This window comes from Daphnia magna, linkage group LG3, assembly GCF_020631705.1.
Source record: "Daphnia magna isolate NIES linkage group LG3, ASM2063170v1.1, whole genome shotgun sequence".
Lineage (NCBI taxonomy): Eukaryota > Metazoa > Arthropoda > Branchiopoda > Diplostraca > Daphniidae > Daphnia > Daphnia magna.
In genome coordinates this window covers 6,413,510-6,549,507 of record NC_059184.1, presented here as the reverse complement: position 1 = coordinate 6,549,507, position 135,998 = coordinate 6,413,510, and the positions used below count along the sequence as shown (strand labels likewise).

Sequence of the window (135,998 nt, the reverse complement as noted above, 5' to 3'; positions counted from 1 at the left end):
AAGAATATGTGGAACTTTGGTTAAACCTGAAGTGTATAAATTGCAATTAAACAATTTATGCTAAATATTTTTTGAATTTTAAACTTCAGCATGATTTATTAAGTTTAACGTAGTTTTTTATTATTTGAAATTAAAATCCTATCATAAGTAAACTTGCTTTGAATATTATTAAATGCCGAATAATATTTATTTTCTGTAAGTTAATTTCCAATGACTTGGTTTCCGTAAGCTAAACGGAAAGCCTGTGCAAACAAAATCACGACTAACATATATTTTATTCATTTTTTTTATAAATTTTAAAATAAACCATCCGGCAAATAAATAATTACTCCTTATTTTTTTTAATTTTTCGTATGAAATGCTGGACTTATTAAATAAAAATACGTTCAAGGGAAAAATTGGAACATGGTTAAGTTCTCCTCTTTTGAAAATAAAGAAATTTTGACAATTAATAATGAAACTTAGCGATCGGCCCCAATTAATTCTAATCAAGTTAACCGCCCCGCACCGATAAAGTGCATTCAGGGTTGAATTGAGGTGCCCCTTTTTCAACCGGGGCAGTGCGGGGAAAAATTTGACGTTAACCCGTTGCCCCGACGCAATTTTTAAAAAATGCTGTTCTTTCGGTTTCAGAGAAAAATCGGAGCAAGCGGGTAGAACGAGGTAATACCGGGGTTGTTATTGGATAGATCGGGTGAAACAGTCAATCGATAATGTTTTTTGCATTGATGAATCGATTGATTGCAATCCAATTGATTGCAAACCCCAATTGAATTCGGGGAGAAGAATTTTCCACCATGAGCCACACCTCGATGGTCCGAAATGAGAAACCCGATTTGCAAAAAAGCGCCCCGATTGGCTCGAGGCCGATCCTTAAATGAAACAATTGAAAATCTTCTTGGCTGTTGAAAGGAGGTCCGTAGAATATAATTTCCGCATATCCATTGCACTTCCAAGGTGACTAGCCGACGGACATCCCTGGAACTACCCATTGAGTACATAGATATCTAACGGATGTTCGGCCATGATTCGGACATCCGACGGCAGAAATGTGCTATATGGGGTGTAACTGTCCCGTTGCCATTCAAGAGAAAGGAAGGAAATCTCAACCATATACGAAACAAGTAACGTCAAGATTTCCCCGTATCTGACCCAGCTGACCGTCGTCAGGAGAATTGGAAAAGGGAAGAAGCCAGAGTGGAAGAAAGAACAGTGATAAAATTGAAGAGCGGTTAGAAGTTAAAATAGTGGTAATCGGAACAATATACATGTGTATAATGTGCTAGTGTTACACTAAATGGGACAACTAGCGTACACAAATTAAGTTTACTACATTCTTTTCAGATTATTTTATAAAAAAATTTTATTCTTGTGTTAATATTGGTTCAAAAAATTATTACGACAGATAACCATTTTTCGATTTTTCTTAAAATCGAAACTTTGGGCCCCTACACCAGCCGTTCGGATAATATTTGGGTATAATCCATTGGAATACCCTATTTTCTAACTGTCATGTAAATTACGTTCGACATTGACTGTGCTGTGTGACCACGTTTATTTAGCTTATTTAGAGCAAACAAAAAGGAGGGGTAACCAAAACAAAAGTGGTGCCCACTTCGAGGGTGGGCGTATTCCGTATCTTCAGATCCGTTTTCGCTATCGCTAAGCATACATCATGCCACTTTCAGGCTCCAGCTCTTCTGACTCATCATCGAGTTCAAGTTCTTCAATCTCAGATTCATCTAGCATCGACAGAGATTCATCAGTGAAGTTCAAATTCAACGAGGCAAAATAAACTAGTTTGTCCAAATGGATGGTTTCAGGCCTAGGAGATGCCAAAGCTAAATCAACCAGAGAGATATTCAAGCCTAAAATAAATAAAAAATCAAGAATTGCTAACTAAATGTCATTAGAGGAAGCCTTCTATATTCGTCTAAAGAACGTGAAGAATTCGGCAGCAGCAAAGGCTAATAACGACCAACTTGAGAAGATTTATCGGAATCAAACTTACAAATTAATTGATCGAGTAAAACCTCTCATGTTTATTGCAAGCCAAATAGAGCGAGGGCGAAGCGCGTACCCCCTACTGTTTTACGAACGCACCTTACTATTTTAAGAGAGAAATTGCGGTTGGCGGCCATGTTTGTATCTCGATACAAACATGGCTTCTAGCCGCAAACGCTATCTTAAAACCATATGGTGTGTTCGTAAAACAAGGGGGGTACGTGCTTCGCTCTTGCTCTGTAGGAAAAAAAAAGTAAAAAAAAAGATACCCTCACGATCCGAGCTAATGGGCGGCGCTCTATAACGACATTACCACAGCTAGAAGGCGCATTATCTTATCGCAGATTTATCCACAGAATATCTTCTGGGCGACAAACACATTCTTTTGTGGGTTGCGAGCTTCTATTTGGCCCCAAGCTCGTAACCGCGCTGGTGGACCAGGTCAACACTCTCAACAAACTGGATCAGGCAGGAAAATCAACAACGCCACGACCCTCTTTTCATACAAACCAACCATCATCTTCAGGAAATCACACCCAAGATCGGTATGTACAAACCAAACATGCCTCATTCGACTGCTTTGGAGGCCGTATGGCCCGCTTTGTTCCTAAATGGTCTATATTTACGAAAGACCCGTGGGTCTTGTCGACCGTGTTCATGGGTTTTAAACTAGAATTTCTAGCACACCCCTTTCAATCATACCCCCCACCAAACTCCATAATGGATAAGCAGCAAAAAAAGCTTTGTGACCAGGAGATAGAATCGTTACTCCAGAAAGCTGCAACAGTGAAAGCAGGGACCCTGGTTTTGTCAGCAGCATTTTTCTCAATCCCAAGAAATCAGGATGATACCGACCTATTATCAACCTTAAAAATTTGAACAGATATTTGGTGGAGCAGCCCCTTAAAAGGTATTTCCACTATCAGACACACTATTATGCAGAGGACTTGTTTAGCAAAACTGGACCTAAAAAACGCCTATCTAACCATCCCAGTTTTTGAAGGCCATAGGAAATTCCTACAATTTTTTTGGGAAGACACGCGCTACGAATTTGTAGCTCTTCCTTTTCGCTTGAGCTCCGCACCTTGGGCATTTACAAAACTTTTAAGGGTAGTGGTTGCAGACCTCAGGAAGAATGGGATACGCCTCATCATTTATCTAGACGACATACTTATAGCGGTGACTTCTCGGCAAGTGGCAGAAGCAACGGTTTACAAGGCTAGGTCAACACTGGAAACCATAGGGTTTATTATCAGTAAAGAGAAGTCTATAGAAAACCCAACACAAAATATAGAATATCTAGGCCTAGTCATCAACACGGTCACCATGAAGTTTACTCTCCCGTCTAGAAAAATTTCAGACATTCAGGGGTTATGCACTAAAGCTCTGAAGGGGGGTACGGTGTCCTTACGAGAGGCGACCATTATTCTGGAAAATCTCAACTGGGCACCTTCAGTGGTTAACTACGCCCAAGCACACTACCGTGGTCTCCAGCTCTTTCACATCTAAAACGCAAAGAACGGGCAAAGTAATATAGATACCTTTTTTGAACTAACCCCGGACACTTGAAACGACTTAAATTGGTGGATATCGGGCGCTGACTACATATCGGGCCAGGCGATTGTTTTCCGTCACCGGAAATACTAATCTCAGCGGACGCCTCACTTACACCCCTACTAGCAGGCCGCATCCAAATAATGTCCATGGAACGTCCAGCCGTCCAAACCTGGTCCGTCCGGTTTCAGTCAGCAGTGGACATTCAGTCTGTATAGATCCGGTCAAAAAGCATAAATCCATCGGTTGTCCAACTTCTGATCCCAGAAAAAAGAATCGAACAGACGGTCCATTGGATGTCCGTTTACTGGCGGTCAAAGTGACCATATCCATTGGATATACTCACTTTGACCATATCCATTGGATATACTCACTTTGACCATATCCATTGGATATACTCATTTTGACCGACAATAAACGGACATCCTATGGCCCGTCTGTTTTATACGTTTTTCTGGGATCCGAAGCTGGAAAACCGATGGATATCCTCACTTTGACTGACAGAAAACGGACATCCTATGAACTGTCTTTTTTCAACGTTTTTCTTAGATTCAAAGCTGGACAACCGTTGGTTGTCAAGATTTCTTGTCCAGCACCAACATAGCAAATAGACAGTTTATAGGATGTCCGTAGCTAACTCAATATGGACGGACCTAGTTTTAATGCCCGAACATTCGATGGATGTCTTATGGATAGCCTTATTTGTTCTATATATTTACGAGAACGCTATAAAGCATTCTCTACTATCTTGTACACGCGCGTATCAGTCCCTTTAATTTTGATTATATCGGATAATGAAAATAAGAAATTTTCAAGGTGTCAGATCAATATCAGAGGATATTTTAAAAGACAATGATTTACAAGTGGGCATGTAAAGAAGGATCCGTTAGGCGGTATTGTCACACCGGTTGTATTTAAACAAGCCCAAATGAATACAACAAGTGATGACTTAAATCTAAACAATGGCTTTACTCGAACAAAAAAGGGATAACCATTACCAAAAGTTGGAGAAGCGTCTGAAAAATTTCTAGGGAAACCAGGGAACTCCTCTAACGGAGCCCAGCTCCAGGAGCTCACCCGATGGAGACTCATCTAACGCAGATTCGGGGCAGCGTTTTATACCGTCGCGCGATCTTCTCCCCTTCCGGACTGCGTATTTGCGTATCTTTCTTAGAGCGGACTTCTCCCGATAAGTTCTTCCCCACGATCGCAGCGTTGTCCAAGGATCGGATGGCTCATCTCTGCGAAGAAATAACCAATCTCCCTTTTCACCCTGGACACTATTGTAATTGGAATGCAAAATGATTTACACATTACAGAAATTAGGGGAAAAGATTCTAGGTTAGGACTTAATTTGGATACCAATAGTTCGTCCGACATAGAAGATGGTAATGGGTAGACAAATAGGTTTCCCTTGTTCAAAAATCTTCTCCCAACTAGATAAACCCGTTCGGGATGTTTGACGAAATTTTTTATCACAAAAACGTCCATATTCTCAAGGAAAACACAACTTTCAGATAATGACGTTGACAGCAAAGCATTCTTGAAACACAAGGACTTGTACTGTTCGGCCCCAGAAAACTTAGGTAATAACACTGTGTCTGAATAATGGATTCCCACAAGTTCATATAGCCCAACATTTGAGGTAGAACTCTCTGCAAGTTTATTTTTGTTTCTTTTAGCTCTTTCAATTTCTTCTAACGCCGTACTATCTGTTGAAGTGGCTTTTCACTTTTTCGCAACAGATTCTTCATTTTTTGAAGTTTATTTTCAAAGGGGAAGGCGCTAAATTACAGGTTATACAGGTTACCATGTTTGCGAAGATCATTTGACAAATGTATCAAGGTATGGACGTAAAAAGTTACATATTTAGCGCCATATAACTGCACACCGGAAGAGACGTAAAGTTTCAACAGCGACTCAGCGTATGTCGCGCAAGCCTTACACATATTCCTGTTTACTAGAATTTTTATAGCGACATGGAGTAACATCATGTGATTATATCTAGCGGAACTTAAAAATGGTTTATGGGCAATAGGGCAAATGTAAAGCAAATCTAGTCGCAACTCTGTTGCTTTCCAACGTGGCAACTCATGAAGGTGCCTGGGTGTTCTTGGAAAAACGTTTGATATGTATTCCCCAATTGCAACTAAATAAGTAGATATCAGAGTTGCCGTTCGATCAGCAAAATGTGATCGATGATCACGATCACGATCAGCCTCAAAAATTGATCGATCGATCGTTCAATCGATCACCAAATGAAATTGATCGATCGATCGTTCAATCGATCAGTTTTTCGATCAAAAAATAATTAAAAATCTAAGCTTGCTTTTTTCTCTCCTCAACAATTCAGCAATGTATTTTGATGAATGTTACAATAAGAATGTAAGCAACCAAATACAAAAAATTACTTCTTGGAAGTTTTAGAAGGATTATTTGCCCATAAGCGGCAGCAATCACCATTTAATTTTAGAAAAACTAAGGCTTCGAAGTTCCCATCTGTCAAATTAGTCCGTTTCGCCGTGAAAATTAATCCTGCACAACTGAAAACCCGCTCACAGGCGGCCGACGAAGCTAAGGCACTGTTATATTCCCTAGCGATAGAAAGTAAATTTAGTGAAATATGTGTAACGTCATATGGGATAGGATAGAAAAAATAGTTACAGGAAAATTTTCTTGATGGTTGGGAATCGATCTAACGAGCTTAATTCTCCTGTCCCCTCACTTAGGTAGCTGTCAACTTCATCGGATTCAATCGATGTCCTTTTCTTTTTGAATCCGTCAAGAAAGCGGGTTTTTTTTGCTGGCGAAGGGATGTTTGCATTCCTTAAAAAATGAAGAATAAAACCATTAACAATTATTCTAAACAAATAATCACAAAAAAAGAAATACCCTTGGTCAGGCGTGCTGTCAGTGCTCTGGTGTCGTCGTACCACAGATTTTAGTAGAGTGATCAGCTGCGCTTTTTCTTCTTCGTCGGCCCAAATTGTTTTAAAATTTGGGTCTGAAATCGATGCCAGTCGAAGGTGATTGTTGTGAAACATTAGTCCAAATCTCTTTTCCAGTCCAAGCAAAACGGCAGAAACCAGTGGTTGGCAGTGAACGATTGAAATGTCCTTCGAAAATTCCGTCATAGTCTCTTGAAGCAATCTTATTGTAGGAAATACACAGCCAATCGACATTTTTCCCTCGTTTTGGAGAACATCTAGCGCCTGTGTGAAAGGCTCCATAATCCTAACGTACTCAATCAGAAATTCTTCTTCAGTTTTAGTTAAAGGCGCAATGTTAAAGTGATGGAAAACTTCTGCAAGCTCCTCATTTTTCGACCCTATCAGCTTTGTTACGCACTCAACTTTGTCGAAGAACGAGTTCCACCTAGTGACATTGTAGAGGACGAAAAGGACACCGAGTTTACTCTTGATGTAATCCGACGCCAAAGAGCTGCGTGCTTGCTTGTTACATATTGCTTGAAGTTTCGCTTCAATGCGCCTCTTTAACTTTTTGAAAGCAGCGTTGGAGATATTGCTAACGTCAGTAGTCGCGATTAAGTTCAAGGTGACAGGAGCATCTCATGTGTCGCGGGAGTTTGATTCGTTCTTTTTCGGTAACAGCCACATTGATGTTGTCGTCGTCAGATTCTTCTGAAGTGGTGGCTTCCTTATCTGCACACTCCTGTGAATGACGATCAAAAATCTCTCCAATGTCTATAAAATCAAAATCGTCGTCGTCTTCAAGATCTTCTTCATCTTCATCTTCTGGTTCTGATGTTGCTGTGTTGGGTACAAAGACGTTAAAAGCTTTCAAGAAGTTACTGCCATTGTCGGTAATTTTGCAATTGACTTTAGAAGAAATGCCAAATTCTTTATGAATGCTGTCAATTAATTTTGCTATGACATCAAAGGTGTGAGACCCAATCACACGGCGTACAGCCAAACAGGCACTGCATCTTGACAAGTCAGACCCAAGCCAATGCACCGTCATCCCCAAGAAACTTCTTCTACGGCCTGACCACAAATCGGCCGTCGTTGAAACATGAAGAGCTGATTCTAGGGCAAGAATTAAATTTGTCTTCGTATTTGAATATTCGGTCTGTAGACGCTCAGTGAAATATGTCCTCTTCTTGACAACTAATTTGCCTACAAGGCTGCCCATTAGATCCCGAAAGCCTTCTCTCTCCACTTCCCTTATAGAAAGCGAGTCTTTTATAATGAATTTCTGTAAAATTAAAGCACAATGTTAGCATAAGACTTCACAAATTATAATGATGTAATATAAACCAATACCATTATTTTGGTGTCAAGATCTGCTTGTGTTAGGACCTGTTTATTTGTCGTGGACTCCTTTAGATTAACCAGGTGTTTATCCATACTTTGACATGGAGATGTTTTATCGTTGGCTGCACTTTTACCAGCTGCAAAGGGTGCATTGAAGTCACTTAACCTGGCACGATGATAAGTCTAAGAAATGAAATGTTAGTTACTAACTAGTTTCTTTGGTAAAATAATAATGCTGTGAGTGCACACTTACAGTGATATGTCTTCGTGCATTCATCAATGAAGAGTGGAAGACTGTAGTGGTTCTTGTTGAGGGACATCCGAGTAAACATTTGTATACTGTGCTTTTTTCATTTGAAGTTATTTTTTCAAAAAATTTTGAGGGCACAAATACAACATATGGTGATGCTTTAGCTCGAGCTTGACTCTTATTTCCAGAACTGGGAGTTTGACTTGATTCCACATGGACACTACAAAAAAATTTTGTTGAATGTTAACTATTTCACCAAAATTAAAAGTGATTTACTTACACTTCGACATCGACATCTTTACTCGATGACGGTATGGCTTCGGCTTCGGCCTCAGCCATAATCAAAGAAACAAGTAAATTAACCAAAGGAAAGAAAAGCCTGAAAGGGTGAAATTCGTGAACTGTTCCTGACTGTAACAGACGACTTGTGACTGACTGAGAGGCGGCATGGCTTCTTCCTAGATAAATGGAAGAAGTTGTATTACTGACTCCTAGATGGCGCTGTGAACGCTGATCGAAATTGATCAATTCATTTTCGATCTCGATCTCGATCTTGGGCGTTGATGATCTATCGTTCACGATCAGCAAAAACGGATCGATCGATCGCAATCGATCTCGATCAGCAATCGATCGTGGCAACTCTGGTAGATATACTCTCTATAGTTTTATCAGAAAACTTAAGTTTATCAGACTTTCCCGATAACCACGTCTTTAAATCCCTTTTTCGGACTCCGATAGACACTAGATGCATATAGTCTAACACAACATTTGAACTAAGATCATCAAGTATGTTTGCGATAATCGACTTACCGCCATCCTTGATCTCAGAAAAAAAATGATTTTGAACAATTTTCTCAACTTTCGCAAATGTAAAAAACATGCCAAGAGAGGCAAAACACAGAAAGCCTTCTTTTACATATGCCAAAGTTGAAAAAATTGTTCAAAATTAGTTTTTTCTGAAAAAGCTTTCATGAGAGATTCGTTCCACTAAGTCATCCATGATGTTGCATGCGACGGCCTTGTTTTGCCAAAAATTTGTTGCGACGAACATCGAATGGAAATGGTCCCTTTTTTAATGTTTGAATATATAGAAATTCGATATCATATGGAAGCGAAACGTTTAAAAAATGAGGTTAGCCAGAAATTAAAAGAAGAGCAGCATAAACTGCTCAAACTGTCTAAGATGGTCAATTAATGTGTATTAATGTATATTAAGGTGTGTAATACAAAGAGGAATTGATTTAGGCTTCCTTTTTTTGTAGTAATTTTTTGTATTTTTAATCCAGAAGAAAACACCACGGAAAACAGTCATAAGCGACTACTTTCCCCATTGTTGACAACGTTTTGGACGGAATGTTATGACTGATCCGGGTAGTCAGCGCCCCTAGCGAGTGCCCTAAAATTTGTCCGCGAAAATAGCAGACGAAACACCTAGCAGACGGCAGTTCGGGGACCTTCAATGTTAGACCATGCTTAAACTCATGGAGTTTACTTTTGTAGAGACTGCGGGAGTTCCATTGGATGATTTTCAGTGGTTTCATCATTTTTGGGCCTTTTCAATGGTGTTGGTGGTTGGTTTGTACGGGGGTTTGGCGAGAGGGCGGGCGGCTTGTAGTAGGGCTGTAATTGTGGCTAGTTGTTCGTTATTTGATTCGAATCCTGTGGCCATGTCCTTCTCTATCTTTTCGATTGCTTGCGGTAGTTCTACAAGGGGGGCTATTTCCTGTTGCATATCCTAGACGGTGGATTCCAGGGTTTTGAGTCTAGTGGTAGTTTGGGGTTGGAGTACTGTGATGGCTTCAATTTGTGTTCTCAGTTTTGCTACTTCCTTCCTTAGGTCATCTATTTCTTGACCCGGGTTTGAGGTGGGGTGTTTTTTGGGTAGTTGGGGTGGTCTCGTTGGTTCAGGGTTGCTTAGTAGTTTGCTCGCTTCTGCGATTGGGATTCTGTGTTCATATGCGAATTTGATTATTTGTTGTCTGTTGCTGTATTTCGGGCATTCAAGAGTTCCAGCTGCGTACCCAGAGATTAGTTCTCTGGGTAGTTGCGTAGTATTGAAAAAGAGCGTGACTGTTTTCCGTGGGATTCTTCCGCCATCTGTTGCTAGGGTTGTGAACCGTTGTAGGGGAGACTGGAATATGCCGGGACACCGGGTCAAGAGGGACAGTAGGGGGAAAAATAGTAGATTTTGATAAAATTATAAAATTTTTTAGTATGTTATTTAGATACATACAATCTACTTTGGCATGAAATTTGGTTGAGTTTTGTCAATAACTGTATCAGTTATTAACAAAACTAAAAAAACTGGTTTTTTTTAGTTAATTTTGTCTCCGCCATTTAATGTTTCTAGAAAAAATAATCGCAAAAGGCATGTAAATTTAATATGGAAATGAAGCTTAATCATTTTTTTATTGTTAAAAACAAAAATTATAATTTTCGATCAATTACTGTAGATAATATTAACGTTTTAAAAAAATAGTCTTTATCGGGAAATCGGGACAGCTGTTTTTGACTAAAATGGGACATTAGTGGGCGGGTTTGGCCTTCAAGCCCATCAATCATCACCGAGGGAGCGAGACTTTAGACCCCTTCGACATAAGACCCCAGGAGGGGTCGACTTTAGACCCCCACGTTGCGACGCAAGACCCCCATAATTTAAAAAAATATTTTTATTCGTTAATTAATAGACAACGCAAAACCCCTAGCCCCCGACGCAAGGCCCCTGTGTCTTTTTTTCATTTAATGTAACCCCGACTTAAAACCCCGTGCCTTAAAATGTCTTCATATATTACCGACTTTAAGTCCCTGTCCCCCGACACAATGTCCCTGTATTTTTTGCCATTCAATATTATCCCGACTCAAGACCCCATTTTCCAAAATGTGCCAACAATTCCTAACTTTAAACCCCAGACACAAGCCCCCGTAATTTTTGCAAACGAAATATTTTCCCGACCGAAAACCCTTTGCTTAATCATGTTATAGTTACATCTACTTGAAGCCCCGCTTTAAAACCCCCGAAATTAAAAATTAACCTAAAAAATTTTTTTTTTTTCAAAACCATCTTTGCTGCCACACTTAAACAAAGCGGCATCATTTGTAGGGATTACGTACTCGAGAACAGATTGCACACTTCAGCTTTAAAATATCCTTTAAAAGGATCTCAAAACAATCATTAATACATCCAGGCATTTTTAGCAAAAGTTATTGAACAGAGAACGGATTACGGATAACTGAGTTTGTTTTATTCGAATTTAATTTTATGGGTCAGATGAGGAAAGAAAACAGATCATACTGATAAATAAATAAAAGTTATTCAGGGAAAATAATTAAAAATTTGAGCGACTGGAGTACGGCAATAAAAGCAGAGATTGCGGGCTACTCTCTCAAGTTGCTCGGCACATTGGTGGCAGACCGTGTGCCCACAAGGAATAAAAATTTTATTCTTTGGATTGATGGTGCAAATATCACAAATGTGCGCTGGCTGAGGATCGTGATGGTCAGCAGCAACAACAGGAGGGGCCGCAATTACAGGCTCAACAACAGCAGGGGCAACAATTACGGGCTCGACAACACCAAGAGCAGCAGCAGCCGCAACCAGAATGCGACGCGGTCGACCTCGATTACTGAACTTAGGCAGAACCTGAAAAGAACTCGTTCGGGAGTCGAGAGAAGAACTTCTAAAACGAATAGAGCTCGAGTTACGGGTTCTGTCAGTTAAATGACAGCCTGTATCGGCATGTGGACTTTTGCCCCCTTCAACTAATGCCCCCTCGCGTTTACTACAGTTGCCCCCCAGACTGTTGCCCCTTAAAATTATTGTCCCCTTAACTAATGCCCCCTTAACTAATGCCCCCTTAACTAATGCCCCCCGAACTAATGCCCCCAAAAATAATTAACAATTGCCCCCTAATTATAATAATAATATAATAATAATAATAATATAAGTAAGTTTAAATCAAATTAATCATAATGATTTAAAATAGGCCGCGGTTACAATTTCATATGTCATATGGGGGGAGGGGCAATTGTTAATTATTTTTAAGTCCGATCCTAGTAATGTAGACTCGTACAATTTCAGTATTCCTATAAAATGAAAATATAATAAAAATTGCGAGAATGTTCTAAACATGAATTTCAAGATAAGAAATATACCAATTGCAATTCAACAAACACGGGGACAATACAGAAATTACGGGGACTTGTGTCTGGGGTTAAAAGTTAGGAATTGTTGGCACGTTTTGGAAAACGGGGTCTTGAGTCGGGATAACATTTAATGGCGAAAAACACAGGGACATTGTGTCGGGGGACAGGGACTTAAAGTCGGATATATATTTAGACATTTTAAGGCACGGGGTCTTAAGTCGGGGTTACATTAAATAAAAAAAAAACACAGGGGCCTTGCGTCGGGGGCTAGGGGTTTAGCGTTGTCCATTAATTAACAATTAAAAATATTTTTTTTAATGTCGGGGGTCTTGCGTCGTAACGTAGGGGTCTACGGTCGACCCCCCCTGGGGTCTTATGTCGAAGGGGTCTAAAGTCTACGTGCCATCACCGAGCTCATGACGCCATTACTGTTCCTTACAATGATCACAAGCAATCGATTATTTGGCATATTAATCGATTACAATAAGCCCAACCCCCACCTATCTTGTAATAAGGGTTTTTTATCATATAAAAAAAAATTTTTATTAACACAATAATCAAATTGAAACATTTATTAACTTATAGAGTCTATACAGTGGGACGCTATTGAAATTTTTACAAATTTTTTAAAATGAATTTTAAGGCGAAAACGGAGGACGTCCCTCACCCCCCACCCTAGTGTCCTCACTTACCCCTCAAAGTAGGCTCCTCCCACAAATCTAAGAAAACTTTAAAGGTCTTATATGGGAAAATGGTTTATTATTAAATTATATAAAAAATATGGGGGGTACATTACCGTATGGAATACATAAAAACAAAATAATAAATTAATTTAATGATTAGTTTGGGAGATATAGGGGGAAAACGAAAACCGTCCCGGCTTACTCCAGTCTCCCCTACCTTAGTAGCTTCTTGGTCAGCCAGTAGGTTTAAGAGGTCTTCTTCTGAGTCTTGGTTGGGGATGTTTCGGATCACTCCTCTGAGCGCGGCTTCAGACAAGGTGAGATTGCATTTGATTTGGAATTCTTTCAGTACATTCAGTTCCAGGATTTTCCTCTTTGGCGGTGATGATGTTGGGTATACATTAAGGTATCCTTGATGTGTCCACTTGGTTCCAGCCTTGACTTGTCCGATAGTGTCTGTTAGGGCGTTCATGAAGGCCAATTTTTTGGTGATGCCAAGTAGTAAAAATGATTTTGGCTTGCTGATGATTTGGATGACGATCGGTGCACCCCTGCATGGTTGGTTGAAGAGGTTTAAATATCGGGGGTGTCCGTGTCGTAGGCTGTGTTGGTCCTTGTTAATCTTGCCTTACGCGGATGGTTTTTCATAATCCATTAATGTAGTATCGTCGATGGCACTTGATATTGTAGCACGGAGGAATAATGCTGAGACTCAAGTAGCGATTAAGATAGATTGTATTCACTGTCGATGCGCTCACACACACACAGTACAAACAAACAGTTACAACTAGACTGGGGCGCAGCAAGGGACACACACAAGTATTTATGCACCAACGTAGACAGCAGCTACCGGGAGAAATATCTGCTGACAAGACTGCCGGACATCTCACGTAGAGTTGCGGTCAATAGCCGATACAGGAGCGCCGGACGTGACAACTAGTCCATGGGGCCTCAATAACCGCGACAATATTTCTTATTTACGCACTGGGTTGATTGGATTCATGGTATGGTTTTTGGCGTGGTCGGTTTGGGGGGTTTGGGTAGGTGGTACAGGATAGGGGGTATGGTACGAACCTGAGGCAGATTGTTTGGCGCACTATTTGGCACGTCTTGTTACTATAGATTAAAGGAGTACACGACGTTGTGCCGTGTGTGACGTGTGTGTCTTCGCATCCAGCGATATCTGAGTCAGAGTATCAGATTAGGTGGTTCGTGAGTTCAGTTCCTCCGAGAAGGCCGTCATTCGGGGTGCTGGCCAGGTAGGAGAGAATTTGCTTTACGGCTGCCCAGTGAGGTAATCCTGGATCTTGACTATAGCGTTATACGGCGTTCACGGCGAATAGAATGTCTGGGTGCGTCATCATTGCTATATACATGAGGCCGCCTACCGCTGAGCGGTAAGGTGTTGTAGTAAGTGGAAGTTTGCCACTGTTCTTTGGACAGTCTCTGACGCTGAGACGGTAGCATGGGTCGGCTGGCACATTGCTGGGATGACAGTCTGTCATTCGGAATTTCTCCAGAAGTGATTAAATGTAGATACCTTGAGTGATGTAGCGTTTTCTCTCCTCGCGGTTCCTTGTGATCTCGAGGCAAATAAAAATGTCTGCTGGTCTCAAGGTCATCTCGAGAAATTGCTCCAGGTGCTCGATGATTGACTTGGCTTTCTCTTTCGTCTTTGTTGCCAGTACTCCATCGTCGACCCAAATCCCGAATAGGGTGATGTCATCGACGTTTTGGTCGTGGTGGTAGTAAAGGCAGGGGTCGGAGTTGGATCGAATAAGATCGTACTTGACAATGTAGCCGTCGAACGTCTCGTTGAAGTTGTATGCGGACTGGATTAATCCGTAGATGGGATGACCGAGGCTGCCGACCTTTCCTTCTTGTCCTGGCGTCACGAAACCTTCGGGTCACTCGATGTACAGCTCCTCGTTCAGACTTCCGCAGAGAAAAGCGGTCTTCACATCGAGTTGGAAGAGTTCGAGGTCGTGGACTGCTGCTATGGAGAGTAGAACTCGAAGAGAGTCGAATTTCGTGTTGGGGCGTACGTTTCGGATGACTTGTAATCGACGTCTGGTTCCTGGGTGTAACCCTTGGCGACGAAACGTGCTTTGTAGATTTTCTGGTTGCCTTTAAATCCCGGCTTGATCTTGAACGTCCATCTGGTTTTGATCACAGAGTGGTCCTTTGGTCGATCGACGACCGTGTAGATTTTTGTTTTCATTAGAGAGTCAAATTCTCGCTTTGTGGCTGCAATCCATTCTGGCGCTTCTCTGCAGGAGATAGCGTCTTGGTACTGGTCGGGCACTTCCTCCTCCGTCGGACGGGTTGAAGGTGTTGCGGTTCTAGATGGGAGATTGATGTTGGTAGCGTTCATGCTCTTGATCACTTTCGGCGTCTTTGTTAGCGCAGAGCGGTGAGGATCTGGGATGGGCGATGCGTCTGCGAGTTTTTCTTCTTCCGTTGAGGTGCGTGTGCGTGCCAGTCTTCTGGTTTTTGCTGGTGGTGCCGACGAGACGGGATCTTCTTGTCCGTTCGAAGGAAATACGAGCAGATGGGTATTTTCCGTGTTATCTTGTTGATTCTCGAGTGACTCTTGATCTTGATTGTGATCTCGTTCGTTTGTTTATCTCTTGATTGAAATATTTCCGTGTCGTTCTGCAGGTTGATGGAAGGAAGACGAGCGGTGTAGACGTGATGAGCTGGCGATGCATCGCAGCTCGTGTTAACTTTTCCAGTAGATGGATCGTAGAATCTCTCTCCTTTTTGAGTGTCTGAATTACCAACGAAATAGACCAGTTTGCCAACGCTCTCTAGTTTCCCTTCTCGAATTTGTTTGGGAATCAAAGCGTAGAATTCTTTTCCGAAAGTTCTGAGCGTCGACCGATTTGATTTACTTTTATACCAAGCTTCGTGCGGAGTCGTTGTAGGACATGTAGTGGAGGTAAAGCGATTTAGTACGTAGAACTTGTGATTTGTTGCTTCTGCCCAGAGAGAGAGAGGAAGAGACTTATTAGAGTGCAGTAGGGTACGAGTTCCTTCGAAGAGGGTACGGTTGTCTCTTTTAGCTGAGCCGTTCTGTTGATGAGAATATCGAACGGTGGTTTCGTGTCTGATGCCCTTCCTTCTCAACCATCCTTCAAAGTCGTCCGACTCGTATTCGGTACCACCGTCGGTCCTGATGCACGCGACCAGTTGTCCTGTTTGGGTGTGGACGAGGCAGATAAAGTTCTTGACCGATTCCGCGACCTGAGCCTTTGTCTTGATATAGTATGCGGCGCGGAAGTCGCTGTGGTCATCTCTGAGGGTACAGCAATAGATGGCTCCTCCTATGCTCTTTACTTGGGCTGGACCCCAAACGTCGGAGAAGATTAGTTGTCGGATGCGGGAAGATCTGATGGAGGTGCTGTTGCCGAAGGGGGTGCGCTTTGCCTTTGATGCTGCGCAATCGTGACAATTTTCGATAGGAGGCTGAATGCTAGCTGGCAGGTTAAAGCCGTCTACTGCCCCACTCTGAGACATCTTAATTATCATCGGATAGTTGAGATGTGCAAGGCGCTGATGCCATTCTTCGATTGAGTCGTGAATTGAGCGAGAGAGTGCCCGGAAGGAGTGGGGAGACTGTAGATCATCTTTGTTCGTCTTTGGATACTTTTTGTCGAGACGATAAAGAGTTGCGTCAGCGCGTTCTCCTGTAAAGACGGTGACTCCGTGTAAGTTGACGTAGACCCGAGAGCCGAAGAAATTAATCATCCTTCCTCTTGCAGTGATAGTGCCGACGGAAATGAGATTGGTCCCGAGTTTGTGGGCGAAAAAGGAATTTGAGAATGTGATGGGCTTGGACACACCATTCACCAACGCGTTGAACACGACGTCACCGATTCCAAGGATCTCCACTCGGCTGTTGCCGATTCCTTGGATCCACTTTGATCCTGGCGGAACAGGTATCAAGTTCGAAAACATGGATTGTTGATGAAACATGTGCTTAGTTGCACCCGGGTAAAGATAAACGTTGAAGGTTGGGTTATTCGGGAGGGATGATTGAGTGGTATGGGCGATGAAAGCGACGCTGGGTTTACTGGAATCCAGGTGGATGGTTTTGTCGTTCGTTTCTTCGAACGAGGTGGCATGTGCTTTGGTATTTTCATCGTTCATCTTGAAGCGACATTCTTTCTCCCAGTGGCCGGGATAATCACAGTACCAACACTTTCCTTCTCTTCTTTTATTTCCTTGATTCGAAGAGCAAAAACGCGTGGCTCGGCTGTTGTACCCTCGGTTGGTACGAGGGAATCTTCTTCCTCCTCTCCCTCTTCGTTGTGGATAGGGGCTTGAGTTAAAGCGAGCTAATTCTCGATTGAATGGAGCGTGATCGACTCGAGAAATGTTTGAATTGGAATGTTGTGACGAGGGTTGGTGGAAAAATGCTTTGTTATCTGAGTCTTTGCTGACTGCGGCATTACTGTGTCTTCTTTTGTTTCTCTCTTCCTCGTTGCAAAGTCTCGTCGTGAGGTTTGCCAGGTTTCTCTCTGATGCGGCTGTGCTTTCCCACGAAGTGAAAAAGCCGAGAAACGGGTCGGGTAGAGTAGTGAGGATGCGATTGATTGTGCTCTGTTCGTCAGAGGGGCAGCCAGCGTCAGTCAGTTCCTTGGCCAATAGCTTGATTTTCTCTATATGAGCTCTGACGCTGTGGTCAGTGTCGTAAGTGACGTTGAGAAATTGCTGATGGAGAGCCTGTCCCCTCTTGATAGAATTTTGCTGATACTGGTTTTCGATGGAAACCCAGATGGATCGTGCGGTCTCACAGGTGAGCAAAGAGTTTTGCTGTTCCTCTAGGAAGGTGTTGAATAAATAGTGCATGGCCAAATTATCGTCCTTCATCCATTTGTCGATTAGGGCTTTGTTGGTCACAACACTACCTTCTTTGACCTCTGGTTTCGGTCTTGTGCCGTCAACTATAGGTACGAGATCATGTTCTCTCAAACGGATGAACAAACTGAATTTCCAGATGGCGAAATTCCTGCCGTTAAATTTGACTGTCTTGATACTTCCTTCTCTTTGTGAGGGATTTGATAACATCTTGATATGAACAGACTTGACTCTGGACCCATAACCTGTTATAATGGTTGCACAAGGGAAGATGGTCAGTTTGGTATTCTTTGTATTAGATCAGATCTTAAGTCACCATCTCTTCTCTATAAGAGGGTTTTGCTCTTAGCCTGAATCCATCTCTTGTGTTATTACGAGTGTTTATACCAGTACATATATGAGGTAAAAATATTCACCTTGATTAGAGAAGCAGATGCTTCGAATCGAATTCCTAAAAGTCGATATGAAACTATTTTTGCATGCGTGCATCTTTGATCATGCTCTATAATTATTTAGGTTAATTAGTGAATATAAAATTGTTCTGTGAATACACATTTATTATTTCACTGAAATACACGGTAATGCAATTTACTATTTGAAAAAAAGGTTTGAATTATGAACTACGTTATTAAATTAATGATTATCATAAAAAAAACTTACATAAAAAACGAGAAAAAAATTTCGCGTTCCATGAATTCGAAATGCATTTCATGACATACTTAAATTTATTTTATTAACTTGTCGTGCAAGGAAGTAATAGAAAACTTCTAAGAAATATGGCAAACTTTTCATTTTCTGTCTACCCATTACGTACGTAAATGAAACTTTGAAAGAATAAAGTATGCCACAATTTCAGTTTGTTTTACAAGTGTAATAAATACATTATTGGATATAGAATTTTGGTAAGTAATGTTTAAATAATGTTTTCACAATTGCATTGAAAAGAAAAAAGACATAAAGTTGTGTTGTTTAGTGTTTCACCAGACAGCTACATTCTACGTTAAACATGTCCCCACCAAAAGTAAGTCTCAAATAAAATATGCCAAACATATAGTAATACTATAAACAATTGTGTTTGAAAATTTTATAGGATTCAGTAAGGTACTTAATTGTGAACCTGGAAACAGCCACCGTTCCCTACGTAGCAGTTGTTCCACATTTCTGGGTGAGAAATGGGAATAAGCGTGTGTACCCAAATACAAGCGGAGACATCTCTGCAATCCGACAAGAAGTACTAACAGACAAATGGGATATTTATAATTGTGTGATTCGTAAAGAATTTGGTAAGTGTGCATAACTTCACAATTTTGAACCAACTTATGATAAATTTGATTTCTATATTAGATTCGTACCAAGCAGCAAGGGAAATACTACAACGTCCTTGCGAACAAAGTGAAATTACTTCTCCATCTGAAGATAAACTAGAGTTGGCAAGGGCTGCCGCCGAAAAACACCAGTGATGAGGTATTCCCCTACTCCGTGTATCACATCTGAGGATTCCGACAACAGTTTTGAACACAGCTATGGCAGTACCCAGGGTTTACCTCCTGTGCCACTACCGTCAGGATTTCCATCACCATTAAACAGGAAAGGTAATACGTAGGGTAAGTAACGTAATATGTGTTTGAATCAATTTTTATGATATAAATGACGGCCAGCGTACTGTTGAGCATATTGCGTTGAGCGTAATGTTGAGCGTACTGTAACCACAGACTACACAAGTAATGGAACAACAATCGTGCCATTTTCTATCCATACCGCGACAACTGCGGAGCAACAGCCGTTCATAAGTAAGCTATATTTTGAAATTGTGACTCGATTTTAACGATTCTTTGCTTAATGGTAGATGATTGTCAGCGTAGTGTTACAGCAAACACAAATGTTGTGGGCGCACAATACGCCAACGTCCTTGCGACACACACCACTGAGATCCGGTGGGCAGACACCATATTCTTTGCACGCCGCTACCTCACAGCAGCAGTTAAGCACAGGTATGATGTTTAAAAATATTGTATAAGGGCGATAACTTCCTTCACTGATAGCAGGTGATGGCTGGCATAGAACTATTGCGCCCATGCAAACATTGCATACGACCTACGGCAATACGTTACCAAGAAGCTGGCAGCCTCCATATCAGCAGACGTCCAAAAGCAAACAACACAACAAGCCTTAGACCGTGCTGGCCCTTCTGCTGTGCTTCATTCGTCATTGTCGCAACATCTACATGCGAGCCAACGCTTAAACCCATTGACTGCGCGAATAAATGAACGAGATCCAACTGATCCTGCTGAAATGTTCAATTTTTTGACTACCCTAATGCGGTAGTTTGCCAAAAGCAACGAGAAACAAAACGTGAAATTGTCGAAAATGGTTTCTATTGAGACTAGATTGGGCAATATGAACGCAATGAGAACGACCAACATACTACCAGAAGAAGACGGGGGTAATCTCCAACTTGCATTACCGCTCACTGAGATTGAATCTATTCGCGCATTCGAGGAAAGGATCCAGTCTGACAACAACTATAAGCAACCGGTAAGTTTTGCTGAAATGTATTATTGATACGACTGTTGATTTTCTTTTCAGGTAGGTTTAATCCGTGGACTTGGTGGTTCTTGTTTAGCCAATGCCATTAAGCGAGCTTGGTTGCTTGTTTTTTCGCTCCAAGTGAGGTCTGGATGCAATTGGGGTGGTAAAATACGCAACGGTGTGAAAAAGTTAGGAATAGCGAAATCACCGGTCACCCGTGCTGTTCTTGGTATTATCCTGCTAATATAGTTTTTGCGAAGTTTAGTTTCTAATTTCGTTTTGTATTTTAGAAGGGATCAAAGGCGTTCCGCAGTTCACCCATATAGCACATTTCTGCCGTTTGATGTCCGAAATATGGCCGAACATCCGTTAGATATCTATGTACTCAATGGGTAGTTCCAGGGATGTCCGTCGGCTAGTCACCTTGGAAGTGCAATGAATGTGCGAAAATTATATTCTACGGACCTCCTTCCAACAGTCAAGAAGTTTTCAATTGTTTCATTTAAAGATAGGCCTCGAGCCAATCGGGGCGCTTTTTTGAAAATCGGGTTTCTCATTTCGGGCCATCGAGGCGTGGCTCAGGGTGGAAAATTCTTCTCCCCGAATTCAATTGGGGTTTGCAATCAATTGGATTGCAATCAATCGATTCATCAATGCAAAAAACATTATCAATTGACTGTTTCACCCGATCTATCCGATAACAACCGCGATAATAGCTCGTTCTACCCGCTTGCCCCGATTTTTACTCTGAAACCGAAAGAACGGCATTTTTTTTATTGCTTCGGGGCAACCAGTTAACCTAAAAATTTTATCCGCACCGCCCCGGTTGAAAAAGTGGCACCTCAATTCAACCCCGAATGTACTTTATCGGTGCGGGGCGGTTAACTCGATTAGAACTAATTGGGGCCGATCACTAACTTTCATTATTAATTGTCAAAATTTCTTTGTTTCCAAAAGGGGAAAACTTAACCGTGTTAAAATTTTTCCCTTGAACGTATTTTTTTTTTAAATCCAGCATTTAATACGAAAAATTGAAAAATAAAGGAGTAATTATCTATTTGCCGGATGGTTTATTTTTAAATTTATTACAAAAAATTAATATTTATTAATTAATATATGTAAGTCGTGAGTTTGTTTGCACAGGCTTTCCGTTTAGCTTACGGGAACCAAGCCATTAGAAATTAACTTACAGAAAATAAATGTTATTCGGCATCTAATAATATTCAAAGCAGGTATACTTATGATAGGATTTTAATTTCAAATAAAAAAACAACTACTTTAAACTTAATAAATCATGCTGAAGTTTAAAATTCAAAAAATATTTAGCCTTAATTGTTTAATTTCAATTGATACACTTCTGGTTTAACCTAAGTTCGACATCATCTTAACTTCTTAAAAATCCTGTATGTGATTTGTTATCGAAAAAGCTCAAGTGTTTTACAACAATTCGATTGTATTGTTCGAAAATGCGGGTCTATAGATTGGCACAGTGGAATAATATTGGTCTGTGGTGCGGGAGACCCGAGTTCGAATCCTGATATAGCATAATATTTTCAAGATTAGAGGTCCAATACATGTAATATTTATAGCCAAATGAAAGCCCGTTCGGATATCCTTGGAATGTCCGACGGCGCTGTAGAGGGCGGTCAAAACCCAAAAAAATTACATCCATAGGACATCCAAATCAGATATCGGGCTGTCCGGAGGATATCAAAAAAGATGTACTCAACATCGGGAGGATATCTGTCGGACATCTGACGGACTGTCTTGTGTTATGTGGGCACAGGCGTCAAACTAAGTGAACTAGAACGTGAAATAAAACATTACCTCAAGCGGGCACCTGAGCAAGTGCGCCTTCAACAAACACGTAGAGAAGAAGCTGTTACTTCCCGTCAAACAATTACGCGAACCGCCGCCGACTTTGATCAACGAGGTGAAGTAGGTAGCGTTGATCTCGCGACAGAAGATGGTGGTGAGGATATCCCTAACTGACAAGTTGGTAAGTATTTAATACTTTGACAAATGTTTTCCAACCATTGTAAAATTTTATTTTGTTACAAGATCCAAAGTACACACAGAGAATCGGCTGCTGTGCACTTACCATTTTATTATTGTGTTAATACAGAAAAGTTCATATTGAAAATCTAGAATCGCGTTTGCGAAAGGAATGCATGGGTAGCGTTGAGCTCGCGGCAGAAGATGGTGGTGATGAAATCCCTAACTGACAGGTTGTTAAGTATTTAATACTTTTACCTGTGTTTTCCAACCATTTTAAAATGTTATTTGGTAACAGGGTCCAAAGTGCACACACAGATTCGGCTGCTGTGCACTTACCATTTGATTTTTGAATTAATGCTGACTATACAGTCATACGTGGAAGTTTCTTTAGCAGGCAAATGGGTCTATATCCTTCTATTTCTTTTTGATGGAGGGGATAGTTTGGTGCCTACCGTACCCCTTTATGCTATTCCTATTTCTCTCTCTTTGCAACCCGCGGAAAAGGTGCAACATTAGAAGTAGGAAAATTGACTGAAACGTAGAGGAAGAGAAGAATGGAAAGAAAACGAGGGTATGGTAGGCACCATAGTATCTCTTCCGTCCAAACAAAATGAAAGGATATAGACCCATTTGCCTGCTAAAGAAACTTGCACGCATGACTGTATATAGTTAGTCTAGTCGAGCAAAGTGGAAAAAAGAAGATCAGTCCTGAAGAGATTATAGTCGGATCTTGGGGACTGGTTGATGCACATCGTGTCACTGGAGACCCAACTCAGGTTGACATGGACGTCATTGTCATTTTGTCACGAGAGCAGCCTTACATGGTTTTGTAAGCATCGATATTCGTTATTTGGTTGTTTCAACTAACACACATTTCTCTTTTGGTGTATACATATGTACTATACATTAACCCATCGCAGCATAACATAAAATTTAATAATTGGGGTTGTATTGTTTTTGAAATTTTCCAATAAAATTATATTTTGATATTTTATTCCATTATTACAAACGAGAGGGGTTATGGGGTCCTCTAAACTGAATTTGCATTATGCAAAATTACGTACATCCTTGTCGGTTCTGATCTGGACGTTCCCAGGATGTCCCAGATCACATGTACCAATAACATTCGGACTCAAACATCCCAAGGACGTCCAGTTGCGGACGTCTTCTGGATGTACTTCACTGAACTTCCTGAAGAGCGGACATTAGGACGTCCTCGGAACGTCCATAAGATTTCGGAAGGGATATCCGATCAGGACGGCTAGGACGGAGCTGGGATGTGCTGGGGTCCCGGTGACGGACGAAGGCTACTAGGGAACCCATCTGGATGTACGCCAGTATATCGGCCATAATTTTGGAGGCGCCTAAGGGGTGTGAGGTTATCGTGTGGTGTAACTGCAGGATCATTCCTAGGAAGTTATAAATTTCTAGCGGTGCTGCATCGATGAGACAACGTCCATGGGTGGCCAAGTTAGGGCTTACTGGCGCCCAAGTATTGTTTTTTAAGGTGTGGGCTTTTCCGTTGAAGTTGACGAAGTTTGCGTGCTAAAAACCCCGTCCGGAATACTTCGTGAACTCCCAACCTTCCAAGCCGATGGTTTGATTTCCGACTTTTGGTTGGGCCCCACACGGTGTGAAGACCGTTTCGAAGGTGACGTTTTGTGGGGAACATTCCAACACTGAAACGGAGGCCCCCACCGCGAGTAGTTTTGTGCATAGTAGAAGGTCTAGGTGCGAAGCTGCAAGCCATCTGTCATACGGGGCCGTCGTTGTGGCGCGTGATTGGCTGCCCTAAGATTTTCGGATTGCAGGTTGCGGATCTCTCGAGCCAGGTGGTTGGAGATGTCCATCGCGAAATCCCTAATGTATTGGCTTTGGCTGGCGTATTCAATTTCGGATCGTGTTAGCATTGATAGTGCCATATCTACGGTTGCGTCCGTTTGGTTAGACTCCCCATCGGGGTCGTCAACTTCCTTAGGAGTCTCCCGAACCGCGATGATGACCTTGTCCATACCTAAAACCGGGTGGAAGGCAGCTTCTCACGTTTCCGCAGGCGGAGCTATTTTATATTGAATAGATACAGTCCAGCTGTTTTGCTGGATCTCGTATACCGTACGCTAAATCCAGAGTGGAAAAACATTTTTGGCCATGCAGCAGGTCCAGCACGTCGTCAAATCGCGGTAATGGGAAGGAATCTTTCTTCGTTACTGCATTTAATTTCCGATAATCAATAAACAGGTGATCATCTCCCGTCTTTTTCTTCACGAGTACGATTGGGGCAGCCCACGGGGAGAGTAAACGGTGGATGATATTATTAACTAGCAGTTCCTCGATGATCTATTTTGAGACTTTCTTTTGATGTGGTGATGCCCTATAGGGTCTCTAGCAGATTGGGCCCAGTCCCTGGGTGTCGATGACGTGCTTGACTAACCCTGTGTTGCCCAGATTGCTTGTTTTGAAAGCGAAGACGTGTTGATTTGCCAAGAGTAGGTTGTGCAAGCTGCTCTTGACATCTTCTGCGACATCGGGGAAGGAGGCTTCAAGAACCTCGGGCTGAAGGTTGTTTGGCCGGTTAGGGCAGTATGCCACGTGATTACGTGGCAGAACGACAATGAACTCTTGCTGGAAGGGTTCACGGGGCCTCTCGTCCTCGACGAGAACGTTAACTTCTACAGTTTCCTGGCAGATCAGGGGCCTGTTGCTGATATCAAAGAGGTCTACGACTACCTCCCTTGAATCTTGTTGGTTTTTTTCCTGTTGTCGTAGCTTGTCGAAAAGCGTTTTACTGTTTAGACTTTTTCCTTCTCCGCTATATACTAGGGCGTTAAAGGAACAATTCCCTATTTTTAACCTTATTCTCGGGGTGGTGGGGCTTTTGAATACGGACTGGATCAACTGTTGGGGCTTAGGGTATCCATCGAGTGGCCCAACATACGGTTCGGTGGCTTTTAATTTTCCTCCTGAAACCGCAGAATGGCCGCTCGTGCTTGGGGCGTTTCGTGGTGACTTTCAGAGGGTGGCAAGGGTCTCGGATTTTTTATGGTGGGGTAGTAATTGTGGCAATGCACCACTTCTCGGCAGGTGGTGCATGTGTCGTTCCTTTGTTGATACTTCGTAAAACAATTTTCTGCTGTGTGGAGCCCGTAGGTGTTGTGGAAGTCACAAAACATGGAGGCTCTTCTGAAGGCATCCGGTTGTGAGAGATTATGGTCTCTTGCTTTTCGGTTGGACCCGGGCTGTCGTGGAGTGAACTGTCGCTTCATGTCCGTGAGGCTCTGTTGAAACTCGGAAGTCTGTGCGGACGCGGTTCTTTTGATTTTGCTGTTTAGTTTCTCGAGGGCTTCGAGTACCCACGCTAACTCGTTTTGGTTGCTCGGAATGTTAGGTGAGCTGTACGCCACATGTATGCGTACGCGCTTTTGGTTTTCCTCAATAGCCATTGCGGCCAATTCGGCCTTGTCGATCAACATTTCGAAGGAATTGAACTGTTTATGTTTCACACGGGGTTGCAAATCATGTTGAAGGCCTTCTATAAACCTATCCATAATTATTTGTCCCTCGACGTGGTGGCTGCTGCGTCCAGTACGCCTTCCATGGGGTACGCCTTATAGAATGCTTTCCGGATGCGGTTAGCATAACGACGCATGTTTTCTTCGGGTTCCCTCTTCGTGCTGTTGAATTCCACGCTCCGCTGAGATCTTGTCATGATAGAGTGAGATAACTTAAGTAATCTCTCTTTGACAGCTGAATACTCCTGTGCTCGTATGGGATTATCCAATTTGAAGTTGTCGAACTCCTCCGTGGCTTCCCCATACAGCTTCGAGCGCAAGAGGCAGAGTTTGTGTGCCTCTTCGAAGTTTCCCAAGTCTAGCGTGGCTTCCAGATGGGTGGCCCAGTCATCAAAACGACCGGACCTCTGTCCGTCGCAAAAATTGCAACTGAGCTAAAAGCTTGCATTGCCTGTTCCTGTTGTGCCCTACTAATCTTATCATCAATGGTTACGCTTGTTACTGTTGAAGGGCAGCTGGGGTTTGGGGTTCTTGGGTGGCAGTCGGTTGGCGTTCGCATGTTTATCCAGTGAGGGTTTTGTTGCCCACTCAGCTGCGGGTTAACTGGGGTCAAAGCTACGAAGTCTCGGGGGAAATACTCTGGGAGGGTTGTCCAGATGGGGCGAACGGGTTAGTGGGGTATGCATATGTGGGGTATGCATGCCCCACTGTGGGGCTACAATATTAATTTGTATAAGTTAACGTGGCAATTAGAATAGCTTACTTTACTCAGCACGAGGAAATTCTAATGAGAATTGTTCATCAATGATGCTGCCACACACATATAAAATTCTGCAGTTTTCTGTGTGGAAATATCTGCTAGTTAACTCGTCAGCAATCCAGAAAGATAAAAGCACTTGAAAAATTATTAGAGGACTTGATGATAACATCATTTCAATAGGCAATCAAAAAAATTTAGGTAGAAGTTGTCTAGTACTAATGGCCACAATGTTTTTGCATGTTGGCTATATGTACAGTACCTACCAGAAGTCTTTGGAAGCCTGAGAGAGCCTTATACAAAAACGCCGTTTTCGCGGTTCTCTCAGTGCTACAATTTTCGTCCAAATGGTACTTTTTTTTGTATGTACGTTCTCATAAATAGTGAGAACGTCCTTAATCTTTTCCAGAATTTTTTTAAATGGGAAGTGTTACCGAGTTGCCATGGCAACTCGGCCGGGCTTCGCGCGTGCCTTTAATTACCCCCCTTTTTTCATCTATTGTTTATCTTAATTCACGCATCTTAATTCTTTTGTTTTTGCGTAAGCGATCGGATGACGTGTATTAACGAGGCAGTCACACTTTTGCCGTTCGAGCGTCTCGTCGCCATTTTTCGTCATCTCCCGTTTTGCATTCCCTTTTTCAAATACAGTATTTTTTACCTACCTCATTCGTTCTAGTGTAAAGAACCAAAACAATTTATTCTTTATCATTTTCATTATTTTTTCCCTACCCTTTATTCTTACGTAACAGCAATTTTTTGTACGCCCTCTTTTCTATGTAATTTCTTCCTTAGACGTCTTACAGACTGATTTACCCTTCAAACGTTTCAACTAAATTTTCTTGTAGTTCAACCTTCACGAACCCCGTATAAAAACTTTTGCTCTATAGAAAATAGCGAGAGTCACTTTTCACAATTCAGTTCCTAAAGAGTTGTTCCCCAATTTTTTGTGCTACTGAAATAAACTTTACTAGAAACGACAATGAAAAAGTAAGTTAAAATATTAATAACTTACATTTGGTGTCAGCGGAGTCGAACTCGGCTTTCGTGTTAAGTTGAATAGCGTGTGTTTTTTTTGTTTTATTGTTTGTTTTAAAGTTTTATGGTAATAATTGTTACTTATTACCTTCTCTTCGTTTTTTGGCTTCTAATTTGGTGGAATTTTTTTTTGATAACTTTTCATAAGTTATAAAAGAACATGCTTTGTTAGGAATTAGTTCGTTATAAAAGATGAGGGCAAATGAGGATAGCGGTTTAGAAACCACTTTAGAAAGAAGATCTGTAAGAAAAGGACCACTAATACAAAGATTTGTTCGATCAGTACGTGAAAGGTTCACTCCTTTAAGATCAGGAGGTGGGTCGACGTCAATTTTGAGAAATAACGAAAATCTAGGTGTCGAACTAGATAGTGATAGCCCACATCAATCCGATATTGATCTTCTTGATTCCAATGAAATTAAAGAATTGAGAAATGATGATCAGTGGAACGAAGTACTTAATATGCAAGTATCATCACAAGACGAAACCGTAATCGAACCCCTGATAGGCGAGGAGACAAGAGAATTGCTATCATATAATCAACTTCTAGAACAGGCCCGGGCAATTACGGACCTTGAAAAACAACCGATAGGGTAGAAAACACAGAAGATATCTCTATAGATTTCCAAAACCTAGAACTAATAAATGAAGAGAACCAAGATCGGGCATGGTTTTATCAGCAATACGGAAATACGAGAATAACGGAAATTCCTGTTGACGATCTTATTTTTGAATTGCAGTATTTACTTCGAAGTGAAAAAAAATAGAGTTAAGAAATTAAAGAAGTAGGAACAGCCTTAAGAGCATTACTCTTAACCGAACCCACAATTTTGACACCAATTGAACTCTTTAAGCACTGTGGTCTAAAAACATACTACTAAAGTACTGATTCAGAGTATGAATCAGTGCACTCGGGAGAACAACAAAGTAGGTCAGAATCAGAGTTAGTGCCCCAATCTTTAGTAACACTCGAAACTGAGGAGGAAAGTTCTAAAAACAGCGTGCCCATCAAAATTGTAAGAGCGGAAATCCACACGCAAGGTGATCAGATTCCTTTAGATTGTCCTAAATCGACCCCTAGTACCACAACAATCACTTGTCTGGCGGTTACTCATTCACAGTCAAGTATGAATACTCAAATTTCTCAATCACAGTTAGCGTCCACTCCGTGTAACTATTTACCGTATCAAGGACTACAAAGTCGGAAAGTCTCCTTTACTCCAGCTTCGATCGTTGAGCAGTCAAACAAAATCATGCAAAACAAACCTTCAGAAGAAACAAACCAAGACATGCCCATTAAAATAGACGTAAAAGAATTGAGCCGTTTGATGGAATCCGGAATGGATTATGAGGATGCTTCTAAAGCAGCTGATTGTATTGTGCAACACGTTCTAACGAATACTAAACATTGCATTAATTCCTCTCAGAAAACGAAGCCTAATGGACAGCCTGTTTTTAGAACTAGCTCTCAGCCTTCATATCTTACCTCAACCCCTTTACATACACAACCACTTGCGTTAAGTGGACAAAGTGTAAAAATCCCAAGCATGTACAATAAGCAAAGTAATAACGGAGCAACTCCAAAGTACTCAGTTACCAGCTCCATTCCTAAAATGAATCCCTTAGTAATGTGTCCGTCAAAAGTAAACAGTATAGGAAACACAAACAATTTTATTTCTAACGCCATCGATAAAAATAAAAAGTTACAACAAAGCCAAGCAATGACGTTATTTAGTAACGTCGGAATTTACGTAGACCGTGATCGCTCCGGTCGCTTTGATGACTGGCTTGCACATCTAGAATCAGTACTGGTTTTAGGCAAATTTTGAGGAGTCAAGAAAAATTATCTTACTACGCTCCAAATTGTATGGTGAAGCGGCTGATGAGTTTGATAACTTTAAACTTGAAAACCCAAATAGCGCGCAAATTTACGACAGAGTAAAGGAGCGTTTAATTAAACTTTTCCACTCTACAGAGACCAGATCTAAACAAAGCGTTGAATTTCATAATATGCAAGAGAAACCCGAAGAAAATATGAGACGTTATGCGAATCGTATACGCAAGGCCTTCCACTTAGCGTATCCTATAAAATCTACGATAGATAAAGCAACAGCTTTTTCCAGAGAACAAATTATGATGGACAGATTTCTGGAAGGGCTGTCTTTCGACGTCCAGACCAGACTTAAATATAAAGAATTCGCAACTTTTGAAAAACTCATAGAAAAAGCTGAAATGAAGGCCATGGCAGTAGAAGAAGCCCAAGTTAGATCCAGACTAAATGCTTTTCAGGCCAAATACGTCGAACCGAATAGAGAATTTACTAAAGTAAAGGAAGCTTTAGATCGCCTTAGTTCCCAGGTGGAATCAAACGCTCACCAAAAAAATTTAGAAGAAAACATGGAGAAAATGCAAAGACAATTATCCACCAGGAGAAACGTGAGTTTTTCACAGCGCTCACCACAGTTAAACCCTCCAATCAATAAAACAGGGGATTTATATTTTTGTGATTTTCACAACGATTGGGGCTATCACTCAATAAACAATTGTAAAGCAAGGGAGAGTCAAGCTAATGATAAATGTTTTCGTTGTAAAGAAATTGGACACCGGGCAAACTTTTGTCCCCAGATAAAAAATTTAAAACCCACTCCTCCAGAGGGCTATGACGGAAATGGGAAAAAACTCCCTTTGTTTGAAGAAAGGGGAAACTAAAAACTACCGATGTAAGCGTTGGGCCCCTCGGTGGAACTAAGAAAAAGCCCCGACATCATATAAATAGTTTAGCAGTAAAATCTACAGTTCCTAGGATAAGAATAAAAATAGGAAATTCTGTTGTAAAAGCGCTGTTTGACACTGGAGCCGAGAGAAGCGTTATTAGCAGCACATTTTTTCATAAGCTTAAAGAAGGAAAGGAATTAATTAATTTCACTAAAGAGGTAGATGTGGATCTTTTCAGCATAAATGACAGGCGCCTCGTCACGGAAGGCACAATCACCGTTAACTTTTTTGTGACAGAAGAAACGCCACGTCAAGCACTTAGGCAGAAATTCATAGTCGTAAATGGAATTGTTGAAGATTGCGTTCTAGGGCGCGATGCACTTTGGAAACATCAGTTTATCTATAACGGAAAACAACAGTCCATCTACCGAGTCCCGGAAATTGATCACTTCCAGGAAACAGAAAATCCCTTTGTGATTAGCAAATCTTTGAGAATTCCTCCAAATTCCACTAGTCTCCTAGAGACTAGAGAAGAGGAAACTCACCCTTTCAACCCTCTCAATACTTGTCATTTTGTTAGATGCTGTAATATTCCCTCCGGGCTTAGCTTGGAACCCTACATCTCTACGACACCAAATCGTTCGCTCCGTGTGGTGGCTGTTAATGGAACAGATAAATCCATATTTCTACCTCGCCTTACAGTGTTAGGAACTCTTCATATTTCCAGACCTTCAAGAAAGCCTGTTGAAACAATGGCTTCAATTAGCGTAGCTTCAACTCCAATCAACACAGCAGCCGTTGAGTCGGCTCTTCCAGACATAGATGAGAAAAACAAAGAGAATTTGCGTACATTAATAATAAATAATTATAACAATTTTGCTTTTAAAACAAGTGAGTTAGGCCATACTACTTTAGTAAAACATGTCATTGACACACAAGGACAAGGTCCTATTCGTCAAAGGGCATATCGCACGTCTCCAAAACAAAAAGAGATAGCTAAAAATATCGTTGAGGAACTGATGCAAAATAAAATAATTCGTTATTCGATGTCCCCGTGGGCAGCCCCGATAGTATTAGTAAGTAAGAAAACAGGGGATGTCCGTTTGTGTGTAGATTTTAGAAAATTAAATGCAATTACAAAAAAAGATTTTTCCCTTTACCTCGTATTGACGACGTTTTAGATTTACTTGTGGGACAGAGGTATTTTTCCACATTAGATCTTGCCTCCGGATATTGGCAAATTGAGCTCGAGGAGGAATCCAAAGAAAAAACAGCCTTCATAGTCGATGACAATTTGTACGAATGGAATCGTTTGGCGTTTGGTTTAACCAACCCGGGGCGGGAACGTTTCAAAGACTGATGAATTCAGTTTTACGAAGAGTTATTGGAAAAATTTGTCTCGTTTATCTTGACGACATAATAATTTTTTCAAGAACAATTGAAGAGCATTTTAGCAATTTGAAGACTGTTTTTTCGCTCTTAGAAAACGCGCACCTAAAAATGAAATTGTCAAAATGTGAATTTTTAGCGCAATCCGTTTCCTATCTTGGACACGTAATCACGGCTGAAGGAATAAAACCAGACCCTGCTAAAATTGAAATCCATGTTAATTACAAAAGACCTGGTACAGTAAAAGAATTACAATCTTTTTTGGGACTAGCCAGTTACTACAGACGATTTGTAAAAAACTTCTCTACCGTCGCCCACCCCTTGTTATCACAGACCAAAGGAAAACCTACTGATAGTGTAACTTGGAAAACAGATGAAATTGCAGCTTTTGAGTATTTGCGACAATGTTTAATATCAGAACCTATCTTGATATATCCGGATTTTTCAAAGGAATTTCTGATTTACACGGACGCAAGTAACTATGACTTAGGAGCCGTCCTTTCTCAGATGAAAGACGGAAAGGACCAACCTATAGCCTATGCAAGCAAACATCTTAATAAAGGGGAAATCAAGTATTCGACAATAGAAAAAGAGGCTGCAGCAGTAGTGTTTGGGATAAAACGTTTCCGACATTACTTACAAGATCAACCTTTTGTTATTGTAAGTGATCACAGGCCTCTTCAGTGGTTGCAGACTTTTAAAGACGAAACAGGGCGACTAGGTAGATGGGCGATCTTGTTATCTAATATGAAGTTCAGTGTTAAGTACCGACCAGGTCGAGTACACGAAAATGCTGATTTTCTTTCAAGAATACCGATGAATCTAATATCTGCCATTCCTGCAGACAACAACGTTATGTGTCAAGAACAGCAGAAAGACTCTCTGTGCAAAGCAATCGTTACGTTTTTGGAACAAAATGAACCTTGGAAAAAAGAAGATGGCCCGATGCCTTCTTGGGTCAGTGAAATAGATTATTTCTTTGTAGAAAATGGTCTTTTATGTAAACACTACGAACCTACGTCAGTGAAAAGAAGAAACTTTGAACAGTGTCAAGTGGTTGTTCCACTTTCTCTGAGAAAGCAACTTTTACAAGAATACCATGATTCCCCATTGTCAGGACATATGGCAACTAGGCGAAGATTCTTTCGTCTAAGGGATAAATACTATTGGCCTACCATGTTACGGGATGTTAAGGAATATTGCACTTCTTGTGAACCTTGTGCGCTGAGACGTCGAGTGCACAGTACGAAAGCCTATCTCAACCCGTTAGACCTCGCTACAAGACCTTTTGAAGTATTGGGCTTAGATTTCCTAGGTCCAATCAAACCGCATTCACTTCAGGGAAACAATTATGTATTAGTAATCACGGATTACGTTTCTAAATGGATAGAAGTCATTCCTCTTACCAACTGTACCGCCCTCAGTACTAGTAAAGCCTTAGTAGAACGAATTATTTTACATCATGGTCCCCCGAAAGCAATAATTACAGATCGAGGCAGTAATTTTACTTCTGAATTATTTTCTGCGCTTTGTAGAGCTTTAAACATTAAACGCATGAAAACAACTGCGTATCACCCTCAGACTAATGGGCAAACAGAGCGATTCAACAAAACTGTTGTTGAAATGATAAGGAAATATTTGGAGAATGGATTCGAGTGGTAGGAGGATATTTTAGGCCCCGTTGTTTTCGCTTATAATAATTCTGTCCACTCGTCAACACTTGAGACTCCATATTTTCTAAATCACGGTCGTGATCCAGTCATGCCGATTGATCAATTCCTCCGTCCTCTTCCCCCAGTAATAGTTACTCCCTCAGACTATAAAAGTCAAATTATGAAACGCTTACACGAAGCCTTTCAGCTTGTCAAAATCAATCTTTCCCAAGCTCGTGAACAACAAAAAGCCCAGTACGATAAACGCGTAAAAGAGCAAAAATTTAACGTAGGAGATAAAGTTTTACTGGATATGCGAACGCCCTTGGCGGGAATTAGTAAAAAACTCATTCCACGTTTTATAGGCCCTTTTAGAATTTTGAAAGTAAGCAACAATAGTACTGTGGAAATACAACAAGACGTAGGAAAACAAACTCAGCTTGTACATGTGAATCGAATAAAACCCCTATTTGTATCAATGATCTGGAAAGACGAACCAGGTGTCGACTTTTTTTATGTAAGAATTGAGAAACAAGCCGAAAAATTCGTACAAGAAACCGAAGATGAACTCGAAACTTTTTCTCTACCCCTAGAAACAAACCTTCAATCTGAGTTAGAACAAATTCCATGTGAAAAAGAAACTCTTACTCAAAATTTGATGAGACCCCCACCCACAATTCTTCCTACTCCAAATTTAATGATAAGTTCACCAACAATTTCCTTACCTTCCAAACCGATTCCAGAGACGTCAACCTTACCCATACAACCAGAGCGTCGCCTCGGGTTACGTCCTCGGAATCTTTTAAAACCAATTGTCAAATTATGAAATTGTATTGCTGTAATTTTTTTTTGTTTTGTTAATTACGTTCGAATCACTTTAACTATCTTTAAACCGTGTTTCAATTCTAAAAACTTTGTATTAGTAATCTTACTAATTCATAGAATGGATCTCTGAAATTGATTTTGAAATTACTTTTCTCATAGATTATGTCTTCTACCCCTCCTCATCATACCGTTTTTCTGTCGCCTCCATGCTCTTAACATCACTATTTGTAATTGTACGGCTGCTCAGCCAAAAGGGTTCCTAAAATTCACTAGCGATGACTGTGATTATCAAATAAGCCCCCTTCCCGCTATTCCAGTATATTATGATGTCTATTCTACTCTTCCGCAAATCACCCGTTTTGTTGGCCATTCGTGTACCATATGGCTGGAAAAGAAACACATCTATACTGACTTCTGGGGTTGGCAAACTCCAAGTCAATCAAGAGTGCCAATAGAAGTCAATGCACATGAATGTGAAAAAATGCGTGATTCCTGATTGTGCCATGGCAAAAGCATGGACTACTTAGGAAACAATAAGTGGTCGTTCGAACGTATTCCAAATGTGCAGGGTAGCTGGCTTCAAGTCACAGGTGATCAGCTGATCAACTGTCGATTAGAAGAAGTTACTTTAGAAACTGAGTGCGCTAACTGTACGATAAGTTCACCCATTGGCGATATACCGGGAGGGATCAACGGATCCGTTTCTCACAACCTAGTGACCATTGTCTGGAAAGAATCGTTAAGAGAAGTTCAACAGTGCAAACTAAGGCTTGTGGAAACAGGAATCGCTCAACGTTACCTGACTAACAACAGTGAAATAGAAAGAATTCGTGACGTCGAACAACAACTTGACTTTGTTTACAATACAACTAACAAGGAATATTGTAATTCATCCGAAAAAAGTTACAAACAAGTAATCGGAATGGACAAAGTTATTTTACGTTTACATTCTTTAACTGATACCAACGCTCATCCGAGTAAACCACTGGAAGAAGACATCGAAAAAATTGCTGACATTATCCGGGCTGAAATCAGCGGAGCAGCACATTCTCAATACGCACGAGACCGAACTACCGATGGAATAAATGGAGTGGCTCGAGAAATTCGAGCTCTGCAATGTGAAAATCGAGTGCTGGCACACAAAACTGCTATCGCCACCACACAACACAGTGGATGGCTTGCTGCCAGTTACCTTAATTTACCCACATGTAGCAAATTGATAGCCACTGGTGAATCGATCAGCGTCTATCAATGCTCCCCGAAAAATTCAACGATCACCACTGAAATCACAAGCTGTGGTCCTCAACCCAAACTCGGCGACTACACTTTAGACACTGAAGGATGGTAACTGACGCCTTTCACCCCCCTGTTACTGGCACAAAAATTTCGTCAACATCAACGGCCGAGCACATTTCTACAAAAACAGTTCTTGGCATCCAATCGTCCCCGGTGTAATAATCCAAGGACATAGTTTGATCAACACTTTGCCGAATGAAATTGATAAGCTACTCGCACTAAGTTTACACCCCGCGCTAACCCCCCACCCGATGAGCACCGCAGCTGCAATCGCCGAGATAATTGCTGCTGCTAAAGAAGAACATAGCATCGACCTTGGAAATCCTTTTCACATGAGCACTCTTCTTTCCTCACTCCAAAAAGAAAAGAACGTTTCCCTGTCGTCTAAGATTCTTAGTTGGTCAAGTAGCATTTGTAGTCTTCTAGGGATGGGATTTATCGGATTCTTTTTCTTTCATTTTTGTGGAGTAGGTTCCCTTATTGCAAGATATATACCTTGTTGTTCTTTTCTTAGTACTTGTAACCCTTTCACTTGCTTCACCAAAACATCTGATAATGATATAGAAGTAGACCACCCCCGCGTTATTAAACCCCTGAAATCCATCCCCGCCCATTACTATTGTAAACTTACCCGCCTCTGTTCAACAACCCGCCCCGGAACTTTTTGCCCCATCAGCCCCTTTTCTACAAGGAGAGCCTCCACGTAACAAATTCCACCGGGACGCACTAAGACAAGCGCATCGAGAAGCAGCTGTTCTGTTGAATTAATTAATGTTGTTTTCTTGTTTTCTTTTGGCTCACTTTCTATTCCGTTCCAAATTTGACCTTGATTGATTGCGAGACGCAATCTTTTGGAAGCGGATAGCTATGTAAAGAACCAAAACAATTTATTCTTTATCATTTTCATTATTTTTTCCCTACCCTTTATTCTTACGTAACAGTAATTTTTTATACGCCCTCTTTTCTATGTAATTTCTTCCTTAAGCCACGTTCACTACACAGACTGATTTACCCTTTAAGCGTTTTACGTACTACGTATAATTTTCTTGTAGGCTCCGAGTTACGTAGCTCGGGAACCCCGTAAGAGTGTTAGAAAAAAAAAAAAAAAAAAAAAAAAAAAATTTAAAAAAATTAAAAAATTTTTTTTTTTTTTTTTTTTTTAAAAAAAAAAAAAAAAAAAAAAAAAAATTAAATTTTTTAAAAAAAAAAAAAAAAAAAAAAAAAAAAAAAAAAAAAAAAAAAAAAAAAAAAAAAAAAAAAAAAAAAAAAAAAAAAAAAAAAAAAAAAAAAAAAAAAAAAAAAAAAAAAAAATTTAAAAAATTATTTATTTTTTTTTTTTTTTTTTATAATTTTAAAAAAAATAAAAAAAAAAAAAAAAAAAATTCAAAACTTTTGTTCTATAGAAAATAACAAAGAGTCAACTTTTCACAATTCAGAATTCCTAAGAAGAGTTGTTCTCCGTTCATTTTTGATGTAGTGTGCTGAACAGTCTACGAACACATTTACGTAAATATGGCTCCAAAAAAAGAAATTTACGAAGTACAAACGTAAACTTTTAACGTTATACGTTATACGTTATACGTAGAAAAGAGCTGTAGTCTGAACGATACTTAAGACGTCTTACAGATGATTTACCCTTCAATACGTTTCAACTAAATTTTCTTGTATTCGACCTTCACGAACCCCGTATAAAAATTTTTTTTTTTAAAAAAAAAAGGGAAATTTTTTATAATATTTTCTTTTGTTCTGAAATAAACTTTACTAGAAACGACAATGAAAGAGTAAGTTAAAATATTAATAACTTACAATAGTTCGTTTTATCGTATCGCCTTTTCATTCGTTCATCATTTCGCTTTTCGTTTGTAACATAGTGGTGCCGAAACCCGGGAATTTCATTCGACCCTGGTAACTTTAAGTGAATTTCGCTTTTCGATTCGGTATTTTTTTGTGCCTTAGTTTCAAGACATCCCAACTCTGAATCAACCGCCAGCCCAGGAGGGGTAACGGCCAGGGTTACAGGATTTGAGCAAGGGCTTCATCGCGTGCTACCGAGTTTTTTATGTACCTAGCCTTTTTTAAAGACGTTTTTTGAGTATTTCGAGCATCTGGTTCTCTCACAGTAAGACAACATGGCTTGGATGACATAGCTGATGACGCTGCGTTCGAAGTCGATGCCCCAGATAATGCTGCTCAAGCTCCTTCGCCGAGTCGTTCTTTCGCCACCGATTCGACCGGCCGTTTAGATCCTACAGCTTTGATCAGCAAGCGCACCAACTCTCGAAGGAGTTTCACCCGCAGTTTAAATATGGTAAGGAAGGCGATCCACGAGACCGGGGCTAGCAGCTACATGGACAGTCTTATTGAGATGGCCGATGCCCATTATGAGCAATGCATGTATTATCATCATCAGTATTGCGCTAAAATGGGTATTTCCGACGACGCTTGGTTGGAAAATCTGCGCCATGATTTTGAAGCCGCTCACGAAGAATTTGCAAGGGCACGTCGCCTTGGGCAGCACACCGTCCCATCAATCCGTACGAGATCTCAAGTTCAGCCCGGTCTGGTCGAGTCAGCCCGTCAACCCGATTTAGCCCCGCTGGACCTGCCCGCCAGTATCTCTCGCTCCGGTGGGATTGAGTCGACCCGTCAACCAGAGTTAGTTCCGCTGGACGTTGGGGCCCCCGCCAGGACCTCTCGTCAGACCGGTGAGGTACCTCAGGCCGAAGCAATTCTCGTTCCAACTCGTGGCAGTCATCGTAAAACCGATGAGGATTCTTCGCAATCTGTGTCAAGTTCGAAGTCCTCCATTGCCCGCAGTGTCTCGTCTTCCTATCTTTCACGAAGTTCTTCCCGTTCGTCTCTGACAAGAGAACGCCGTGCTGCTGAATTCGAACTCGAAATGACTCGCAAACGGCGGGAGGAGGAGTCGAAAGAGAACGAACGCCTGGAAGAGTTAGCCCGTAAACTTCGCGAGGAGAAAATTCACGTGGAAGCCCGGCAAAAGGAACGGAAAATCGAAGAAGAAATCGCACGACTCTGCATGAACGAGGAATTATCAAGGAGGTCGGTTCGTTCGTCTTCGCGGACTTCTTTTAGCTCTCTCAGCGATTCAGATGAAGATTTTTTCTCCGGTCCATCGTCGAGCTGGAAAACTCGTTCTCAAAGGGTTCCTGAAACCGGGCCGGCCGTCGTGACTCCAGATAGCTGGATCGACCGTTTGGAGCAGAGATCATCAACTTCGCCTGCTTCCGCACCAGTGCCTTGGATGTTCGGAGGTTCTGCTCCGTTCGCGCCATCGAAAAACCTAATTCGGTGAAACCTACAATTCGGAAACCGTCACCCGTTCGTCCACCTCCGACCGTCTTAGCCACCCAAACAGCGAAAGAAGTTGATGGCGAGTGTCCAGGTTGCGAAAAGCCCACCGGCTTACTGCCTGTGCCAAATTTTGACGGAAGACACCGAGCGAACGAGTGCTGGTAGCGAAGGAGAAAGGCGTCTACTTTAACTGTCTTGGAGGAAAACATCGTAGTGTCGACTGTCGTTCGAAACCGGCCTGCGAATCGTCCGGCTGCCGTGCTCGTCATCATTCGCTGTTGCATGGTGCGGAAAGAGTTTTTCCCGTGAAAAACGGACAACGCCAAATTCCGCCTTCCATCGGGGGCCAAGATTACGCTCAAGGACCTCAAACGTTCGCGATCGCTCCCCGCCTTTCGTCCGATGTTCTCTTGGCCGTGGTTCCCGACAGACGAACAGACGAATTGACTACGAAAAAACTTATTCTCCGGTCGTAAGACATGATTCCCTACGCGTCATTTTTTCAATTGCTGCTCAAAGGGATTTGGAGATGCTGCAGTTAGATGTCACGACTGCATTCCTAAATGGAGACCTTAAAGAAGAGATGTACATGGAGCAGCCGACTGGTTTCGAAACAGTGGGAAAAGAAAGTCAAGTATGCCGTCTGAAAAAAAGTTTGTATGGTCTAAAACAATCATCAAGAGCATGGAATCGGAAGTTCAATGATTTTCTTACCAAATATGGTTTTTCTCAGTGCGTCGCGGATCCCTGTGTATTTTTTCTTTATGAGGAGGAAGACGACACGGTTATGGCTATTTGGATAAACGATAGCATTATGTGTAGTTCTAACACAGATAAACTTCCGAGCATCATAGACTACCTGAACAAGCAATTCGAAATGACATCAGGACCAGTGCAGTGTTTCGTCGGTATCCAGATTCAGCGTGATAGAAAGAACAAGATCATTCATCTCTCTCAAGGGCCCTATATCGAGCGAGTGCTGAATAAATTCAACATGTCAACGTGCCATCCTCGTGTTGTACCAGCTGATCCTCATTCCCGGTTATCAAAAGCATTAGACTTATCAGAGCAGGAATTCCCGTATCGCGAGGCCATTGGATCACTGATTTTTGCCGCAAGTTGCACCAGACCTGACATAGCATACGCTGTAAACCAGGCATCTCAACACTGCAGCAATCCATCTCGAAGCCACTGGGAGGAAGTAAAAAGAATTTTGAGCTCCCTACGAGGATCGACTAACTTCGGAATAGGTTTTGGATCCACACATCAACAACTCATCGTTTTTTCCGACTCAGATTATGCGGGAGATTTGAACGACAGATCATCAACAACTGGTGCCATTTGTTTCCTAAATGGAGGGCCTGTCTCGTGGAAAAGTCAAAAACAAAAATGTGTGTCGCAATCAAGTACAGAGGCGGAATATGTAGCTACAAGCGTCGCTGCTAATCACGCAACCTGGCTACGAGAACTGCTTCGTGAAATAGGATGTGCAGATCTGAACCCGACTCCATTATTATGCGATAACCAAGGGGCCATTCGACTAATTCACAACCCTGAACAGCATAGCAGAACGAAACACATCGATGTACGCTATCATCTTATTCGTAAGCTCCAAGAAAATGGAGTCATCAAGACAGAATATATCAACACAAAGCAACAGCTAGCTGATTTCCTCACCAAACCGCTGGATGGTCCTCTGTTCCCATATAGCACATTTCTGCCGTCGGATGTCCGAATCATGGCCGAACATCCGTCCCATATAGCACATTTCAGCCGTCGGATGTCCGAATCATGGCCGAACATCCGTTAGATATCTATGTACTCAATGGGTAGTTCCAGGGATGTCCGTCGGCTAGTCACCTTGGAAGTGCAATGGATGTGCGAAAATTATATTCTACGGACCTCCTTCCAACAGCCAAAAAGATTTTCAATTGTTTCATTTAAGGATCGACCTCGAGCCAATCGGGGCGCTTTTTGCAAATCGGGTTTCTCATTTCGGGCCAAGGAGGCGTGGCTCAGGGTGGAAAATTCTTCTCCCCGAATTCAATTGGGGTTTGCAATCAATTGGATTGCAATCAATCGATTCATCAATGCAAAAAACATTATCGATTGACCCGATCTATCCGATAACAACCCCGATAATAGCTCGTTCTACCCGCTTGCCCCGATTTTTACTCTGAAACCGAAAGAACGGCATTTTTTTTATTGCTTCGGGGCAACGGGTTAACCTCAAATTTTTTCCCGCACCGCCCCGGTTGAAAAAATGGCACCTCATTTCAACCCCGAATGCACTTTATCGGTGCGGGGCGGTTAACTCGATTAGAACTAATTTGGGGCCGATCACTAAGTTTCATTATTAATTGTCAAAATTTCTTGAGAGGGGGAAAACTTAACCGTGTTCAAATTTTTCCCTTGAACGTATTTTTATTTGAAGTCCAGCATTTAAAATGAAAAATTTAAAAAATAAAGGAGTAATGATCTATTTGCCGGATGGTTTATTTTAAAATTTATTACAAAAAATGAATAAAATATATGAAAGTCGTGAGTTTGTTTGCACAAGCTTTCCGTTTAGCTTATGGGAACCAAGCCATTGAAAATTAACTCACAGAAAATAAATATTATTCGGCATCTAATAATATTAAAAGCAAGTATACTTATGATAGGATTATAATTTCAAATAATAAAAAACTACTTTAAACTTAATAAATCATGCTGAAGTTTAAAATTCAAAAAATATTTAGCATAAATTGTTTTATTTCAATTTATACACCTCTGGTTTAACCTAAGTTCGACATCATCTTGACTTTTTAAAAATCCTGTATGTGATTTGTTATCGAAAAAGCTCAAGTGTTTTACAACAATTCGATTGTATTGTTCGAAAATGATACATAATATATCTGTAGATTGGCACAGTGGAATAAGATTCGACTGTGATGCGGGAGACCCGAGTTCGAATCCTGGTATAGCCTAATGTTTTTTCATGAATAGATGTCCAATACATGTCATATTTATAGCCAAATGAAAGCCCGTTCGGATATCCTTAGAATGTCTGACGGCGCTATTTAGGGCGGTCAAAACCAAAAAAAAATACATCCGTAGGACATCCAAATCGGATATCGGGCTGTCCGGAGGATATCAAAAAGATGTACTCAACATCCGACCCCGACATCTGTCGGACATCCGACGGACTGCCTTGTGTTATGTGGGTTCCTTCGCCTGCGGTCCGAAGATGGGATTTATGATTTTGATAACGGCTGCAACTGATTTATATGTTATAAATTTGAGTGGGTATGTTGGAATGTGCAAATTTATAGTGAGAAGGATCTTTTATGTTGTCTTTGCCCGTAGTCATAACTACAGTAATGTGTGACAGTCCTAACTTCATGTCAGGCTGAGTCTTAAGTTAGTCTAAATACAAGACAGTCCTGCTCAAGAAGTACATCGTTCCTTATCATAGAAAACTTACAAAAAGGTTGGTCAGTGAAGTTTTAAAACAACAAGAAAACATATAAAATGTTATGGAGAAACCTCTGCCAACCTGCTATTACACCACCAGATAATCCCACATTATTACTTGAACCCTTGAATGAGATAGAAGAAATGGAAAAAATGGAAGAACAATTACTCGATCAAGATTATTATTATCAATTAGTATTCAAAATTAAAGTGAAGATAACTAATAAATGTCATATCTAATTCATTTTTTGGTTTCTTTTAAAGGTCAGGATTAATCATAACCTTGAAGGGGCCTCTGTTCGGGACGCATTGAAGCGGGCCTGTTATTCCATTTTTTCGATCAAAGTTATGGCCAATGTCAACTGGGAAGGAAAACCCAAAAAAGGATCGCAACAAAAACAGGTTCTTAAGGATTCTCCTGTGTTCGGCATTTATTCAAAACCGTTTTAATTGTAAATTTTTATTTTAAAAAACAACTTTTACTGTTCTAGCTGGATTTAAAAGAGCTGCCCGTAAACCTGACAAGTTCGAAATAGAAAATGAAACAAGAAAGATAATGAGGGGTATGCCGGAAAAATACAGAAAAAATTTTGAAGCAGAAAAAGAAGATGAAATTGATACATAGACTGAGAGCCTGCGACGGTTAGGGGTAATTTTTTTAACAAAAGGCAGACCGCCAAAAATATTTAAGTTAAGGTATTTTATCGGCAGAAATGCAAGTCTGCCGTGCCGCAGAGGGTTCCCCTGGGCGGTACCGACTCCCGAAGTCGGCGGGAAATGCCCAAGTTGGGCAAAATTTCAAGAGGGATAAGATTTTCACTAAAAAAAAAAGCGTGAAAAGTTATACCTAAACCGCTCAGACCAGACGAAAAAATCGGGTTCCCAATACCGACCAGACGCAGGTGTGTAACGGTTTTCCCCCTGTCAAATTCCTTTATGAATAGTGGCAACGTCGCATTGACGGCGGCAAATTCAAAAATTTCATGTTATTTTTTGACAATTCGAACGATTGTTGATAAAATATACTAAAAAATACTAAAATATCTTGGTGTAAGACAATCTGGGTTTGTATTTCATGATTAGCATGAACAGTTGGCATTTAATTGCACAAAACATTAATAAATTATTAATTATTATTAATCTTCGAAAGTTGAATCGTCATCGAAGTCATTATCTTCTTCGCAGTGACTGGTAGCATCTTCGTCACTCTCTGAATAATTTTCTTCCTCTGGAGCCAACAACATATCTTGCATCGTAGGTGGTGTCAGTTCACCGATGTACCAGTTAGGCGTGTATTTGTTATCACGCAAAATCCACCCGTTTTTCTCTGGATGGAAATTTATTGGCATTCTTTCATTTGCATTGTTCAATACGGAACAAATACAGTTGGCCCTCATTATTTGTTGCATGAGAACGGATGAACAGGGAGGCAACATGCTGAAATCAATTCCCCTGACATTCTCCATAGGTTTTTTGCCTTTTTTTGGTTTATAGACTTTCAGAAACCCAAAGAAACGAGCTTCATTAACTGATGAAAGTCGTTTGTTTGCATACATTTCGCATACGAATTCTTCTATGTCAGAGACAAGTGCTTTGGAAAGGGATTCAGATGACCCTAGCAAGCCAAACGCTTTCATATATTTATCGCTTTTCTCTAAGATTTTCAAAGGCCTAACTTTTCCTTTGTAAGAAAACGCAGGGGTGTAGTCCGATCCAGTAAAGGCATGGAAGCCAGGTAAGGCTTTACATAATGCAGGGCCCAACTTCAGACTAAGAGACGTGATGTCAATGAATCGGAGGGTGTTATTTTTATGATGACCGACTTCCAGGTACATTGTACAGTCAGGGAACTTTGATGAGTTCCCGAGAGCAATTACTAACACATCCGTGTCTGATGTTCGGATAACAACAGTCGCGGGGCAGGGTACGCTGGATACATGCACCAACATTCTGGTGTCCGCTTCCTCGTGTTGAGGACATGATAATTCACTATCCTCTTCTTTGACGACTTTCCCATTTACCACCTTGTACAGAAAACACGTTGATTCCGCACCAATGCGCACCACTTTCCCCCCATAGATTTCAGCCAACGAATCATCTTGGAATTCATCGGAAAAAAACTTGACAAGTTTTTGTTTGAAACTATCATTTCTCAGAAATTTTTTTAAATCCGAAGGGGTTTTTTGATTTGGGCCTGTCAATTTAATGGGCAAATCCCTTTCTTCTTCACTCCTTTGGTCACGTTCCATATCCTTTATGGACGGACTTTTAGTTGTGTCAAAGACCAGATCGATTCGGTTCGCTGGCATTTGACAGAGCTTAACTAGTAGTGCTCGTGCGAGTTTCCCAAATGTTGCAGGGATGTCAGATAGGAGGTGCAGGAAAAAAAACCGTCGACGACAAATGCAGTAATTCTTCTGGGAGGCAAAGAGTTGCTCCGCTTTTCCAATTCCTTAAATAATGCAGCCTTTGTGGTTTTGTTCATGATACCATTCATATGTGCAAAACAGATTGGCACAGGCGTTAGCGGATAGGACAGAACTTGTTCTAGATCAACTTTTTTTTCTAGGGCAATTGTAAGAATTCTACCCATTAGATCACGCTCCATTTTTAAAATTTCAATTTTCCCATCCGCTTTTTTTCGCTTTACTTTCAGCCCTTCTGTTGCGAAATAAATGTTATATTACAGAAAAAATGTTATATTGCAAAACAAATGTTATATTACAGAAATCATTCGAGTACTAAAAAAATTACATGAAATTTTTGAATTTGCCGCCGTCAATGCGACGTTGCTACTATTCATAAAGGAATTTGACAGGGGGAAAACCGTTACACACCTGCGTCTGGTTGGTATTGGGAACCCGATTTTTTTGTCTGGTCTGAGCGACTTAGGTATAACTTTTCACGCTCTTTTTTTTAGTGAAAATCTTATCCCTCTTGAAATTTTGCCCAACTTGGGTATTTCCCGCCGACTTCGGGAGTCGGTACCGCCCAGGGGAACCCTCTGCGGCACGGCAGACTTGCATTTCTGCCGATAAAATACCTTAACTTAAATATTTTTGGCGGTCTGCCTTTGGTTTAAAAAATTACCCCTAACCGTCGCAGGCTCTCGGTCTAACAGGGAATGGACCGGAAAATGGTCCGCAACCGGGCGTTCAGTAGTATATTGCTGGTAAGTTTTTAATGTTTTTCAGCTTTCTCAGAAATAGTGTCGTTCTAATCACATATTGGACGGAAATTAGAGAGAATCGGCTTTCATTTCCCAATTTAAAATTATCCCCCTGGATGTATTCTTTAAAAAAGAATTGAACCTAGAGATAATGGAAATAAAAATTTCCACAATCAAGACAAATTGGAGACGGAAGGATCGTACCAGCACTTCCAATCCAGCGTTCGACGGTGGTGTTGTTGTAGGAGTCAAGCATTTGTTTGCTGTTGCTGCTGCCAGGGACGTCGAGTTCAGTGCAGCCAACACCAGAAGAATCATCCCAGCAATGTATTTGCTGATCACCTGTTCCGGTGGTTAGTGTTTGCTGTGTATGGATACACGTACGGCATTTGATCTGCGGATCATATGTGTGTATTTGTATGTTTGTGTGTCGTATGTATGTTTCTCTTATTTTCTAATAAATAATAATTTAAAACTGACGTCTGAAGGCATTTATTCCCTATTTATTTGCAATAGCACTATCACGATGTACCAGGAGAGGTGGGCAAACGCAGTAGGGCTTCCCCGCTTAAAACTGTGCCAACTTTCGGTAATTGTTCTCACTTCTGCCGCTAGGTTCTCTAGTGTTAGTGGCCCTCAGATTTGGCGCGAATTATCAAACGTAAAGCGTCTGCCATCTTGTCGATAGTAAATTCCATTTCGTTGTTTCATTTGATCATTTCGTTCTTTAACTTAGGGTAGTAATATTTTTTTGATAAATTGTGTTGCGAAATGGTTAAATGCTTCGTGGTTGGATGTTCTACGGGATACAAATCAGCCAAAGAAAATGATGCAAAGGTATTTAAACCACCCAAAGAAGAAAGGCAATTCATTTTCTGGGGTAAAAAATTGGAAAGAAGTGACAGAAAATTTTCTAGAAAAGATCATGTGTGTTCTAGACATTTTAAAGAAGAATTCATCATCAAGAACTCTGTAAATGGTGGTGCCCCATTGAGTCGCTGGAAATTGAGAGATGATGCCATAAGGGTGGGCTAAAAAAGGTTACCCAGAATTTTTTTTTTTATTTCTTGTGTGGAGAATTTACTGATTAAACATTTCGATGGAAATGACAGCTATATCAGGGATTCTTTTGAGTCGGTTATTGAAAAGATGTCAAAATTCAGCTTCTACTCTGTTTGCTGCGAAACACATCAACGTGTGACGATTCCATTTCTAGTCTATGAATACATTATCCTTCGTTTTCGCTTACAAGCTAAGTTGAAAAAAAATGAGGTGGATGAGGCCAAAAAGTCGAGTATGCGACACAAGTCAAGAAAACTGTCCAAATTGTGATCAAAATCGTAATTTTTATTGTATTTTTTTTTGTGATAAAAACAAACAAGAATTAACAATTATTCTGAAAAAAATCAATAAATTGTAATTGATTTTACGTTATTAGAAACTAGCATTGTGTTAATTTTATTGTTACTGAACTAAAACACCCTTAAACCAGGATGCTTTATCCACAATGGTTAAACTTGGCGCCAGATTTGAGGGCCACTAACACTAGAGAACCTAGCGGCAGAAGTGAGAATAAGAACTGAAACTTGGCACAGTTCTTTCCTCTCGCGTTTGCCCACCTCTCCTGGTACATCGTGGCACTATGTTAGATATATGTCCAGTCTTGGACCAAAATAGGATGCGCCATTTAACCATCCCATGTACGCTCGTTTTCGGACGTCAAATGGAAGTCCGCTCTGGACGTTCCATAAACCATAGAGTTACGTCCGGCTTGGACGTTCAATTCTTGTTGAATGGACCAGTTTGAAACATCCTATTAACGTTCGTTTTTGGACTTTAAATAGAAGTCCGGTTGGGACGTTCTACGGAGAGGACATTGGGACGTTCTAAATACCTTACAATTACGTCCGTCTAGGACGTCCAGCTCTCACTGAGTGGACGCGTTTGAAATGTCCTATGAACGTAGGTGTGCTAGTAGGGAGGGTGGGGAGCCGTTTGTCTAAATTCAAGGACAGGTGGTCCATGGATCGACAGGGAAAAGAAAAGGCATATAAATTTTTTGGAACTGCTTGCGACGTTCAGAGCACTTCAGTGTTTCACTAAGGAGGCCCGGAACACTACGGTTGAAATCAAGATAGACAACACGTCGGCAGTTAGCTACATCAATAGGCTTGGAGAGTCTAAATCTAAAGATTTGTGTAGTATCGCTCTCCAAATCAATGAATTGTGTGAAAGTAGAAACTTGTCACTGAATGCCGTTTTCTTTCCTGGGCTGTCAAACACACTGGCTGACGCAGAGTCGAGGAGGCCATTCCCACATAACACAATGCAGTCCGTCGGATGTCCGACAGATGTCGAGGTCAGATGTTGAGTACATCTTTTTTATATCCACTGGACAGCCCGAAATCCGATTTGGATGTTCTATAGATGTAATTTTTATTGGTTTTGACCGCCCTCAACAGCGCCGTCGGACATTTTAAGGATATCCGAACGGGCTTTCATTTGGCTCGGGTCTTCCGCACCACAGTCGAATATTATTACACTGTGCCAATCTACAGACATACCATTTATTATTTTCGAACTATCCAGTCGAATTGTTGTAAGACACTTGAGTTTTTTTCGATAACAAATCACCAACAGGATTTTTAAGAAGTCAAGATGATGTCGAACTTAGGTTAAACCAGAAGTATATCAATTGCAATTAAACATTTTATGCAAAATATTTTTTAAATTTTAAACTTCAGCATGATTTATTAAGTTTGAAGTAGTTTTTTATTATTTGAAATTAAAATCCTATCATGAGTATACTTGCTTCGAATATTATTAAATGCCGAATAATATATATTTTCTGTGAGTTAATTTCCAATGGCTTGGTTCCCGTAAGCTAAACGGCAAGCCTGTGCAAACAAACTCACGACTAACATATTTTTACTACTCCTTTATTTTTTTTTTCGTATTAAATAACGGACATAAAATAAAAATACGTTCAAGGGAAAAATTTGAACATGGTTAAGTTCTCCCCTTTTGGAAACAAATAAATTTTGACAATTAATAATGAAACTTAGCGATCGGCCCCAATTTGCTTTAATCGAGTTAACCGCCCCGCACTGATGAAGTGCATTCGGGGCTGAATTGAGGTGCCACTTTTTCAACCAGGGCGGTGATGGGAAAAATTGAAGGTTAACCCGTTGCCCCGACACTATTTTTAAAAAAAGCCGTTCTTTCGGTTTCAGAGCAAAAATCGGGGCAGGCGGGTAGAACGAGCTATTATCGGGGTTGTTATCGGATCGATCGGCTGAAACAGTCAATCGATTATGTTTTTTGCATCGATGAATCGATTGATTGCAACCGGGGTAGCTTCCCTGATTAAGTACCTCGATTAAACCCCAATTGAATTCGGGGAGAAGAATTTTCCACCCTGAGCCACGCCTCGATGGCCCGAAATGAGAAACCCGATTGGCAAAAAAGCACCCCGATTGGCTCGAGGCCGATCCTTAAATGAAACAATTAAAAATCTTCTTGGTTGTTGGAAGGAGGCCCGTATAGAATATAGTTTTCGCACATCCATTGCACTTCCAAGGTGACTAGCCAACGGACATCCCTGGAACTACCCATTGAGTACATGGATATCTAACGGATGTTCGGCCATGATTCGGACATCCGATGGCAGAAATGTGCTATATGGGTTATCTATGGAGGATTGGAAATTGGATTCCCAAACTTTCAAAGACATACAGAAGACATTGGAAATGGTTCCTTTTCGTCGAACGCACAGTTACTGAAATTTGTCAGCCGGTTTCCGCAACCAGGAGCGTGGAAAACGGACGCATTTTCACTGCCTTGGAAGAACCTGAAAGCGCACTGCTTCCCACCCTTCAACAAGATCCCCTTCTGCCTATCCAAGATCAGGAGGGAAGGATCAGAAATAGTTTTGGTAACCCCATACTGGCCCAGCCAACATTGGTTTCCATCAGCCTTGGAATTGACGACGTAGGTGCCCCGGCTTCTTTTTCCGAAGAAGTGGCTATTGTAAAACCCCTACTTACTTCATCTTTAAGTAAATAGCTTTTACTCGATTAAGGGAAGCTGCGGACTTCGTTCGATGGTATATTCCCGTAAAATGTTAACATGATTCAAACAAGTCGATAAATGTCTCAAACGATTGGAGGCATACATACAGGCCGTAGCCGTATAGCCAGCGTCAAGCACAACAAAGACACAAATAAGACAAGTTTAAACGGGGAACGAGCAAGCCAGTAGCAGGTCGAATAAACGACCTGACACTTGACTCGCGAAGGGGTGAATCAACACTAGACTGGGTGAACAGCCCAGCGTTGACTAACGAAGAATTACAATTGATGGGGTTTTATACGACAAACAAAGTCAACGCGATCACCAACGCAAGGTGAGCGTAATGAAAGGATGGAAAGGAAAATGACTTGTTTCCAGGAATGAGAGGGAGGATATTTTTCCAAGAAAGAGTGAGCTGATGCATTCCTTACACTATTGACATCTCCAACGGGGGAGCTTCATCGCCTGATCGAGAGTTCATCAACCCGGCTAATCGCTTGGAAGCTCTCAGGAGTTACCTCGAAAGCAGAGGACTTCCGAAACATGTTATTGAGCTCTTGCTTCCTGCTCCTGCTTGCAGCAGGACTCAATAAACAATCTGCATACCAATATGCATGGAATGCCTGAAACGCTTGGTGTTCTGAACGGGGGGTCCATTCCATGTCAGTTGGTATCGACGAGGTTTTAAGTTTTCTGGCGGACTACTTTGCAACAGGAAAAAGCTAAAGTACGGTAAATATTGCACGCTCAATGTTATCATCTACCCTCAGCCCTAGCCAAGACGGTATAGCAGATGAAGGTAGAAACCCACTGGTAGTCTAGTTGATGAAGGGAATCTACAACCAAAAACCCCCGGTGCCTAGATACACTACAACATGGGACCCTTCGATCGTACAGGCCTTTTTCGACACTTCACCAGCCAATGACACGACTCTTATCCAAATGTCAAGATAAACAGCTACACTGATAGCACTGACGTCCATGTTAAGGGGCGGGGAAATAGCGTCCATTCAGCTAAGGTCAATTAACATTTTCGACTTACATGTTTCCTTCATACTAGGCAAACCTAGAAAAACACAGCACTCAGGTCCATTACAACGTATTAACATTGAAGCATGGCCGAAAAATTTAGCAATTTGCCCCGTCCGGTGTATCGAATCCTACATCTCTAAGACAGCTCCGCTAAGAAACAAGATGAACAGCAACTTCATGTTTATCAGTTCTACAAAACACCATAAGCCCGTCACAAGCTCAACAATCGGCCGATGGATCAAAGAACAACTCAAGGAAGCAGTCTGAGTAGATACAAATACTTTTAGTGCTCACTCAACAAGAGCAGCGGCGGGATCAAAGGCCTTTTCAAACGGAGTACCTCTAAAGGACATTCTTGATCAAGGCCAGTGGGCCAAAGAATCTACTTTTGCAAAATTCTATAAATAAAGAGACGCCATTGTTAGTGTAAATAGGGACGTTCACTCGATTCTGCAAATTTCAGATTCGGAGGACTGTTAATAAGCACTTTTCCTAATCTAGGGGTAATGCTACAAAGACACAGTCAATGTCAAACGTAATTTACATGACAATTGTAAATTTTTCGAGAGCATCGAAGAACAATTGTAAATTGTTCGAGCGCATCGAAAAACAATTGAAATTGTTGTGTTAATAGAAAGCCCGCCCACCCGACCCAATCAAATGTATTTAGCAATAATTTTTCCTTTTCTTTTCTCGTCTCCCATAGATATTCCAATCAGGGGAAAAGAAACAGAGGAAACTACAACAAAAAATATAAATTCAACAAAAACAACAACAATGACAACGGGAGAAAATAAATATCCAAATAGATATTCATTCCCCCAAACTCACTGCTTTAGGATACTGAAGATACGGAATACGCCCACCCTCGAAGCGGGCACCAATTTTGTTTTGGTAACCCCTCCTTTTTGTTTGCTCTAAATAAGCTAAATAAACGTGGTCACGCACAGTCAATGTCTTCACTTTCTGTTAACACAACAATTTCAATTGTTCTTCGATGATCTCGAACAATTTACAAGTATAAAGAACCCACCCACCAAAAATTATCAAGATCCGTGAGATGCCGCAACGGGCTCTGGATAATTTGGCATGGAATGACCCTGAGTAGAAAGGTGGCGTATGCAATTTGATTCACAGTTAATGGAAACGGATCCATTGGTAACGACTCAAAGTATCCGTTTTGAGCGACCAACGTAAACGGATCTGTATTCAATGACGGATGAAGATTGTGTTTACTGCGAAGTGCGGACCGCTTCCAAATATTTGAGCCAGTCCGCGGCTAAAAGCCCGCAGTTTGCCTAGTCGGCTAGTCCGCAGTTCGCGTGCGCACCTTACCCTGGTCTTTTGACAACGTTGTTTGGAATTCTGACACGTCAAACAGACCACCGCAACGTTAGGTTTATAAATTTAGAATTTTCTACTTGTTTTTTTTTTTCCTGAGCTTAAATTATCATCCATCAGAATGCCTGAACAACAAGGAGAGACTGATGAATTGTTTGACGTTAAAACACAATTTTATATTGGAAACTACCAATCAGCCATCAATGAAGCTCAGAAGTTGAAGGTAAAAGCAACCAGTAAAAACATGTTAGTCTGGATTGGTTTTCACCTAGATATACAAATATTTGTTTTTTAGCTGAACAATACCCTTCAAAAACTTGAACGTGATGTATTCGTCTATCGATCTTATATTGCGCTGAAGAAGTATGGAGTTGTCATAAATGAAATTCATGGAGCTTCTCTGGAAGAACTTCAACCATTAAAACAACTTGCAGAGTATTTATCTCAGCCTAGTAAGAGGTAAAATACATGTCTATATTGGATCAAAATCAAAACCAAAAGTTAATGTAAGATTTTTTTTCCTAAGGGAATCAATAGTTCTCAAACTTGACCAACAAGTATGTGGGAATATAGATGTCAATAACCATGTCTTTCTCCTTGTTGCAGCAACCATATACTACAATGAGAGTAACTATGAAACTGCTCTTAAAGTGCTGCATCAGTCAGATAATTTGGAATGGTACATAAGCTATTGTATGTATTCTTGTTGAAATCGGTGAAATTATTTACTATTTTACAGTCGGGCTCTTATGCTTCAAGCTCAGTTGAAAATGGATCGTGTAGATCTTGCAAAAAAAGAATTGAAATCCATGCAAGAAATTGATGATGATGCAATTTTGACACAACTAGCTTCTGCTTGGGTTAATCTTACTGTGGTACAATAACATTGCTTGCTTTTTCACTGACATGCCAAATTATTATTTTCTTCTTTTCATAGGGTGGGGAAAAGCTGCAAGAAGCCTATTATACATTTCAAGAGCTTGCAGACAAAAATACACCTACTGCATTGTTGTTGAATGGTCAGGCTGCTTGCTGTATTGGACAAAGCAAATATGAAGAAGCAGAATCTGCGCTTCAGGATGCCCTTGAGAAGGATTCCAACAACACAGATACACTAGTGAATCTTGTTGTACTCAGCCAACTTTCTGGCAAGACCCCTGAAGTCTGCAACCGCTACCTAAGCCAATTGATTGATACTGCGCCTGAACATCTATTCGCCGTAGAATTCCAGGCTAAAGAAAAATATTTCGATTTGCTCGCTAAGCAGTATGTGCTGACCGCTTGAATCTGAGGATAAAGCATTGAAATAAATTTCGAATTAATATTTTTTTAATTTTTTATTGTAGATTAGTATATTCAAATTTTCTATCAGATCGTTAAATACACATACTACAAGAGGTTGACAGAAGCTATGTTAGCACAAGCAAAACCAACAGACGCGGGGCTCGTTAATTTCTTAAACCATTCAAAACACACATTTTATCGGTACTATCTTTATCCTTGTAATTAATATTATTGAAAGACTAGTGTTCCGAAAAGATATTTTGTCTTGGAACCGGAACGTCTACTTATCAATAGCAACAGAAGACGACACAGAAATACAGAAATATTTGTACAATTTTTCATAAGTTTGAAATAGTATAGCTGAAGATGAGATGTCCCGCATATTCAGTTGAGCTGAATCGAGCTAGGCTACTTGGCCATGAACACGAAACCTATAAAGGCACGTATAATTCAAATTTCCATAATTCGAATGAATCCGTAGTTCAACAATAGAGAAAGCTCCTGAATTGCGCGCCTAAAAGTAAAAGAGCATTAGTTTTCCTTCTGCGACAGGTTTGGCATATGGAACATGTACCTGCACTTGAAAGCTTTGCAGCGGCGTACCCAGATTGTCGTAAGTGTAATGACCAAGTTCCACGCCGGCTATGTCCACTTCTCTTGTAAGGCCCTGAAAGAAGAAAAAATGAAGATTGGAAAACAAATTTGTTATGGATTAGTAACTATTCATTACATAAACGGTGAAATTTCGTGGTGCTGAATCAATTTGGCCATCTGGCGCCAAACTTCTTGGTATGTGTTCTAGCGTGAAAGCCTTAGGAATAATTTTCCTGGATAGTTGGATCACTAGATACCCGTCAAAACCACGGAAGGACCAGCATTGACCTGGGACAATTCCTGGTTGAATAACTACTCTTGGATTATTAGGTTCACTCCATAATGAGAATCCCCAAATCGAAAGACGGGGTCGGTGGGAGTTGTACGTTTCAGTGCAACGGGTACTGAGTACCACACCCCCTATAAAAAAAAATTAATGACAATGTTACGTTAAATTTTTAGTTATCGCAAGCAAGCATTATTATCGGTTTCATGTATAGACTTACCGGCTGGTTCAAGGGCAAAATCGGCCAAACCGGTTTTATCAGAATCGTAAACACCCAGTGCAGACCGGATCAACTGCTCTACTTCCTCTTTGCTAAGCCCTCGTCCAGAATCAGCATTTATAAGTTTTATTTGGAGACCAATTTCGGCTAATAGTTCTTCTTTAATCTTTTGGATCAAGGCAGGCTTCGAATCGAGTTCCCATCGCTTTATAGCTTCCTCAACACTGATTCCCATTTGCGATGAAAGCGAACCTATCCCATTCATACGATGCTGCAGCTCTGAAAGATCACTATCCCATTTTTCTAAATGGACCAGAAAAGCAGCCAATAATTTAACAAAAGATACACGAAACTTGAAAAATAACATAAAATACCATGTTTTTCCTCCGCAGTGCGTTTCCATTCTTTCAATTCCTTCACCTCTTCGAGAGCTTTATTCAACAGAGAAACAATAGCGGTAATCTTGTCCACATCTAGTCGAGTTTTTTCAGATAAGGATGTTATCAAATTAGTTAATTTAGCGTCAACAAGGCCCTCGAGGATTTCCGAAGAAGCTGCGTGATCTCTAATCTGTGCCGTGGAAACAGAAAGCAACTGCTTCTGTTTTTTCATTTAGATTTTTCAAAAAACAAATAACATCAAGTACGGTAAATCAAGAGAAGGTTAGTCAAAATTACCTGAAATAAACCGACTTGCGAGACCACGTCTGACATCTTTCCATCGTGGTTATTGACTTTTTGCTTTAGAGTTAGCAAGGCATCCTTAGTTAACCTCCATTCATTCTTTATGTCTTGCAATATTGGATCATCAAATAGATGAAGTGAAGCCGTAATGGGATTTAAGGTCGATGATGGTAAATCTACTATAGAATTGACAGACGAGGAAGGTATATCTACTAAAGGATTGAGAGATGATGGTAAGTGGTTTGAAGTTGCAGACGAATCTGATGAAGGGTTTAAATGTGATGGCGGAAAAAGGTTTGAAGATGACGGTGAATCCAACAAAAGGTTGGGATATGTGGATGAGGGAGGAAACGATTCTTGCGATGGTAATGGATTAACTATAGTATTAGGAGGCTTATCTTCTGTGCGGAAATTGAAGGCATGCAAAGCAGAATACAACATTCCACCTGATTAAATGGTAAAAATTGGCATTGGCATTAGTTAATAAATGGAAGTATAATCAACTGAAGATCAAACGATTAAAAACATAAAAATAAAAGAATGACCCAACCTGCAAAGAAGCAGAGCGGCAAAAAGAGGAAAAGCATCAGCAGATTTCGATTAATCTTGACTCGTTGCCTGCAAAAGTCTCTTAACTTGACTATTCCTTGACTTTGGAGAACAAATGTATCAAGCAATAAAGAATAGCAAGTGATCAGGTAAATCCACCACGCAAGGCCGAACATCATTCCTCTCAGCTTGGAATAAGCAAAACCTTGAAAAAAAATTATATACATAAGCAGGTTTATTGCTTGAACAACGATTAAAAATTTTACTTGAAAAGCAATAGGCTGCTGAGCTATAGCTTCTGGGAGGAGTCTTCAACTGGTATGGTTCTTTGTCATCTAATTCAAGGTCAGATTCATGACCATTTGCATAGTTGGTATTTATATCTGTTGGTAAAAAAGTAAAGCAAATTTTTGAAGTTCAAAAATAATAACATTTCCTATACCTGTAGACTTCCCAACTGAGCCAAATCTTAACTCTGGCGAAGAGAAAACAACACCATGGCATCTTTCAATTGAACGCCGTGTCATATTTGGCATACAGATTACTCGTTCTGGAGTTACTTCAGTCCTGTAGCTGTAACTTTTAGCATATGTGAAATCTGTCTTTTCAGTAGACCTGGAGTAATTTAAACGAACAAAACAATCGTTGTACAGGTTAAGCTTGATTTTTAATCGTAAAACACATAAGATGTTTATTTCACGTTACCTTGAGCTACAAAATGATCTTATGATGTAAGAAACATTAATCAAATTATACAGCTCGTTAAAAAGCTTATAATATGTAAAAGAAATCGAAAGAAGCTGTACGTTTCGCTAAAACAATGACTGAATTCAAACAAACAAATACGAGGTTTGAATATTAGCAGACGAAACTTTGAATGAGCAAACATACAAAAAAAGAGTACCCTACTAAATATTCGTGCGCCTAGATTGTTAATCCACAAATAATTTTGAATTGAGGAAACTAAAAGAAATAAAGGCTATGTACTTTTGCCGAATTGTAATGTAACTAAAATTTTTACTTATTGATTCGAATACAATATCATTACCCTGGGTTTAACATGGTAGACCATTCAGTTCACCGTTGCACGCTTCGCGGGATAGAACTGAGGCTACTAAGGGTTTTAAAATAGGAAAAGTACACGTCAAGCGAGGCGCCGCACTAGTAGTGAAGTGACGGTGCCAACATAGTGGCAATTTGATTAGATTTTTTTTTTCAAGTACGCCAGAAATATTTGCTGGATTGCCGCTAATTAAAAACATCGTATTCAACATCTAATGACCTATTGTAGAAACTAGAAACAAATAATTTCATATTTGTGGGTATGCAAAAAAGTTTCTACTAAGAATAACCAAGAAAAACAATGTAACTAGCTAAAACCAACCCCAAATGTAAAGCATAGATTATGGATTTTACCTCTTAAGTGGGGTTGTCTTCAAACTAATAGGTGGAGGAGTGGAGGCAAAGATGGAAGAGGTAGTGCAAAGGTCATCTTTTCTCCTGGCTTCTTCTTCTTCTGCGCTTGAGTAATCACTGGTATGATTCCTAAGTTTTTTTCTAGGTGAAGTTTTTGATGAAACAGGATAATCCGGATGGCCCAATGGATGCTGTGCTTCATAAGTACGGGCAAGATTTTTAATTATACTTTCATGGGTCCCAATGACATTTTTCCTAGGGGATTTTTTGCTGCTGCTTCTGGGAGAAACCTTTAGACGATTTCTAAAGTTCATACCATGACCTTCTGGGCATTCACTCCCATGGCGTGTACATTGTGATCTCAAAGTGAATGGGGTAGTTGAGCGACTCCTAGTTATCACAGGTTCACTTGCTGCACTGCCAACACTGTCAGCATCGGAATCTTTCCTTTGCCTCACCCGAGTTGCCATGATGTTTATGCAAGTAACTGTATCTTTGCTATTTGTTGAGACTAGAATTTCATAAACTTATTTGGGTTTCGTGCTTCGGGGGGAGCTCCGTTGGAGACCTCTACACAGTTAGTAGCTTTAACACGAACAAGAGGTGCAATATTTTGTCGTTTACTGATTCTACTTTAAGAAAAAAGTTAAGACTCTTTCTGACAAGAACAATGCACAATCAATCATTATTTCTGTTAAGGTATTTTTAACGCGTCGTTGTTTCTGTGTATGTAGCACATCTAATCCAGGTACCACGCCTCTTCCCGCTGCTGACAGGTTGATTCTCGTGATCGTTTATTTTTTCGACTACGAGATGGCGATAGTCATAACTAGAAGTGGATAGCCAAAGCGGACAAAGCCTAAATTCATGTAACCCTTTTATACAAGTTCTTTTCATTAAGTTGATTAAGTACCACATCTGTTTTGGAAATGTTAAGCAAAGAAAATACAGGTGGCACAGATGAGAAAACCTTGAATGGAAATCAAGAAATACATGTATTCACGTACTTTCGTCAAAATCAATTAACAAAAAAGAAGCTGTTCTATATGCTTAATGCAAAAACTAGCTATTTTAACGTACCTCCTACCGCTAACTGTACAACGAAACACAGACACCATAAAAAATGTATGCACAAATTTTGAAATACAGACAATATTTTGCAACTTAAAAAAGATATCACAGCTTAAATTATGTAGAAAAATGTCTTAAGTCTACCGAGGGCAGAAGCTGAAGTTTGGATACAAATTGCAATGTAGGGATAAAAACCTATACGGGTCGATTTGATTGTTGAAACCATTCAAACTAAGTACATTCATTTCGGGTCCGTAATGCGAGTAACTGAAGGTGATCTAAAATATTTTGTTGGAAAGAAAACGGTTTAAAAAATGACGTGCCTGTACAGTATGTTTGTAAAGAAAATACACTTACTTGTTCTGCAAGATGCGATTGTTTAAGAAATTTCATTGGTTCCAAATGTGAGTGGAATTCTTCTACCACCGTAAGTTGTTTGCTGAGAAGATGCTCAACAATGTAGCCCTAAACCCATAAAAATGTTACAAGAAATCTATGCGACAAATTAGAAGTTGTCGGATTTACCATAGTCACATCATCGGGCAGCCGAATTTTATCACCAATACTGATGAACTTCCCGCCACTGTAAATTACAAATATACATCACATATTAAATTTCTCGTCCTATAACTACTAACGCAATCAACTAGCTCTATATATACCTGGCAAGCGGTTTCATTTTCAAGCCTAGTGAACGACTTAAACAAAATCCAGCTCCTCCTGTAGCGAACCAAAATGAAATCTTTTGCTGAAAAAAAGATAATAATAATAAATAAATAAATAAAAAATCCACAATGTTTCGTTAAGTTAAATACATTTCACGACTAAAACATATTCTTTAATTGCTTATTAAGGACCCCATCGTGAACACAGTTCGTATGAAATCAACTCGTGCTGAGGGCACCAAGGCACGAGATAAAAGAATTTATGTCTGTCTCCTGCGGATCGCTAAAGGGTAGAGTCCTGAGGCCGCAAACAGCTTTGAAAGGTTGAAAGGGCAACAACAGCTGGCAAGCAAAGAGGCTAACGTTAGGAACGAGGGGGGGACAACAAAGAACGCTTCCAGATAGCGACGGACAAGGGATTCCAGGGTACTAAATGAACAGAAGACTGCGAGGGAATCAAGAATCCATTCAGGTGCAGAGCCGGAGGGCAGTCATTCAACAAACAAGTGTGTCACGAACAGAAGTTTTAGCCCACGAGAGAAAAAAAAATATCATTTCGAGCTCGAGAATATAACAATGGGGTCTTCATTAAATAACAACAACAAAAAACAAAAAAACAAAGAAGATGAGGGAACCGAAATACCACTAGCCGGTTCTACTGAATTACAGCGCACCTGTCGCCTTGTAGCTCGACATCGTTACTTTTTTTTTATACATAACTATCTTTTTTTCGTCTAATCTTATTGCAGAATGGATAGGGCAAAACCTGTTCTCGATGGGGTGAACCACATTCTCGTCTACAGCTACACTTTCATGAATAAAAGTTAGCTTATAAGAATAAGGAGAAATTCTCAATCAGTACCACGAATTACTTGGCGTTAAAATTGTTTTAAATCTTTCCACTGCGAGGTCAGCATATTAATAAAATAAAATAAAAAGAATTAATTACCGGCATGTGTTCGCGGTCCAAGATTTCCAGTGGGGCTTTAATACTTGGTTTGCCGAGGTACCAATCGTCCGTCCAGTCGTGCTTTTGTAGCATGCGAACCAATTGGGGTACGTTGACGTAGTTGTCGTCGTCAAAATGACAAAACCACCTACAAAATAAAAGTGAAAATAAAAAAAAAAATGCTCAAAATAAGAACACCCGCTACGCAGTTAATAACAAATAAAAAGAAAAGAAAAGAAAAAAAGAAACAGAGGGGAAAATTGAGCTCCGAAGGCACAATTCACCAAGATGACAGTCACGATGGATGTTGTGTTGTTCCGTGACCAGACATTCCGGATGGTAGGAGTAATTTTAGGAGAGACGAATCAAGTTCCTTAGTTGAAGATTTTTTAAGGTGCGCTCTGATACACACGCGATCATATAACCAAGAGGGTTAATGTATTATTATCTTTGTGGCGGCGCCAATTATTTCTAATGAGAAACCGGCCATTTTCGAAAGGAAAAGAAGATAAGAAACTGGCCAAGGGACTCGTTTTTTTTTTTTTTTTTTTTTGTGTGTTCTCTTTGGGGGCGGGGAAACCAAACAGTCACGACGAACAAAAACCAGTCTAAGATGACCCTCTATCCTCGTGATAATTACAAGCCTCTTGCCGACGGACACAACACAAGAAAATTTAAACAACCGAAAATTTATAGTCAACCAATGACATTTTACCGTTTGTTGCTCTCGAGGAAGGTGTCAAACTCAACAGCCATTTTGCAACACAATGCCATCCTGTACGAAGAAGAAAAATATAATTAATTTCAGCAAGTTATGATTAATACACAAGACAAATTGCGAATATATTTACCGATTGTGGGAAGCCGAGCACCCAGTGTTGATCAAATGATTGTGAGTTTTCTCGCTGTATTCTTCGTCATCGGAGTCGGTAAAGAACCAAGTCTGCCAACAAGAAACCGTAAAGTTAAATCGAGATCGGATCACCAACCCACATCATAAATTGGTTTTTTATTGAATTTACATCGACTAAAAGTTCATGCCCTTTTCACATTCATACATGCAGCAAAAAGACGGGAGCCCCCATGGCAACCTAATGAGACCCTATCGAATGACAAGCTTTCAAAAGCAGGGTATAACCCGAGCCCCATTGCCCACGTCCACACATGTTTTTAACGTTAAAAATAAGGCCAGTTGCCCTCTTGCACATCCAAAAGTGTGTACTACTTTTCGTCATGGGTGTTGCTACGACCTTTAAACGCTTTTGTTCTCGAATGTTTGTAGCAGTTCAACTTTCAGTCGATATCTAAACAGTACGCTAACTCTAAACTTGCTAGTTTGTTTTGTTTTGTTTTTTTGTGATTCTCGATTTCCACTATGTCTTAAATTTTCTCTCGACACTTAAGTAGTTAACAAATTGCGGAATAGAGAACCAAATCATAAACATAAAGCCAAAGATTTTACTTTCCCACGAATTGAATGAATAGTTCTGTGTTTGCATTCGGTAGTTTTTCTACTTTGACACCCATTCCAATATATCTTCTGAAGAAGAATGACTTAACACATTGGAAAAGAAAATTTTATTTTAAAAATGTCTTCAGTTGTTAGCCTAGTCTGCATGAAACAATAGGGAAGCCGGAGGAACAGACCTATTCTGAAGATCTCAAGTGTCGCCGACACTAGAGATTTTTCTTAAAAATGACTCCCTTCAATTTTTGGAGAAAATACAGATGGGCCAAGCTCCTCCTATCGCCAGAGGCAAAGAGGGTTTACATTATACTGGAAAATAATGATACCCAGAACGGCTTGGCAGCCGTACCTGTCTTTTTTCCATCTGGAGGCCAACAAAAAGCTGGAAGCTAATTAAATTCCTCCAAGGACAGGGAACATAGTCCAACGAGTTCACTGTTGGTTCCTTAGATCTTTGATATTACTTTCAGACATCGAGCTGATAATAAGTTGAAATGCCACCGACAGTTCCCATCTATAGGCGACATCTCAATCCCAGCGGACTAAACAGGTGGACTGAAAAAAGTTTGGTTCTTTTTCTTCTCTTGGTGTATCAATCATCTGATTCGATCTCCTCTTCGGAAATGTAGAAGAATACATGGAAATTCGTTGGCCCCGGAATTTTAGTTTTAAGAATTTTCTTTTCGTGTGCAACAGGTTGATTCGACTATTTCGTTCGCATTCTCAGTCTAGATTGGGGTCGTTTCACGGTGTGCGATGGAGCTGGTATTTAAAAAACACTACATAGGAAAATGCTTTTACTTAGACACGTGGAAGACTACGTTCGACTACCTTATAACAATAATGTGTAATGTTCGACGATAGGTACCTGTTCGCGAGCAAGTGTGAACCATGTCTTGATGATGACATCGAGTCGTGTGGCGTGAAAATTCTTGGTAGTTTTTACACTGATAAAAATATCGTCTAGTGACGTTTGTGGTTTACTAGTCGCAGTCGTCGTCGTGGATGTAGTTGTTGATATTGCTCTTTCGAACTCAATCGCATTGTCATCTACAACTGGCGCCGTGAACTCTTTTCCTTCTTCGTCAAACACAGATCTCAGAGATCGATCTGGCCAAAATCCCACAAAAGTTTTGATCCATGGCGGTTCTTCTTTTATTGCAGAAGCATGCTCCATCATCGTTGCAGAACGGCTTGAAGTGGCAGCGAAAGTCCGAAGCATTGCCAGTGTCGAAAACGAAAATAATAAAGCTAAAAACAGGGCTTGCAGGATTCTTCTAAGCGTTAAACGCATTTTCGAAACTTGATAGCTCATCTTTTTTTAACAGCAGTACTACGCTAACACTTGTTCTCACAAAAATCTGCTAACATAGTAATGGGAGTTAACGGTTCAAAAATAAGTTAGATTTCTGCGTAGACGCTGTAGAAATTTTAACATTTGATCACCCATGGCTGCTGGCTAACTGCCCTTCGCCTAGGTGCTCGGTGACTGAAGAAAACATGGAGAGATTGCCTTTCTTGTCCTCTCGGTTTTCGCCCAAGGAGCCAACAAGTGTTTCCTATATCCAGAGAGCCATCTACTGGTGAATTTTATATTCCTTAATAACGCACCAAGAATTTGAAAAGAGAAATATTATTTTTAAATCAAGTTTCTTGGCATAGGAACTTTTTACCAACACGAAAAAAATAAAATAAACAAACAATCTCATCTTGTTATGATTGGAGTATACTTGTATGTATATTTCTGAAGCTTTTGTTGCCAGGACGGGTGGGGCGAGTTACGTAACCGCCGATATGACATGATTTGTTTTTCTAATCTTTTGGTTGATAGTATATAATTTGCAAAGATATCTAACGTTTGCCCTATGTTTCAAACTGAAATTATAAATGTGTGCGCTGCATTCTCAAGACGTCCTGTTTCTCCATTTTACGTCGTAAATTACTTTCACTGTGTTGAAGTTTAAAAAAACAAAAAAAAATGGATGAAGTTAAACTGCCTAATGAGGTAAAAGAATGTGACATTATCATTATTGGTTGTGGTCTTTCAGGAATGACAGCTGCATATGAAATCTTAAAATTAGAACCAAGTATTAAGCTGTTTCTTTTAGAGGCTAAAGGTAATTTTGGTACCAATAAAAAATTTGTATAAAGAGTTTCATTTTCATTGCTTCAAATCATATTTGTTCTTTGTAGACCGCATAGGAGGAAGGACTCTTACTAATGAAATCAATATTGGAGGAGGACAGAAAGAAAAATTTGATCTTGGAGGACAGTGGGTAGCCTCAAGTCAGCCAGACATTTTAGAAATGCTTGAAGAACTCAACATAAAAACATATCCCCAGTTTATTAATGGGACTAAAATTATGCAAGTTGGCCATGGTAATGTAATACGGACTTACAAGTCTGACATTCCCAGTCTTGGATCTTATTGGGGTGTTATTGAATTACAGCTGTTTATTTGGAAAGTAATGAAGAACAAACTTGTACTTAAAATATTATTTCTCCTTAAAAGTGTCATAAATATTTTTATTTTTCACTTGTAGGCTGAAAAGTTAGCCAAACAAATAAGCATTGAAGATCCATATTTATGGGATAAAGCCCAAGAATACGATGCAATGACAATGGAAACGTTTGTCCGGAACAATGCCCGTTCTCAAAGTGTACGAGACACCATTCAGGCCGCTTGCCGCTCTGTGATAGGTACTTGAAAAGAAACAAGTCAGGTTTATCGTGACACTTCTCCATTGTACGCCAATATTCTTCTAAGATATTTGCATCTTCAATTTCCGCCGCTAACTAGGAGCTGACCTAGATCGTGTTTCAGCACTTTTCTTCCTTGCGTATGCTAATTCAGCTGGGGGTATCATGAAGCTTCTGATGGCAACAGAGAATGGTGCGCAAGAACTTCGCGTAAAAGTGCGTGAGAAAGGATATTATGCAATCTTCGCTCTATTATCGATTTTCAATTTTGGGTTGCTTTCACAGGGAGGCACACAACAGATTAGTGAAATTTTAGCCGATCGCGTTGGCAGAGAAAATGTTCAACTGAACCAACCAGTGTCAGCTATTTATCAAGATCAAACGGAATTTGTTACGGTTCACACTTTGACGGGAAAGATTTTCAGGTAACTTTAAGTAATACAGAGGGAAAAAATAAGAATAAGTATAGAAAATAATGAACTTTAAACTCTTCGAAAAATCTTACGTTTATAGGGCCCGACATGTAATTGCGAGTATTCCTCCCAATTGCATAACGCGCATTCAGTTCTCACCACCGCTGTCTGAGGATCGCAAGCTTTTAATGGACAATATGCCTGTAGGGCATTTGACAAAGTTCATTATAACTTATGACAAGGTTAGGAGACCATAGTATCTCCGTTTGTTCGGAAATCAAACCTAACACGTAACGGTTATTATATATTAAAAAGACGTTCTGGCGCGAAAACGGATTTTCTGGCGAAATCGTCAGTAACGGTGGTGGGCCATTATTAACATGTAGTACGGGTCCAATCAGCGTTGTTTACGATGCGACTACTGACAAAAACGTGCCTGCTCTCGTGGGATTTATAGCAGGAAGGCCGGGAGTTGAATGGCATCGTCAAACGGTATTTCGAAAGTTTTTAATGCACTGTTTGCCATTTGTTTTTCACCCATGTTAGTGACATCTTAGGCGGAGGAACGTCGCTCGTCTATTCTTGGTTGTCTTTCTGAATTCTTTGGATCTTGGGCATTGCAACCAACTAGCTTTACTGAGAAGGTATGGGCTGATGAAGAATACAATGGAGGTTGTCCCGTCTGCTTTGGCGTTCCAGGAGTAATGTTCACTTTCAGCGCTCTTCGTCGTCCTCATGGTAGAATTCACTGGTGCGGGACGGAAACATCTACGCACTGGGCTGGGTATTTAAATGGTGCTGTACAGTCTGGAAGACGTGCAGCTTGTGAAGTCATGAAATTGAACGGAAAAAATGTCACTCAGTTGGAAAAACTAGTTTCTAGAAAACCATCTGCAGACGTAGATCCACCATACTCTTTTCCTAGTCTATTGACTCCAATTGTTGTCTTTCTTGCCGTCCTCGCGGCTTTCTTTTCTGTTTACTTTTTTTAATTCCTCTTAATTCAGCGATTTACGTGTCACCATTGGAATGTTTGTGCTGAAGTGAACTGAAGAGAAACATGGCTTTAAAAACAATGTCTACTGGACATAAACTTTTATTCACAAGTCAGAAGTATCCGTTATTTTCTTAACTGTGTTTACAGGCACACTAGACTCGATTGCTGGTATAACTTCACCTATTTGAAGAAAAAAAACACACATTAATTGATAAACAGTCGAAAGAGAAACAATCTTACCCAAAGGAGAGTTTGTTGCGAATAAGATACTAAGATTTGCTAAGTTTGGATTCTTTTTTTCTAAAAACCGAATCCAAGAAAGAAGAGAGTCCTTCGAGCAAGTGCCTGTTACAGCTACAGCCAGGATCGTCCTTAATTAATAAAAAAGTAAATAAAATATAGTAGATCTATATTAAAATCAATGTAATGATGATTTAGTCAAACACTTACCCGTCTTCTTGTTCGTGGACTGAAGGCTCAATAATAATGTCTTTTCGAGTAAGGTTTTCTTGTCCTAATATCCATGAACGCAACTGACTGACATCTAATACAATTTCCTTGCTTTAAATATAAAAATGTGTAGGAAACACTATTTATACTGTTGGAATACACACCATCATAGTCGAATTGAGCTCTTTGCTTCTGGTCTTCTTCTGATAGGGGTTCAGGGTCAGAACGTAAAATAAAGTAGTTTATACTAGTTCTTCTTAACCATATTGGGAATGCTCCTTCAACAAAGACTGTTTTCTTTTCTTGGAGTTTTGCCAAAAGTTCCCTTTGTGTAGCGCTCTGACCACTAACAATCCAAGTATCGTCGATGGCGTCTCTCAATTCACTTGTTTGAAAAATTTCCATCTCTGTGGCTGGATCAACACTACCCATTCTCTGGACAGCAAGTTTTGCTACTTCAAGATTAGAAGTGGGGATCTTTTCTGGGAGTGCCCATGGAGACAGGTTCTTAAATTTTGGCATCCAGTAAGTCATTCTTCTAAGTTTCTTCGTCGGGAATCCATGGCGGCCAAAAATGTTAAGGACCATAGCGTCGGTTTCTGCATCTGGACACACACCTGAAAAATTAACAACATAACTATTAGCTGAACATTTTCCTCTACAAGATTCATCCAAACCATTGTCTTCCATCTGTTCCAGAACATCAATTATACATTGCTGTTGCTTTGGATAGTGCATAAACTCTGCCTGAAACATATTTGTTGGAATATATGTACCCTTTGGTAAAATATCAATAATTTCTTTATATGCTTGTAGGTCACGATGAACTCCAAACTCTTCCATGTGCTTCAGAGCAGAATAAATAAATTCCACTTGTGAACGACGTGGTCCTGGCCTAGTTGTATATATTTTAACAGCTTCTAAGAATGTGTCTTTATTTCTATCTCCTTCTGGGGCATTAAACGTAGATGATGTAACAACCAGCTGGTTTGGCTCTTTGCTTCGACAATATGAACTGTTCTTATGAATGTGACGCACGTATATGCCAGAAAACTTGTACATACAGATTTGTGGAAAACTTTTCTGCCAAATTCTTTTAACTCTTAAACCAAAGTTCACTGCCATTTTCAATGTATGTAAATTGATATTTACTTGGTGGGCTACAAAGTAAATAGAATATAATTCGTCAAAAACAACCAGGCTCTCTCAATACACGAAGATAGACGGTAAATCCGTGGAGCCAAAGTTTGCTTTTTTTTTTCTTTCTTATTTGGGTTCACCGTAACATATAAAATAAGACAGTAACGGTGAATTTAATGCCTATTTTGTTTTCTTGTTGTTCGCATAAGAAGCGTCTGCTGTAGTTACGACGATATGTCAGCAACAACGTAGCATGATAATTATAAATAATGTTATCAATAAGATCAACTTCAGCTTTTGATTCTAATTTCTATTCCCGTTGAGTATATTTTTATGCGTCCAATGATATATACAACAAAAATTTTTAATTTAATTTTAATTAGTTTGGCCCCGGTCCCTCGGGTTACCCGAGACCCGGCTTACTACCGAACGAGTGACACACATAATGTGTTTTCATTCGTATTTTTTTTATTTGATTTTTTTTTCTAACTATCGTGCCAATAACTCTCGATTGTAAGCCGGTTTCGAGCCCTAGGAGGGACGAGGAAGGTAGCGACCGGCCGCGATTAGCTGTAATCGGGTTAACCATACCGCCCCGAAAAAGGACATTCGGGGCTCATTCGGGGAGTCGCTTCGTCAACCTGGGAGAGGTAGGCGAAAAACAGGGATTGCTCCGACTGCCCCGACAACATTTTAAAATATGGCGGTTATTACGGTTTCGGGGTACAAATCAGGGTAGGCGGGTAGAATTAGGTATAATCGGGGTTGTGATCGCGGCAATCAGGTCGAAAAATCTATCGATTGTGTTATTTGCATAAATCGATTGGTTGCAATCGTGGTTGCATCACCGACTACGTACCCCGATTGAATCCCGAAAGCCCTGTACCGATACCCCGAAATGCAAACCCCGATTGGGAAAAAAGTGCTCAATTGGCTCGGGACCGATTCCTTAAGGAAGGGGACCATTAAACTAAAAACTCTAGACATTAAAAACCCACCATTATGTCTCTAAATTATTATTCTACAATAGACTTAAAGATAATAAAGTTTCACTTCCTTCGCTGAATTGTTTGCTGTACTTGGAATGATTTGCTAGCCTTAACAGAATCGCACTGAACCTCTTGTTGAATTCGTTCAGCGGTGCAAAATTCACTTATATGTATGATGTATGTCCCTCTATTGATAGATTTTCGAAAACTAGAAAAGAGAAATACTTGCAGACGACGACATCTTCTATGTTTCTCCCTGCAAATTCGAACATGGCGTCATCATTGGAACATTTTGTAAATTCTGTTCGTAATCTTTCCGGCGAAGGTTGTATTATTCATTATTTAATTAGCTATCTACGATTGAAAATTGAAAATGTTTCGTTATTTTGTCATTGACAGGAAGTTGGAGAGAACTCTACGAGTTCTTAGGAAAATCTCCAGATGTGCTCATGAGGAATTCCGAACATTTAGACACCGTTCTGGATACACTTGACCCGCAACAACACAGTCTTGGTGTTTTAGCCATTTACATGGTGAAGTTTATGATTTTGAACCAAAGTGCAGTCCAAAATCAAGGAATACTAGTTCCTGAACCAGAAATCCTCATTAACCAAGTCAGTCAGTTCATTACAGTTTGCAATGGTGAACAAATACGGTGTGCTCCTGATTCATGTAAGTATCATACCCATTAGCTAATGAGGTGAAGTAATGCAATATAAACATCTGTCATTCAGTTGCTGAGCTGTGTAACCAGTTTACCCAATGCCTAGTGGAGCAAGAGATGCCTGCCAGGGGCATTGTTCCTCTTTCCAAAGCCATACGCAAAGCTAGAATGAATGAAACTCAGTTAACTTCTATCCACACGAACCTTCTTCAACTGTGTCTCATGGCACAAAATTTAAAACCGGCATTAGAATTTTTGAATGTTGATATATCTGAAATCAATTCTGAGGTACTAGCATTTGTTCAACTGAAATAATCAAATTTTACTGTGGGACATTTTTTCAGAATGGTTATTTTGATGCCAAACATTTTCTGCTGTATTATTATTATGGTGGAGTTATCAATATGGCTTGCAAAAACTTCGAACGGGCCTTATATTCATTCGAAGTCGCTCTGACAACACCGTCTTCAGCTGTTTCTCACATCATGCTAGAATCGTACAAGAAGTATATACTCGTATCACTCATCCTCCACGGAAAGGTAATCATTTACAGTGTCGTAAACTCTTCGGATATTCTTAATTAACTAATTGCACTTTCAAACGAGTCAGGTGGCACCCCTTCCCAAATACACGTCTCAAGTGGTTAATCGGCTCCTGAAACCCATGAGCGCCATCTATCATGAAATAACTACGGTGTTTGCGACCAACAAACCGACATCGCTGGAACTTGTCCTCCAAAAACACCGAGACGTGTTGCAGCGAGAAAACAACTGGGGTTTGGCCAAACAAGTACAACAATCACTCTACAAGAAGATTATACAGCGATTGACGCAAACTTTCTTGACACTTTCGCTCAGCGATATGGCTCTACGAGTTCAACTGCCCAACGTCGTGGAAGCGGAAAAACTGGTCTTGACCATGGTATTTGGTTTCACGATAAAAATAGTGGTAAAATTTTCTGAAGGATATGTTTATAGATTGAGGACGGAGACATCTATGCCAGTATTAGCCAGAAGGACGGCATGGTATTGTTTCACGACAATCCGGACAAATACGATAGCACTAGCACTGTGGAACGCGTTCAGAAGGAGGTACCCTGTTTTCTGCTAGAAGCGTACTAAATAATTCACCTTTTGCCTGTTCAACTTGTGTGAGCAGGTCAACATTTGCATTGAGCTGGACATGCAGGTGCAGAAAATGGAGGAAGCAATTTGCACGAACCCAGTTTTCGTGAAGAAGGCGTCAGGTGCCATTGATGAGGACGATGGAGGGAGGAGTTCCGCTACTTCAGCGCTTCAGGGTGCAGCAACCAAAGTCCCCTCCTTCTCCATGTGATTACCTTTCCCATAACGTCTCGATAAATATCTGGTTACGCATTTGTTAAAGTGAGGAATTCATACACAGATTGAAAATCATAATAATTGTATTTATACGAACATAATTATTACACAGTGTGACAACAAAGAAGGTTAACAAGTATTAGCAACAGATTATTATTTTTTGAAGTCCACCTTCAATTCAAAAGTCGAGGCTATCCACAAAATCAGCTTTCACAATGATCTCAGAAATTGAAATAATATCTGGCAGATCACTGAGAAAACTAGTCTCGAGGTTTTTAAAGCCGATTGCACCGGTTGTAGGAACATCCACACATGGCCGAAGCCGACTGGATACTGGTCTGAGGGGAGAGCATGAATGAAGAGCGGTTTGAGGAGTGTCTGAAGTACGAAGTGATAGAGGGCGCGCACTGATGATAAGATTAAAACGCCAACTGTTTGAAGCAGACGCAGAACGCTGGCAGAGATGAAAAATTTCTGTAAAATGGCCTAGTAGACGAATAAGTAGGAGAAAGGCTGTAAATAAAGGAAGGACATTAAAAGAGAAAAGATGTGCGCATTCCGATGAACTTTGAGAGTTGAGTGTCCCACATAGGTGACCGGTAAAAAAGATAAAATGAAGACGAAAAAGGAGGCTGAGCTCTCTCTTTCTCTGCGAGACTTTGAGAAAGTCGGCATAAGGTGCACAAACCAGTTTATGACAGAAAGGGAATCCTAAAACGAATGAAGGAACGATTCAAACGAAGGAGTAGATAATGAAAGAACGATATTTACGAAGGGCCGCATTTATGCAACGGCACTTGGTGGAAATGTACTGAAAAGTGGAGAGAAGAAAAAGGTGTCGAGGAAAGGAGGGGGAAAGACAATTCCAACGTTGCCGTTCTCTTCCGCATTCCGTCCACTCGAAGGGGAAGCATCTTTAAAGAGAATGTAAAAACCAAAATGAATTATTTAAAAAAAAGGCATAGGAACACACGAGGAAACAATTAGCATGGAAACTTCTAGCTAGACTTCCGGAAAAAGATGAAAAAAGATTTTTAAAGGAGGCAAGTGATGGACATGAAAGAATCCCAAAGAATCAAAGTTCAAGGATATTCCGCACAAGGCGGAAAGGGAGAAGGCGCAAGGTCATTGCACGAGCCTTGAAGGCGACGGCGACGGCCACCCAAGAACGTGAGAAAGAAAAACCGTGCGCGGACGCTTGTTGGCTCCCGTCGATCTCTCTTTTTTTTTTTTTAGTTAAATTCCCTAAAATTTTCAAAAAATAAAACAAAAACTCTTTGATAAGGCAGATATACTTTTTGTGTTATAACTAATCCGTTGCCAAGTAAAAAAAAAAAAAAAAGCTAAGGTCACGCACTCGAAGCTCTTTATACACACAATCAGCTGTTTTGTTTGTAGAGATTGGGAGACGAGCGAGCGACAGGGAGGCTATCACTATGCAACACACTGGAACGGACTGAGACCACACAACCGCGTTCAGCAGACGAATGTAGAGGAATGCGGTGAGGCGACGGGGCTGAATGGAACCGGGCGGGCGCATGAATGTGTGAAGGAGAAACAGAGAGAGAAAGAGAAACAGAGAGAGAGAGAGAGAGAGAGAGAGAGAGAGAAAGAGAGAGAGAGAGAGAGAGAGAGAGAGAGAGCAAAGCCCTCGGTGAGAGGAGTGGGGTGAGAAGGAGGGAGAGCAGTGCACTGACCGCATTCCACAGACCAACTGCCGCCTAGCGCCGCCTTCCTACACGAACAAAATCCTCTCTAGTCTCTCTACAGCCACCCCCCTCGCGTTTCCATTCTAAGACCTCCCTTTCTTCATTTTCATTCAGTCTTTTCCTTCCTCCCTCTCGTCTTTCTCTCTCCTTGTCTCAATACGACTTTCTTTTTCGGAAAAGAAGAAAACCCTATTTAGGTCCTAAGACTCCGACCGATCTTTTTGAGCGCTCGTTCCGGTTTAGGTGAAGAACGTGTGTGTACATCCGTCCCCCACTTGATATTTTCAGCGCACACACACTGGCTTTGGTGGACAGCCCGATTGCACCCATCCAACACTAACTACTCACGCCATCTGCTGATTGAACGCTGAACTGCGTTAAGGATGTTTAGAAATTCCATCGCATATATTATATCGGATTTTCCACTCGTCTGGACACACACACACGGTCATGTACCTGTGTGTAACGAAGAAGAGAAAAAGGAAGAGAAAAGAGGGAATGTGAAATGAAAAGAAGTAAAGAAACGAAACAAGAAAAAAAAAAAAAAGAGCATTTGGTGGGAGTTGCGCAGACATGGGAAAGTTTAAGTCTGGCCGATCCCACACACACACACATGGAAAAGAGACGCGCAGACTTGCACACACAAAAAGGAGAGAACCGCACTTTTGCGCCCATTTTCCCACGCTAGCCCATGTCCCACAGCACCATCCTTGGGATGGAGGAAAGGGAGACGAGTTCATCGGCAACTTGTAACACTATTCGGTGTGTCTGATGATTACACTTGTATAGATTTTCGTTTGTGCGGAGCAAGTCAACAGCTAGCAGACCATGCACGGAGCCAAAGCCCCAGTATTAACAACAGCAACAACACGAAGAGCAACATTCCACAATATTCGTTCCGTTCAGGTCAGTGGCCGAGTCCACACAGCCGATCGACGCCATTGCCACCAGTAAAAGCCAAGAAAAAGAGAAGACAAACTTGGGGTCCTAATAAGGGCAAACTATTCAAGAGAGCAGAGCTTCATCTGGCCGACCCAAGTTTGGTGTTTTAGCAACCAAAAAGAGACAGACAATTCTCTCTGTTACCAGATTCAGGGAACGCCATTATCTCCAGCATCCCAAGACATTAAAAGTGCACATTCTTAATTAAATTCCCAGACCAGCAAGAACGAACGGGAAGTGTTAACACTCTTTTTTTTCCCCTTTTAGTCAGCGCTCCAAAAATACCTCGCCCGCGGCCAGACGTCGCGACGTCGTGAGTTTAAATTTACACATTTTGGCAAGAGCCCTCCCAACCTCCTCCTCTTTTCTTCCCCCTGCCACGATGCCCATTTGGTCGATCACGGGATGCTCAAGATTCTACAGACTGAGAATTGTACGGCAGTCTGTATTTATAGAAGGAAAAAATTCCGACGAGAGAAAAAGCCTCGAGGCAAGGCTGTGAATTTCCAATGAATCACCTTGGCCAGAATAGAGGGGATTTGGATTCTAATCGAAATACATATACGCCCCTCCTCACTTGTCTATACGTTTTTACATGGACGGCGAATTGAACGCACCCAACAGTCACCGCGACTCCACAAGAACAAGTTGGGAATTCATTGACTGTCTGACACACAAGTCGTCGTAAAAATAATAATCGGCCATGTTTTTTCGATGCCCAGTGTTGTATTACCCGCGTCTGTGTGTGCGACATGATTTATCAGCCGTATCATTTTACACGCCGCCGCCGCCGCCCCCCCCCCTCTCATGGCCAACTTTACAGACTCCACCCCCATTCAGACACAAGGCTAACACGTGACGTCACTTCCTGTCTGGGAAATAAAAAATGTGAAAAACAATTTTCTTTTTAAATGTAGACGTGTAAACTAGTGACGGCAGCTATACTCGAGAGAGATGTGTTGCCATCCGAACAGAAATCGCGTATGGATTGGCAAAGGAATGCAGACAAGAATTTTTTTTTTAATTAGGCCTTCGCATTAAAAAAAATCCGCATGGCAACAGCCACCAAATAAAACATGGCGGTCGATCAAGTCTCCATGGCCAGTTTTCTAATTTTTTTTTTCCTCAAAATTTTTTTTTTTTTTTAGTTCCCCTCTCTACTAGCGATATATCCGAAAGAGAAGGCGAAGAATACCGAGAGAAAAGAGAGGAGAATAAAAAGACATGGCTGAGAGAAGGGAGAAAGAAAAAAGCCACATTCCACTGCTCAACTGGCCTCTTTCCATATAAGGCGTAGCAGCTAGTCTAGCTGTGGGCATGTCGTCGCCTTGCCCATGAAAGAACTCATCGTTGAATCGAAATATCTGCACACTAACAATAGGAATTCGAGTCGAACAACCGTTTACAAAACAAAAAAAAACTATGCTAAACCCAATTTGATTTGTAGTCGTATCGAGTCAGCAGCATTAGATAAGACAACTGTGCATTCCAAAACAGATAAATGATCGAGAACAACTCGTAAAAGCCAAGGACGAAATGATAGTCAAACAAATACGCGATACAGTAAACGAAGTAGCTTGTTTAGTGTGTGTTTTTCTTTTACCCGAATGTTGAGCAGCACCGGTTTGAGGCTAGCAGTAGGTCGGAACACTGGGATGACACTTACGTGAGGTAAAAAAGTACAAGTCGGAAATGAACCAAGTCAGGCAGCCGAAAAAAAGAGAAGCGTGTAGAATATACGAGGGCTATGTAAGCAACTAGTTGCGCCCAGTGTTTCGACAGAAGGTCGACTGGCCAGCAACTGAACTGCGCAACGCCATTGGGACGTCGTTGTGGAGCTCAGGCGACGGGACTCCTCAAGGCCGGCGCCGCCCGCCGGCCCCCAAAAAAAGTTTTTCTTTTTTTTTCGTTTTTCAAGAGGCGGAGTTTCAGCAGTGCGCCAGTCTTCGCATGACGTCATCCCTCTCTTCTCATTGGTTGTTGAGAATAGCTGTAGACGATGAACCACCATTTTGTTGCCCATCCCCATCTCAAAGGAAAAAATAATAATAATAAATAAATAGGCAACTTCTATGACCGTGGATAGTTATTATTTATTTCAATGCACTGCGTACTCCAAACAGTTGGATGACATGAGCGTTCAGTCATCAGATTTTTGTTTTGTTTTAGAATCGAAACACCTTTTGCAGAGCGCGAGAAGAGGCGAATTGTTGCAAGTTGCACGAAAATGACTGGAGAAACAAGAAAGTCGAAGGGGGGGGCCTTCGGGTTTAGTTGTTGCCATGCCAACATCATTTCACCGGATCTTTGGCCAAATGCCTAAATTCAAGTACTTGTTTTACCAGTGGCGTACGGCAATTTAATCCAAAAATCCACACTACATATAAGGGACATGATCATCAGCATTTGTCCTCTACCGGCGAAATCAATGAACTTTGGTGGGCGTAACTTCTCAATGATATGCAATTATGTATCATTTGAACCGAATCGATTTAACATTTTTACACACACAAAAAAATTATCCAAATAACGAGAAACAAGCCATTGAATGAAATGAAAGTAAAAAAATATTATTTATCTAAAAAAAAAAAGAAAAGAGGGCGCAGTATTCGCCTCCATGCGTCAAAATGGAAGCGGTTGCGGAGGAGAAGGCGAAATTGGAGCGGATGTCTGCGGCTTTGGCTCTATTTTATTTTTCAGTTGCGTCGAACGCTTATCCTCCCAATATGTTGTGCCATAGAACTCAATCTCTTTTCCCCCCTTCTCCATGTTTCATTTTATTTTTTTGTTCCATGCCTGACAGTCATTTAAGCTGTCCATTTCGAATCACGTCCGAGAAGCAAGAAAAAAAAAAAGATATACTTGATGGGAACGTTAGATCTGAAATTTTAGAAGGAAAAAAAAAGAAGGGGGAATTATAATAATAATGCACCTTTTTAGTTTAGCAGTTGATGTGGTTCTAGAAAAGGAGGTCTGTGGATAATTCTTAGGCCAAAGAGATGACGCGTTTCTTTTGCCATAAGAGGTGGCGCAGACATTTTAGTGTGTGGAAGAAAGTCGCAGGAATGTCGACGGATGGAGAAAACATGGCTTCGCTGTATTCATGTGCACATGGAGAGAGCATTTTGGCCGGTTTTATGAATGGTTACAGCTGCAGGGGAAGCGAGGAAAAAAAGTCAGGGTCTGGGTTCGGAAAGCAAGATAAGAAAAGCTATACGTTTCAAACTCCAAACTCTTTTTGAATGAATGAGCTCTGTTGCACTGGCAACGCGCCCCCTTGTTTTCAGACGCGTGTCAATCTATTCGATCAAGTCTAAAGGTTTACTTGCATCAAAATACAAATGAGACGCCATTTTTTTTTTCGCCTTCATTCCAAAATGGCACCGATAAATGATCTCAGGTTATTATGAAAACTTAATACGTAGCCGATATTTTTCAAAGACGTTTTCTATGCCTTACGAGAGAGAGAGAAAAAAAAAGGCCGTGTGAGAGAAAAAGAGAGAGAGAGAGACCGGCTTAGAAACCGATGGCTGATAGCAAAGGAGATGTAGGCGAAAGGGGCGGAGTTTGACCTGAATACCATCACACTATTGTCCAACCCCCATCTGGACTGCATACTTGTGTATGTCCGGCGATGCCTTTCTGCCATGTAGACATCGACAGCAACAAACATCACCATAAAACCCGAAATGAAACTTCAAGAAAAATTTTAAATTAAAAAATATGTATATACATAATAATGTTCATTTCAACCCTTTTTTGACTAGAGTAGATAAATACCTTGAAATTGAAGACATGGACGTGATGGAATGCACCGCTCGCGCCCTTCGTCCAGGAAGTTGGTCTAGAAATGATATGCCCACCAACTACACACACACACCCCTCTGCATTTTGACTGCCTCGGTGCATTTCTAACGGAATGTCGATGTTTTGTGGCACCTGCCAAAATTGTACGTGGGGCAACAGCAGCTCAAAAAATCGAAATGCCACTGTTGTTTGATGTGTGTTTTACACGCTCATTACAACGGCAGGTCATTGAGAATAACAATTCATTACACCCCTCAAAAAACGAGCCGAAGGGTCGATTGCAAACAAAAAACGACCAACACAATACAATCACGTGTCGACATTTGGTTGGATCAACGTTGATTGACGCCATTTTCAAGTTCATCTTCAGATAGATATTGTAGTATAAGGCGATTGTTTCATATTCAAATCTTCGCAAAATGGGATTTAAATATAAAAGCACACAGCAGACAACGAAATGGGCTGGCTCAAGACAACAATAGACGACGTTGTTTAAGTGCTACAGAACAAAACAAGGCGAAAATTTGTGTTCTCCCCTTAAACAAAAATTCTACTGATCTCACGAAAAGTGAAAAATCGGGGTGATGGCAAAGCAGATTATCTTCGGCTAAGTTACGCTTGATGGATTTGTAACACAGCAACACATATCGGGGATTCATGTTGTGGCCGTTCGTGAATCATTTTTTTTTTATTTGCGTGGTGATAGTGGCCGAGAACAATTAACGTACTTTTATGTAAAAATCAAATGATTATTTTTCTTTGAATTGATTTGTTTTTGCCTATGAGTGATCTTGTTTGTTTTCCTCTTTCCCAATCATTTGAGGTGATTATTTTATTAACAGATCAGGGAGACGGATTTGACCTGCTCATGTACACTATTTAAACTGTCCGAATTTAAACTTAAATCGAAGGTGGATTGCCGATTTAGACATTTTAGAAAAGAAAATAGAAATGAAAAATTGAAGCAATTGAGGCCGGCCTTGGGAAAGACTCAAATGCGCAGTAGGCAAAAACATTTGCTGGCGGACGATGGCTAGTTTTTATCATCTGGCTACTCGGCGTGTCCATTTCGGTCAATGATTAAAAAACGGATGCTCAATCAAAGCAACGTGACTCAAAAATAAAAAAAGTCAAGGGCGAAGAAAATGGTTCACGTCAAAAATCAGCTGAAAAATCTGTTGGTTCTTTTCGTCATGTCGCACTGTCCGCCATTATCGCCAACGTCGGCCATTTTGTGCATCTATACCTGACGTCACCCCAAAACCGTACAGAGAAGGCCAGATGCGCAGAGACGAATGGAGGAGAGGGGAAAAAACAAAACACAAGTCGTCATAATACAAAGTGCACGGGAATTTGGACGGTAGGCTGGCGGACCCTATCTCTTTATGTTACGGTGACTTGGTACTCTTTCGTCTATTCTTTTTCCGTTCATTTAGACTCATCCATTGCCACTGTGTGTCTCTATGTGTGCAGCATCCATTTTGTGTTCGTCTCTTTAGACGTCGAGCCAGTCTATTTCAGGAGTCATCCCTGGGCAACCCGAAAAGCTTCTGACGTTTACGGGTAAGTACGAGCAGAAGAGTAGACGGCCAACGAATGCTGGAAAGATGCAAAGTCCAACCCATATAGACATATAGCAGGAAACGGGGAAAAAAAGAATCGTCCATTTTCCTGTTTGTTAATCGACGAAAATTGAGGCAGAAGCACGTGTACAGGTGTCGACACACACACACACACACACTGATCCAATATATATAATATTGCAGGCTTTTGTTTAGTATACAGACGTAGGGTGGAACACAATTGTCCTATATAGATATAAATTATGTATCATAACCGTAGACCATACACACACAGAGTACGTAGGTGTATAAATAGGACGCTGTGTGTAGCCCGTGTTGCTCAAGCTGGAACACTTGGATAGCTGCGAGAGGGGGAAAAGCAACAAAAAAAACTGGAGACACAAAAAAAGAGAAGAACGTCGGGCGTCAAAAAGACAAACATGTACCATTTGGAACACACATGTGACAATACGACATAGAAAATAACAGACACACACAGACACAAAAAGAACTGAACAAAACCAAGTAAAGTCTATACTGCCGTTAAAATCTGAACATTCATCGTGTTCCTGTTTTGTTTGTTTTTTATTTATATCCTCATATTCGAAAGAGTTTGGTCTAACCAGCAATACGATCTAGTTATTAGTTTATAGTGCCATGTCGAAAAGTGAAGCCTTCCGATATGACACGTTTGCCAATGTTCCAGAAAGCTTAAGAACGGATGTGCTGTGGCATTATGTTGTTACCATCTGTTGTTGTCAGAACGTTGCTGTTTCGTCCTCGTTTCCACTTGACGAACGCAACTAATTAGACTTGGTGCTGGCCATCAACTTTTAAGTCCAGGGTTTTTGTTCATTTGCTATAGCATTAGGCCACACGATTTCCCCATCCAACTCCCATTCCACAAAATGAATATTAAAATAGCATTTGGAAAGTTTCTCTAGTCAAACTCTTCAAACAGTTGAAATACTGTTGAATCGTTTGTCGATGTCTTAAGCATTGTCACCCCGTGCAGACGAATCGTAGTTGGCTTCTTCGGTAAACAGCAGCAGGTAGACGTACCGCAGACATTTTATTTCATATTTATTTACTATTTATTTATTTTTTTGTTTTGTTTTGTTGTCTTTGGGGTTTTTGTTGTTGTTTTTGTTTTGTTTTTCCTTTCCCGTTCGACTTTCGAGAAAACTTTGGAAAAAAAAGGGAAGAAAATCGTTTTTTTTTTTGTTTTTTTTTTACGACCGCAAACGTAGACTTGACGTTCACACACACGTGAGTCTGGCTGATTCGGTCGAACGAAAAGCCGCCGACATTCGTCCAGTCTATCCTGTCTGTTCATCAGCAGAACGGGGAAAAGAAGAAAAAAAAGAGAAAATCTTCTATTTTTGTCTAGAAAAAAGAAAAACTCAAAGTGATTTCAAGTCTTGTGATCCCTTGGCTAATAGGCACCAACGGTAATCTCTCTGCAATTGGTGATCCGCTAGTTTGTATTGTTATTGAAGTAAATGAGATCTCGTTATCTTCCTTTTTTTAAGGGGGAAATGGAGGCGGCACTTTCATGCGCGTAAAAAACAAAATCTACGGTGTATATTTATATAATTCTAAATGGTTGACACGCAACGTCTTGATTGGGTTGGACCGGAAGTCGTCTGCACTTGTGCCGCACCAGAAGGCACAAGTTCTCCACTTGCTTATGTGAACAAGCAGGGAAGGGGGAAGCCAATGCTCTCAAGTATCATTCTACACAGTTAGCAGTTGTAACATCATCACGTCAGTAATACCATCATATGGATTTTTTTTTATGAATGGCGTATTCCCATCTCCTTTTTTTCGGGGGGTGGGGATACACTTACAAAAATAACAGACAAAAATATGCCATTTCCGGTATAAATAATGGCGTGTGCCAGCATCCGGATAGAGAATGATAGGAAACTTGCGAATGAATCAAGGTCTTGTAACAATTCCGCAGACAAGTACATGTAAGAGCAATGACGTTGTATCCTGCTTTTGAAAAAGGTGTCGACTTTTTTTTTAGGCTCATCATCTACTCTCCAAATTTCTTTTCTTTTATGAAAGCCTTTTTTTTTTTTTTAACTTAAGCTCCGCCACATAAATAGAGAACATAAAAGACTTCCACCAGATATGGGCCATAGAAAAATAGATGGTGATTGAAGAAGAATTCTAAACATGACGAATTGTAATGGATTGCAGGCGACATATAAGGACCTGTGGAATGCGTTGTGTGTCCGAGATTTCGAGAAAAAAAAGGTAACCCCGATCACGTTCACGTGCGTCCGGGACCAGAAGTCTGTCCGAATAGCAAACACGTTATACATCGCCCATCTCTATAAATAAAACAATGACTTGGAAATACGAATTCTTTCCAACCACCATTTTTTTTTCTTTATATGTATGTGATAAAGTTCACATTGAAAATATTGTTTTTTCCGTTAAGAGTGTAAGTATGAAGGAAGCGCGAGCCATACGAAATATGGCGGGTTGTATATGTTTCGTGAGTTCGATGGAACGGGAAAATGAGCTCGCAGACGGGCCGTCGAACTAGGTGAGGATGGAGAAGTAGCTACGGACGAACAAGGTGTGCTATTTAGCATGACTGGAATGCAAGGTATTTCTCCTGCAGTCAACAACAGCCGTGTGTGTGTGTGTGTGTGTGTGTGTGTGTGTGTCTGCCATGTAAAAACGAGACAAAATGGCAATGTCGTGCGCCGACCGAGAAGGAAAAACACAACACTCACGCCACCAATGGCTGCAGGCTATTTTCTGCGTTGCTATGTGCCCCAACGAAATTACCACCCCCTTCTTCGTCTCTTTTGATATATTCTTGGAGTGTTTCTCTCTTCTTCTTTTTTTTTTTTTCTTTCTCTTTCCTCTCTCTCGTTTCCTTTTACCTGCGGCGGCGGCGGCGGCATCAGATCCAGCAACTAGCTGACTATAGCTCTCCTCAACCAAAGCTTTAAAAAGGCATTTTTTATTTCCTTCGATCGTCTGGTTTCAGCCATTCGGGAAAAAGTTTCGTGCTGTGGCCTTGCCTTTTTTTTCCTTTTGAATCTTTTTTTTTTTTAAACCTAAATCTTTTTGATTTTTTTTTTTTTTTCTTTTCTAGTTGTTGCATGCATCTTTTTTTGGAAAAAGGGAAGATGACGAAGGCTGAAGCAGCGGTGGCGGCAGCAGCCACATGGAATTCCACCTGTTAGTTGGTTTGCTGGAGCTGGAAGCGTTTGGTTATCGGCAGCGGTCACGTTCTACTATCTCGTCTGAACGCGCTAGCAACCCGCTGGTCCGATCAGATATGAAACATTCCTTTTATTATTACTCCCATTAGAGTTCAAAGAACCAGGCCACTGTTTCTCATTCATCGTCCATACCTCCGATACATGTATGGTATGCACATATAGGCAGACTTACACGGACAAAGACACACACACGTTCGATGTGTGTTTAAATATGTGGTACAGTTACACACAAGTCTGAAATGTTTTCGCCTCGTTTGTACTACTAGTACGTGGATTCAATAAGGAAACTTACATTTTAAAAAAATTAAAAAAAGAGGAAAGCCGCCCTCTAGCAATTGCCAAACAAATCGATGCGGATCCAAAACAAGGAGAGAGAGAGAAAAAAAAAAGCCAGTTATAGTCAAATAAGTAAACACGAGCCGAGTTGGTTATTAGAACGGGGGCTGACGCTCATGTGTCTGTGTGTGGTTGGATGTATACGTGTACATAACGATGTTGACTGGGAATGAAGGAATGGGGCCGACCCCCTGTTGCTGCCTGATATTATTACAAGCACAGCAGCTTGGACGGACGACGACGTTGCGAGAAACCGCAAACCTGACGAGAGAGAGCTACCCGAGGGCGCCAGCCGTCTGGACGGCCCACACACAACCAACACTGGCCAAACACACAGACGACTAGCTCAGCTACAGACATTATTTTCGATTACAATACGTGGATGTAACAAGAAAAGGAAAAAATAATCAGAAAAAAAAAAAACAAGTTTGCCACAACCAGGGTCTTATTTAAATCATTCTTCCATATCAAGAACACACTATCCACACGAGGAAGGGGAATACACAGTAAAACCAAACAAAACAGTAATAGACCCAAAAAGGGCGACAACAAATATTCAAAAATATGGTGTTGGTCAAGAGTTCAAAATATAGTCATCATTGTTTTTCTTGTTTTCTCGTTTTGTAACAACAACATTAAAAAAAAAAAACACAAAAATAAAATAAAAACAAGAATACTTGTAAAAAAAGAAGGAAATGATAAAAAAGAATGCTGAAGAATTGAACAAGTGTCAGGCTTAGCCGAGACCTACGTCGAGACACATCATCAAAATGAAGCCGAATATGGCTCCCCACGAAGCTTGTCTTCCGTTTCCGCTGCAAAGTGACAAGAGAATTATTAGAGAGGAATCACTTTTGCCTTATGGCATACATGCAGACACACACACACTGTTATAAGCTGGATATTGATATCATTGGTCCCTCCCAGTTTCCGGTCGTCTCTAGTACCCAGTATCAAGTCAAGAGCCCACATGTTTCTCTTTTTTTTTTTTTTTTTTGGTTTTTTGGCCTTTATTGTATACCATTAGTCTACCAGCATCTCTCTATTACGACAACTTCCTCCAGCATCTAATTTCGATTCCATAAATATTAGATTCATTCAAAAACAATCAATATCAACCGAACGCTGATTCGTTCGACTCAGTCACTAAAACTGGAATTAACATTAGTTTTTTGTACATTACTCTTGAAGTTGGATGACGAAGAAGAAAAGTAGGAATAAAAGGAATGAAAAGACTAGACACAACATTGAGGCGACCTTCCTAAAGGGTCATCGAATTGACTGATTCGGCTTGTGCACGATTCCACCATTAGAAATGTGAAGCGGAAATAAACCGAAATAAACAAACTAAAGCGGAATCTTTTGCCGGTTACATTATTTTGTCTACTTGGCCACAGTCAACAATTCATGTTGAACTTCAATAATTTACAAAAAGAAAAAGAGACGAATACCATGAAACACCGAAAGCGTTCTTACCTAGATGATGCTTCAGGAATTAAATCATCACAGACAACGTACACCATGGCACCGGCTGCGAAGGCCATTGCGTAAGGCAAGAGTGGCTCAATCCACGATACGCCAATGACTCCTATTAATCCAGCTATAGGTTCAACCATTCCACTCAGTTGGCCATACCTACATGGGAAAACAGTTATTGTGCGACTCATCACTATTCAGAAAAAAAAAAAAAAAAAATTGTTCAAGAACACGTCGTACCAAAAACTCCTCCACACTGAGACGCCGGATCCTCGTAGAGGAAGACTAACAGCCAGCCCTTCAGGGAAATTTTGAATCCCGATTCCAATAGCTAGATTTCTGTTGATAAACCGTGACATTAACGCCTTTTTTTTAATATATTGGTCAAGTGTTGGATAGAGACAGAAAATATACCTCGCACTCTCAAAAGTTGCTTTCGGAGATTTTCCTATAGCCCCGAAACCTACGCCGACAGCAAGTCCCTCTGTTGAAATTGATTACGAATGCAAGGAATGTTTCTTAATTTTTCGTAGGATGTAAATGGCCAAAATTAGGATTTGGAGGCATGAAATACTAACCAGGAATGTTGTGGACTGTGATTGCGATGACTAGGAGAAGTATGCGCTTCCACTTATCAGCTGATTGCTTATGAAGTTTATTATAATCTTCATTGCTTAGACCTAAAATTAATTCTTCTTCATCCCCAGTTGGCACTCTGGCTTTCCTTTTGGTCAAGCCACCATTAGAGGATTTGCTCATATTGTGCAAACTAGAATTATGTTTAATCCCTTTTTGTTTTGTTTCTGGAGACAAATTGCACTCTACATTCATATCTGTAAAGGAACATGGTGCACGTTAGACTACAATTGTATGAATGTTAATAAATGCCAGACATTACCAATCATTAATTCTGTTGATCCAATTTTAAAGTAATGCATCAACTGATCAGCTGCATAAACAAATAAAGCTCCTAAGAAAAAACCAAGAGCAACAGGAGCAAAGGCATATTCTCCTGATTCTCCATACATTCCTGAGCTTTCTGCCATTTCAATGGCAGGAGCTAGAAGAGACCAGTATGAGGCCGCAAGCATTACACCTGCAGCAAAACCAAGGCTGCTGTCTAAAAATTTCCTCTACACAGAAGATTCAAAAATTATGTACGATGGATGTTTCAGTGCTTTAGATGTATATTATTACCTGGGTTCCACTCATGAGAAACACCAGAGCCGAGCCGGCTGCTGTTAAACCCCATGTAAACAAAGTGCCAAAGATTGCTTGGATTTCGGGACTGTAGCCGGCAATCATGTTAGCGGATAAAAAAGAAATTCAGGATCATACGTCAATCATTTAAACTAGTTCACAGGAGCAGAAAATTCTGCTCAGGAAAGGCAATTCAACTATCGCTATCAGTTGAAGTAAACCATTACCTTTATCGTCTACAAGCGTCAACAAGATTAGCATTTTCCCTCTGACTCTAGTGGATATTATGGCTACTAGATGGCTTTTCGAATGAAACTTCGCTTGTTACGGTAGCAACCGGCGTGCAAGCAAAGAGAAGCCCGGCTTTTGCATGGAGAAAATCAGTAACTTCATGTTGTATTGTTCGTACTAGCGTGCCAGTAGCTACGGTATTGCTGGCACGCCAGCAGGTGATTGATTTTAGCATAGACTGGATGTAATAGTTAAAGCCTGGAGCTTCCCTATCTTGCCCGTTGAATCGTTTTGACGCACTCCCTACCTCCTTTTTTCCAACTTGGAATGGACTTTAGCGCGTTCTACTGGTGTCGAAGAACAACATTTTTCAAAATATAAACATGCCGTTTTTACAAATACTTCGCTAAATAAATAACAATTGTGTTTTACGTTTATTTTCAAATTTTTTCTTTGTTGTATGAATACAAATGCAATGTAATTATTTTTTGAAATTTTCGTTTATTTAATGTAAATATTGTATAAAATGGTGCTAACACTGAAAAAAAAGGCAAGAATCAGATAGGGTCTGAACCTAATATCAATTCTCATTTAATGCACTTGTTAGACGCGTTAACCACTCAGCTATAGACCAAGATCGGATGCTGAGTTGCCAAGGCTGAATTCCGACCTGGGGTATTTTTCCTCTCGGGCCCTATAGGAGGGAAATGAAAAATAATATATTTAATTAAGTTGTAGTTAGTTTTATTACAAAATCTTTTGGAATCGTGTACTATACCTCTGTGCTGATATAATACTCAAAATTTTATCTCCAAAAAAGCTGTTGTTTTTCCAGGAAACTTTTTGAAAGGTACTTGTTTACAATGTACCATAGCAGACGTAAAGTGATTGACTGTGACTAGTGACTGTAGTGTCAAACTGTTTTCGTTTTTTATGTCATGAGTAGACCAAGATCGGATGCTGAGTTGCCAAGGCTGAATTCCGACCTGGGGTATTTTTCCTCTCGGGCCCTATAGGAGGGAAATGAAAAATAATATATTTAATTAAGTTGTAGTTAGTTTTATTACAAAATCTTTTGGAATCGTGTACTATACCTCTGTGCTGATATAATACACAAAATTTTATCTCCAAAAAAGCTGTTATTTTTCCAGGAAACTTTTTGAAAGGTACTTGTTTACAATGTACCGTAGCAGACGTAAAGTGATTGACTGTGACTAGTGACTGTAGTGTCAAACTGTTTTCGTTTTTTATGTCATGAGTAGTGTAGTTTGTGATGTGAGTAATGAGTTATTTGACACAATTAGTCTTTTTAAGTTATCTGATTATGCTAAAGGATTTATTCATAAGGAAAAATAAATTTACTTAGAAAAACGTCTGCTTCTTGTTCTACAGTTGTAATACGGGGAGGGGGTGTTGTGGAAAGGTAAACAAGTACCTTTCAAAAAGTTTCCTGGAAAAATAACAGCTTTTTTGGAGATAAAATTTTGTGTATTATATCAGCACAGAGGTATAGTACACGATTCCAAAAGATTTTGTAATAAAACTAACTACAACTTAATTAAATATATTATTTTTCATTTCCCTCCTATAGGGCCCGAGAGGAAAAATACCCCAGGTCGGAATTCAGACTTGGCAACTCAGCATCCGATCTTGGTCTATGCTATACCTGAAATATATGATATAACTAATAAGATAACTCTACTACTAATAAGAATCATAATTAGTCTTTTTGGATTGAAAATTTTTTATTCTTGATAATACAGGGCCTTTTCGTAATTTGACGTTTAGCAATTAATACAAATAATAATAATTAATAATTAACACAAGATAAAATTGATGCTTAATAATTTTTGTTTACTTATATCCTTGTTATTCAATTAAACAGGAGAAGACTTGCAATGCAAAATATTCCAAACCCCTAACTTTTGTTTTCAATTTCAACACTTTCAACAAAAAAAAAAGAACTCTAACATCAAAACGCTAAAACGACAACTAACTGTTTTGTTTGTTTTTTGTTTTGTTAACGATTGTTCAATGAAGTTCCAAGAATCTTTGGTGGTGGTGCTAGTGTCCATTCGAGAATAAGCTCCTCCCATCGCCGGAGGGGTGAGTCACTTTTACAGTTCTAGACTTCAGGCTTGAACTATTACATCTAGTGGGCTATGGTATTACATATGTAACAGAGAGTTAAGCTGAGGAATTGAGCAAGGGTAAATGTGAATTGCCTCTCAGTCTGGCATTGCTTCATTATGTTATAATATGTCATTTATAAACTGTATGTAATTGTTATTTCGACCGCTAGAATGCGCGGGCATGCACTCAGCGCCGAAATTATTCCGATTAAGCCACGCCCCCCATTGTATCCCTATAAATTGCGCCCTCACTCATTTTTCGCGCCAGTTGCCGCTGAAGAGTCGTAAGAGTAAGAGCTACGGTCGGTAGGCTCTCGGGTTTTTTGCGACCAAGTGTCAAATAAACGAATTTGTATTGCCGCACACAAATACGCAATCGAAAATAAATACGAAAATTACTTTTCGAATATCGCCAGTGCTGCGAGCATAACGAGGTAGATGCCAACTAAGAAGCCAGTAGGGTCTATATCCACATTCATTGTTGAAATAAGTAAGGCCCACAACTTTCAGGATTGATTATCCCGCAAGGCCAAATTACTTCTGGCGCAGAAGGTCAGTCGGGTCTTACGGGGGTGAGCCTGCCAGACTGTGTGCCTTTCTTTCGGGTAAACTTTTGTTTGGTGCCGTAGCACTTTATTCAACGACTACTGCGTTCGCCGTTATCGGGCTTGCGCTAGTAAGTCAAACGACGGCTGTTCGCCTTTGTCGGGCTAGAGCACGGTCAATCCTGTTATGCCTTATCGGGATTAACAGGGTAAACGGCCGCAGAGTATTACTCTTAAGCGGTGGAAAGGAGTCTCCGGATGGCGGCTCGGTCGCGGGCTTGCACGTCGAAGGAGGCAGCTGGCAAGCTGGAGGAGGCGGCGGCAGGCGGACTTCTGACCTTTTCTGAAATAGAACGGGCAACAGGAAATGACTTGACTTGACACGGGCAGTTCGGTGAGAAAAGTGAGTGTATTAAAATGGCACGACGGCCCCTTATATACCCAGAAAACTACACCGTTGTCTAATTTGTCCGGTCGTCCGATCCTGGAATAGAGGGCACCGCTACTGATGATTGCCGGTTATCGATCAGTAAACTTCTCGATAACCCTGCGGGAACTTAACCTGTATTCTGGCGGAATGAACTCTGCAGGCTCCGCCTCAATGAGTTCAATCCTCACGTCGTTCCTTTCACCCTCAACAGGTGTCTCCATATATATGGAAAAGACCTCAGCTAGTTCCAATGTCACAGTCACGAGCTCCAGCCTCCATATTACGGCTCTTGCGAGCCGTAGGCCGTCTTAAGTCACTTGCTTCCGCTAATGGACTTCCTTACCCTCGGTAGCACGGCACTCCACCGAGGGTGACTCGTCTGAGTCTAGCCTTCTTCGGCCAAAGGGTTGGCACCCGGACGATGGCTGTGAGCTTCGTCCGTCGGAATTTCCGACAACAACTATAGTATTATAAGTAATGCAAGAAATTAGAAACCACAAACAGTAAAAACATTTTATGTGTTTAAATTTATACCTGGAGAAAGAAGACAAGCACGCCCAATGTAAAATTGATCATCCTAGTGAATCTTTCTATTCCCGAACCACAGTCGTCTAAGACTTCTTCCGGATCTGGGACAAGCTGTGAATTTTTTGGTTCGTCACTGCCCATCTCAGTCATGGGAATGTTAGTTTCCTCAGTCATGGGGATTGATAGAACTGTTAGCCAGACAGTCTTTGGATAATCCCAGTCAAAGCCACTACATTTAAGGCCCCTTTTATCTATGGTCAATGCGCCTTTCTGGTTCGACTCGGTTGGTTTTCGAGCGACGGGGAATGATTTTTCAGTAACGTTCGGGACACTTTCTGCACCGTTGCCGCGAAAAAGAGAAGTCAAGTAATCGAAGATTTTAGTAAACATTTCTCTTTTTTTTGAAATGCCGAATGATTTGATTCAAATGCATTCGGCTCTACTTCAGTATTCCTGTAGACACAAGACCACTGATAGAACTAAATTTGGACCAATAGTTCCAGCTATTTGGAAAAGTATCATTATTTCAGACATTCTCCATGCGCCATTAGATTTAAAACTATTTTTCGCATATATTTCGTTATATTTATAGTTTGTTTAACAATTATGTTTATAAACTAATTTAGAGTTATTCATGACGCCCGACAACGCCCACAAGACAATTGTGGTTGTCTCCGACTTAATTCTGCCGTAACAAAAAGGAAAGATATAAACAAAATTCTAGTATATTCGCCTAACACTTTGAGTTCTTCTTTGATAAAGAGAAAGATGCCAACAAGCTTATCTGGTTATCCCAGATCGTTATTAAAAACTCATTTAATATAATTGTTGTGAAGCACGACACAAAATACACGATAAATTAACGAATTTGTATTGCCGCACACAAATACAAATAGACTAAGAGACAGCTGTCAAGTGATGTCAAACCTAAGGGCAAAAGGTTTGACAATTCTTATCGATAGATGGGGTTCTCACCAATAATAAAACCAATCTCTGTCGGCTGACATCGGCCGCGTTCACCCGTGACGCGTCGTCAAAGTCGGCGTGAATGACGGTTTTTGTCAAACCAAGCGGCAAGGATAAAACTTATACCATTAGATTGGGGAAATTACGCTGATTCTTAGGTTGTACGAACAGACGTTTTTTTTTGCCGTTTTAGGGACAAACAGACGTTTTGAAATTGGGCCAATTTGACTGTTTTCGTCAAACTTAGCGGCAAATAAACCAAAAACACCATAAAATAGCCCAGTTCCTCCTGATAATTATGGTATAAGAACAGACGTAATTATTGGCCGTTTTATAGGAAACAGAATCAGTTAAACTGCTAGATTTGTCCTGTCAGACGTATTTATTTAACAATGGCAACACCGCATCCCACCCGCCTTATTCGAAAATATATATTTTTTTACAATTTTTTACAACTGCAACTCATATATCTTTTTACGATATAATTATCTTTTCACGCCATAATTTTTTTTACTTAAATATATTTGTAAAGTTTGGCAGCGTTCCTTGAGCTGTCTGCTACTCCTTTAATTAGTGTGTTACTCTGCGTAAACAATACTAAGAATGTAATATTTACACTGTGTTTACAAGTGTATTTCGTTTTTAAAATGACTCCCTAAAATAAAGAAAAGATATGTGTGATTCACATAGTTGATACTGCGAGTACGGAGAAGATAAAAATGTTTGATGACGAAAAACTTTTGAAATGTAAAAATGCTCTACTTGTTTACAAGTTTCGAACAAATTCAAAATTCAGTGGATTAAACCTACCTGAAACTCCTGATGACACCCAGGGCTATCACTCTTCCTGTTATAGTAAATTCACTGCTGTTTCCAGCAGTCAGATAAAATTAGCCAAAGAAAAACAGTGCAATAAAAACAGTGAAAGTGCAAGTGCAGTTCAAGATTCTTCAAGCGTTCCAGGTAATTTTCATAAACATTTATTTAAAGCTTATTCCATTAAGAATTATCCTACGTTTTGTAGATGCAGAAACAGCTTGTGCAACACAAAGCAATTCTAACACTCCTGCACGTAATTTAAGATCTGGGAAACAGCCTAATGTCAGCAATACAAGAACTGGCGTTTTTTTAAATCGCTGTCTTTTTTGTGATAAAGTACGAAAGGAACAGAATGGGAAAAATGAATGTCTTACAAGTTGCTCGACAGAAAATATTCAAGTAACAGAATTCATAAATTGCCTTTATATTATTAATAACAATAATAATAATTAATAATTTTTTATGTTTTCAGATCGGTATAATGAATGACGCCATAATCCTCGACGATGAAGCCATAGTAAGAAAGATAGGGAATCTCGAATCGAACTTGCAATTCGTTTCTAAAGAAATAAAATATCATAATTCGTGCCGGAAAAAGTTTGCTTCTGCAGCCAAAAGTGCAGTAAAGAAACGAGAAGAGGAACATCAATCCAAGTGGGTTTTAAACAAGAGCATTAGGGAAAACGCTATGCAAAAAATTATAGTTTTTTTGGAAGAAAAAATCATGAAGGAAGAAGAGGTTCATCGTGTGAAAGATATCACAAAACACTATCGATTGCTGCTATCCGAACTTGGTGTGGATTATAATAGTATTTGTAGAGTGCGTAAGTGTGAGGTATTAGAGAAATTGATCAGCTATTTTGGTGACAAAGTAACAGTCATAAATCACACTGTCGAAGGCGTTGGACAAATCATTTTCAAATCCGACTTGAGCGTCGACAAGGCTTTACTGACAACTTTTGATGCGAACATCAGTTCTGATTACCTTGTAAATGTAAGTTGATTTTTAGTTTAATAATATCATGTAATTAATTTATAGGTAAAAGAAGTCGCCTTCATGCTTCGCAATTTGATATTGGAAACGCCCCGCAATATTCTCCCAAAAAACGTTAACATTAGGGATCTCATTGCCGGAGAAGTTAAACCACCAAATTTGCTTCAAACCTTTTTTGAAAGTCTGGTAGCAGGTAAACTTTGTTTTAGGCTATAGGAGAAATATGAATGCAATTTTTTTATCTCAATGAATTACCATCTTGACATTCCAATTCAGGTCTTCAGGCTCATACAGACTAAAGTGAAATCTCAAACAGAAAGAAGATTAGAATAGATACTTTGATGGATGACACCATTTTTGCCGTCACTAATGGACTCTACAAGCCATCAAAGCAATTGATGCTCGGGATGTACCTTAAATCTACAACAGGTAATCAATGTTATTGCTATTCTCATGGACATTTAAATTTTTAGTTAAATATATTGGCAATATAGGAAAACGCGAGGTGATTGACGTAATGAACCGTTTTGGACATTGCGTGAGCTACAATTTCGTAGAAGATTTGGAAACAGAGCTAGCTTTTGGTGCTGTTGAGGAATCTAAGTTATTGCCTTAAATTTTGCTTCGCAGACCGGATCTCAACACTGGAGTTGCCTTTGATAATTTCGATATTTTTGTTGAAACGCTTACGGGAAAAGATACGTTACATGACACCGTGGGAATCGTGACACAAGATATTCCCCCTGATGCTGACAACTTTCTTCCATTGGATGAATTCGAAGAAGACGAATGTGATATCATACTACAAACTGGGAAGCGACGACGGGCATTCATATCAAGAGATATAATAATTGAACCTTATTACAAAAAACCCAGAATGCTGTCTGAGCCCATGCTGGCTTTAACAGACAGTAAGAGATCACTTCCACCACCTAGCACTTTGGAAACTGCTTTTAAACTTGACTTCTTATGGATGTTATCACTATGCCACTGCGTGCCGAATACTCCTATGTGGACCGGGTGGAACTCTCGGATTGTAAAAGATGTCCTCCCTCTTCAAAGAGTGCGTTATTTGCCGCAAATAGACGCATCTCCAACTCGAGTGGATGTTGTTAAAGAGACAATGGAAAGATCTCTTCGAATCTTAAAGGAGTGTAACCAGATATACATCTCCGTTTCTTACGACCTCGCAATAGCAAAACAAGCACTGTGTATCCAGTCAATGGAGAAACCAAGATTTAATAACCTCTTCATCCAGCTCGGATCTTTCCACATCTTTCTCTCGTTTTTCAAAGCAGTAGGGAAATTCATCGCCGAGTCTGGGGCTCCATATGCACTAACAGAAAGCGGAGTACTGGCTGCGGGATCGCTCAACGGTTTCCTCCTTGGGACAAATTATAGTCGGTGTAACCGCATCCACCCACTCCTCGCGGTTTCACTAGAAATTCTTCACTTCCATGCATTTCTAAAAAAGGAAGACAATCCAGCGTTGTTAGAGAGTCTCCCACGTTTGTTGCTGTTTCTCAAAATCGGAGATAAAGATCCCTGTGGAGACGATGTATTCCATGGGTCAATTCCAATTGAGCTACTAGAAATCCACGAAAAGTATATTTAATCTTAATATTGCAACTTCTTGTTCCTCCAATGTGTTATCTTTTTGCAGATACAAATCCTACAAGGAAATTACCTTAAATGGTGGGCACGGTGCAACTGCAAAATATTATTTGATCTACATAGAGCTCATAGGATTATATATATCATCGTTTTTCTCGATCGATAAGGACGGGAGACTACCGTCTTTATATTCACCTTCAACCTGAAATTTCGAAGCTTTTTTTGCGTTTAACCATCAAAATTACGCTAGATGGGGCGTCAGGTATATTGCACAATGAATTAGCTAGTTTCTTATTAATCCTTCTTTCTCTTTTTTACCAGGTTTCATGATAATATGTTACGAATGGAAGACACTCATCCTGGAATCACAGAACAATTTGAAAAGGGGATGATTTCGATTAGAAGAACCAACAAGTCCTTTTCACGGACACCAATTGATCTTGTAGTAGAGCAAACCATAAATGCTGAAGCGGCAAATCATTCACGCGGTAACATGTGTGCTTTCTGTTTCTCAAAACGCCATTACTAAAAGTTATTGTTTTTTTTTAAAATAGGGATTATTAACTTTACCAATTCGAGCTCCGCAATACAGCGTTGGTGCGTTACTCACTTTATCCGCACGCAAGTTGCGTCAAATATGCTGAATGATTTGGGATTGCACAGGAAGGAAGACATAGCCAGAGAAGCACACCCTAGCCGTATCCGAAAAGATATGAAACAACTCAAAGAACTAACGGACTTCTTAACTTCTTGCAAAAATCCCTTTTCTGATGAAAACGAACCGTTATTCAATATCAGTACTGGCAAGGCTGCCTCTAATGAAACGCAAAAATTTTTGCTTAACGTAAGGGAAATTGGCGAAAAAGCAATGAATGATTACATCGAACGTTGCCATGAAGATCCCCTTTCATTCGAACTCCCCATAAGAAGACAGAAAATATCGACTTTCGCCAACGACGGAAAAAAGATAAAACGAAGTTGTCAGGGAATCACAAAAGAAATCAAAATGGAACGTGATATGTTGGGGAAGCTGCTGATGATTTCACTCAATCACAAACTTGATATCGGACTCGTCTTACAATACCCACTCACTCCCGTCCCACTAGTATTCAGCCATCTTGATGGGACGATAAACAGTACCGACAAAGCGGTGCTCTACAAAAATCTGGAGAAAAGAGTTGACAGTGTTGGACCGGAAGTAATTGATGTGTACATAGTGGACGGATTTTTCTTCTTACACCTTTTGGGTCCCAACATACCACAGTTTTACGAAGATATCGCTAGGTTTATCCTGGTAAAACTTTGCAAATTAAAGGCAAAGACGATTCATCTGGTTTTCGATCGCATCCTATCCCCTTCCATCAAAGATTTGGAACGTGATGTTCGAAGTGACTGTGATCGCTCAAACAATTACGGTTCCTTTGGAAAAAAACAAAAGAGACCCGCAAATTTTTTAAAGGCCTTAAGAAATGATTCTTTCAAAATACAGCTTGTAAAGTTCCTTGCGGACGCATTCGATGACGACTCTTACATTAATATACTTGTTGAAAAAACAGTGTATATCACTGAAGACACGAACTGCTACTCCTATAAAGTTTTAGAAGATCGCATAATGAAATCCAAAGAATTACACATGGAAAATTCCCACGAGGAAGCAGATTCAAAGGTATAGATTTTAATGCGCATACACACAATATCTTTATTCACCTAAATTTCTTTTTGCTTTCAGATGATAACTCATCTCGCCTCCGTCAAAGGGCCTGCGCATGTGGTTATCCGATCTTGGGACACAGACGTGTTGGTCATCGCACTAGCTAACTGCCATATGATTAGTAAAGACATTTCTATATACATGGAAGTCGGAATCGCAAGCAAGAACTCCCTCCGTTTTATTGATGTTAGTTCCCTGTACGGAAAACTTGGACCTCGATTTGCAAGATCTCTCGCTGGATTTCATTCTTTCACCGGTTGTGATCAAAATCCTGCATTCTCACGTAAAGGAAAAGTCAGGCCACTAGCAATTCTCGAAAAATCATTACTATATCAAGATGCTTTCTCATCCCTTGGTGCATAAGAAACAATTGACGAGAACACAATCTCTACAATTGGGTTGTACGTGTGCGAAATGTATGGTTTCAAGAAACATACTGGAAATGCAGATCAACTTGATGTCGATGACGCCAGGCTTCAAATTTTTTCAAAAGTCTACCAGTCTGGTTCAAGCAATCCAATGTCGAAAGTGAAAGGGTTGGATGGAAGCTCACTTCCTCCCTGCAATACAGTTCTTTTTCAGCAAATTCTCAGGGCAAATTCGATTTGCTCGGGATGGAATTTTGCTACGGATCCTAAGCCTCATATTTTCCCACCAGACAAAAACGGTTGGAGGAAAGAAAAAAACAACTCCGGTGTCGAATCATATAATATACATTGGTTCGATGGAGAAATGGTTCCAAAAAATCTGGATGACGTTATGGATACTGATCCGCAAGAGGAAGACAAAGGAGAAGAAGAAGAAGAAGAGGAAGAAGAAGAAGAAGAAAAAGAAGGTAACGAAGAAGGAAACGATGATTCGGAATCAGCTGACAGCGATGCAGATTAGTCAAAACAATAAGTTTAAAATAAAATTATTGTTTTTACTTTGTAATAATTTACAGTTTATTGATCCAGTTTAATAATCCAGAATAAACTACCTGTTTTTATCATTTGAAAGAGTTATTTAATCAATTATTAATGAAACTGGCGAATTGTTATTAGACTGGTATACGAATTAGGCGGGTGGGATGCAGTGTTGCCATTGTTAAATAAATACGTCTGACAGGCAAATCTAGCAGTTTAACTGATTCTGTGTCCTATAAAACGGCCAATAATTACGTCTGTTCTTATACCATAATTATCAGGAGGAACTGGGCTATTTTATGGTGTTTTTGGTTTATTTGCCGCTAAGTTTGACGAAAACAGTCAAATTGGCCCAATTTCAAAACGTCTGTTTGTCCCTAAAACGGCAAAAAAAAACGTCTGTTCGTACAACCTAAGAATCAGCGTAATTTCCCCAATCTAATGGTATAAGTTTTATCCTTGCCGCTTGGTTTGACAAAAACCGTCATTCACGCCGACTTTGACGACGCGTCACGGGTGAACGCGGCCGATGTCAGCCGACAGAGTTTGGTTTTATTATTGGTGAGAACCCCATCTATTGATAAGAATTGTCAAACCTTTTGCCCTTAGGTTTGACATCACTTGACAGCTGTCTCTTAGTCTATTTGTATTTGTGTGCGGCAATACAAATTCGTTAATTTATCGTGTATTTTGTGTCGTGCTTCACAACAATTATATTAAATGAGTTTTTAATAACGATCTGGGATAACCAGATAAGCTTGTTGGCATCTTTCTCTTTATCAAAGAAGAACTCAAAGTGTTAGGCGAATATACTAGAATTTTGTTTATATCTTTCCTTTTTGTTACGGCAGAATTAAGTTGGAGACAACCACAATTGTCTTGTGGGCGTTGTCGGGCGTCATGAATAACTCTAAATTAGTTTATAAACATAATTGTTAAACAAACTATAAATATAACGAAATATATGCGAAAAATAGTTTTAAATCTAATGGCGCATGGAGAATGTCTGAAATAATGATACTTTTCCAAATAGCTGGAACTATTGGTCCAAATTTAGTTCTATCAGTGGTCTTGTGTCTACAGGAATACTGAAGTAGAGCCGAATGCATTTGAATTAAATCATTCGGCATTTCAAAAAAAAAAAGAAATGTTTACTAAAATCTTCGATTACTTGACTTCTCTTTTACGCGGCAACGGTGCAGAAAGTGTCCCGAACGTTACTGAAAAATCATTCCCCGTCGCTCGAAAACCAACCGAGTCGAACCAGAAAAGGTGCATTAACCATAGATAAAAGGAGCCTTAAATGTAGTGGCTTTGACTGGGATTATCCAAAGACTGTCTGGCTAACAGTTCTATCAATCCCCATGACTGAGGAAACTAACATTCCCATGACTGAGATGGGCAGTGACGAACCAAAAAATTCACAGCTTGTCCCAGATCCGGAAGAAGTCTTAGACGACTGTGGTTCGGGAATAGAAAGATTCACTAGGATGATCAATTTTACATGGGGCGTGCTTGTCTTCTTTCTCCAGGTATAAATTTAAACACATAAAATGCTTTTACTGTTTGTGGTTTCTAATTTCTTGCATTACTTATAATACTATAGTTGTTGTCGGAAATTCCGACGGACGAAGCTCACAGCCATCGTCCGGGTGCCAACCCTTTGGCCGAAGAAGACTAGACTCAGACGAGTCACCCTCGGTGGAGTGCCGCGCTACCGAGGGTAAGGAAGTCCATTAGCGGAAGCAAGTGACTTAAGACGGCCTACGGCTCGCAAGAGCCGTAGTATGGAGGCTGGAGCTCGTGACTGTGACATTGGAACTAGCTGAGGTCTTTTCCATATATATGGAGACACAAGTTGAGGGTGAAAGGAACGACGTGAGGATTGAACTCATTGAGGCGGAGCCTGCAGAGTTCATTCCGCCAGAATATAGGTTAAGTTCCCGCAGGGTTATCGAGAAGTTTACTGATCGATAACCGGCAATCATCAGCAGCGGTGCCCTCTATTCCAGGATCGGACGACCGGACAAATTAGACAACGGTGTAGTTTTCTGTGTATATTAGGGGCCGTCGTGCCATGTTAGTACACTCACTTTTCTCACCGAACTGCCCGTGTCAAGTCAAGTCATTTCCTGTAACCCGTTCTATTTCAGAAAAGGTCAGAAGTCCGCCTGCCACCGCCTCCTCCAGCTTGCCAGCCGCCTCCTTCGACGTGCCAGCCCGCGACCGAGCCGCCATCCGGAGACTCCTTTCCACCGCTTAAGAGTAATACTCTGCGGCCGTTTACCCTGTTAAGCCCGATAAGGCATAACACGATTGACCGTGCTCTAGGCCGACAAAGGCGAACAGCCGTTGTTTGACTTACTAGCGCAAGCCCGATAACGGCGAACGCAGTAGTCGTTGAATAAAGTGCTACGGCACCAAACAAAAGTTTACCCGAAAGAAAGGCACACAATCTGGCAGGCTCACCCCCGTAAGACCCGACTGACGTTCTGCGCCAGCAGTAATTTGGCCTTGCGGGATAATCAATCCTGAAAGTTGTGGGCCTTACTTATTTCAACAATGAATGTGGATATAGACCCTACTGGCTTCTTAGTTGGCATCTACCTCGTTATGCTCGCAGCACTGGCGATATTCGAAAAGTAATTTTCGTATTTATTTTCGATTGCGTCTTCTTAATAAAATGGGTTTTTCCCCCCTTGATTTTTAGGGTCAGGAGTATTGATATTGCTCGCTGTTTGACTTTATTCGCGATCTTAGATGTCACCGTCTTTGGGCCGTTCAAAAAGTCACTTTCTGCCTTTCACCACTCTTGGTTAAAACGTCATCCTGGCCAACGAATCAGCATCAAGGAAGTTGCAGAATTGACTCGTCCCGCTTTCCAGCAAAAAATGTCTCCATCAAACATTATAGCCGGTTTCAAATCTACTGGAATTTATCCATTCAACCGATATGCAATTGATCAATCAAGATTTGCACCTTCATTGGTAACAGACTTGGCAGGTAATATTCATTTACAAACTATTTCAAATAGTGTCTTTTTTGTCAACAATTTTTACATTAGTTCCTTCTGCTGAACTACCCGACTCTGTTGCTACAGACAATTCATCAGTGACAAGTGATAACTCAAGCCTAGACCATATAACTCCAGAACAAATTCAACCATTTCCAATGGTAAAACAAACTGGGATGAGGAAAAAGAAAGCGTGTAATGTAGGTTCAACTAGAATTCTAACATCAACTCCAGAGAAACAAATTATAGAAGATCACCATAATTGCATTCAAGCTAAGAAAAAGGGACTTGCAATACCTACGACAAATAAACCAAGGAAAGTGAAAAGTAAGGGCAACCAAGATATATGCATGGATGATGAAAACAAAGAAAATGATTGTGTTAAAGTTACACGAAAGAAAAATTGTGAGAAGGGAGATAAATGTGATGATGACTTGTCGATTAAAAATTCTTCTGCCCTTTCTGTAGTAAACAGAACCAGATACGAACGTGCAGCCAAAACGAACTTGTTTTCATAACCGTCTAATTGTATTTATTCAGCTACAGTTGTTTTTTCATCTAAGTATGATCTCGAGAGAACTAATCAAGATTAGTCAACCAAGTAATACACTATGATCACCTGAAATCCTTCTTTCATGCCTTTTCTTTTTAAGTAGACATTCACCAAGAAATGAAAAGATTATTATACATAAATTTAAGACAAATAGTAACACAGTATTATTATTTATGAATGATAAATATTTGGAAAATTTTTCCACACTGAATGTCTGCTCTGCTTTCCACAAACAAAACGTCAACTTAGCTCCGCCCACAACTCCTCCCATTCAACACAGAAAACGCTGCCAATCAACCCCACAAGTGTCTGGACCAATTAACCCCAAAATTTCTTTGACAAAAAATTACAAATTTCTATAAGAATAGGACACTCAGTATAATTACAATTAGTATAGAAAAATGTAGAATAACATTTTCTACAAGTGTTACTATTTTTAATTTTTTCTCTTAATTACACAGAAAAACTATCTTAAAAATAATATAAAAAACTTTAACAATTTTAGATACCTGTTTTTAAATTTAGTTCTAACTTAACAATAACAGCGTTTTAACTTACGAAAATTCATCCCCTCAAGTTATTTGGAATTTGAAACAAGGCTGTACAAATAAAAATTTTTTTTTAACAACTGGTTTTTGCAAAACATGCAAAATCCATTCAACCCCAAAGTCAAAGCAGCCCCGGTCTCCCCTACTTATAATACTATAGTTGTGGGCCTTACTTATTTCAACAATGAATGTGGATATAGACCCTACTGGCTTCTTAGTTGGCATCTACCTCGTTATGCTCGCAGCACTGGCGATATTCGAAAAGTAATTTTCGTATTTATTTTTGATTGCGTATTTGTGTGCGGCAATACAAATTCGTTTATTTGACACTTGGTCGCAAAAAACCCGAGAGCCTACCGACCGTAGCTCTTACTCTTACGACTCTTCAGCGGCAACTGGCGCGAAAAATGAGTGAGGGCGCAATTTAAAGGGATACAATGGGGGGCGTGGCTTAATCGGAATAATTTCGGCGCTGAGTGCATGCCCGCGCATTCTAGCGGTCGAAATAACAATTACATACAGTTTATAAATGACATATTATAACATAATGAAGCAATGCCAGACTGAGAGGCAATTCACATTTACCCTTGGTCAATTCCTCAGCTTAATTCTCTGTTACATATGTAATACCATAGCCCACTGGATGTAATAGTTCAAGCCTGAAGTCTAGAACTGTAAAAGTGACTCACCCCTCCGGCGATGGGAGGAGCTTATTCTCGAATGGACACTAGCACCACCACCAAAGATTCTTGGAACTTCTTTGAACAGTCGTTAACAAAACAAAAAACAAACAAAACAGTTAGTTGTCGTTTTAGCGTTTTGATGTTAGAGTTCTTTTTTTTTTTTTGAAAGTGTTGAAATTGAAGACAAAAGTTACGGGTTTGGAATATTTTTCATTGCAAGTCTTCTCCTGTTTAATTGAATAACAAGGATATAAGTAAACAAAAATTATTAAGCATCAATTTTATCTTGTGTTAATTATTTATTATTATTATTTGTATTAATTGCTAAACGTCAAATTACGAAAAGGCCCTGTATTATCAAGAATAAAAAATTTTCAATCCAAAAAGACTAATTATGATTCTTATTAGTAGTAGAGTTATCTTATTAGTTATATCATATATTTCAGGTATAGCATTGTAAGGAATGCATCAGCTCACTCTTTCTTGGAAAAATATCCTCCCTCTCATTCCTGGAAACAAGTCATTTTCCTTTCCATCCTTTCATTACGCTCACCTTGCGTTGGTGATCGCGTTGACTTTGTTGGTCGTATAAAACCCCATCAGTTGTAATTCTTCGTGAGTCAACGCTGGGCTGTTCACCCAGTCTAGTGTTGATTCACCCCTTCGCGAGTCAAGTGTCAGGTCGTTTATTCGACCTGCTACTGGCTTGCTCGTTCCCCGTTTAAACTTGTCTTATTTGTGTCTTTTTTGTGCTTGACGCTGGCTATACGGCTACGGCCTGTATGTATGCCTCCAATCATTTGAGACATTCATCGACTTGTTTGAATCATGTTAACATTTTACGGGAATATACCATCGAACGAAGTCCGCAGCTTCCCTTAATCGAGTAAAAGCTATTTACTTAAAGATGAAGTAAGTAGGGGTTTTACATATTGGTGGCAGCGATGGGATCATCATCACCATCCATGCCAACCACGAAGTTCTATCGACCGGAATTCATTGCTGGGCCTTCATTTACCTTACGTTCAAGAGATCGAGCCACTGAAAGAACAACCAAGAGCTGACATTCTACTCGCTATCACTTTTTATTTTTATTTACAGTTACGTTCGCTGGAACGCTCCGTTTATCGATGTTTCCCATCAGCTTTCATTTCTCACTGTTCCAATTTCAGTCATTGTCTTGTTTTGCTAGATTGCGGGACGCAATCTCCCATTTCCCCAAGGTATGTAAGGAATGCATCAGCTCACTCTTTCTTGGAAAAATATCCTCCCTCTCATTCCTGGAAACAAGTCATTTTCCTTTCCATCCTTTCATTACGCTCACCTTGCGTTGGTGATCGCGTTGACTTTGTTGGTCGTATAAAACCCCATCAGTTGTAATTCTTCGTTAGTCAATGCTGGGCTGTTCACCCAGTCTAGTGTTGATTCACCCCTTCGCGAGTCTAGTGTCAGGTCGTTTATTCGACCTGCTACTGGCTTGCTCGTTCCCCGTTTAAACTTGTCTTATTTGTGTCTTTGTTGTGCTTGACGCTGGCTATACGGCTACGGCCTGTATGTATGCCTCCAATCGTTTGAGACATTCATCGACTTGTTTGAATCATGTTAACATTTTACGGGAATATACCATCGAACGAAGTCCGCAGCTTCCCTTAATCGAGTAAAAGCTATTTACTTAAAGATGAAGTAAGTAGGGGTTTTACAGCATAGCTGAGTGGTTAACGCGAATAACAAGTGCATGAAATGAGAATTGGTATTAGGTTCAGACCCTATCTGATTCTTGCCTTTTTTTTCAGTGTTAGCACCATTTTATACAATATTTACATTAAATAAACGAAAATTTCAAAAAATAATTACATTGCATTTGTATTCATACAACAAAGAAAACATTTGAAAATAAACGTAAAACACAATTGTAATATATTTAGCGAAGTATTTGTAAAAACGGCATGTTTATATTTTGAAAAATGTTGTTCTTCGACACCAGTAGAACGCGCTAAAGTCCATTCCAAGTTGGAAAAAAGGAGGTAGGGAGTGCGTCAAAACGATTGAACGGGCAAGATAGGGAAGCTCCAGGCTTTAACTATTACATCCAGTGGGCTATGTTACTAGTGGCTGGCTGGCATGGTAGTAGGGCTCGGCCCCGGTTCTCAAAAACCCGGGTTACCCGCGGATCGTCGCCAAGAATAGTTGCCGATGGGTGATCCGGGTAGCCTATTTGCCAAAATGGGTAGGCTGGGCGGATTTGATGGGCAAACCGGGTATACCCACCGCCATCTTGGAAAATGGTGGCTTGCAAAGCGCCAAGTTAAATTAAAAGGGACATTAGCAAAAAAAAAATTTTTGTGACGGAAATTCAAAGCGCGTGACTTGGTTTCAGGGAAATACCAGGGTAATCAGGTAGGAAATCGGGGCTAACCGGGTTTTGAAACCGGGTAATGGAAACGGTTTTCGAAATTGTGTTACCCACATGAAAACCGGGTAGGTAGTGGCACAAAGTCTCAAGAACCGTTACCCACCGGATCCAATTTTTTTGCCGAGAAGACCTACCCATTGGACACATTCTTATGTTTTGTTCACATTCTAATCGGGAACACCGCTAACCATCACTGATATAAATGAATCGGGGAAGTTCAGTGCGGGGATTTTTGTTTTCAGTGCGAATGGTCAGTGTTCTGTCAAATAAAACCTTCGAATAAAATTACGAATAGAATAACGCAAAAATTCGAATATTTATTCGTTATTCGTCGAATAATAATTTTCCTTATTCGTATTCGTTATTCTTATTCGATGTAACTCCAAACTGTATAATTTCGAATACAATTTCGAATATGGAACGCCGTTTCTGCCACTTTTTTTTTATAACGTTGCCCAATTTTTTTTATAATGAAACACTTTTTTTTATAATGTTGCCAAAATTTTTTTATAATGAGACACTTTTTTTTTATAATGAAAAATTTTTTTTTGTTTGTTTTATGGGGGTACTGAAGAGTCCCTCTGGTGGCCATATTTTGTCTTAATTGAACGAACCACCCCCTCTATGACTCTGCTATTATAATCGACCACTGTAGTGTTGGTGTGGAAGGGAGTTATAAGGTTTTTGTTTGTTTTTGACCGCTGTAGTGTTGGTGTGGAAGGGAGTCATAAGGTTTTTGTTTGTTTTTTTCGTGTTAGCCTCAGGTTGTTGTGAAGGTGAGTGGGCTAGAATATTCTTGCTAGTTGTTTAAATTATGTCAGCTAATCTTGTTTCTTTAAGGTATCGAACAAGTAACCTTTGGATCTCATGCTGTTTGGTCACTTACCTTGTAGCTGCCAAACCGAGTCTCATTGTTATTAGAAATGGAAGATTCTCGTAGAAAAGTAAGTGTTAATTTGTTTGTTTTGGAGTTGACATTTACATTTGACTCCATACTTTAAGGTCATGGGTTCCGTGTGGAAGAAATTGCAGCTATGTACAATACTCCAGTTAGAACTTTCTACCGTCGAATGAAAGACATGGATATTTCCGTTAGAGGAAAGTATAGCAACATCACATTGGATTCCCTTGAGCAGAAAATTACAGACATCTCTGCTGAGAATAATCGTGTTGGGGAGAAAATCATTAGGGCTAGACTACAAGGACAAGGTGACATTGTTCAACGCTCAAGAAACAGACAGGCAATTCAAAACACTGTTGGCCCTCGTCCAAGGCCACCAAGATTGACCAGGAGAGAATATAGCTCTCGTGCTGCATTATCTGTCTGGCATGGTGATGGGCCACATACATTCATTGAGTAAGATTTGATTTAACTATGGTGTACTACTCAAAACTGTTGTATTTACTTGTAATACAAAATCATAGCTATGGTATCATTATCTTTGGGTGGGTGGATGGACATTCCCACGCAGTAATGAATATGGAAGCAAAAACTAACAATAGAGCAAGCACAGCGCTCGAGGTGTTCTTGACTGCAGTCAGTTACTATGGCTGTCCTTCTAGAGTCAGGTAACATTATTTAGTTTAAGGCTTTATATTTAAGAAAAATTATTACATTTTATTAACCATAACAATTAGAACTGACCACGGAGGAGAGAATATAGAAGTGGGGCGATTCATGATCGAAGTTAGAGGACCAAATAGAGGGAGTTTTTTGACGGGGAAATCTACCAGAAACACTCGTATCGAAAGGATGTGGGTTGATGTGAAAAAGGATGCCACTCATCCTGTTAAGTTACTCTTTCAGTAATATGACGTCATAATTTACATTTCTACAGCTATATAATATTTGATCACTGATCCAGGGAACTTCAGAGCTCTGGTTTGTTGGACGTAGGCGATGAAACAGACATTTATTGTCTCCAAGTCGTCTTTATTCCTCTGCTGCAGGTCATTTTAAATGAGATGATGGTGGCTTGGAATTGCCATTCAATGCGAACAGCAAAAGGGACTTCCCCCAATAAGCAATTTCTCCAAAGTCTCTTTAAATTACAGCAGCAAGGAAGAGAATTTACGGAACTCAAACAGGTATTTTTTATATTAGATTTCAAGCTTTGCACATAGGTGCAATTAACTTTTACTTCGTTCAGGACATTGAAATGCCCATTGGTTTTGTCGTGGAAGACGTTCTAAGGGAAAACCAAGTTCATGTTCCAGAGATTGACATTCCGGAATTGAGTGATGCACAGAGGGAAAGGATTTATAGGCGTTACAGTGTGCCTAGTGACAGCACATCAAATCGTCTTGAAATAGCAAGGACAAATTACTTGCGTGCTCGCCGATTCATTCGTTTTTGTTTGGCTGCTGAGGGAAATTGAAGGGTTCAAAATAACTGTACAACTCTTGTTCCGAAATAACAGATTGTCTATCCAGGCAATAAACCCTCAAATAATAGGACCGCTTTGTATTATCCTTAATGAAGCACAGTACACCACAATGCCGTAAGTTCCATTGAACTCTGCTGGGTGGATCGGGAAAACATACCTGGACCACAGCTGATGCCATACACTTTAACCAAAAGATTTTAAGAACCTAATCTTTTTAGAGAAGACGAGATGAGCTTTCGTTTTAAGCGTTACCAAACAATGGCACTTTTGGGGGACCGGAGATAAGATCGATGGTCCTCACGTACAACGACGTTTCCCATTTTAAGTAAAAGAAGAAAGCGACTGTCACTGCTAAGCCAAAAATAACTAGAAACATGTCGTAACTTTGTTTTTGCTTCAGCGAATTGTTTTCAACTAAAGTATTCACGAAGATGGAATAGCACAAGAACCGCCTGCGCTGGAGCATCGATGGGGTCGAACTCGATGCAACTGAAAGGCTGTTTAATTCTAGCTGTAGCCAGCCATAACGTGATGATCGCCTTTTTTCCAGAATAGGGAGCTGAAATTGCAGCTGCGTTCGTATTGCTTTTGGCTGGAACTTGCAGCAAGTCTGTTAGGATGCGCAGCGTGTATAAGAAACATTACAGGCGGGGAATACCCTGTCACTCGTAAGGTTTAAGCCAAGAACCTGAAAACTCTAGTGAAAAGAATGCACGCAGATCCTCAGGCGTCTAACGTGCAGAAAAAGAAGTGGGCGAAAGACATGTTATACGTCATAGTACGAGAATTCGTGTTGTGTTTTGTTGCCCGCACAATATCAATCGAAGCGAAACGAATCTCAATGGTTTTTATCCTACTTGACTCAGTTTCTCACTTGTGTGCAAAGCGCTAGTTTCGTCATCTTTTTTTTTTCATGAAGACGCAAAGCTTTTAATTCAAAATTCCCCTAACTGATAAATCTCGTAAGAGCAGTGGATTTGAAATTGTTGTTGTGTGAGATCAACGAAGAAAATGTCGTAAAGATAATACAGGGCATGTATTGTTGATATCACATTCCGTTTATTTTGTTGCTTGCCAAACGTTCATGTAAACAAAATGACACAAGTAGCTGGAAGATGACGTATCACGTATATGTCAACGCTTATCTTTCTTGATAATGACTCGATTGCATTTCAATATAAAATTGAGCCAGATATTACAACAAGGGCGTAAACAGCCATTTGTGGCCGACTTGGAAGCTAGCAACACATTAATAGTTCATGTAATTACTACATAAATTGAAGAAGAAAGCACGAAATTCAACAAGTTCATTTCAGGATGGCAATGCGATTCAGATCTCAAAGGAATTATCCTTCCCGTCTTCTTTCCAACGACGAAGCAGCCCGGCTGGATCAGCTTATTGGTACACACTGTCAGGTAAGGCTTTGAAATTTTCTTTTTAAAATAAATTAAACATGAATGAACAAACACACACGTTATATCACGTTATATCACGTTATATCAGGTTACATCACACATCTGGATTTGTAAGATTAAAAACTCAAACATGGACTTGTGATAGTCTGAATTTTCTTTCGATTTGGCGAACGGAAACAAAACAATATTTACGGGTGCATTGGAAAACCCTTAGAAAGGAGTTTTTGATTTACATTCATAATTGTGCCCTTTGGGATATTAGAACAAACTACTCCTCTTCTTCGTAGAAGTAGAAATCACTGCCATTTGCACCCGTACCGCAACTTGCTTTATGCAAGGCCATAACCATTGGGTCAACCAATTCTTCGCAAACATTACATTTAACGGTCGGCGGCTTTGGGGGAACGTAATCGAAGTTGGCGTTAAATGGTACCAAAAATATTTTCTTTCCAACCGCCTACAAATAATTCCAAATTAGGGAATTTCGCCGGTACATGATAAAATCCATATTTGTAAAATATATCTACCTTGAATTCTTCAGAATTTGGTCCAGAAAGGGGATAAAAAATAAACAGTTTTTGCTTGAGGCCGCCACCACTGCCTGGTTTAGGACTGCATACTGATAAATACGCATTTTCGATACTAAAATACGTTAAAAGAGGCTTGAACAGTCTAAAGGATACGAGAAAAAAAATTATTTCCTATTGAAGTATTGATAAAAACCAAAAATAGCTACCTTTGCTACAAATTTGTATATACATTCACCGTTACCATCAGGAATGCTGATATCCTTCTTCTGACCCAGTCCTATAAGTGCCAAAGCTCCAAGTTCTTGAGGCTCCGGTGTCTTCAACAGATCAGGGACACCACAAAGTGTGATGGTATACAATTTTCCATTAGACAACAATGCTAAAAATTGGAAGTTGACACATTGTTTAGTTTTAGTTATAAGGATAACCAAACATATTAAACAACAAAACTGATAATTACCTTTGTTTTTCTTCATTCTAAATTGTAGTTCTGCCTTTGGAGAATGGAAAGGCGTAGAAAATTTGGATGGTACAAATTTCAAAGGTAGGTTAAATTTTGCTTTTTTTGGTTGTAGTTCTTCTGACTCACTTTCTTCACTGCTGCTGGGCACGTCAACATGATTTCTTCTATAACCACTTTTTGATGGCCTAGCTTGTTGTTCAGCAGACGTTGCAGGTTTAGCTTTTTCAATTACACAATCCTGCATTGATTGATTTTGCTGATCAATGAGATTGTTTCTTTGTTGCAAATACTCGTCCCGTTCTTGACGAACAACACGTAGTTGCTCTTGCATGACAACCATGTCCGAATGGATTTCTTGATACCCAATGGACAGTTCAAGAAAGCTGTTGTTACTTTCCAATGACAAATCATCAGCTGAAGACAAAATCTGGCCACCAGAGGGACTCTTCAGTGGTACCCCCATAAAACGAAAAAAAAAAATTTTTCATTATAAAAAAAAAGTGTCTCATTATAAAAAAACTTTGGCAACGTTATAAAAAAAAGTGTTTCATTATAAAAAAAAAATTGTTCCATTATAAAAAAATTTTGGCAACGTTATAAAAAAAAGTGTTTCATTATAAAAAAAAATGTTTCATTATAAAAAAAATTGGGCAACGTTATAAAAAAAAAGTGGCAGAAACGGCGTTCCATATTCGAAATTGTATTCGAAATTATACAGTTTGGAGTTACATCGAATAAGAATAACGAATACGAATAAGGAAAATTATTATTCGACGAATAACGAATAAATATTCGAATTTTTGCGTTATTCTATTCGAAATTTTATTCGAAGGTTTTATTTGACAGAACACTGACCATTCGCACTGAAAACAAAAATCCCCGCACTGAACTTCCCCGATTCATTTATATCAGTGATGGTTAGCGGTGTTCCCGATTAGAATGTGAACAAAACATAAGAATGTGTCCAATGGGTAGGTCTTCTCGGCAAAAAAATTGGATCCGGTGGGTAACGGTTCTTGAGACTTTGTGCCACTACCTACCCGGTTTTCATGTGGGTAACACAATTTCGAAAACCGTTTCCATTACCCGGTTTCAAAACCCGGTTAGCCCCGATTTCCTACCTGATTACCCTGGTATTTCCCTGAAACCAAGTCACGCGCTTTGAATTTCCGTCACAAAAATTTTTTTTTTGCTAATGTCCCTTTTAATTTAACTTGGCGCTTTGCAAGCCACCATTTTCCAAGATGGCGGTGGGTATACCCGGTTTGCCCATCAAATCCGCCCAGCCTACCCATTTTGGCAAATAGGCTACCCGGATCACCCATCGGCAACTATTCTTGGCGACGATCCGCGGGTAACCCGGGTTTTTGAGAACCGGGGCCGAGCCCTACTACCATGCCAGCAAGCCACTAGTAACATTGCCCACTGGATGTAATAGTTAAAGCCTGGAGCTTCCCTATCTTGCCCGTTCAATCGTTTTGACGCACTCCCTACCTCCTTTTTTCCAACTTGGAATGGACTTTAACGGGTTCTACTGGTGTCAAAGAACAACATTTTTCAAAATATTAACATGCCGTTTTTACAAATACTTCGCTAAATATATAACAATTGTGTTTTACGTTTATTTTCAAATTTTTTCTTTGTTGTATGAATACAAATGCAATGTAATTATTTTTTGAAATTTTCGTTTATTTAATGTAAATATTGTATAAAATGGTGCTAACACTGAAAAAAAAGGCAAGAATCAGATAGGGTATGAACCTAATACCAATTCTCATTTAATGCACTTGTTAGACGCGTTAACCAGTCAGCTATGCTATACCTGAAATATATGATATAACTAATAAGATAACTCTACTACTAATAAGAATCATAATTAGTCTTTTTGAATTGAAAATTTTTTATTCTTGATAATACAGGGCCTTTTCGTAATTTGACGTTTAGCAATTAATACAAATAATAATAATAAATAATTAACACAAGATAAAATTGATGATTAATAGTTTTTGTTTACTTATATCCTTGTTATTCAATTAAACAGGAGAAGACTTGCAATGAAAAATATTCCAAACCCGTAACTTTTGTCTTCAATTTCAACACTTTCAAAAAAAAAAAAAAGAACTCTAACATCAAAACGCTAAAACGACAACTAACTGTTTTGTTTGTTTTTTGTTTTGTTAACGATTGTTCAATGAAGTTCCAAGAATCTTTGGTGGTGGTGCTAGTGTCCATTCGAGAATAAGCTCCTCCCATCACCGGAGGGGTGAGTCACTTTTACAGTTCTAGACTTCAGGCTTGAACTATTACATCCAGTGGGCTATGGTATTACATATGTAACAGAGAGTTAAAAAAAAATTTTTATTTGTACAGCCTTGTTTCAAATTCCAAATAACTTGAGGGGATGAATTTTCATAAGTTAAAACGCTTTTATTGTTAAGTTAGAACTAAATTTAAAAACAGGTATCTAAAATTGTTAAATTTTTTTATATTATTTTTAAGATAGTTTTTCTGTGTAATTAAGAGCAAAAATTAAAAATAGTAACACTTGTAGAAAATGTTATTCTACATTTTTCTATACTAATTGTAATTATACTGAGTGTCCTATTCTTATAGAAATTTGTAATTTTTTGTCAAAGAAATTTTGGGGTTAATTGGACCAGACACTTGTGGGGTTGATTGGCAGCGTTTTCTGTGTTGAATGGGGGAGTTGTGGGCGGAGCTAAGTTGACGTTTTGTTTGTGGAAAGCAGAGCAGACATTCAGTGTGGCAAAATTTTCCAAATATTTATCATTCATAAATAATAATACTGTGTTACTATTTGTCTTAAATTTATGTATAATAATCTTTTCATTTCTTGGTGAATGTCTACTTAAAAAGAAAAGGCATGAAAGAAGGATTTCAGGTGAACATAGTGTATTACTTGGTTGACTAATCTTGATTAGTTCTCTCGAGATCATACTTAGATGAAAAAACAACTGTAGCTGAATAAATACAATAAGACGGTTATGAAAACAAGTTCCTTTTGGCTGCACGTTCGTATCTGGTTCTGTTTACTACAGAAAGGGCAGAAGAATTTTTAATCGATAAGTCATCATCACATTTATCTCCCTTCTCACAATTTTTCTTTCGTGTAACTTTAACACAATCATTTTCTTTGTTTTCATCATCTATGCATATATCTTGGTTGCCCTTACTTTTCACTTTCCTTGGTTTATTTGTCGTAGGTATTGCAAGTCCCTTTTTCTTAGCTTGAATGCGATTATGGTGATCTTCTATAATTTGTTTCTCTGGAGTTGATGTTAGAATTCTAGTTGAACCTAAATTACACGCTTTCTTTTTCCTCATCCCAGTTTGTTTTACCATTGGAAATGGTTGAATTTGTTCTGGAGTTATATGGTCTAGGCTTGAGTTATCACTTGTCACTGATGAATTGTCTGTAGCAACAGAGTCGGGTAGTTCAGCAGAAGGAACTAATGTAAAAATTGTTGACAAGAAAGACACTATTTGAAATAGTTTGTAAATGAATATTACCTGCCAAGTCTGTTACCAATGAAGGTGCAAATCTTGATTGATCAATTGCATATCGGTTGAATGGATAAATTCCAGTAGATTTGAAACCGGCTATAATGTTTGATGGAGACATTTTTTGCTGGAAAGCGGGACGAGTCAATTCTGCAACTTCCTTGATGCTGATTCGTTGGCCAGGATGACGTTTTAACCAAGAGTGGTGAAAGGCAGAAAGTGACTTTTTGAACGGCCCAAAGACGGTGACATCTAAAATCGCGAATAAAGTCAAACAGCGAGCAATATCAATACTCCTGACCCTAAAAATCAAGGGGGAAAAAACCCATTTTATTAACAAGACGCAATCGAAAATAAATACGAAAATTACTTTTCGAATATCGCCAGTGCTGCGAGCATAACGAGGTAGATGCCAACTAAGAAGCCAGTAGGGTCTATATCCACATTCATTGTTGAAATAAGTAAGGCCCACAACTATAGGATTGATTATCCCGCAAGGCCAGATTACTGCTGGCGTAGAAGGTCAGTCGGGTCTTACGGGGATGAGCCTGCCAGACTGTGTGCCTTTCTTTCGGGTAAACTTTTGTTTGGTGCCGTAGCACTTTATTCAACGACTACTGCGTTCGCCGGTATCGGGCTTGCGCTAGTAAGTCAAACGACGGCTGTTCGCCTTTGTCGGGCTAGAGCACGGTCAATCCTGTTATACCTTATCGGGCTTAACAGGGTAAACGGCCGCAGAGTATTACTCTTAAGCGGTGGAAAGGAGTCTCCGGATGGCGGCTCGGTCGCGGGCTGGTACGTCGAAGGAGGCGGCTGGCAAGCTGGAGGAGGCGGCGGCAGGCGGACTTCTGACCTTTTCTGAAATAGAACGGGTTACAGGAAATGACTTGACTTGACACGGGCAGTTCGGTGAGAAAAGTGAGTGTATTAACATGGCACGACGGCCCCTTATATACACAGAAAACTACACCGTTGTCTAATTTGTCCGGTCGTCCGATCCTGGAATAGAGGGCACCGCTGCTGATGATTGCCGGTTATCGATCAGTTAACTTCTCGATAACCCTGCGGGAACATAACCTATATTCTGGCGGAATGAACTCTGCAGGCTCCGCCTCAATGAGTTCAATCCTCACGTCGTTCCTTTCACCCTCAACAGGTGTCTCCATATATATGGAAAAGACCTCAGCTAGTTCCAATGTCACAGTCACGAGCTCCAGCCTCCATACTACGGCTCTTGCGAGCCGTAGGCCGTCTTAAGTCACTTGCTTCCGCTAATGGACTTCCTTACCCTCGGTAGCGCGGCACTCCACCGAGGGTGACTCGTCTGAGTCTAGCCTTCTTCGGCCAAAGGGTTGGCACCCGGACGATGGCTGTGAGCTTCGTCCGTCGGAATTTCCGACAACAATTATAGTATTATAAGTAATGCAAGAAATTAGAAACCAAAAACAGTAAAACATTTTATGTGTTTAATTTTATACCTGGAGAAAGAAGACAAGCACGCCCAATGTAAAATTGATCATCCTAGTGAATCTTTCTATTCCCGAACCACAGTCGTCTAAGACTTCTTCCGGATCTGGGACAAGCTGTGAATTTTTTGGTTCGTCACTGCCCATCTCAGTCATGGGAATGTTAGTTTCCTCAGTCATGGGGATTGATAGAACTGTTAGCCAGACAGTCTTTGGATAATCCCAGTCAAAGCCACTACATTTAAGGCCCCTTTTATCTATGGTTAATGCGCCTTTCTGGTTCGACTCGGTTGGTTTTCGAGCGACGGGGAATGATTTTTCAGTAACGTTCGGGACACTTTCTGCACCGTTGCCGCGAAAAAGAGAAGTCAAGTAATCGAAGATTTTAGTAAACATTTCTCTTTTTTTTGAAATGCCGAATGATTTGATTCAAATGCATTCGGCTCTACTTCAGTATTCCTGTAGACACAAGACCACTGATAGAACTAAATTTGGACCAATAGTTCCAGCTATTTGGAAAAGTATCATTATTTCAGACATTCTCCATGCGCCATTAGATTGGCGCAAAATTTTTTAATTTTGCAAAAAAATGATTTCTTTATTCAGGCATCAATAATAAACATAATAACACTTAACGTATCGACATAAATGCGCATAAATAAGTATAACTGAGTTTGTTAAGTGTTAAGAGAAAATTTGCCAATCTTTACGCAAAACATGAGCACATGAACAATGACTAGTCAAGAGTTAAGACTAAACAAAATTCAAGACAAGTTATCAGTTTCAGTATCAATCAGCACTGAAAAATTCATAGTTCTTCATATGCATCAGTAGACTGAAATTTTCATCCTAGTTCATAACTTCACCTTCATGGCTTTCGTCACCGTCAACCGTCTCATTCTCATTAGTTAGAAAATTACCCCGGGTCCACGATCGCAGGCAAATGCAAGCTTCCATCGTAAGGGGACTCATTCTGTATCTTCAGTGGAGTAGTGGACTCATCTGAATTAAAAAGCCTCAGTCAGTGCCATATGCTTTTCTTGAGAAAGAAATAAACCATAGAGGCATGAGTTGTGGTCTGCTAGCCAAATGGCTATTTAGAGACTAGTTGCTGCTGCTCTAAGAGCGTAAATGTTTTGTTTTTAAAATTTTTTTAATCAATTTGACGTGAATTGACAGAAATATTCACGAATATTCACAAAGAATATTCATGAATCGAAAAATGAATATTCAGGTAAATTTTCATGAATATTTACCCAAAAATATCACAATTCAAATGAATATGAATTTTGATTTTTCCAATTCGAGTTGAACTGAATATTCGAAAAATCTAAAAAAACGCAATTCAAGTTGAATCGATTCGAATCAAATGCAATTCGGGTGGGATCGCTAATAAGAACAGACGTAATTATTGGCCGTTTTATAGGAAACAGAATCAGTTAAACTGATAGATTTGTCCTGTCAGACGTATTTATTTAACAATGGCAACACAGCATCCCACCCGCCTTATTCGAAAATATATATTTTTTTACAATTTTTTACAACTGCAACTCATATGTCTTTTTACGATATAATTATCTTTTCACGCCATAATTTTTTTTTACTTATATATATTTGTAAAGTTTGGCAGCGTTCCTTGAGCTGTCTGCTATTCCGTTAATTAGTGTGTTACTCTGCGTAAACAATACTAAGAATGTAATATTTACACTGTGTTTACAAGTGTATTTCGTTTTAAAATGACTCCCTAAAATAAAGAAAAGATATGTGTGATTCACATAGTTGATACTGCGAGTACGGAGAAGATAAAAATGTTTGATGACGACGAAAAACTTTTGAAATGTAAAAATGCTCTACTTGTTTACAAGTTTCGAACAAATTCAAAATTCAGTGGATTAAACCTACCTGAAACTCCTGATGACACCCAGGGCTATCACTCTTCCTGTTATAGTAAATTCACTGCTGTTTCCAGCAGTCAGATAAAATTAGCCAAAGAAAAACAGTGCAATAAAAACAGTGAAAGTGCAAGTGCAGTTCAAGATTCTTCAAGCGTTCCAGGTAATTTTCATAAACATTTATTTAAAGCTTATTCCATTAAGAATTATCCTACGTTTTGTAGATGCAGAAACAGCTTGTGCAACACAAAGCAATTCTAACACTCCTGCACGTAATTTAAGATCTGGGAAACAGCCTAATGTCAGCAATACAAGAACTGGCGTTTTTTTAAATCGCCGTCTTTTTTGTGATAAAGTACGAAAGGAACATAATCGGAAAAATGAATGTCTTACAAGTTGCTCGACAGAAAATATTCAAGTAACAGAATTCATAAATTGCCTTTATATTATTAATAAAAATAATAATAATTAATAATTTTTTATGTTTTCAGATCGGTATAATGAATGACGCCATAATCCTCGACGATGAAGCCATAGTAAGAAAGATAGGGAATCTCGAATCGAACTTGCAATTCGTTTCTAAAGAAATAAAATATCATAATTCGTGCCGGAAAAAGTTTGCTTCTGCAGCCAAAAGTGCAGTAAAGAAACGAGAAGAGGAACATCAATCCAAGTGGGTTTTAAACAAGAGCATTAGGGAAAACGCTATGCAAAAAATTATAGCTTTTTTGGAAGAAAAAATCATGAAGGAAGAAGAGGTTCATCGTGTGAAAGATATCACAAAACACTATCGATTGCTGCTATCCGAACTTGGTTTGGATTATAATAGTATTTGTAGAGTGCGTAAGTGTGAGGTATTAGAGAAATTGATCAGCTACAGTACCCACCACAAGTGTTAGAAAATGCGCGGATACCCGTAAGCCTCCGTGTAAATACCTCGCTGATTTGCGAGGTAAATACTGAGGATAGATTTTTAAATTTTTTTTTACAAATACATTTGTTGAAGATGTATTCGTGAAAAAAAAATCAGAACTGTACAAGCCTCCGCTGAGGCTGTACACCACTTTCCAGAAGTATTAGAAATTTTTTTTTTTGTGTATAGACGCATCTCCAACTCGAGTGGATGTTGTTAAAGAGACAATGGAAAGATCTCTTCGAATCTTAAAGGAGTGTAACCAGATATACATCTCCGTTTCTTACGACCTCGCAATAGCAAAACAAGCACTGTGTATCCAGTCAATGGAGAAACCAAGATTTAATAACCTCTTCATCCAGCTCGGATCTTTCCACATCTTTCTCTCGTTTTTCAAAGCAGTAGGGAAATTCATCGCCGAGTCTGGGGCTCCATATGCACTAACAGAAAGCGGAGTACTGGCTGTGGGATCGCTCAACGGTTTCCTCCTTGGGACAAATTATAGTCGGTGTAACCGCATCCACCCACTCCTCGCGGTTTCACTAGAAATTCTTCACTTCCGTGCATTTCTAAAAAAGGAAGACAATCCAGCGTTGTTAGAGAGTCTCCCACGTTTGTTGCTGTTTCTCAAAATCGGAGATAAAGATCCCTGTGGAGACGATGTATTCCATGGGTCAATTCCAATTGAGCTACTAGAAATCCACGAAAAGTATATTTAATCTTAATATTGCAACTTCTTGTTCCTCCAATGTGTTATCTTTTTTGCAGATACAAATCCTACAAGGAAATTACCTTAAATGGTGGGCACGGTGCAACTGCAAAATATTATTTGATCTACATAGAGCTCATAGGATTATATATATCATCGTTTTTCTCGATCGATAAGGACGGGAGACTACCGTCTTTATATTCACCTTCAAACTGAAATTTCGAAGCTTTTTTTTGCGTTTAACCATCAAAATTACGCTAGATGGGGCGTCAGGTATATTGCACAATGAATTAGCTAGTTTCTTATTAATCCTTCTTTCTCTTTTTTACCAGGTTTCATGATAATATGTTACGAATGGAAGACACTCATCCTGGAATCACAGAACAATTTGAAAAGGGGATGATTTCGATTAGAAGAACCAACAAGTCCTTTTCACGGACACCAATTGATCTTGTAGTAGAGCAAACCATAAATGCTGAAGCGGCAAATCATTCACGCGGTAACATGTGTGCTTTCTGTTTCTCAAAACGCCATTACTAAAAGTTATTGTTTTTTTTAAAATAGGGATTATTAACTTTACCAATTCGAGCTCCGCAATACAGCGTTGGTGCGTTACTCACTTTATCCGCACGCAAGTTGCGTCAAATATGCTGAATGATTTGGGATTGCACAGGAAGGAAGACATAGCCAGAGAAGCACACCCTAGCCGTATCCGAAAAGATATGAAACAACTCAAAGAACTAACGGACTTCTTAACTTCTTGCAAAAATCCCTTTTCTGATGAAAACGAACCGTTATTCAATATCAGTACTGGCAAGGCTGCCTCTAATGAAACGCAAAAATTTTTGCTTAACGTAAGGGAAATTGGCGAAAAAGCAATGAATGATTACATCGAACGTTGCCATGAAGATCCCCTTTCATTCGAACTCCCCATAAGAAGACAGAAAATATCGACTTTCGCCAACGACGGAAAAAGATAAAACGAAGTTGTCAGGGAATCACAAAAGAAATCAAAATGGAACGTGATATGTTGGGGAAGCTGCTGATGATTTCACTCAATCACAAACTTGATATCGGACTCGTCTTACAATACCCACTCACTCCCGTCCCACTAGTATTCAGCCATCTTGATGGGACGATAAACAGTACCGACAAAGCGGTGCTCTACAAAAATCTGGAGAAAAGAGTTGACAGTGTTGGACCGGAAGTTATTGATGTGTACATAGTGGACGGATTTTTCTTCTTACACCTTTTGGGTCCCAACATACCACAGATTTACGAAGATATCGCTAGGTTTATCCTGGTAAAACTTTGCAAATTAAAGGCAAAGACGATTCATCTTGTTTTCGATCGCATCCTATCCCCTTCCATCAAAGATTTGGAACGTGATGTTCGAAGTGACTGTGATCGCTCAACCAATTACGGTTCCTTTGGAAAAAAACAAAAGAGACCCGCAAATTTTTTAAAGGCCTTCAGAAATGATTCTTTCAAAATACAGCTTGTAAAGTTCCTTGCGGACGCATTCGAGGACGACTCTTACATTAATATACTTGTTGAAAAAACAGTGTATATCACTGAAGACACGAACTGCTACTCCTATAAAGTTTTAGAAGATCGCATAATGAAATCCAAAGAATTACACATGGAAAATTCCCACGAGGAAGCAGATTCAAAGGTATAGATTTTAATGCGCATACACACAATATATTTATTCACCTAAATTTCTTTTTTGCTTTCAGATGATAACTCATCTCGCCTCCGTCAAAGGGCCTGCGCATGTGGTTATCCGATCTTGGGACACAGACGTGTTGGTCATCGCGCTAGCTAACTGCCATATGATTAGTAAAGACATTTCTATATACATGGAAGTCGGAATCGCAAGCAAGAACTCCCTCCGTTTTATTGATGTTAGTTCCCTGTACGGAAAACTTGGACCTCGATTTGCAAGATCTCTCGCTGGATTTCATTCTTTCACCAGTTGTGATCAAAATCCTGCATTCTCACATAAAGGAAAAGTCAGGCCACTAGCGATTCTCGAAAAATCATTACTATATCAAGATGCTTTCTCATCCCTTGGTGCATAAGAAACAATTGACGAGAACACAATCTCTACAATTGGGTTGTACGTGTGCGAAATGTATGGTTTCAAGAAACATACTGGAAATGCAGATCAACTTGATGTCGATGACGCCAGGCTTCAAATTTTTTCAAAAGTCTACCAGTCTGGTTCAAGCAATCCAATGTCGAAAGTGAAAGGGTTGGATGGAAGCTCACTTCCTCCCTGCAATACAGTTCTTTTTCAGCAAATTCTCAGGGCAAATTCGATTTGCTCGGGATGGAATTTTGCTACGGATCCTAAGCCTCATATTTTCCCACCAGACAAAAACGGTTGGAGGAAAAAAAAACAACTCCGGTGTCGAATCATATAATCTACATTGGTTCGATGGAGAAATGGTTCCAAAAAATCTGGATGACGTTATGGATACTGATCCGCAAGAGGAAGACAAAGGAGAAGAAGAAGAAGAAGAGGAAGAAGAAGAAGAAGAAAAAGAAGGTCACGAAGAAGGAAACGATGATTCGGAATCAGCTGACAGCGATGCAGATTAGTCAAAACAATAAGTTTAAAATAAAATTATTGTTTTTACTTTGTAATAATTTACAGTTTATTGATCCAGTTTAATAATCCAGAATAAACTACCTGTTTTTATCATTTGAAAGAGTTATTTAATCAATTATTAATGAAACTGGCGAATTGTTATTAGACTGGTATACGAATTAGGCGGGTGGGATGCAGTGTTGCCATTGTTAAATAAATACGTCTGACAGGACAAATCTAGCAGTTTAACTGATTCTGTTTCCTATAAAACGGCCAATAATTACGTCTGTTCTTATACCATAATTATCAGGAGGAACTGGGCTATTTTATGGTGTTTTTGGTTTATTTGCCGCTAAGTTTGACGAAAACAGTCAAATTGGCCCAATTTCAAAACGTCTGTTTGTCCCTAAAACGGCAAAAAAAACGTCTGTTCGTACAACCTAAGAATCAGCGTAATTTCCCCAATCTAATGGTATAAGTTTTATCCTTGCCGCTTGGTTTGACAAAAACCGTCATTCACGCCGACTTTGACGACGCGTCACGGGTGAACGCGGCCGATGTCAGCCGACAGAGATTGGTTTTATTATTGGTGAGAACCCCATCTATTGATAAGAATTGTCAAACCTTTCTGCCCTTAGGTTTGACATCACTTGACAGCTGTCTCTTAGTCTATTTGTATTTGTGTGCGGCAATACAAATTCGTTAATTTATCGTGTATTTTGTGTCGTGCTTCACAACAATTATATTAAATGAGTTTTTAATAACGATCTGGGATAACCAGATAAGCTTGTTGGCATCTTTCTCTTTATCAAAGAAGAACTCAAAGTGTTAGGCGAATATACTAGAATTTTGTTTATATCTTTCCTTTTTGTTACGGCAGAATTAAGTTGGAGACAACCACAATTGTCTTGTGGGCGTTGTCGGGCGTCATGAATAACTCTAAATTAGTTTATAAACATAATTGTTAAACAAACTATAAATATAACGAAATATATGCGAAAAATAGTTTTAAATCTAATGGCGCATGGAGAATGTCTGAAATAATGATACTTTTCCAAATAGCTGGAACTATTGGTCCAAATTTAGTTCTATCAGTGGTCTTGTGTCTACAGGAATACTGAAGTAGAGCCGAATGCATTTGAATTAAATCATTCGGCATTTCAAAAAAAAAAGAAATGTTTACTAAAATCTTCGATTACTTGACTTCTCTTTTTCGCGGCAACGGTGCAGAAAGTGTCCCGAACGTTACTGAAAAATCATTCCCCGTCGCTCGAAAACCAACCGAGTCGAACCAGAAAAGGCGCATTAACCATAGATAAAAGGGGCCTTAAATGTAGTGGCTTTGACTGGGATTATCCAAAGACTGTCTGGCTAACAGTTCTATCAATCCCCATGACTGAGGAAACTAACATTCCCATGACTGAGATGGGCAGTGACGAACCAAAAAATTCACAGCTTGTCCCAGATCCGGAAGAAGTCTTAGACGACTGTGGTTCGGGAATAGAAAGATTCACTAGGATGATCAATTTTACATGGGGCGTGCTTGTCTTCTTTCTCCAGGTATAAATTTAAACACATAAAATGCTTTTACTGTTTGTGGTTTCTAATTTCTTGCATTACTTATAATACTATAGTTGTTGTCGGAAATTCCGACGGACGAAGCTCACAGCCATCGTCCGGGTGCCAACCCTTTGGCCGAAGAAGACTAGACTCAGACGAGTCACCCTCGGTGGAGTGCCGCGCTACCGAGGGTAAGGAAGTCCATTAGCGGAAGCAAGTGACTTAAGACGGCCTACGGCTCGCAAGAGCCGTAGTATGGAGGCTGGAGCTCGTGACTGTGACATTGGAACTAGCAGAGGTCTTTTCCATATATATGGAGACACAAGTTGAGGGTGAAAGGAACGACGTGAGGATTGAACTCATTGAGGCGGAGCCTGCAGAGTTCATTCCGCCAGAATATAGGTTAAGTTCCCGCAGGGTTATCGAGAAGTTTACTGATCGATAACCGGCAATCATCAGCAGCGGTGCCCTCTATTCCAGGATCGGACGACCGGACAAATTAGACAACGGTGTAGTTTTCTGTGTATATTAGGGGCCGTCGTGCCATGTTAGTACACTCACTTTTCTCACCGAACTGCCCGTGTCAAGTCAAGTCATTTCCTGTAACCCGTTCTATTTCAGAAAAGGTCAGAAGTCCGCCTGCCACCGCCTCCTCCAGCTTGCCAGCCGCCTCCTTCGACGTGCCAGCCCGCGACAGCGCCGCCATCCGGAGACTCCTTTCCACCGCTTAAGAGTAATACTCTGCGGCCGTTTACCCTGTTAAGCCCGATAAGGCATAACACGATTGACCGTGCTCTAGGCCGACAAAGGCGAACAGCCGTTGTTTGACTTACTAGCGCAAGCCCGATAACGGCGAACGCAGTAGTCTTGAATAAAGTGCTACGGCACCAAACAAAAGTTTACCCGAAAGAAAGTCACACAGTCTGGCAGGCTCAACCCCGTAAGACCCGACTGACCTTCTGCGCCAGCAGTAATCTGGCCTTGCGGGATAATCAATCCTGAAAGTTGTGGGCCTTACTTATTTCAACAATGAATGTGGATATAGACCCTACTGGCTTCTTAGTTGGCATCTACCTCGTTATGCTCGCAGCACTGGCGATATTCGAAAAGTAATTTTCGTATTTATTTTCGATTGCGTCTTCTTAATAAAATGGGTTTTTTCCCCCTTGATTTTTAGGGTCAGGAGTATTGATATTGCTCGCTGTTTGACTTTATTCGCGATCATAGATGTCACCGTCTTTGGGCCGTTCAAAAAGTCACTTTCTGCCCTTCGTGCCTCTTGGTTAAAACGTCATCCTGGCCAACGAATCAGCATCAAGGAAGTTGCAGAATTGACTCGTCCCGCTTTCCAGCAAAAAATGTCTCCATCAAACATTATAGCCGGTTTCAAATCTACTGGAATTTATCCATTCAACCGATATGCAATTGATCAATCAAGATTTGCACCTTCATTGGTAACAGACTTTGCAGGTAATATTCATTTACAAACTATTTCAAATAGTGTCTTTCTTGTCAACAATTTTTACATTAGTTCCTTCTGATGAACTACCCGACTCTGTTGCTACAGACAATTCATCAGTGACAAGTGATAACTCAAGCCTAGACCATATAACTCCAGAACAAATTCAACCATTTCCAATGGTAAAACAAACTGGGATGAGGAAAAAGAAAGCGTGTAATGTAGGTTCAACTAGAATTCTAAAATCAACTCCAGAGAAACAAATTATAGAAGATCACCATAATCACATTCAAGCTAAGAAAAAGGGACTTGCAATACCTACGACAAATAAACCAAGGAAAGTGAAAAGTAAGGGCAACCAAGATATATGCATAGATGATGAAAACAAAGAAAATGATTGTGTTAAAGTTACACGAAAGAAAAATTGTGAGAAGGGAGCTAAATGTGATGATGACTTGTCGATTAAAAATTCTTCTGCCCTTTCTGTAGTAAACAGAACTAGATACGAACGTGCAGCCAAAAGGAACTTGTTTTCATAACCGTCTTATTGTATTTATTCAGCTACAGTTGTTTTTTCATCTAAGTATGATCTCGAGAGAACTAATCAAGATTAGTCAACCAAGTAATACACTATGTTCACCTGAAATCCTTCTTTCATGCCTTTTCTTTTTAAGTAGACATTCACCAAGAAATGAAAAGATTATTATACATAAATTTAAGACAAATAGTAACACAGTATTATTATTTATGAATGATAAATATTTTGAAAATTTTGCCACACTGAATGTCTGCTCTGCTTTCCACAAACAAAACGTCAACTTAGCTCCGCCCACAACTCCTCCCATTCCACACAGAAAACGCTGCCAATCAACCCCACAAGTGTCTGGTCCAATTAACCCCAAAATTTCTTTTACAAAAAATCACAAATTTCTATAAGAATAGGACACTTAGTATAATTACAATTAGTATAGGAAAATGTAGAATAACATTTTCTACAAGTGTTACTATTTTTCATTTTTTCTCTTAATTACACAGAAAAACTATCTTAAAAATAATATAAAAAAATTTAACAATTTTAGATACCTGTTTTTAAATTTAGTTCTAACTTAACAATAAAAGCGTTTTAACTTACGAAAATCTATCCCTTCAAGTTATTTGGAATTTGAAACAAGGCTGTACAAATAAAAAATTATTTTTAACAACTGGTTTTTGCAAAACATGCAAAATCCATTCAACCCCAAAGTCAAAGCAGCCCCGGTCTCCCCTACTTATAATACTATAGTTGTGGGCCTTACTTATTTCAACAATGAATGTGGATATAGACCCTACTGGCTTCTTAGTTGGCATCTACCTCGTTATGCTCGCAGCACTGGCGATATTTGAAAAATAATTTTCGTATTTATTTTCGATTGCGTATTTGTGTGCGGCAATACAAATTCGTTTATTTGACACTTGGTCGCAAAAAACCCGAGAGCCTACCGACCGTAGCTCTTACTCTTACGACTCTTCAGCGGCAACTGGCGCGAAAAATGAGTGAGGGCGCAATTTATAGGGATACAATGGGGGGCGTGGCTTAATCGGAATAATTTCGGCGCTGAGTGCATGCCCGCGCATTCTAGCGGTCGAAATAACAATTACATACAGTTTATAAATGACATATTATAACATAATGAAGCAATGCCAGACTGAGAGGCAATTCACATTTACCTTTGCTCAATTCCTCAGCTTAACTTTCTGTTACATATGTAATACCATAGCCCACTGGATGTAATAGTTCAAGCCTGAAGTCTAGAACTGTAAAAGTGACTCACCCCTCCGGCGATGGGAGGAGCTTATTCTCGAATGGACACTAGCACCACCACCAAAGATTCTTGGAACTTCATTGAACAATCGTTAACAAAACAAAAAACAAACAAAACAGTTAGTTGTCATTTTAGCGTTTTGATGTTAGAGTTCTTTTTTTTTTTTTTGAAAGTGTTGAAATTGAAGACAAAAGTTACGGGTTTGGAATATTTTTCATTGCAAGTCTTCTCCTGTTTAATTGAATAACAAGGATATAAGTAAACAAAAATTATTAAGCATCAATTTTATCTTGTGTTAATTATTTATTATTATTATTTGTATTAATTGCTAAACGTCAAATTACGAAAAGGCCCTGTATTATCAAGAATAAAAAATTTTCAATCCAAAAAGACTAATTATGATTCTTATTAGTAGTAGAGTTATCTTATTAGTTATATCATATATTTCAGGTATAGCAAAGCTGAGTGGTTAACACGTCTAACAAGTGCATTAAATGAGAATTGGGGTTAGGTTCAGACCCTATCTGATTCTTGCCTTTTTTTTCAGTGTTAGCACCATTTTATACAATATTTACATTAAATAAACGAAAATTTCAAAAAATAAGAGTAAGAGCTACGGTCGGTAGGCTCTCGGGTTTTTTGCGACCAAGTGTCAAATAAACGAATTTGTATTGCCGCACACAAATACGCAATCGAAAATAAATACGAAAATTACTTTTCGAATATCGCCAGTGCTGCGAGCATAACGAGGTAGATGCCAACTAAGAAGCCAGTAGGGTCTATATCCACATTCATTGTTGAAATAAGTAAGGCCCACAACTATAGTATTATAAGTAGGGGAGACCGGGGCTGCTTTGACTTTGGGGTTGAATGGATTTTGCATGTTTTGCAAAAACCAGTTGTTAAAAAAAAATTTTTATTTGTACAGCCTTGTTTCAAATTCGAAATAACTTGAAAGGATGAATTTTCGTAAGTTAAAACGCTTTTATTGTTAAGTTAGAACTAAATTTAAAAACAGGTATCTAAAATTGTTAATTTTTTTAAAATTATTTTTAAGATAGTTTTTCTGTGTAATTAAGAGAAAAAATTCAAAATTGTAACACTTGTAGAAAATGTTATTCTACATTTTTCTATACTAATTGTAATTATACTGAGTGTCCTATTCTTATAGAAATTTGTAATTTTTTGTAAAAGAAATTTTGGGGTTAATTGGACCAGACACTTGTGGGGTTGATTGGCAGCGTTTTCTGTGTGGAATGGGAGGAGTTGTGGGCGGAGCTAAGTTGACGTTTTGTTTGTGGAAAGCAGAGCAGACATTCAGTGTGGCAAAATTTTCAAAATATTTATCATTCATAAATAATAATACTGTGTTACTATTTGTCTTAAATTTATGTATAATAATCTTTTCATTTCTTGGTGAATGTCTACTTAAAAAGAAAAGGCATGAAAGAAGGATTTCAGGTGAACATAGTGTATTACTTGGTTGACTAATCTTGATTAGTTCTCTCGAGATCATACTTAGATGAAAAAACAACTGTAGCTGAATAAATACAATAAGACGGTTATGAAAACAAGTTCCTTTTGGCTGCACGTTCGTATCTGGTTCTGTTTACTACAGAAAGGGCAGAAGAATTTTTAATCGACAAGTCATCATCACATTTATCTCCCTTCTCACAATTTTTCTTTCGTGTAACTTTAACACAATCATTTTCTTTGTTTTCATCATCTATTCATATATCTTGGTTGCCCTTACTTTTCCCTTTCCTTGGTTTATTTGTCGTAGGTATTGCAAGTCCCTTTTTCTTAGCTTGAATGCGATTATGGTGATCTTCTATAATTTGTTTCTCTGGAGTTGATGTTAGAATTCTAGTTGAACCTACATTACAAGCTTTCTTTTTCCTCATCCCAGTTTGTTTTACCATTGGAAATGGTTGAATTTATTCTGGAGTTATATGGTCTAGGCTTGAGTTATCACTTGTCACTGATGAATTGTCTGTAGCAACAGAGTCGGGTAGTTCAGCAGAAGGAACTAATGTAAAAATTGTTGACAAGAAAGACACTATTTGAAATAGTATGTAAATGAATATTACCTGCCAAGTCTGTTACCAATGAAGGTGCAAATCTTGATTGATCAATTGCATATCGGTTGAATGGATAAATTCCAGTAGATTTGAAACCGGCTGTAATGTTTGATGGAGACATTTTTTGCTGGAAAGCGGGACGAGTCAATTCTGCAACTTCCTTGATGCTGATTCGTTGGCCAGGATGACGTTTTAACCAAGAGGCACGAAGGGCAGAAAGTGACTTTTTGAACGGCCCAAAGACGGTGACATCTAAGATCGCGAATAAAGTCAAACAGCGAGCAATATCAATACTCCTGACCCTAAAAATCAAGGGGGAAAAAACCCATTTTATTAAGAAGACGCAATCGAAAATAAATACGAAAATTACTTTTCGAATATCGCCAGTGCTGCGAGCATAACGAGGTAGATGCCAACTAAGAAGCCAGTAGGGTCTATATCCACATTCATTGTTGAAATAAGTAAGGCCCACAACTTTCAGGATTGATTATCCCGCAAGGCCAGATTACTGCTGGCGCAGAAGGTCAGTCGGGTCTTACGGGGGTGAGCCTGCCAGACTGTGTGCCTTTCTTTCGGGTAAACTTTTGTTTGGTGCCGTAGCACTTTATTCAACGACTACTGCGTTCGCCGTTATCGGGCTTGCGCTAGTAAGTCAAACGATGGCTGTTCGCCTTTGTCGGGCTAGAGCACGGTCAATCCTGTTATGCCTTATCGGGCTTAACAGGGTAAACGGCCGCAGAGTATTACTCTTAAGCGGTGGAAAGGAGTCTCCGGATGGCGGCTCGGACGCGGGCTGGCACGTCGAAGGAGGCGGCTGGCAAGCTGGAGGAGGCGGCGGCAGGGGGACTTCTGACCTTTTCTGAAATAGAACGGGTTACAGGAAATGACTTGACTTGACACGGGCAGTTCGGTGAGAAAAGTGAGTGTATTAACATGGCACGACGGCCCCTTGTATACACAGAAAACTACACCGTTGTCTAATTTGTCCGGTCGTCCGATCCTGGAATAGAGGGCACCGCTGCTGATGATTGCCGGTTATCGATCAGTAAACTTCTCGATAACCCTGCGGGAACTTAACCTATATTCTGGCGGAATGAACTCTGCAGGCTCCGCCTCAATGAGTTCAATCCTCACGTCGTTCCTTTCACCCTCAACAGGTGTCTCCATATATATGGAAATGCACTCAGCTAGTTCCAATGTCACAGTCACGAGCTCCAGCCTCCATACTACGGCTCTTGCGGGCCGTAGGCCGTCTTAAGTCACTTGCTTCCGCTAATGGGCTTCCTTACCCTCGGTAGCGCGGCACTCCACCGAGGGTGACTCGTCTGAGTCTAGCCTTCTTCGGCCAAAGGGTTGGCACCCGGACGATGGCTGTGAGCTTCGTCCGTCGGAATTTCCGACAAAAACTATAGTATTATAAGTAATGCAAGAAATTAGAAACCACAAACAGTAAAAACATTTTATGTGTTTAAATTTATACCTGGAGAAAGAAGACAAGCACGCCCAATGTAAAATTGATCATCCTAGTGAATCTTTCTATTCCCGAACCACAGTCGTCTAAGACTTCTTCCGGATCTGGGACAAGCTGTGAATTTTTTGGTTTGTCACTGCCCATCTCAGTCATGGGAAAGTTAGTTTCCTCAGTCATGGGGATTGATAGAACTGTTAGCCAGACAGTCTTTGGATAATCCCAGTCAAAGCCACTACATTTAAGGCCCCTTTTATCTATGGTTAATGCGCCTTTCTGGTTCGACTCGGTTGGTTTTCGAGCGACGGGGAATGATTTTTCAGTAACGTTCGGGACACTTTCTGCACCGTTGCCGCGAAAAAGAGAAGTCAAGTAATCGAAGATTTTAGTAAACATTTTTTTTTTTTTGAAATGCCGAATGATTTGATTCAAATGCATTCGGCCCTACTTCAGTATTGCTGTAGACACAAGACCACTGATAGAACTAAATTTGGACCAATAGTTCCAGCTATTTGGAAAAGTATCATTATTTCAGACATTCTCCGTGCGCCATTAGATTTAAAATTATTTTTCGCATATATTTCGTTATATTTATAGTTTGTTTAACAATTATGTTTATAAACTAATTTAGAGTTTTTCATGACGCCCGACAACGCCCACAAGACAATTGTGGTGATCTCCGACTTAATTCTGCCGTAACAAAAAGGAAAGATATAAACAAAATTCTAGTATATTCGCCTAACACTTTGAGTTCTTCTTTGATAAAGAGAAAGATGCCAACAAGCTTATCTGGTTATCCCAGATCGTTATTAAAAACTCATTTAATATAATTGTTGTGAAGCACGACACAAAATACACGACAAATTAACGAATTTGTATTGCCGCACACAAATACAAATAGACTAAGAGACAGCTGTCAAGTGATGTCAAACCTAAGGGCAAAAGGTTTGACAATTCTTATCAATAGATGGGGTTCTCACCAATAATAAAACCAATCTCTGTCGGCTGACATCGGCCGCGTTCACCCGTGACGCGTCGTCAAAGTCGGCGTGAATGACGGTTTTTGTCAAACCAAGCGGCAAGGATAAAACTTATACCATTAGATTGGGGAAATTACGCTGATTCTTAGGTTGTACGAACAGACGTTTTTTTGCCGTTTTAGGGACAAACAGACGTTTTGAAATTGGGCCAATTTGACTGTTTTCGTCAAACTTAGCGGCAAATAAACCAAAAACACCATAAAATAGCCCAGTTCCTCCTGATAATTATGGTATAAGAACAGACGTAATTATTGGCCGTTTTATAGGAAACAGAATCAGTTAAACTGCTAGATTTGTCCTGTCAGACGTATTTATTTAACAATGGCAACACTGCATCCCACCCGCCTAATTCGTATACCAGTCTAATAACAATTCGCCAGTTTCATTAATAATTGATTAAATAACTCTTTCAAATGATAAAAACAGGTAGTTTATTCTGGATTATTAAACTGGATCAATAAACTGTAAATTATTACAAAGTAAAAACAATAATTTTATTTTAAACTTATTGTTTTGACTAATCTGCATCGCTGTCAGCTGATTCCGAATCATCGTTTCCTTCTTCGTTACCTTCTTTTTCTTCTTCTTCTTCTTCCTCTTCTTCTTCTTCTTCTCCTTTGTCTTCCTCTTGCGGATCAGTATCCATAACGTCATCCAGATTTTTTGGAACCATTTCTCCATCGAACCAATGTAGATTATATGATTCGACACCGGAGTTGTTTTTTTCTTTCCTCCAACCGTTTTTGTCTGGTGGGAAAATATGAGGCTTAGGATCCGTAGCAAAATTCCATCCCGAGCAAATCGAATTTGCCCTGAGAATTTGCTGAAAAAGAACTGTATTGCAGGGAGGAAGTGAGCTTCCATCCAACCCTTTCACTTTCGACATTGGATTGCTTGAACCAGACTGGTAGACTTTTGAAAAAATTTGAAGCCTGGCGTCATCGACATCAAGTTGATCTGCATTTCCAGTATGTTTCTTGAAACCATACATTTCGCACACGTACAACCCAATTGTAGAGATTGTGTTCTCGTCAATTGTTTCTGATGCACCAAGGGATGAGAAAGCATCTTGATATAGTAATGATTTTTCGAGAATCGCTAGTGGCCTGACTTTTCCTTTGCGTGAGAATGCAGGATTTTGATCACAACCGGTGAAAGAATGAAATCCAGCTAGAGATCTTGCAAATCGAGGTCCAAGTTTTCCGTACAGGGAACTAACATCAATAAAACGGAGGGAGTTCTTGCTTGCGATTCCGACTTCCATGTATATAGAAATGTCTTTACTCATCACGAGCGATCACGGGGTAACACTATTTATTAGGGGATTTTCGATCAACACTCACAAGTACACAAGAAGCAATAGAAGAGGGTAACAGCAAGACAGAAAACTAACTACACTTAGCAAAGAGAATGTAAATAGCTCACGACTAACACAAGACTGCCAGCCTACTCTACTCCCCCCGGGTTTTTCATTGTTCGACTCTTCCGTCCATTCAAGGCTAAAGCGATTGGAGGAAGTAACATGACCATTTCTGACGGATGGCGAGTCTCTCCGTTACACCCATAACGGAGGGTGAGAACGGGCGTCGAAGCTCTCTCTCTCATGCCACTCTCGTATTTCTTGAACTAGCAAGAAACCATTCGCTACATCCCCCTCCTCAGCCGGCGACTCGTCCCGATCGCACTTTCCCTCGAGCAGAAACTAGACGGGCCTAATGTCTCGTTCTAATTAACATACATGAAACCAATTAAACACACTAACTTTAACAGCAGAAAAACCACACATAAAATACCGGACATACTACATATAAGGGAGGAAAAAAAAAGAGAAAAGAAAAAAAATTAGGAATAAGAATAATGTCACAAATCAAAACTGAAATAAGTTGTTCTGTGTTTGGGGGGGTCGGATTACAACCGTCCCTCCACTTCAGCTTCATGCAAAGCTAATCGGCCTTCCAGTTCGACTAAGCGTTGGGTAACGCTGGCGAGTGACAACTGATGTCGGCGCCAGCCGAAAAATAGCACAGTCACGGCGCCCAGCATTAGGCCAACTATGGCTACGGCTAGTTCATAGGGGTATCGGGGGCCGACGGTGCGGTTGACCTCCATATCCACTCTCGCTTTCTCTTGTTCTTCAATGGCGCGCAAGTGCTCACCCATGAGTGAAAGACGGCTCCCAATCCTAGCGTGGCGCGATAGTAAGGGCTTGGTAGGCGCACTGTTTTTCTCGCCGGGAGGGGGATTTTCTCTTTCAGCGTCCTCGGGTAGGAGCTGATCTAGGTTCTCCAGCTGCGTCAGAGTCGGTAAAGTATGGTTACTGAGTGGATGTATGACACTCTTCCTGAGGCTTGCTTGAAAAATCCAGTCGTCGGTGTGGGCGGAACACGACATGGGAACCTCGAAGACATCAAACGCTTCCTTCTCGATGACGGTGTTTGGCCTCCCGCGTTCGTGTGGACAGGTGAACGTGATAGTGGTTCCTCGTGTGGTGGAATAACCCCATCTACGGTGACCTAAATAAACCGTCTGTTGGCCTCTCCAGGGCGAAAGCTTAGTTCTGCAGTAGATGCGGCTCCGCACCTCGTCCTTCAAAAACAGTGCCATAGCACAGCTCGACTCTCGGTGCTTCCTACTTACGGCTCGGCTGAGCGGGCATATGGACGTAGGTGAAGCCACGCAGCGGGAAGAATCGGAGGCCGACAGTTCCACGAAGGCCTGGCTATCCCTAGCCACGGCGAGAAATGGAGGAAGGGGCTCAAACTGAGCACCTAGTGTGGCATTGCCAATGGGGCGCGGTAAGCTGACGACCTCATATAGCGTAAACCTAAAGGGGAACTCGAACACGGGTAAATGTATAAAAATGCGGAGGTAGTTACCTACGGTCGCTACGACCACCTTCGCTTCTGTGTAAACCTTCCAGATATCCCCGTTCTGAATGGAGGGACTCAGCGACCAGCCGGGCAGTAAAACCGCCTTGATTTCCTTCAGCACCGCTTGCACTTGCAATGGAGGGAAAAGAGTAACAGGAAGCCGCCCCATGGACATAGTGGCGATGCCAACCGAAAAATTGTTCAGCGCCTCATCAAGCCAGGCGATGGCGGACTTCACCTGCCGAAACGCATCTTCCACTTTCGTAATAGCTATCCAATGTGTTTCCATTTCCCGTGCAACACCATCAATTTTTTGGTCCAGTTTCCAGGTTTCCTTCTCGATTTGTGCGAAAGCGGTCTGTAATTCGGCCACAGCGTCAGCGACTGCTTTAGTCTCCCACAAGGTCTCATTGATGAGAGTTGCGTGAACCTCCAAGGCATGCACAATGGACGTAGTCTCCGTGGATAACCTGTCAAGGCGACCGTGTACATGCTCGAGATCCTCCTGCGTGGACACTCCGAAGAGCCAATTTAGGACTTTGCCACCTCCGTCGATTAGTCCTCGCTTTCGCCTCGCAGCTTGCAGGTTGACGGCCGCCTTTAGATCACTGAAACGTTGGTTACAGCGTCGCAGCTTCCCTAGCTCGACGATTCCTCTCCCCTTCACATGCTGTTGTAGCGTTAGCTTGAATTTATCTCTAGGACCGTCATAACGATTAGCCATAGTATCCATCCTCACGTCGAGCCACTCTTGCAGGGTCTTCATCATGGTCGTCAGGTGATCAAACGTAAGGTCGGTAGCCACGACCCATTCGGAATCAGAGAATGATACCTTGCCCTCTGACTTAAAAATCACCCCTTGGTAAGCCACTACTTCCTTGGTTGAGGTGGGCTTAAACTCCCCCATCACCGTGAGAAACAATAGGAGCGGGAAGGTCAACAGGAATGTTTTTCTGGCCGCCCGGATCCTCGCGGAACGACGGAGGCCTCCGCCTACCTCGTCAGCGGCTGGTGTAGCTTGCTGCGGGATGGTTGATTCCAACGACGGAGGCCGCTCCGGTGGTTGGACCTGCGCCCGATTTCCAGTAGGGGCCTGGGGCGAGTCCTGCTGAGAGGCCTCTTCATCGCCGGAGCTCAAGGCACTTGTAGTTTGCACCTGGGGCCTAGGGCTCACACAATCGATGAAGGGCTTCATGCGCTCCACATGCACAATTTCGGACTTGGGGGACCTGCCAAGTCTGATCTCGTAGTTGCTGGGGGTGGTTTGGCGTATGATCGTGTAGGGACCAAACCAGCGATGTAGAAGCTTTTCCGACTTCCCGATCTTCCGGATTGGTTTGTAAATTAACACCTCCTCACCCGGCAGGTAAGTCGGGGGTTCTCGGCGTCCCCCATCGTACCGAGTCTTTTGTTTTCTGTGTACAGCAGCACTGAGCCTCTGTACATCTTGACGCGCTTGGTGTAACCTTCCTAGGGCCCATTCCGTGGGGTCTTGGTCGCGAGGAGGAACAAGATTTGGGTCGGAATTTAAGGCTCCGTCGACAGGAAGAATGGGCTCCCTCCCATACACGAGGTAGAAAGGGGTTCTTCCCGTGCTCTCCTGACGACTGGTATTGTAGGCAAAGGTAACGTATGGTAAGGATTCATCCCAATCCCGGTGATCCGCACTTACATACATAGATAACATATCAGCCAGAGTATGATTCAGCCGTTCGACCAAACCATTCGCCTGAGGCCGGTATGCCGTGGTGGGCGTATGGTTGGTTTCCATCGCCTGCAGTACCTTTCGTGTCACCTCGGCCATAAAACAGCGCCCTTGATCGGTTGTCAACTGACGAGGGGCTCCGTGACGCAACAATACACTTTTCACAAAAAAGTCAGCCACCTCCGCGGCGTCCGCTCTCGGCAGAGCCTTAGTCTCCGCCCACTTTGTAACGTAGTCCACGGCAACAACGATGTTGGTGTTACCAGTTTTGTACTGAGGGAAAGGGCCTAGAATGTCCATGCCCAGTCTCTCGAAGGGATGCTCACTCTGCTGGATCTCCATGTATCCAGCCGGACGCTGGTATATCGGTTTGCGTGACTGACACTCGCGGCACTTCCGCACGAATTCACGAATGTCATTTCCCATACCCGGCCAGTAATACCGAGCTTGCACCTTGTGGAGGGTCCGTGTTAACCCCAAATGTCCCGCAGTAATGTCATGGTGGCAGGCACGCATCACTTCCTCTCGGAATGACTGAGGGATACACAATCGTAAAAGGAGGCCGTCCTCTCTTTCTTGCGCTCGACATAGCATTCCATCTCTGAGACGGAATTGGGGATATCGCTTCCCCTCTTCCAGTTCAGAAAATGCGCGACTCCACTCGGCTTTTTGGGCACTCAGGATTGCACCTTTGGTCTCTAGGTCGATACTCAGAGCGGCAAACATGCACTGTAATTCCTCAGGAAGCTCCAGAGTTGCGTCAGCTGGGTAACGAGACAGTGCATCGGCGTCCGAGTGTAATCGCCCGTTTCGGTACGCAATACGCAGTAAAAACTCCTGGAGTTGGAGACTCCAACGGGCTAGGCGTCCCGCTAGATCTTTCTTCGTTAGCAGCCAGCAAAGGGCGTGGTGGTCAGTCACCACCAGAGTCTCCATTCCCCAGATGTAACTGCGGAACTTCTTCACAGCCCACACTAGAGCCAAGCACTCCTTTTCCGTTATGGAGTAGTTACACTCACTCTTGGACAGGAGTCGACTCGCATACGCTAGTGGCCTCTCAACATTGTCGACGCGTTGCAATAGTACGGCCCCTAGGCTGTAATCACACGCGTCGGGGTGAATTTCAAATGGCTTATTAAAGTCGGGATAGGCTAGAGTGGCCGTTCGGGCCAGGGCTTGCTTCAAGGCGAAAAAACTCGTCTCTTGTGGCGCTTCCCATACAAAACACCCCCCTTTCTTAAACATGTCCGTCAGGGGTTTAGCAGACTGCGCGAACTGAGGAATAAATCTGCGGTAATACGAACACAGCCCCACAAAGCTACGCACGCATTTCAGTCCTTCACTGGGCTTTCTGAACGAGGTGGGGGTAGGGAAATTGACGACGGCATTTATCTTGTCGGGGTCTGGGCGAAGACCTAACCCACTGATTACATGACCTAGAGCCTTGATCTCGCCCGCCCCGAACTGGCACTTAACTAACTTGATCTTCAACCCCGCTCCTTGTAGGGTAGACAAGACTTGACGGACTCGGCTCAAATGCTCGTCAACCCCAGCCGCGTAAATAATAATGTCGTCCAGGTAGACGAGGCAGACTGTCCACCTGAGACCTGTAAGCACTAAATCCATCATCCGTTGGAAAGTCCCTGGGGCCGTGGCCAAACCAAACGGCATCACTAAGAACTGGTAAAGACCATCCGGCGTCACAAAGGCCGTCTTTTCTTTATCGGCCTCGTGGAGGGGTACTTGCCAGTACCCACTCTCAAGGTCGATTGTACTAAAAACACAAGCATTCCCCAGACGAGACAACGTTTCCTCTATTCTCGGTAAGGGATATACGTCCTTCACCGAGATGGCGTTCAACCGCCGATAATCCACGCAAAACCTCCAGCTCCCATCTTTTTTTTTCACCAAAACGACCGGGGAAGCCCAGGGGCTACTGGAGCGCTCGATTACTCCCTTTTGCAACATCTCGTCCACCTGATCCTGAACTATCGCCCTCTCCTTCCATGCGCTTTTGTACGGCGGTTGGTGCACTGGTGCAGCAGCTCCAGTGTTGATTCGATGCACTGCTTTTCGGCACATCCCTAGCTCACCATCTTTAAGGGCGAAACAGGCGCCAAACTCTTCGAGCACGTCTATTAGCTTCTCAGCGTCTGCGGCGGGGAGGTCAGTCGAGACCTGCTTTCTAAAAGCTTCGCGGGGATGACACCCGGTTGCGACGGCCCAGGGCGGGCTTCCTCTGACATGTGCATGACAGCCGCACCCTCTCTTTGCGGTGCCGCTTCCTCAATGGGAACTACTGATGAATCGACGATTTCTATCTGACCCAACACCGTGCCCTCCCGTAAATACGTCTTACTATTTGCCCAGTTTACGATGAGCACGCGATCCAGTAGAGGGTCAGCCGACACTAGCACCTTCCCAGTGGTGATTCCCTTAACTCGTGAGAGGTGCTCGGAGGGCTCAATCATCCAGGTTGCTTTGCCCAAGTTCGCCGGTTCAATCTCAACCGGAACTATGGCCCGGGGAGGGAGCATTCTAGCCTTTTTTGTCACTATCTTCGGGCTTGATTTGTGTTCTTCTTCATCAGCCAACTCCTCCACTATACTTCCTAGCAACAACTCCGGGCGCTCTGCATCGTAGTTTATTTGCAGCCTTTTAAACTGACTAAGGAAATCATTTCCCAGCAGCAGCTCGATTCCCCTCATCTCGAGTACTAGTACTCGACCGCTGGCTCTTTTCCCCTGGTGCTGGATTTCTAACTCCATGGCACCTAGTGGGGGGGCCTTTTGCCCATTCACCATTACCACTGACGACCCGTCCCACTCCACCCGTTCCCTCTGTAGCTTACGCTGCAACTCGGGGGACGCGACTGACACTACGGCGCCAGTGTCGATTACGGCCCGGATATCCACCCCTTGACAGTTTACAGTTTCGGTAATTAAACGTGAGGAATCTATGAGTAGAACCGTGGGTTCCTCAGCTTCATCTTCATCGGTCGAGACCATTCCGACACTAACCCCGTCACTGTCTCGGGCCTCGCGACTCTCGGCTTTCTTCTCGCGAGTTGCCCCACCGGTCCGCGACGCGTCCCTTCTGTCTTCCTTCCAGTTCCCCTTCCGGTCATCCGGCGAGTCGTCTCGTCCTCCCTCCGTCCGTTGGCGCGCCGGTTCCTTCTTTTTGTCATTCACCTTTTCCGCCATACAAAAACGAGCTATGTGCCCTGCCTTCCCACACCTATGGCAAATTGGTTTCCCGTCTGCTGTACGAGACGCAAACGAAACCGAGCTCTGAGGGGACCTCACCCCCTCCCGCCTAGTGGTAGACCCCGTGGATTTATCCGCTCGCTTCATTCAGCGAGTTCAGCCTTTAGCTCAAGCACTAAATCGCGTAACTCATCCCTCGCATCCTTCTGAGGCGGTGCCCCTCCCTTCGCAGCGCCTAGGACGCTAATGGCCCAGTCAGGTCGATTAGCCAATTCTGAGGCTTCCGAGTGCAATTTCAGAGCTGCCAAAAATTCTGCGGACGTTTTAGGGCTAACAATCCAAATCTTCTCCAACAAGGTGGGTTTCAGCCCCCTAAAAAGATAATCAACTTTCGCCTCTTCGGTCATCCCCGGGTCTACCTTACGACATAAATCGATTACGTCATAAAAGTACTCGATTCCCGACTCCTCAATGCCCTGCTTGCGCTGGCGTAACCGAGCTTCTTGGTAACGACTATAATGCTGCGACTGAAATTCCGTTAGGAACCTTGTTCGTAGCCCGGGCACTGCCGGCACAGCCGCTACCCCTGGTGCCGCTGCCACCGCCGGGATATCCTCCCATTGGGCGGGAGTGCCCGAACAAAGGAACCATTTACGGGCTGCCCCGTCTAAATGCATCCCAAAATTTTCCGCTTTTTCATTGTTTCCCCAACGGTTGTAGTGAGCGGTACTTTCGTAGCGCTCCAGCCAATCGGCGGCATCCTCGTCCTTTTTCCCGAAGAAAATTGGGGGAGCACGGTATTTC

At 40.6% G+C, this 135,998-nt stretch overlaps 12 protein-coding genes, 5 long non-coding RNA genes and 1 pseudogene across 23 annotated transcripts; 9 read left to right on the top strand and 9 right to left on the bottom strand.

Annotated features, from left to right (window-relative positions):
* Positions 1-5,767: 5,767 nt before the first annotated feature.
* LOC123470573 lies at positions 5,768-7,509 on the bottom strand. Its single transcript, XM_045170967.1, has 3 exons — positions 6,451-7,509; positions 6,223-6,384; positions 5,768-6,152 (listed from the first exon to the last, which is right to left on the bottom strand). Exons 1-3 carry the CDS (start codon positions 6,786-6,788, stop codon positions 5,966-5,968), a joined length of 687 nt encoding a protein of 228 aa, XP_045026902.1. The 5' UTR covers positions 6,789-7,509; the 3' UTR covers positions 5,768-5,965.
* Positions 7,510-23,477: 15,968 nt separating this feature from the next.
* On the bottom strand, positions 23,478-24,310 carry LOC123470443 (annotated as a pseudogene).
* A 27,526-nt stretch (positions 24,311-51,836) lies between these two features.
* LOC116919627 (coatomer subunit epsilon) lies at positions 51,837-53,483 on the top strand. 3 transcript variants are annotated; one of them, XM_045170963.1, is made up of 7 exons: positions 51,837-51,919; positions 51,984-52,086; positions 52,159-52,322; positions 52,375-52,542; positions 52,603-52,738; positions 52,801-53,129; positions 53,210-53,483. In XM_045170963.1, exons 2-7 carry the CDS (start codon positions 51,985-51,987, stop codon positions 53,241-53,243), a joined length of 933 nt encoding a protein of 310 aa, XP_045026898.1. In that variant the 5' UTR covers positions 51,837-51,919; position 51,984; the 3' UTR covers positions 53,244-53,483. The 3 variants fall into 3 exon arrangements, with proteins under 3 accessions (XP_045026898.1, XP_032781532.2, XP_045026899.1); XM_032925641.2 differs by having other exon boundaries at positions 51,839-51,919; positions 52,390-52,542; XM_045170964.1 differs by having other exon boundaries at positions 51,894-51,914.
* Positions 53,186-57,637, bottom strand: LOC116919621 (SUN domain-containing protein 1). Of its 4 annotated transcripts, XM_032925634.2 has the most exons (12): positions 56,528-56,654; positions 56,384-56,442; positions 56,185-56,303; positions 55,922-56,094; positions 55,746-55,862; positions 55,481-55,684; positions 54,925-55,376; positions 54,622-54,847; positions 54,248-54,550; positions 53,878-54,161; positions 53,722-53,814; positions 53,186-53,661 (listed from the first exon to the last, which is right to left on the bottom strand). In XM_032925634.2, exons 4-12 carry the CDS (start codon positions 56,013-56,015, stop codon positions 53,551-53,553), a joined length of 1,884 nt encoding a protein of 627 aa, XP_032781525.2. In that variant the 5' UTR covers positions 56,016-56,094; positions 56,185-56,303; positions 56,384-56,442; positions 56,528-56,654; the 3' UTR covers positions 53,186-53,550. The 4 variants fall into 4 exon arrangements, with proteins under 4 accessions (XP_032781525.2, XP_032781523.2, XP_032781522.2 ...); XM_032925632.2 differs by lacking the exons at positions 56,185-56,303; positions 56,384-56,442; positions 56,528-56,654 and adding an exon at positions 56,896-57,637 and having other exon boundaries at positions 54,622-54,844; XM_032925631.2 differs by lacking the exons at positions 56,185-56,303; positions 56,384-56,442; positions 56,528-56,654 and adding an exon at positions 56,896-57,635.
* Positions 57,638-57,871: 234 nt separating this feature from the next.
* On the bottom strand, positions 57,872-62,551 carry LOC116919626 (fringe glycosyltransferase). Its single transcript, XM_032925640.2, has 8 exons — positions 61,917-62,551; positions 60,432-60,523; positions 60,296-60,355; positions 59,581-59,728; positions 58,629-58,714; positions 58,492-58,549; positions 58,324-58,431; positions 57,872-58,244 (listed from the first exon to the last, which is right to left on the bottom strand). Exons 1-8 carry the CDS (start codon positions 62,361-62,363, stop codon positions 58,107-58,109), a joined length of 1,137 nt encoding a protein of 378 aa, XP_032781531.2. The 5' UTR covers positions 62,364-62,551; the 3' UTR covers positions 57,872-58,106.
* Positions 62,552-62,814: 263 nt separating this feature from the next.
* Positions 62,815-65,267, top strand: LOC116919623 (probable flavin-containing monoamine oxidase A). Its single transcript, XM_032925636.2, has 8 exons — positions 62,815-63,165; positions 63,242-63,513; positions 63,592-63,748; positions 63,849-63,964; positions 64,034-64,173; positions 64,262-64,403; positions 64,477-64,653; positions 64,719-65,267. The coding sequence occupies exons 1-8, from the start codon at positions 63,027-63,029 to the stop codon at positions 65,151-65,153; spliced, it is 1,578 nt and encodes a 525-aa protein (XP_032781527.2). The 5' UTR covers positions 62,815-63,026; the 3' UTR covers positions 65,154-65,267.
* LOC116919625 (evolutionarily conserved signaling intermediate in Toll pathway, mitochondrial) lies at positions 65,227-67,104 on the bottom strand. Its single transcript, XM_032925639.2, has 5 exons — positions 66,286-67,104; positions 65,773-66,225; positions 65,609-65,702; positions 65,399-65,529; positions 65,227-65,338 (listed from the first exon to the last, which is right to left on the bottom strand). Exons 1-5 carry the CDS (start codon positions 66,731-66,733, stop codon positions 65,262-65,264), a joined length of 1,203 nt encoding a protein of 400 aa, XP_032781530.2. The 5' UTR covers positions 66,734-67,104; the 3' UTR covers positions 65,227-65,261.
* A 798-nt stretch (positions 67,105-67,902) lies between these two features.
* On the top strand, positions 67,903-69,819 carry LOC116919624 (COP9 signalosome complex subunit 3). The gene is made up of 7 exons (XM_032925638.2): positions 67,903-68,062; positions 68,137-68,409; positions 68,472-68,689; positions 68,746-68,940; positions 69,011-69,322; positions 69,379-69,492; positions 69,560-69,819. Exons 1-7 carry the CDS (start codon positions 67,906-67,908, stop codon positions 69,734-69,736), a joined length of 1,446 nt encoding a protein of 481 aa, XP_032781529.1. The 5' UTR covers positions 67,903-67,905; the 3' UTR covers positions 69,737-69,819.
* Positions 69,807-76,935, bottom strand: LOC116919630. Of its 2 annotated transcripts, XR_004391973.2 has the most exons (4): positions 76,173-76,932; positions 75,325-76,087; positions 74,507-75,204; positions 69,807-74,421 (listed from the first exon to the last, which is right to left on the bottom strand). It is a non-coding gene; the product is annotated as an uncharacterized LOC116919630 (long non-coding RNA). The 2 variants fall into 2 exon arrangements; XR_004391972.2 differs by having other exon boundaries at positions 69,807-75,204; positions 76,173-76,935.
* Positions 76,936-77,271: 336 nt separating this feature from the next.
* Positions 77,272-82,984, top strand: LOC116919634. The gene is made up of 3 exons (XR_004391976.2): positions 77,272-77,559; positions 77,636-77,762; positions 80,883-82,984. It is a non-coding gene; the product is annotated as an uncharacterized LOC116919634 (long non-coding RNA).
* On the bottom strand, positions 81,776-84,286 carry LOC116919633 (zinc transporter ZIP11). Its single transcript, XM_032925647.2, has 7 exons — positions 84,022-84,286; positions 83,723-83,957; positions 83,403-83,657; positions 83,239-83,308; positions 83,065-83,163; positions 82,825-82,983; positions 81,776-82,163 (listed from the first exon to the last, which is right to left on the bottom strand). The coding sequence occupies exons 1-7, from the start codon at positions 84,127-84,129 to the stop codon at positions 82,085-82,087; spliced, it is 1,005 nt and encodes a 334-aa protein (XP_032781538.2). The 5' UTR covers positions 84,130-84,286; the 3' UTR covers positions 81,776-82,084.
* A 5,142-nt stretch (positions 84,287-89,428) lies between these two features.
* Positions 89,429-90,679, top strand: LOC123470322. The gene is made up of 2 exons (XM_045170503.1): positions 89,429-89,819; positions 89,881-90,679. The coding sequence occupies exons 1-2, from the start codon at positions 89,576-89,578 to the stop codon at positions 90,126-90,128; spliced, it is 492 nt and encodes a 163-aa protein (XP_045026438.1). The 5' UTR covers positions 89,429-89,575; the 3' UTR covers positions 90,129-90,679.
* Positions 90,680-96,203: 5,524 nt separating this feature from the next.
* LOC123470442 lies at positions 96,204-98,430 on the top strand. Its single transcript, XM_045170703.1, has 4 exons — positions 96,204-96,431; positions 97,438-97,541; positions 97,610-97,902; positions 97,964-98,430. Exons 1-4 carry the CDS (start codon positions 96,264-96,266, stop codon positions 98,428-98,430), a joined length of 1,032 nt encoding a protein of 343 aa, XP_045026638.1. The 5' UTR covers positions 96,204-96,263.
* A 4,345-nt stretch (positions 98,431-102,775) lies between these two features.
* Positions 102,776-103,455, top strand: LOC123470423. The gene is made up of 3 exons (XR_006644089.1): positions 102,776-102,885; positions 102,950-103,053; positions 103,112-103,455. It is a non-coding gene; the product is annotated as an uncharacterized LOC123470423 (long non-coding RNA).
* Positions 103,456-103,751: 296 nt separating this feature from the next.
* On the top strand, positions 103,752-104,491 carry LOC123470416. Its single transcript, XM_045170679.1, has 3 exons — positions 103,752-103,915; positions 103,975-104,197; positions 104,260-104,491. The coding sequence occupies exons 1-3, from the start codon at positions 103,788-103,790 to the stop codon at positions 104,485-104,487; spliced, it is 579 nt and encodes a 192-aa protein (XP_045026614.1). The 5' UTR covers positions 103,752-103,787; the 3' UTR covers positions 104,488-104,491.
* A 1,095-nt stretch (positions 104,492-105,586) lies between these two features.
* Positions 105,587-107,245, bottom strand: LOC123470368. The gene is made up of 3 exons (XM_045170580.1): positions 106,903-107,245; positions 106,440-106,821; positions 105,587-106,369 (listed from the first exon to the last, which is right to left on the bottom strand). Exons 1-2 carry the CDS (start codon positions 107,243-107,245, stop codon positions 106,607-106,609), a joined length of 558 nt encoding a protein of 185 aa, XP_045026515.1. The 3' UTR covers positions 105,587-106,369; positions 106,440-106,606.
* Positions 107,246-116,904: 9,659 nt separating this feature from the next.
* On the top strand, positions 116,905-118,119 carry LOC123470410. Its single transcript, XR_006644082.1, has 2 exons — positions 116,905-117,082; positions 117,147-118,119. It is a non-coding gene; the product is annotated as an uncharacterized LOC123470410 (long non-coding RNA).
* A 7,006-nt stretch (positions 118,120-125,125) lies between these two features.
* Positions 125,126-126,500, bottom strand: LOC123470558. Its single transcript, XR_006644281.1, has 3 exons — positions 126,386-126,500; positions 125,276-125,379; positions 125,126-125,207 (listed from the first exon to the last, which is right to left on the bottom strand). It is a non-coding gene; the product is annotated as an uncharacterized LOC123470558 (long non-coding RNA).
* Positions 126,501-135,998: the final 9,498 nt, after the last annotated feature.

Coding starts and splice junctions, on each gene's coding strand:
- LOC116919627 (XM_045170963.1), top strand. CDS start 51,985: ATGCCTGAACAACAAGGAGAGACTGATGAATTGTTTGACGTTAAAACA. Junction 52,087..52,158: donor ATGAAGCTCAGAAGTTGAAG/GTAAAAGCAACC, acceptor TTTGTTTTTTAG/CTGAACAATACCCTTCAAAA. Junction 52,739..52,800: donor CTTGGGTTAATCTTACTGTG/GTACAATAACAT, acceptor TTCTTTTCATAG/GGTGGGGAAAAGCTGCAAGA.
- LOC123470416 (XM_045170679.1), top strand. CDS start 103,788: ATGATCGAAGTTAGAGGACCAAATAGAGGGAGTTTTTTGACGGGGAAA. Junction 103,916..103,974: donor CCTGTTAAGTTACTCTTTCA/GTAATATGACGT, acceptor TCACTGATCCAG/GGAACTTCAGAGCTCTGGTT. Junction 104,198..104,259: donor AATTTACGGAACTCAAACAG/GTATTTTTTATA, acceptor TACTTCGTTCAG/GACATTGAAATGCCCATTGG.
- LOC116919624 (XM_032925638.2), top strand. CDS start 67,906: ATGTATGATGTATGTCCCTCTATTGATAGATTTTCGAAAACTAGAAAA. Junction 68,690..68,745: donor TATCTGAAATCAATTCTGAG/GTACTAGCATTT, acceptor ACATTTTTTCAG/AATGGTTATTTTGATGCCAA. Junction 69,323..69,378: donor AAAAACTGGTCTTGACCATG/GTATTTGGTTTC, acceptor ATATGTTTATAG/ATTGAGGACGGAGACATCTA.
- LOC123470442 (XM_045170703.1), top strand. CDS start 96,264: ATGACTGAGGAAACTAACATTCCCATGACTGAGATGGGCAGTGACGAA. Junction 96,432..97,437: donor TGCTTGTCTTCTTTCTCCAG/GTATAAATTTAA, acceptor CAATCCTGAAAG/TTGTGGGCCTTACTTATTTC. Junction 97,542..97,609: donor GCACTGGCGATATTCGAAAA/GTAATTTTCGTA, acceptor CTTGATTTTTAG/GGTCAGGAGTATTGATATTG.
- LOC123470368 (XM_045170580.1), bottom strand. CDS start 107,245: ATGGTTGTCATGCAAGAGCAACTACGTGTTGTTCGTCAAGAACGGGAC. Junction 106,822..106,902: donor TAGAATGAAGAAAAACAAAG/GTAATTATCAGT, acceptor TCCAATTTTTAG/CATTGTTGTCTAATGGAAAA.
- LOC123470573 (XM_045170967.1), bottom strand. CDS start 6,788: ATGGAGCCTTTCACACAGGCGCTAGATGTTCTCCAAAACGAGGGAAAA. Junction 6,385..6,450: donor GACAGCACGCCTGACCAAGG/GTATTTCTTTTT, acceptor TCATTTTTTAAG/GAATGCAAACATCCCTTCGC. Junction 6,153..6,222: donor ACCATCAAGAAAATTTTCCT/GTAACTATTTTT, acceptor TTCTATCGCTAG/GGAATATAACAGTGCCTTAG.
- LOC116919621 (XM_032925631.2), bottom strand. CDS start 57,365: ATGGCAACTCGGGTGAGGCAAAGGAAAGATTCCGATGCTGACAGTGTT. Junction 56,095..56,895: donor AAGACAACCCCACTTAAGAG/GTAAAATCCATA, acceptor AAATTACTCCAG/GTCTACTGAAAAGACAGATT. Junction 54,551..54,621: donor CACTGCGGAGGAAAAACATG/GTATTTTATGTT, acceptor TGGTCCATTTAG/AAAAATGGGATAGTGATCTT.
- LOC116919623 (XM_032925636.2), top strand. CDS start 63,027: ATGGATGAAGTTAAACTGCCTAATGAGGTAAAAGAATGTGACATTATC. Junction 63,514..63,591: donor TACAGCTGTTTATTTGGAAA/GTAATGAAGAAC, acceptor TTTCACTTGTAG/GCTGAAAAGTTAGCCAAACA. Junction 64,404..64,476: donor TCATTATAACTTATGACAAG/GTTAGGAGACCA, acceptor TATATTAAAAAG/ACGTTCTGGCGCGAAAACGG.
- LOC116919626 (XM_032925640.2), bottom strand. CDS start 62,363: ATGAGCTATCAAGTTTCGAAAATGCGTTTAACGCTTAGAAGAATCCTG. Junction 58,550..58,628: donor AAAATGAAACCGCTTGCCAG/GTATATATAGAG, acceptor TGTAATTTACAG/TGGCGGGAAGTTCATCAGTA. Junction 58,432..58,491: donor TGCCCGATGATGTGACTATG/GTAAATCCGACA, acceptor TTATGGGTTTAG/GGCTACATTGTTGAGCATCT.
- LOC116919625 (XM_032925639.2), bottom strand. CDS start 66,733: ATGGCAGTGAACTTTGGTTTAAGAGTTAAAAGAATTTGGCAGAAAAGT. Junction 66,226..66,285: donor GGAACAGATGGAAGACAATG/GTTTGGATGAAT, acceptor TTAATTTTTCAG/GTGTGTGTCCAGATGCAGAA. Junction 65,530..65,608: donor GTCCACGAACAAGAAGACGG/GTAAGTGTTTGA, acceptor TTATTAATTAAG/GACGATCCTGGCTGTAGCTG.
- LOC123470322 (XM_045170503.1), top strand. CDS start 89,576: ATGTTTGATGACGAAAAACTTTTGAAATGTAAAAATGCTCTACTTGTT. Junction 89,820..89,880: donor AGATTCTTCAAGCGTTCCAG/GTAATTTTCATA, acceptor TACGTTTTGTAG/ATGCAGAAACAGCTTGTGCA.
- LOC116919633 (XM_032925647.2), bottom strand. CDS start 84,129: ATGATTGCCGGCTACAGTCCCGAAATCCAAGCAATCTTTGGCACTTTG. Junction 83,309..83,402: donor CACAGTCCACAACATTCCTG/GTTAGTATTTCA, acceptor CAATTTCAACAG/AGGGACTTGCTGTCGGCGTA. Junction 83,164..83,238: donor GCAACTTTTGAGAGTGCGAG/GTATATTTTCTG, acceptor GTTTATCAACAG/AAATCTAGCTATTGGAATCG.